Source organism: Pseudonaja textilis, chromosome 11, assembly GCF_049901715.1.
Source record: "Pseudonaja textilis isolate UNSWEBS1 chromosome 11, rPseTex1.2, whole genome shotgun sequence".
NCBI lineage: Eukaryota > Metazoa > Chordata > Lepidosauria > Squamata > Elapidae > Pseudonaja > Pseudonaja textilis.
Genome location: NC_142000.1, coordinates 18,115,549 through 18,219,499, shown reverse-complemented (window position 1 = coordinate 18,219,499; position 103,951 = coordinate 18,115,549). Strand labels below are relative to the sequence as shown.

The 103,951-nt window shown below is 39.8% G+C and overlaps 1 protein-coding gene and 1 long non-coding RNA gene across 7 annotated transcripts; both read right to left on the bottom strand.

Annotated features, from left to right (window-relative positions):
- Nucleotides 1–2,522: 2,522 nt before the first annotated feature.
- On the bottom strand, nt 2,523–50,518 carry CHD9 (chromodomain helicase DNA binding protein 9). 6 transcript variants are annotated; one of them, XM_026714044.2, is made up of 42 exons: nt 50,357–50,518; nt 44,400–44,498; nt 42,736–42,824; nt 39,809–41,378; nt 32,048–32,382; nt 29,157–29,268; nt 28,875–29,021; nt 28,168–28,236; nt 28,013–28,068; nt 27,449–27,566; nt 26,834–26,920; nt 26,374–26,511; nt 25,752–25,873; nt 24,771–25,014; nt 24,195–24,371; nt 23,249–23,392; nt 21,868–22,123; nt 21,235–21,445; nt 20,745–20,940; nt 20,491–20,658; nt 18,700–18,879; nt 18,101–18,211; nt 17,509–17,705; nt 16,822–17,021; nt 16,518–16,677; nt 15,679–15,768; nt 15,362–15,465; nt 15,148–15,265; nt 14,704–14,761; nt 13,617–13,659; nt 13,271–13,490; nt 12,962–13,164; nt 11,675–12,583; nt 9,377–9,540; nt 8,387–8,659; nt 7,144–7,312; nt 5,730–5,869; nt 5,212–5,433; nt 4,748–4,876; nt 4,177–4,281; nt 3,378–3,611; nt 2,523–3,286 (listed from the first exon to the last, which is right to left on the bottom strand). In XM_026714044.2, the coding sequence occupies exons 4-42, from the start codon at nt 41,219–41,221 to the stop codon at nt 3,242–3,244; spliced, it is 8,067 nt and encodes a 2,688-aa protein (XP_026569829.1). In that variant the 5' UTR covers nt 41,222–41,378; nt 42,736–42,824; nt 44,400–44,498; nt 50,357–50,518; the 3' UTR covers nt 2,523–3,241. The 6 variants fall into 6 exon arrangements, with proteins under 6 accessions (XP_026569829.1, XP_026569826.1, XP_026569828.1 ...); XM_026714041.2 differs by having other exon boundaries at nt 2,523–3,611; XM_026714043.2 differs by having other exon boundaries at nt 2,523–3,611; nt 8,435–8,659.
- Nucleotides 50,519–53,386: 2,868 nt separating this feature from the next.
- On the bottom strand, nt 53,387–61,523 carry LOC148124850 (uncharacterized). The gene is made up of 3 exons (XR_015744914.1): nt 61,445–61,523; nt 58,872–59,173; nt 53,387–53,507 (listed from the first exon to the last, which is right to left on the bottom strand). It is a non-coding gene; the product is annotated as an uncharacterized LOC148124850 (long non-coding RNA).
- Nucleotides 61,524–103,951: the final 42,428 nt, after the last annotated feature.

The window sequence follows — 103,951 nt, the reverse complement described above, 5'->3', positions numbered from 1 at the left end:
ATAACTTTTAAGACGCTTGTTCAACTACAAGAAAGCAAATTCAGACTACACAGAACACAACTGGCAAATATTGCAAAATGTTCAAGGAAAAAAAAAAAACAGGACGAAGACGGATCATGAAGCCCAAAACAAAGAATAGGAATACAAGGCAATAACAACTAAAGTTATTTTAGTCACTACCAACATACACTTCTTCATCATCCTGGATATTTGCACTGAAATTTCAGTATTAATGTAATTCTAATGAAGATTCTTAACGATTCGTTATGCAGCCACACTTGCATATTGTTTTAGCTGACAAGAGTGCGTACTTCTCTTCTCGCAACTGATACTGATTTAAAAACAATCTTTACTTCGTATTCATACTGCCGAAACTTTAAAATTGCCTTATTGTAGACAAAGATCACTAGAATGGTAAGCAAATTCACCATAATTAGGAAAATACTTTATTTCATAAATTTATTAAAAATTATGCTTAGGGTTTTCTTTCATGGGCAGGTATGTTAGGGGGTGGGATGGTACAAAGTGGTATTGTTTAAATACTCATTGACTAAGTCAACAATTGTGTTTGGAAAACTTTGGCTATATTGTGGATAACATACAAGAAACAAAAGTGCTATATTACAAAGGGCGAAATATTAAATATGTAGTAATCATGATGAAAAATTGCTACCTCTTTCCTCGTGACATGTTTTGACTATTGCTAAGACACTGTATGAAGGACCAAACAAGTCATACTATTCTGAGAGGGAAATACAATAACCAGCACAATTCAAATGATACTTTTATAACTGTAAATTTACATGTAATACTGCCTTCTACCCAAGGGAGTTACGATTTTGCATGTACAAATTTTGTTTTTATTGATAAAAGATTTGGTAAAAAAACCCCAACACAGTCTTGTTTACTGTACAAGCAAGCAAACAGAACCATATCAAAATACAGCTTTTGTTAAATTATTCCCTTTTGAAGAGGTTTGTCATTGACTATACTGCCAGTATGTTTTATCCATTCCATCAACCTTTTTTTTTTTTTTGCCTATTTTGGACCTCAAATGAGATTAACACAATCTCACACTTCATCTCAGTCAGTTCCACCATGTGGTGTGAATCTATGATTCTACCATGTCAGAGTAATAGCAGCTTCAGCAAAATAATAATAATAATAATAAAATAATAATAATAATAATAAATCCTACCACACTTCAAATGTTAAGATTAATTCTACATAGTAAGGTTCTAAGGATTTATCTTCAAACAGACGCTTTTAAGCACTGTTTATATCATGGTTTCATGGTATACTTTTCTCACATTATCATTAAAAGTGCTTTAAAAGTTACAGGGCAACTCAGCATTATTATAATTATCCAATATACCCTAAACCTTGATTTGGGGGAGGGGGAGAGATGTGTGTGTGTATATATATACATGCATACACATACATATATATACACATATACATTATATATATGTGTGTGTGTGTATATACATACACATACATACATACATATATACACGCACATATACATACACACATATATATATATGTGTATACACACATATACATACACACACACGCATATGTGCATATACATATAGACATACATATATACGCACATATGCATGCACGTATATTTCTCAAGCCTGTAAAAATGTGAGATTTTAAAATGTCTACATTTCCCCTTACCATTATGAACTGGTAACTACAAGAGGTTACACGACAAAGACGAAATAGAAACTTGGACAAACAAAGCGAACAGTATTAACTTGGCAAGGATCTGAGTAGATCCTTGAAGTATTATGCAGTGTTTAGAGTGGCACTTCTGAGTTATTTCCACATGTGGAGATGGCGCCTCAACAACACGAAGGCTGCAGATGGAGCGAAACTTAAAATCAGTACCCATGGTGCTGAAGACAGGAAAGGGATAATTTAAATAAAAGCTTTCCCTTTGCTAGAAGTAAAAAGAGTGCAACTGGTAATAATAAACTTCCCTTGCCAAATTTTAACACACGCAGGAGGCTTTTGAAAAAGCGAAGCATATAGGAAAACAAGCAGAGAAACCAATGTAAACTTTCTAAACTAACTCAGCTGAGGTAACAAGTAGCCAATTTCATTGGCTGAATGGGAAACTTTTTTTTTTTTTTATTATTTCACACAGAGTTGTACCTGAACTGGGAACATCAACAGTGCATTATAACACCAGATCATTTCCATAGAATTAAAGCAATGGATGGTGATGTAGATTCTACAGCTTTCATGACATTCATTAGCTGCCCAAATTATTGCTGAGTTTTGATCTGTAAATTATAAGTGTCAAGGAGGCTGTAAAACTATATTCAGATTAAATCAATAATGCGCATAAAGAACTGTGTTCACCGCAAATATATTAAATATACAGCTCTTACTTAGCTTTCTTTTAAAAAAATTACTCCTCCCACAACCCAAAATTATAATGCCTTTTTCCTGTAATTTTTCTTCTTCTTATTTTTACACCGTTGTGTATATTTTGATAGTACACAGAATTTCAGGAACTAAAGGAACCTCGAGAAATATTACATGCAAAATGTTTTTTTTTTTTGAAAGCAGTTTGCACTTCTAAAACAATACTGAAATGTTCGGTCAGTAAATTACTGATGCACTCACGCAACACTGTGTTATTTACAACAAAATAATGAAAGAACAACTTGAAAACCAGTTTATAATTTAAGTGCAGAGTCTGGGGGTGGTGTGGGGTGATGGGGGAAGAATCAGTCTTCATCGCTGGAGTCTGAATCGTCCGAGGAGGAGGACGTACTGTCACAGCCAGAAGACGCGTCTGCCTTCTCCGAAGCTTCGTCTGTGCTGTTTCCGGTGCGAGAGCTCGGCTCAGTTTCCCCCTTGCCGCCTTCTTCATCTGGAGCCCTGGAATTTTCTTCCCTCTCTCCCAGAGGCTTGGTGAAGCCTGTGCCATGATTTTCACTGTTCTGTACATCAAAAATATTCGACTGGGACAAAGCTGGGATATGGAGATTAAGGCCTGGCGTGAGAAGCATTCCTGGGTAAAGTATATTGGACAAGAGTAAAGGGTTAAGAGCTAAGGAGCTGGCCGTGGTGCTGGCTGCCGAGGAGGTCGAAGGAGAACCCGAGACGGAGTTTTCTCCACCATTATGTGCACGGGAGCTTTCTGTCCTCTCTTGCTTTCCGTCCAGCTCTCTAAAGTCCTGCCCTTTCTTCTCCTCGCAAGCAGGTTCAGTAGACTTGGTTAGGAGTCCTCGCATGCCGAGCAAATTTGGTAAACCAGCCATTCCTGAAAGTAACATGGGAAAGACGGCGGCCATGTTTTTTGCGTCACCCGCCGTGTTCAGACCGGCAGATATTCCCATTAAACCCGTGGTCACCTGTAACGACTGAAAGTTTTGCAGGTTTTGCTGTAAGGCCTGCAGGGCTGAGAGATCCACCCCTGGGAGTAGCCCGTTGGTCAGCAAAGGGGCGACTGGAACATTGGCTGCTGGCGTTGCCGAAGCCGTGGCCTTGGCAATCTCACTTTTCGGCCGTCTTCCTCTCCTGCTGACTTCTTCTCGAACGACAGGTCCTGTGAGAATGCGGTCGAACATGCTTTCTGGAAGAAACCCCTGGTGGGGAGTGGGAAAAAGAATTGAATAATTTTATCCCGTGCCATTGTCTGCTCTGCATCACGATTTGGTGCAACACCCTTATAAAGTGAAATAAGCAACACTAAGCTAATACAAAGTTACATTCATTATCTCGGGAATCTTCAAGAAAAGTCAATGTCATTTCCAAGTCCGACAATTTAAGACCTAATTTTTTTTTTATGGCTGTTGGTTGCTTTTATCAGCAGAGCAAGTAAGGCTCAAGATTTTTGGGTTTTCCCAACCACCTTTAAAAAAAAGGCTTTTAAAAATATATATGTAAATATACCATGGAGAAGATTGATGTGTAAGGATAAAATATATTGTTTATAGCAAGAGTAAGATGTAATAGTAAAGGAATAAGTAAATACATATATTGAAAAATGTGAGGAGATGCAAAAGATGTCTTGATGTTGATAACAATGTATACAGTTTTATTTTATGTTTTAAAAATTTGAAAACTTAATAAAATTTATTTTTTTAAAAAAGGCTTTTCAATGATTCAGTTAATTTAGCTGCGGGAACATCTATTCATTATTATACTCACCGACTGCTTAACAACATCTGCCCATTCAGGAGCTACACCATATTCGGAATTTTCCTTCAGGAATCTGCAGAGATCTTTCAGAGGAGGAGCGAAGGCACCACCTACCTGTAACAGGAACGAGAAGGAAATTTCTCAGTTCAGGTAGTCCTTGACTTAACAATAATTCATTTAGTGAGCGTTCGCGAAGTTACATCAGCCCCGGAAAAAAGCAACTTCTCTCTGCTTTTCACACTTACGATCACTGCAACATCCAGTGGATCACATGGTCAAAATTCAGGCACTTGGCAACTGGCATGGACTTATGACAGTTGCAATGTCCCATGTGATCCCCTTTTGTGACCTTCTGACAAAGTCAATGGAAGAGACAGATTCACTGAACAATGAACAACTGCAGTGATTTGCTTAACCATGGCAAGAAAAGTTGTAAAACGGAGCAAAACTCACTTAACAAATGTCTCACTTAGCCAACAGAAATTTGGGGCTCAATTTCGATAGTAAGTCGAGGACGACCTGTATTGAAAGAGCCTAGCAACTATTTGTGCTGGTATGATCACTGTAGCAAAGCAATTACCTTTCTAGCATTTCTTCTGTTTATCAGCTGAACGCGTTCTTCCCCAGTAAGGCTATTGATGTCCAGCTTATTAGGGTTGCGGCAACGGTGCCTTTTTTGTTTTGGTCTTCCTTCGTGAAGCTGCATTTTCTGTTATTCAAGAATTAAAAATAATAATAATGGGTCACTAAATGCTCTCAAATCTGTTTCCAAGTATTTCCAGGTGGCAGGATGGAACCAAATCCCATGGATTCCACCGAGACTTAAATGCAGAGTATTTATGCAGCATAACTCGGTTGATATTGAATTTCGTAAGTTAAATAGTTCCGAACAGGCAAAACCAATTACGTCTATACTTGCTCACAATTAAAAATCTACATTGAAAGATGTGAATCGCACAGAAGGCAGGATAAATTCAAAGACCGCACCAGACGTGCAGAAGAAAAAAAGACACTCCTTTCCATCACACCAATAAAACTACTCACGGGGATAAAGGCTCCTAAATCTTCGACATAGTCAGGATGTTCATTGAGCCATTTTTCCAAATCTTTTCTCTTAGGGGCATCGTCGCCCGCCAGCCTTGTGCCATCTTTTAAATTAATAACTGGAACAGGGCTTTCCACATCACACAGGCCTTGCGATGGTGCAAACGGAAGAGGGGGCATTATGCCTAGACCAACCTGAGGGGTATTAACACTGTGACAAACCTGGAAGAAAATAAATAGGTTATAAACACGAGGAAAGGCACTTTGCAATTACACGCTCGTTTTTTTTTAGTTCTGCAAATGTAAAAATCTCCTTCACAAGCACACCCACACAAACAAGACAAATCCAAAGTTGAGGATGAGGCATGTTGTTTGTTTCTAAGGGCTAATGCCAAAATTAATATGACATGTTAGTTATGTGGCATATTCCCAAATTCCTTCTGGTCAGTCTTAGGATGCCAAAGCCCTCAAATTTAACATTTCCAATTGGCTTCAAATACCAGCCTCGATTTACTCACGTGGTTAGGTGTTTTGCTTCTGTTTAAAAATAAGATATCAACTCCTTCCACATTTTTTCTTCTTCCTCTCCTCTTTTTCACGGCTGGCTGATCGCTGGTAATTACTCCATTTGCACAAGCGTTCGACTGCTTAGAGGTTCCTAATGAAATGGAACATACAATTATCAGCTGAAAGAAAAACAAAACTGATCAAACTTCCAGACAGAATCTATGATGGCAAGAAAAATCGGGCTGTGCAATTGATTTGGCAAGCAGTTGTCTAAAACATAGAAATTCAAGGGTAGCATTTTTTCCTGAAAATTATTGTTATCATCTCAGCCTTTTTCCAGAATTATGTGACTGCTGCAGGGTTACTAAGGAAGCAAAAATATAAATCTGAATTTAAAATTAACATTTTCAAAAATTACTTGCAGAATCAGCTTTCATTTTTCCAGTTACTTTCTGGGGTGCCAGGCTTGGCAGAACACACACACACACACACACACACACACAAATTGAATAGCTGTTATGGGGTAGAGTGATTTGGTGCCTCTTATCACTGTTTTGTTGTTGTTGCAGGGATTGGGACGTGGGAGAAGGGAATACATGTCAACAGGTTTAGCCACACCAAGGATCTTTTCAACACTGACAATACTCTGGCTGTCTCGGTGATATGGTTTTCACCTGTTTTTCTGTGTCAGTTATTTTACAAGTATGCTGACTCATATAGTGCTACGTACACTGGTAGTTACATAAAAAGAGAGAGAGAGAGAGAGAGAGAGAGAGAAAGTAACTTTGCTGTCACCCATTTTTTAAAAAAAATCATAAGGAAGTACAAGGCAGGTTGGTGGCTGGCCACATGAAAGAAGCTGAGAAAGTTTGAAGGAAGATTAGCCTTGACACCAAAGTAGCACTGATAGCCACAGAGATAATAAATCCATTAGTTGGCTATTCGTAATAACACTGAAGTTCCATCGCACCAGTCCCCCACCTTTGGTATTCTGTGTGTGTGTGTGTGTGTGTGTGTGTGTGCGCGTGAGAGAGACAGACAGACAGAGAGAAAGAGAGAGAGAAAGAGAGGGAAAGGAAGAAAGTGAGAAGGAGAGAGGAGAGGAGGAGGGAGAGAGAAGAGAGGAAAGAGAGAGAGAGAGGAGAAAGAGAAGAAAGAGGAGAGAGAGAGAGAGAGACAGAGAGAGAGAGGAGGAAGAACATGCAGCACTTTATATGGCCTGAAACTTTCTACGAAAAACCAGTGAATCTTTGTGGGGCTTTTCAAAATGCTACGAAGTACTTTAAAGTTATCAGAGCTTATGACTCCGCTGAGCTTTCCGAAGTGTCCTTTCACGACTTCATATCCTATGAAACTACTGTAAAATACAGCCATAAAAAGTTACAACCACCATTTCATCCCTTTCCTGATAGCTTTGGACCTTACCCGACTCTGGCAAAGATTTCGGGAAATTGGCAAGGCTGGTCTCCGAAGCATTCTGGAGCTCATGTAGCCTGGCGAGGTACTGTTGCTGCCCTAACAGGCCATCTTCGCTTTCAAATGGCCTTTTTTGGCAAAGGCCCTGCTTCTGAAAAATTAATTTCAAACCACCTTCCTGTTGAGGAAATATTAAGAGTTAGCCGATTTCGTTGGGAAGAAGGAAGGATTTTTTTTTGCTCCTCGGGATTTACATGCAGATTTTTATATCCAGGCCCCCTCAACCCATCCCCACGTGACAATACAGGTAGTCCTCGGCTTAAAACCATTAATTTAGTGACCGTTCAAAGTTACAATGGCATTGAAAAAAGTGACTTAGGACCTTTTTTTACGCTTATGACCACTGCAGCATCCCATCACAGGATCAAAATTCAGGCGCTTGGCAACTGGCGTGTATTTACGATACTTCCAGTGTATCGTGAGTCACGTGGTCCCCCCTTCTGTGACCTCCTGAGAAGCAAAGCCAACAGGGAAGCCCAATTCACGTAACAACCGCGCTTGCTAGCTTAACGCCTGCCGTGGTTGACTTAAGAACTTCCCTCGCTTAGGAACAGAAATTTTGAGCTCAGCTTGTGGTTGTAAGTCAAGGACTGCCTGTCTGAACAACTGCATTGAGCCAAGTTTTCAATATCAAATGCGTTATTAGATAACTTCTATGAACGTGCATCAAAAGTGGAAATCCATAGATATCACAGAGACCAAGCTGGAAAGAGGTTGAATTAATTCATCATGTGTGTTACCTGCTAACTCCAGTGTGCAGAAACCTAAGGAGCTATGGAAATGATTCTGACGGTTTGAGAATTTGAAATCGTAATTAATCAAAAACTCCCGCCCCCCCTTTTTAAAAATAAAAAAGATAATTCTAAGATAAAAAATGCCATACTTTGGGAAAGTAATTACAGGCGCCAGAAAAAAGCACTGAGAAAGGCCATTCAAGGAAGCAAGTCATCAGCAAAGACTGCAAAAGAGCAAGAAATGATGCCATGGGGTTGCCAGGTTTTTGAAAACGAGATACTCAAAAGAGAGAGACAAGAGGGGAAGGAAAAAAAAAATGCTTCAAAATTGCTGCTCCAAAATACCCGCAAGTATTTATGCCGAGGAAGTAAGATTGAGAGCAGGCAGCCACTTGTAGGTAAAGCATGCTGCACACCGCAATCGCAATCAGGTCCTAGGGCAATAAAAATAAACATACGTCATTGATTTTCACTGTAAACTCCTTTTCCTGCACATGCTTCTTCACCTTTGACATCTGTGCTGACTGGTCGCTTTCTTCTTTAACGTCCGCGCTTGGGGGAGTTGGGAGGCCGGGCTCGCTGTAATCTGCAGCGGCACCTGGGCTGTCCAGAAGCTTGGTGGTGTAGAAGGAAGCCACCGGATTGCTCTCGTAATTCCTCCTTGCCAAAGGCCATTTGCCTTTCAGGACTGTTTGGCAAATGCTATCCAGGCGGTTAATCATTACCCGATCCTAAAAACAAACAGGAGGCGCCTTAGAAATTTTAGAAATCCTCTCTCTCAGGATTAACGCGGCTTGCAAAGCAATCGGTGCGTAACGGTCAAGAGAAAGAGAAAGGGCTCTGATCAATTTAGGGGAATTTCTTTCCTGTTGTACCACAAAACTACCCTAAAGAGAGATTACAGAGTGTACCCAGTCAAAGGGACGAAAGCACACAAATGTTGCTAATAACCATTTGTCTGAAATGTGATAGGTTTTCCTGCTTGGACTAGATACAGATTAGGTACAGATTAACGGAATTGGAAGGGACCTTGTAGATCATCTAGTCCAACCCACTGCCCAAGCAGGAGACCCTACGCCATTTCTGATAGATGGCACTCCAGTCTCTTCTTGAAGGCTTCCGAGGATGAAGCTCCCACAACTTCTGTTCCATTGGTTTCATCTGAAAGTTCCTCCTTATATCTAGGTTGAATCTCTCCTTGATCAGTTTCCATCCACTGTTCCTTGTCTGGCCTTCAGGAGCTTTGACCCCTTCCTCCTCTCTGTGGCAGCCCCTCAAATATTAGAACACTGCTATCCTGTTTCCCCCTGGTCTAGAAGACCTCCAAGGTGCTATCCGACTCTGTTATTTTCTTTTTTCAAACTACAAAAAGTCACACGATTTTTAACCTGAAGTGAAAATGTTTTAATCTCCATTTCATGACAGTAAGCAGTTGGTTACAACTTTACCTTGGGCCAGTAGGAAGCAGCTAACATATATCCACCGTGTAAGATACAATTAGAATTTGGTGTTCCATTATTCATTTGGAAACTGTCCTGGGTTTCATCTTGCATGGTGCTTATAGAAGCCACACTTTCTTCATCGTATGCTTTCAAGTGAGGCGTTCCTTCCCCTGGAGGAAACGTTGGATAATCAGTAACAATACATGCCCTTCTGGCTGTGCAGAGGCTTGAGGGGCACAATTACACAACAAAGCTTCCTAGCACTTCCTGCCACCGAATTGTGAAAGACATACAAATAGTCCTCAATGTCTATGGCAGCAGCGGCTAACCTTTTTGGGCTCCTGTGCTGAAAATTGCGCGTGTGCTTGTGGGCACGCGCTTGCATGCCAGCACCCAGAAGGCAGTGCCTGTGGCCCTCCCACACCCCCTGTGCATGCGCACATGAGATGCCCCCCGCCACCCTTTTACTTGCACTGCACATGCATGCGCCTCCCAGCTGATTTTTGGTCCGTTTGAGGCATTTTTCTGGAAATACCGGAAGTGATGAAACGGGCCTGTTTTTCAGCCTCCAAAGGCTGCAGAGGCTCCCCTCGAGCCTCTGGGAGGCCGAAAAAGGTCTCATATTGGCTGAAAATCAGCTGGGAGCCGCATGCATGCGCAGTGCAGGTAAGTTTGGCTGGGGCTCGCGTGCCCGCACAAATGGCTCTGCTATAGGTTTGCCATTACGGGTCTATGGAGATTCGCCCAGGTCAGGGGTGGGATTCTACCGGTTGGCACCTATTTGCTAGAACCAGTTGTTAACATTCTAAGCAGTTCGGAGAACCGGTTGTTAGAAGAAATTACTGGTCTAATCCTGTAAGGAAGGCAGGAAGGAAACATTCTGCCTCTCCATTAACCCTTATTACATTCTTGGCAGGACTAGACTTCCTGCCTCTGGAACTTCTCTGGAGTTTTTTCACACTCCTTTGCTGGTACTTTGCTTGTGTGGAGGGACCATTCAAAGTTACAATGGCACTGAAAAAAGTGACTTATGACCCTTTTTCACACTTACGACTGTTGCAGCATCCCCAGAGTCATGAGAGGCCAGGCGAGGAGATGCGTGCCTCGATGTGAATGATACTGAGTTGGCCACATCCAGCCAATAACATGACCACCAAGCCATGCCCACCACCTAACACTGAATGAATGGCATTTCTCAGTGGTAGCACCAGGGCCAGGCCTTGCAGGAGAAGCACCCCTCATGCTCCTTATCTGACACTCCATCTGCTTAACAACCTGTGAGATTGCTTAATAACCAGGACATGAAGCGAGGTGACAATGACCACCTTGCTCAGTGACTGAGCTTCTGGTGCCGATTGAGGTGATAAGTCAAGGACTATTTTGTAAATGAATATTGCATGACAGATGAGGGAAATTAAGTTAGGAAGAATCGGCTTGAGATGCAGGACAATAATAACAGTAGCACCATTTTTTTAAATCAAAGGACAAACGATGCCTGTCCTGCTATACACAAACAATATCACAATGATAAGAAAAAATTTGAGAATCTGATCATCACATCAAAATGGGCATGGGAACATTCAAGAAAGGAGATTAAATTGCACTGATGAATGTTTCCTTCTAGCTACAAAACATTCTACCAATTTCTTTTGCAAGTCATCTAGGAAAGTAGAATGTGGCTTAGCGGCATAAATTGCTGGGTGATTATATCAGAAAATTTTAGCTCCATACTTAATTTTTTCTTACTGGATAGAACCATAAAAAATTATTAACTAGCTACTAATATATTGTCTTTGTAAATACATAATTACCTAATCTTTTTTGCTCTATAAAAGTTATTTTTAAAGAGTAAAAATCACTCTACTGGAAGAAAGATGACTTCATAAGAGGATTCTTTGTTTTGCAAAGAGATTATATACACCGTGAGCATAAGGATTTTGTCTGGACTGATTTGGAACTTATTTTCTCTTTCACAAACACTATGAAGTTCCAATGCAGATATTCTTCTGATTGTGAAGCTTTCTGGATCTCACGTTGCAATTTTTAAAGATGCATTTCTATATCCATATATAGAAAATGTACAAATTTTCATGTGAATTAAAGGGACTACCTTATATCAAAAGAGAATTCTCGTTCTGTTCTAAAAACAGGGATACAGACTATATCAAACGTTTTCCTTATTCTTAAGCAAGATTAATTTCCCCCCAGTTTGATTTTCTAAAACACACTATCTGAAAATCTGTGACAAGTAGTTTATGTCTTTCTCTGAATCAGCTTCCGAGTTTTTTTAAAAAAGGCACTTACGTCTCTTTTGTGCCTCTTCTTCATCACTGTCACTCTCTTCCGACGAAGAGGAAGAGGAGGAAGAGGAAGACGAGGAAGAAGAGGAAGAGGAGGACGATGATGCTGAAGAACAAGATGAAGAAGATGAAGAGCTGGACCCTGATCTGGAACGAGAGCAAGAGGAAGAAGACGACGATGAAGATGAAGATGATCTGGAAGAACAGGACGATCTCTCTGAATCGGAGTCTGAATCAGAGCTAGAGTCTGATCCTCTCTTTTCAGATCTCGGCTTTTTGGAGGCAGTATTTAGCGTTAAGGGTTCGGTCCTCGCTGCCACCATGCGCCTGTCGTGCTCTGCCTTCGGAACAGGCTTGGGGTCTGCAGCATGTGAGGGTGAGCCACTCTTTGGGCTCGACGGCTCTGCCTTCACTCCCAACTGCACGTTTTCAGTAGACATGGGCTCTTCGTCTGAAGAATGAGGTTCCTTGTGGTTTTCGTCCTTAGGTTTTGTGTCCTCCAGCACGTTCCCCTTGGCGTCTGGCAGCCTGGCTTGAGGCATGAGAGGAGAGGCTGACAGCGCCATCTGGTACTGTTGCAAGAGAGGAGTAGAAGTCCTTGGAAGGGCCGCTTTGCTGTGACTGTAGTTCCTCTGAGCTGACATAAAGGAGAGTTCAGGATCGCGGAGGATGTGGTAATCTGTCCTGCTAACTCCGTGTTTCGCGGCACCAACCAACAAATCCCAATCATGGGTCCCACATTCCCACCAAACGGGCAAGTCTGGATTTGGCTGACAAAGTTTTAATCGCTCACAGAGCTGAGGATGACGGACAGCTTGCTCTCGTACCTTTCTGAGGAGCTCGATACGGTATAAGGTTCGAGATGCACGCTCTTCTGTGATTGGCTGGATGAAAAGGTTTGAATCCACAAAGTCTGCACAGGAAACACACAAAAAGAATTATGACTTGTCTTCTAAGTTCAGTTGGAATCTGGGACATTAAATGTGCTTTATTTTTTAAGAAAGTGTTGTTTATCTATTCCCCCCCTCCCCCCCAATCTCTTTTTCTTTCAGGGAAGACTTAATGCTATCTACTAAGGTAAAACAAATCTAGGAGCTACCAGTTTTCTTGGGGGAAGAATTTCTAAACATTACAATATATCAAAACATGTATTTCCTGATGTAGGATTTCTGTCCTCGGGCAACTTTTCAGGTAAGTGTTTTATGGTTGTATTGCTCCTAAATCAGTTTTTCTTTCTTTTTTTTGGGGGGGGGGGAGGCGGGGGAGAAGGAAAGTATTATAAGCAACCCACCATCTTTTGAAGGTAGGCGACAGACTCTCCTGCACATGGCCATGAACGCATACAGATATTTCTCTAAACTTTCGTCCGTTTTTTTATGCAGCCTCGCCATCGCTCGAAATTTTGTCCAGTCAAACTGGGCTCTGTCTGGATCAAATACTACGCCAAAAGTAGACACCACTCTGTAGAAATCAGCTTCTTCTCTTCTTGTCCACCTAGGTGGAAGGGCAAAGGGGAACACTGATTGCAAACGAACCATTTTCCCAGAATACCATGGAGACATCAGGAGACTTTTTGAGATCTGCAATAATCGTAGCCTACCTTTGCTGCCTTTCAATTTTGGCAGCCACTTTTGGATTTAAAACAGTTTCTTCAAAGGCAGATGGCATCACGCAAGCCTGGACAGAAAATGGTGCTTGAATCGGCTGGCATTGCCTGCTCTTACTGGTACGCTGATATGCTGTTATGAGACGACGCAACCGTGTTGTTAAGGCAGACTGAGTTGGCCAGTAAAGCTTGTCTCCCTCAATCATCTGACCATCTATAATTGAGAAAGATGACTGTAAAAATTGGTGTTGGTTTACCATGTTAAGTATCAAACAAAACGGAAGGTTGCATTTCAGAAGCACAATTGTTGAAGTAGAAAGTTAAAACTGTGAGATTTTACCTCCATCTCCTATTACAAGATCCCCAGGCGATGAGGCATCATCCTAAGAAATAACATTCAGAATGCAAAATGAACAGAAGCACAATTCAGTTGCAATATATGCCATATTTTGAAGTTGACTCAACACACCAAAAGCAGCAGCGACTTAAAAGTTAACTATGGATGACTGATGAGTCTCATTTAAACATAAACTTGTGATCTCTCTGTACAAAACTCATGATTTCTCTATACAAAAGAAAAATTGCATCACATGAAACGAATGCAATTGTAATTAATACAGTTCACCAAATATAACCAAATACAACAATGAATGTAATAGTAAATAATACAGTTAATCAAGACAAATATGTAGCCTAGGGTAAGCATGAGAACCGTATAAAATGTATTTACTGTACTCATTTACAGGGTTTATAGGCGACTCCAGTCAGAACTGAGAGGAACATTGGGGAAAATATTGTCCCAGAGGAGGGGAAAAATCAGCCCTTTTTATCTGATTCATTTGGCTGGCAAATGTTATTGGGAGAAGGCACTCCCACAGATGTTCAGGCCTTGAACTATGAAGAACTTTAAATGTGCAACCAGCGTCTTGATTTGCACCTGAAAGATGGCAAGTAACCAGTGAGGCTTCCACACCATTGGTGTGTGGTAGTAATAAGAAGAGTCCATAGCTACTTGGACTGCTTTTATTCTGGACCAATTGTAATTGTGCATACTCTTCAGTGGCAGCACCAAGGGGATCACACTGAAGTAGTCCAACCGAGAGCGACTGTGAGCAAAGACTCCCATTCTAGGATAGGTCACAACTGTCACATCAGGTGAAGCAATGAAAAGGGCCTCCTAGCTGTAATAGCCACTCAAGTAGGAGTTGTGAATCCAGTAGGAGTTATAAGCTAACTCAGTACTGGGGAGGGGGCATAACCCCATCCAGAATTAAATTTGGAGTCTCTTTGCAGTTGGACAGCTTGCAAACCCAGAGCCATTCTGTCTTGCTTGGATTAAGCTTTAACCTGCTCCTCCCCGTCCAGATTCAAACATATTTGCCCAAACTGTAAAGAAACAAATGAATGATGAAGTGAAAATGTGTTACCTCCATATCATCTTTAAACAAGGCTGGGGCTGGTTTGTATTCTGGGTCTTCTACGTCCCTAAGAAACACATTCAACACAGATGTGTAAATGATATGAAATTGAATAACTATCATTTAATTACTAAAAAATAATGAGAATGATGAAATGAGCTTATTTGTAAGAAAAAGCAAGTACTACCAAAGAACTTGAGTCTAATCATCCAATATCTCTGTTCCTGAAACTGTGTTCATTGAGAAAGACCACTTGCTGAAGTTACACCTAAATCTCGAATTATCATAACCGTGTGAGGAACTGATTATGGTCCTGAAATCTTCTGCTTTCCAAAGTATATCATAAATCAGTGAGACAATATTCTCCATGAATCAAATTACTAACTGGGTGTAGTATTTGCATGGGTGCGAAAAATGGCAACTGGCTTCCAAAAGAAGTTTATAAATTCATACCCGTCCATATAATCATTTGCTCTCTGCTCTGCAGCCACGGCCTTATCATCTGGCTTCCCCACTCTTTCCAAGAAGCAAAGGGCAGCATCGGCTCTAATCGTGTTGTATTTTTCATAACCTGGAAAGAAATGTATTCTGAATATAGCCTTCAAGACGAAGTTCACCAAAAGGCAAACAAGCAAGCAAGCAAGCAGATAAGGTCCTTACGGCTTACCATGTTTAAAAACACCTATCAACAGAGATTTATCGGCTTCCGTATCCCACCATTCAGCTGGCACTTCAGAGTGGTCTGGTTCCGGGACCCAAATATCAATTTCACTGAAAGGTTTAGCCAGAAAGCAGGTGTTAAGTCTTCCCATCATGAGATATAAACTTCCATGCAACACAGAAAGGTGTACAATATATATATAAGTAATTAAATTTTAATTTAAAAGCGTCAAAAAGTCTGTTAAAGCTCATCTTAATTCAAAAGCTACTAACATTACTTAATTTTGACCAAGGAATAAAAGAAACAAACTTAATATCGTTTACCTGGAATCAACTCCTTCAAAAACTTTCTGGAATTCATTACCAATGACTTCTTGCTTCAAGTAATATAGCATTCTAACTCGAAGTAAAACCCTGAATATGCACGTAAAGATAAATATAAAGCTGTTTGAAACATTCAGATAGTTTTTATTTGAAAGAGTTCTTAATTTAAAATATGTATGAAAATATGACCAACAATGACCATAAAATATGACCAACAACATCCTATGATGATTTATCCACTAACACCACACAATTTCGGTTCATTTTTCCTGGCAAGATTCTAGATTGCCTTTAAAAAAAATCCTTAAAATATAATTTGATCTTGGTGTGTTTCATTTAAACTTAAATAGTTGAACATAAAGTCAAGATGTTTTGAGACATACCCCAAAAGCCTGAAGGGAGAAGTTAAACCAAATCCAGAAAATGAATGGACCACTTTTGAAAATATAAAAATGCAAGAGCTTCTGCCTATATAATGCTCTCTGCTAATGTTTTAAGACAATATATGGCAGTATGAAATTTTATTAACTGCCTCCAAACTGGGAATTGAAAACAAGCCTTGAATGAGTAGAATATTTCTCCCAAAAGATACAGGTGTATCCTAAATCTCTCTCTCCTTCTCTTAGGCATTTAGCGCCCTTTCAAGATATACTTGCACACGGAGAAGGCTGGTAATGGTAACAAAATCATTACCATTAAAACTTACCTGTTCATTAAAAAAAGTCAACATGAACTCATTAGGTTTAGCAAAATGATTTGTTTATATTTCTAGAAGATATATTTTAAATCTCATTCACAATTACTTTTTATAATATTCCAAGGTTTACAGTGCCACTTACTTATTACAGTGGTGTTTTATGTGCTTTTTATACCCATCATCTTGCAACAAATGTTCCGGATTGTACTTGCGAAGCCACTCGGCTTTATGTATATCAAATGTGCTTGTTTGGGTCTTAACTTTCTTTCCTTTTCTGCCCCTGGGGACGGGGGCTGACAAACCTAGGCCAAAGAAGAATAGAAGGCAGGAACTTACATTTTGAATTATAGCTTATTAGAATCACGTTTGAATAATAAATTCTTGTTTTAAAAAGAGCTTTTTGTTTGCTTGCTTGCTAACAGTAATATCCTACAAAAGAGGCTTACCTAAGTGATTCTGTAATTCTCGAGTCTGCCCATTCTCAGTCGGTGTAATAAGATCCCAGATAAAACTTTTAATCTTTTCATCTCCTCTATAATGGACAAGGCAATATGCTAGGAGGGCTCGGCAAATTATCTCCACATCTTGTTCGTTTAGCTGCCTCTTGAAGCGCCCATGCGATAAAATTTCTCTCCAACGACCCCACCTATTTTATTTTAATTTTGAACATTTGAAACAAAAGCAACATACTTCAGATGACTTTTTATGCGTTAACTCCCAGTTTTCTTAATTAAATGCATATTCTGGATTCCTTCATTACTATAAATAGATGACAGGATTGGCAATTCAGGTTGTCAATCACTCATTAGAATGCCATTAAGGAGGCAAAGATCTGAATAACTGTTATATGGAACATTTTAAACTATTTAAATTCTATGCGTTCTACCTTACAATATGAACTGGATTTCTTTTGGTCTATGACCAAGGACCATATAGCTTGATTTCAGTATTTGCTGAATGATAAAAGTTTTGTGATCAGTACAATCTACTCTTACAAAACACTACGTTATTTTGTTAAATTACATTATCGGAACCACAAACATCAGAAAAAATAGGGTAAAGTGAGACAATATTCTTTTTAAAAGGCACATTTTTCTTATACTATTCCAGAGCAAAAGAAAAAAAAATCTTACCCATAAACTAGCAGGTTTTTTTCAACCCTAAAGCATTCTGTTCTCCCATATCCACTGGAGCGATCACAAGGTCTCCGGAGTTTTGGTTTATCCTCTCCTTCACTTTCAATGTCAGACAACTCAGCGAGTTCATCTTTCGTAGCATTAAAAGGTCTTGTTTGCTTCCTAATTCTTGGGGTGTCAATAACCAAGCTATTCTGCATAATATAAATAAATGTGCATTTGAAAAATCTCTGCAGATTAAGGCAGACAGGTTCCCAAAGCTCAAATTTCCAAAGCTTGATGGTTATATAAAGAGTACTACAAGAGCCAGGATAATTAATCCATACCTTAAAAACCAGGATAAACCAGGATAATTAATCCATGCCTTTCCCTTAAACCTGCCTGGCTCTTCAAAAGATCCATAAAGTCCAGTGTCTTTCAGACGGTTTTATAAACAAAATATGCATATAATTGTAGTATTTCACCATATTCCACACAGAATACTATTATCCATAAAAAAATGCTCAAAGCTATTATAATTTATTTTCTAAAAAGTTGGCCATGGTCACCCAGAAAATACACTCGTAAATTTAATTGAAAATATACTTACTCTACCACTGATGGCATCTATGTCTATTTCAGCTTTTTTGGCCCATTTCTGCCAGAAGTTGGGGTCATCTAATGAAATATCTGTTCTGTTTCCAGATGCAACAAAACTAGCCTGAAATAATAAACAGTAAAGCACTATAATATACTAATTCTTTTTAAGGAAGGGCGAATTAGGCAAGATTGTATCTTAATGCTAGGAATGAATTCCTTTTGCAGGATCAGATACTTTATCAACTGTTACACATGATACAAATGTAAATAAGTATTTTTTAGTGGATTCAAATTAGCCACACAGAATTATTTAGAGGTAACATCTCTTTTTTCTTAGCATAAAGTTTTTCCCATTCTGAGTGAAGCTCTAGGGGTTTGAAAACAAAACAGACAGTTCCAAACATTTGGGAAATTTTAAGCTCAACAGAGTGTTCTTGAGCTTAAATACTACCAAAATATTCAAAACAACCCATTCTGTGCTCAAAGCAATTCAAAACAAAACATTTTGTACATCTTTTAAGAACGTCAGGGCAGTTCTGAGCTCTCAGAATTTCCTTAGTGCCCTGTGAAAAAGGCACATTTTATACTTGCTGAACAGTTTGTAACTACCTTAGCGAAAGTAGAGCCCCTCCCTTCAGATTCAATTGTGATTGTTTTTGTGCGGCGTTGCAAGATTTGATCAATATCTTCTTCACAGAACTTAGAGCCTTCATCCTCTTCATCCATAATGGCGCCATACGCACCTCTTCGAAGCAAGTCTTCAATTTCCTTTTTGGAAAGTTGCTGGATCTGAAGAAATAGAATTTGGGTACATTTAAAAGAGCAAGAAAAATAATTTTGTTTACTCATGCATAACAAAAAATGCTTCTTCTTTAATCATACATGTCATTTAATAAAAACAATTTCTTTCTACCTTTATCGTAAATATTCCAAAACATTAGGTTATTCTGGTATATTTTAATATAGATAGTCCTTGACTTACGACCACAACTGAGCCCGAAATTTATGTTGCTAAGTGAGAAAGTTGTTAAGTGAATTTTGCACTGTTTTACAAGCATTCTTGTCATGGTTGTTAAGTGAATCAATGCAGTTAAGTTACTAACAGGGGTGAAGTGAATCTGGCTTGTCAAAAGGTTGCAAAAGGGGATCACATGATCTCAGATATTGAAACTGTCAATAAATTTGAGTCAGTTTCCAACCGTCTCAATTTGGATCACATGACCATGGGGATGCTGCAACAGTTGTAAGCATGAAAATGGTCATAAGTTACTTTTTTTCAGTGCCGTTGTAACTTTGATTGGTCACTAAATGAATGGTTGTAAGTCGAGGAATACCAATATAGGGCTTTTTAGCTGTGCCACTAGAAATAAAACCCACCCATGGTTTCTTATTTAAATAGATGCGCAGTTTTAAGAAATTCCAAGCTGTATTTTGCAAGCTCTCCTTTAAGTCAGACATCTAAGGACGGAATGCAACATCGCCACAAAAATGTTCTCTCTTTAAGATAGTCGACTTTCTAACTCAAGTTTGTTGCAAAATGAATGAATGGTAATGAAAATAAAGAGAACAAAAAAATGAGAGGCTATGAGGCTTCGCGATTAAAGATTTCCTCTGGAAATTGGTTGGGGGGGAAAAGCACTTTTTCTTCCTTTCCATTTTTTTAAAATATTATTTTTTAATTATACATTTCCCTTTAATTATACATTTCTGCAATGACAGTGTACTGTCTGTATCAAATCTCTTTTGAGTACACCTAATATCATACACCAGTTATAGCCATTATTTCATAATATATACAATACAATCTTCACTTCTAGCTGCTCTATACAATTTAATCAAATGTACTCCTATGATAATATTACTTATAGTTTTATATATATATATATATATATATATATATATATATATATATATATATATATATATATATATATATATATATATTATATAATTGTACTTCTATTTTATTAATCATCCTTAATGATGAATTTACTAACTTTTGCTTCTGTTTTCTAACCATTTATAAAGTAAGTCCCATGTTAAATAATACTGTTTCCTCTTTATCCTTAATTTTCATCGTTAACTTGTCTAGTTCAGCAGTCTAGTATTTTTTAATTACATTTTCATCTATATACTTTTGATACTTTTATATCATGTATACTTTTGTTTTTCCAGTTTTGTGCGTACATAATTCTCGCTGCCGTTATTACATGTAATATTAAGTATATAATTCTTTTGTTGTGTTTCCCCGGTAGTATACCTAGTAAGAACTATTCTGGTTTTAAATCTGTTTGTTGTGCTGTCATTTCTTCTAACCATCTTTTTATCTTTAACCAATACTTTTCCTTCCTTTCCGTTTTGTGCTTCTAGTTTTTGTAAGGAAACAAAAGGGGTACCTACACCGCCAACGCTGTTTTCTCGGCCGCTCATGCTCTGCAAGACAGCTTTATCTAAGCCGAGCTTTAGGCTGGCTCTGTCAAACATTTCTCTCTCGTAGGAGTTTCTTGTGATCAGCCTGTAGACTTTCACTGCCTTGTTTTGGCCAATCCTATGACAACGAGCTTGAGCCTAAGGAGACACGACATCCAAACCCATCAAAAAGATCCAATTCAGTAAATTTCCTATAACACGATTAAAACTGACACGTTATATACCTGCAAATCATTCTGAGGATTCCAGTCTGAATCGAAAATTATACAAGTGTCAGCTGCTGTTAAATTTATGCCTAATCCGCCAGCTCTGGTACAGAGAAGGAAAACAAACCGGTCAGAATCCGGTTTGCTGAATCGATCGATGGCAGCCTGACGTAAGTTTCCTCTCACTCGCCCATCGATTCGCTCATACAGATACCTTTGAAGTGTAAAAAACAAAAGGAAGCAATACAAAGAAAGCCCTGTTAGTATTAGAGTTAAGACTTCAACAGATCAAATATCTAAGATTTCGTATCTAAGAATCAGTAGGTTTGTCAGCTCAAGCTACGGGTGCTGAAATCCATACACCTTCAAGCTGTCAAGGTTGAAAAACACTAACATTGAGAGGAAATCAACAGCTGAATATTCATGCACAGCTCAGCACATTAACCAAGTGCATGGAAAAGCACTTATGGTGAGCTCTACATGGGTGTTTGCAATGTGGAAAGCTCACCTTTTATGTATTAAGTAATCTTCCAGGATATCAAGGCAGCGGACCATCTGAGAAAAGATAAGCACCTTGTGGCCTCCCGCTTTCATTTTTGGAAGAAGTTTATCAATGAGGACTAGTTTCCCAGCAGACTGGATCATTGCTTGTAGGTGAAAATCAGGAGCACTCGGACTATAGGTTTCCCTAAATTCTCCTAAGATTTTTTCCTCAGCTCCTGTGTTCAGGAGAAGCAGAAAAAAACAATTTGCGTTCTTCTTTTGTTTCCAAGCACAGAAATATTATACAATTTTGGTCTGGATTGGTAAGAAGCACATATCATAAACAGAGCAATAAATCCTCCACGATTAGCACAAGGAAATATATACTGCTGGTCACCATCCCCTGATGCTTTTATGAATGCTTTGCATGCACCTGCAAATTGTCAGGTGAATCGCTGCTGTTATGTTTTCAACTTAAAAACATATAATAATGTTATACAAAAGCATAAGTTTTAAGTGGGTTGGAAACAACTGGATTCTCAAGGAGTCTTTCTTTAAAAAATTGATCCTAATTCTAAAGTCAGCGGTGACAACCTCACTATGAACAAGGCCTAAAGTAAATTAAAAAAGAGTTTTGTTTGTTTCAAAATATACCTACCTTTGATGAGATATGGGTGATTGCAGCATTTCCTGAGTTCCATCATGGTATTAACTAAGTTGGGCACGTTAGCTTGCCCTGCCCCTTTGGACAAAAATGCAAAGTTTTTCTCTAAAATAGCTCGATAGTATTTCTTCTGGATATTTGTTAACTCCACTTCAATTATGGTTTCCTGCTTGGGAGCCAATTTCTTCTCTACATCTTCTTTCAGCCTTCTTAGCATCATCGGTTTCAGAATAGCTTGCAACTTTTGCACCTACATAAAACATAAACAACTAACTGAAAGCCAAAGAACTAGAATTAACAAACCGTTCAGTTACTACGCAAGGCTGCTTCGAGGCTCAAAGCTAAAAAGGCTGCTTGATGTCACTTTTTGGTAAGAATCACAGAATCATCTTTTATTATTATTTTTTTAAAAAAATTATTAGATATAGAAAATAGAATTTTGAAGGGTAAGTTCCATGACTGCCATCTATGGATAACACATCACAGGAAAAAGAGAGCTAAACATTCAGGCAATTGGTTCCACATACAGGTAGTCCTCGACTTACAACAGTTCATTTAGTGATCATTCAAAGTTACAGCAGCCCTGAAAAAAGTGATTTTATGACCGATTTTTAGACTTACGACCATTGCAGCCTCCCCATGGTCATGTGATCAAAATTCAGATGCTTGGCAACTGGCTCATATTCATGATGGCTGCAGGGTCCCGGGATCATGTGATCCCCTTTTGTGACCTCTTGACAAGCAAAGTCTATGAGGAAGTTAGATTCACTTAACGACCGTGTCACCAGCTTAACAACTGCAGTGATTCGCTTATGAAATGTGTCAAGAAAGGTCATAAAATGGGACAAAATTCATTTAACAAATATCTCACTTGGCAACAGACATTTTGGGCTCGATTGTAGTTACAGGTTGAGGATTAGCTGTATTGCAAGAGCCTGCAAAATTCTTGGCAAATCATTTACTGAAACTGAAAGGAAATCTGGATATTGTCGGTTGCAAAATTTTGCTATTTAAAGGGACACAGTGAAAGCCAACTCTTCTACATTTGTTCTCCCTACAGGTGGGGCTGATGTAGCTTTTTGAACCCGGCAATATATTCATTTGCCACAAACTATGTAAGAAAGTAGGATTCTGCACATATAAAACTCACATTTTCTACCCATGATTTTTATATTTATACAACTGAAATTAAACAACCACCGCAAGAAATTAAAAGTAGTAGAATTCCTGAATAACTGTGACATTCTATAAAGTGTGCTGGGGAGGCCATGAAATAAATTAATGTACTGCCTACTGGAATGGGTAACTGGTTATATTCTAGTTTCTGAATGTGCCTCAATGTGAATCTTAAAGATGTAACACAAAAAATTCCTACCTGTTCCTCTGTTTTAAGGTCTCCAAATTCCTGCATGAATGTAGATTCAGCTGGGAATCGCAGAGGTTCAAGGAAGTGAAGAAGGCTGAATAATTCTTCTACAGTATTTTGCAGTGGTGTGCCAGTCAATAGCACCTTATGCTCCTAAAAACGTATGCAAAGTACATTGACAGGAAGTTATAAATCGTATTTCAGTGTAACAGGAATGATAAGAGAAAAATATAGAATAAGAGAATAACAGAGTTGGAATAACATTGCTTCTTGTCCTGCCTTCAGTTGCTTTGGAGCATAGCTTTACTCCCTCCTCTCTCTGGCAGCCCTCAAATATTGGAAGACTGCTATCATGTCTCCCCTAGTCCTTCTTTTCATTAAACTAGACATATCCGATTCCTGCAACCATTCATGTTTTATCCTCGCAAGCCAATTTATACATATTTACACATATAGGTTTACACATATGCCAATTTATAAATAGTTACTTTAGTAACCTTTTGATTTTAAGTAATTTCATTTTACGCCAATGACCACAAAACACCTTTTGAGCAACAAAACAAATGGCATGTAATAGAAAACAAAGATGTTTTAATGAGTTTAAAGGTCAAGAGAATCTAGGCTATATTGCAAACATAGAGATTCATGCACGGTATTATTATAGTTACATAGAGGCAAAGTTAAAAATAAAGTTAAGCAGGTAGAAACACACATCCCTTCTTGATTTATAAGTTGCAAAATAACAATAAATATCTTGAGCATGTGTAAATTCAACTCATGAGCATTTCTGCTCCCAAAGGACCTGATGTGAAGAAGTGAGCAACAATAAAGCCACCAACTCAAGCTAAGAATGCAATGTATCCCTTGATTTGGAGTTTAGCATTCTACTTTCCGTTGTGTATTCATCTTTCTTGATATGAGTCATATCTCATTACATTGCAAACTAAATACTCACAAGATTCATGAGTTTGAGTCCCTCCAGAAGTTTGCAGTTTCTATTCTTCAATCGGTGTGCTTCATCAATGATAACACAACGCCATTCAATTGCATTGAGTTCGGGACAACCCCCAAGAATCATTTCGAAAGTGGTGATAATGGCCTGAAACTTGTAGGTATCCCTAATGATGCGGCCCTGGGAGAATATAAATGAAAGCAAAACACAGTTTGCAACCTTATTGCAAACTTCTCATTTTTCACTGCATCTGCTAGTGAAGTTAATGGCTGGATGAGTGGGGAAGCTTTTTAAATGAGGTTGCCCTCTGATGAAGAACTGTATCAAAATTTACATGCCAAAACCGGTCTCTTTTGCAGCACATATGTGGTTAATAAACTGGTATGCAAGAGAAAGAAACCAGTTTGTAGACTGTAAGACTTGTGGGCTTCAACTCCTAGAATTCCTCAGCCAGCCATGCTGGGAGTTGAAGTCTACAAATCTTAAAAGTTGCCAGGTTTGGAGACCCCCACGCTATGCAATACATATACACCCACTTGCCATGTTTATTACGACGTAGAATTCCGTGCAGAAAATTACCTGCGAATCCCTGAAATACATCTCATAGCGCTGTATCATTTGCCTGCTAATCATGCTTCCGTGATAGACGACAACATTCAGATCGGCCCAGGTGCGGAACTCCCTCTCCCAGTTGGTGATGGTTGAAAGGGGAGCAATGATCAAGAAGGGTCCTCTTATGCCATTCAGAAGGATTTCATAGAGGAATGTTATCGACTGGATGGTTTTGCCAAGGCCCATTTCATCTGCTAAAATGCAGTTTTGTCTGAAAACACAAGTGCACTTGTTGGTAGGGCCATCAAGTGGAATATATACAGAATACAGAATAACAGGTGGAAGGGAGCTTGGAGGTCTTCTAAGCCAACTCCCTGCTCAAGGAGGAAACTCTATACAATCCCAGATAAAAGGCTGACCAATCTCTTCTTAAAGACCTCCAGGAATGGAGCACCCACAAGTTCTTGAGCCAAGCACTCCAAGAGTTCATTGTTCTCACTATTAGTGCCAGGTTGGATCTCTCTTCAGTGATGACACCCATTATTTCTTGCCCTTACCTTCTGCTGCTTTGGAGAATAGGTTGACCCCTCTTCTCTCTGACAGCCCTTCAAATATTGGAAGGCTGCTGTCAGGTCACCCTTAATCCTTTTCTTCATTAGACTGGACTAGAGAGTAGATTTGTTAGAATAAAATATCTATGCTAGATTTTGAAGGGTACTTATTAACTGCAATTAAAAAGTAGGGATAAATTTGTGCTGCAAAAATGGCTGGAAAGACTTCAGAGATAGTAAGACCTGACTAAAAGAACATTTTTGTGGGCTTCCCTTGATTGCTTCCTATGCCTCACAATAAGACGCCCCTCAATCTGATCCTGTGTGTACTAATTTTAATCATATCCCATCTTGTTATTTTTGGTGCATCTGACCGTGTTACAAACCAGGAATACTTCAACTTACTTTAGAAGCAGCTATAAGATCAACATTACTTTGACTGGTATAGAGAACATACCTGTTGTACCAATTGAAAAGAAGCCAGTTGAGACCTTCTAATTGGTATTCCCTGAGTTGGTTGCCATTTTTATATTCCCTGGACTGTTCTATTTTCTTCCATGAATTAGGTGGAGGGCGATCCTTGGAAATAAAATACAAAATGAAAGGTCTTTGAAATTATCCACTTAATTTTTTTTAAAAAGGAAAGAATGTATGGGGGAACGGAACGGCTATGGAGAATATATCCCTGTAAATCTGGGACACTGTAGACTAGCTTCTGAAATACAGCTGCTGAAATATGCACATTTGCATGAAATAACTTGTAAGAAATTAGTCTGAGTTTTTGTTTTCATCATGGAGAGAGAGAGAGGAGAGAGAGAGAGAGAGAGAGAGAGAGAGAGAGAGAGAGAGAGAGACTGACTGACTGACTGACTGACTTTCAGGGTCTTACAATCCAATCTAATCCAATTCAAGCCAACCCATTCCTTGTCTTATCCTCAACATCAGAGACCAGACAAGAGCTTTTATGTTTTATTTATCTGAAGGAGCTGAGATGGCTTTTTGCAACTCAAAAGAACCTCATGATACTATTTCTAGTAGTATTTCTCAGTAGAATGGTTAGTTATCTCTAGTTATCTTACCAATCGTCTTGAATCAAGTTTTAAAGCTTGCAGCTGTTCAAATTCTTCTATTTTTCCTTGGTCTACATCTTCTTTCAATTCCCAAGTGCTGTCTTCATATGGCAAGGAGCACCATTTTACTAAATAGTAAGTAACATGCTGCAGAGGGGAGGGAAATTACATGGGTTATCCACTCAACCATCAGGGCTCTCACGTATAATTTCTGAGTATAAATCTTCATTGAGATGCATTGAGCTTCCTTTCCCCTTCCTTTTTCTTTTTTCTTTCCTACTGCTCAGTTCTTCATGTTCTGAATATTAAATTTGTTATTCACCTATTTATTCTGTCCTACATTTTATTTCTATAGCTCAGAGCTAATTATTTGAAAATAAATATATATGTGGGTCATGTACATATCAGTGTATATAAATGTTAGTTTCTCAGCCCTTGATTTATATGTGTTTTTTTTTTCAAATTATACCTCTCCAGTGTCTTTATCTTCACAAAAGGAGACTTCTAAAACCCGGTCTACTTCAATATAATCAGGATTAAAAGGTTCTTCCTCCATCTAAAAATTAAAATAGGGTTATAAATATGTGTATTTTATTTACCTGAACAAAATAACACAGTGACAAACTTGAGATACAGACTGCTATGCACTGTGATGAATTCATATTACTGACTGTACCCAAATTATTAGTAGCATGCCTTGAAAAAATTGTTCTCTTCCCTTTTTAAAAAGAAAAAAAAATATTTATAACATTTGACTACTGAAAATGAACAGTGCAAGTATGTTCTTTGCTAAATCAACACCCCAGACTATAACACAGGGGTCCACAACTCCCGGTCCGTGGAGGCCACAGCATGCCAAAAAACCGGTTGACACAAACAAATGAAGCCCCATCCATGGGATGCAAAACCAAGCCCCCTCCAGTCCCCAGAAAAACCCTCTTTCCACGAAACTGGTCCCCAGCGCCCAAAAGGTTGCGGGGGTGGCACTGCTGTAACACGTCAAGAGCAAATTGTATAAAGCCATAGCAGTCAATACATCGATCAGTTTAGCAAGGTTTCTGGGTAGAATTTTATAGATACTCACATCTGCAAAAAAATGGGCTCTCTGTGCTTGCCTCAGCTTGAAACGCTTGATTTTCTGCTGGATTCTTTTGTCCTTTAAAAGCTGCTGCTCTGTGGCCCATTCACAGTGGAGGTAGGAGCTAGCATTACAAAAGGACATGGAACTGTATTACTGCCAGCACAGGTTTTTATGCAAGCTTTTACCACATTAAGACAACTTGTGCAATGAAAAGTGAAACTCTGTTGTTTTTTTTGCTAGAATTACATTTACGTTTATATTTTAACATCAGATCTCTACTACAACATGCACAGGATAGGAAATTCCAAGCGATGGATCTGACTCATAAGCAGGAATAAAATGTTTTCCTTCGATATTGACAGAGTTCTACATAGCCAAAGGAATTTCAGAACCAAGGACAATTCTGTTCTATGGTTGCCTGACTTTAAAAAAAAATTACAAACTCAAAGATATGCTATTAATTTGAACAAACACTCCAAAATGTAGAACTCCTTCATACAGCCTTATCATTTTAATTAGATGTGATGAAGTAGTCAACCAAAATAACAATTTAACTACAATACTTACTAGTTTTTGTATTTAACAAAAAATTCTTCTGCTTCTACTGACACGGTCCCAGGAATCTGAAAATGTACATCATATAGCCTGTTTAATATGCATTTACACATTTTATTTCAATTCTGAATTTAAAAACTCATGAATACCTCCATTATTTTACTCACTTCTTTTTTTATAATTCTGGAGGATAAAATTTTATCTACAATTGCTGCATCTTCTTCACTTGGATTCTCCTGTTTAGATGAAAATATGAACAATATTTTAATTATACAAGAATTATTTCCATGGGGGATGCCGAAGGAGAAGGAATTACTTAGCAACTAAAACGTTGTGAGTGTGTATTAGGACTGACTCACATTTTCCACCTGATTATTCAATAAGTGTGGCAAATAAAATCCTAGACACAAAGTTCTGTTTGTATTCTTCCTTTCAGTGAACTAGGCAGATACTCATATATTTTGTTTTGACAATACAAGGATATTCTGACAACAGTGAACTCCCACAGCAGTGGAATAGCTAAGTGTATGCATTGTGTATCCAGCCCACAAGAGGTCCTTTGAGTAAAAGGATTTGGAGAGCACCCAGAGCACAATGCACCATGTATTGTTCTCAGACACCTAGTGCTCACCAAAATGGGATTATAGCTAACTCATGGTAACCAGCTGCTTCTTAGGGTTGTTCCTGAAATCATACTGGGGCTCCCTGAGGCAACGCAAGAGGTGTTGACTATAGTATCCCACTACAAATAATTTTTGACAAAATGTATCTGTAGCCGTTGTTGCCTAGATAGAGAAACCCCCAAACCTGTCCCTGAAACTTATATGCAAGGAGAACTGCAAAACGTAACCTGCCCAGTTAAGATTTTACTTACTACAAATAACTGTAAAGGTTGCTCAGCCGGCAAAGGAGTAGAATTTTTTTTTATTTTTACAGAAACTTTGGTTTCTTCCTCAGATTGCTTTCCTTCGCCTTCTTCGGCATATTTCTTCCTTTTAACTTGTCGATTCGATCTTCTCTTCTACAATAGGTAGAAGGACATGACCTTAACCCATCATTTGCAATTGTTTTCTTTCTCTCTCTCTCTCTTTTAGGGTACGGGGGTAAGATAGGTTGACCGAGTTAATTAAAAAAAAGACTGCTTTTTTAAAAATACCTGTGAATTTTCATTTTTGAAGGGTTGCCGAGTTGTCTGTTTAGCATCTGACATTTCATCTGAGGAATCATTTTTTCTCTTCTGTTTTTTACCCAGTGTAATGATAAGCTTGCTGTTTTGAGACAAAATACATGGTTACCAGTGCACAAAACTCAAGCCAGGATGGGAATATGAAACATCAAGTCACACACAAACTTTTCTTACTATTATTAAAAATGTTTTCCCTACTATTATTAAAATTAAGAGTGTTTGGTGAGTTTAATCTCTGAAAGTAGAAGTATTATTTTGTGGAGAACAAATTGAAGAAGGAAATCATTGTTTGATCCTAGAAGCACTAAATATTTTATATATAAAAGCCACTGAAATGAAAATATATGTAATGGACGTACATGGTATGTGATTATTATTAACTCACAATCTAGAGTAAGCACAGCACAATACTTCAGGTTGACAGTTTGAATTTCAGATAACCAAGTAACATAGAAAGGATTTCATTACTAACAACCAACGACTTCATAAATGCAGGGGGAAATTTTATTCTAATGCAACAGCATTAATTATATTTCTGCATTTATACTCAAAAGGTTAAAGAAAAGAGAGCAATATTAATCTCATCTCATCTCGTTTTTAATCAGGGCTGCAGAGACATATAATTTCCCATATTTAAAATCTGACAAGTGCTGCTTTTCATTGCATTTTTAAAATATTCACAATGTGATTACAATCCAACCCCAATTTAGATAAAGAGATGCCCTTAGATGCATACTTTACATATTGTGGATTGGATAATTACATACCATGTAGAACTGAAAACTGCTTTAGAACAGACCTTTCTGTCGCTTCAAAGCCCTGATGCCCGCATAATTTGGCCTGATTTTATACACTGTAAATATATATTCATTTGTTGCAACTAATACTGCAGTCGCAGCAAATGAATATCATATATAAGGGATGTTTACTTTATGGTTGTCTGTCTGCCTACCTATGTATCACATATAAACACGGCTAGCTACTGGAAGATAATTTTTAAAAAATCATGACATGTAACTGGCTCAATTTCAGTTGCACTACATTAAAAGAAAGAAATACTGTTTTAAATGACAACCTTATATGTCTGAGTTAATGAAGTGCCAGGTAATATTAGAGTTAAGCAATAATTCATCAAGCTTACAAATTTTACCACTTTTAACATTCAATTATTTCTAGACAGAGTACCTAAAACCAAACAAGCAAGCAAAGAAACAAAAGACACAACCCAATCCCATTTTCTAACTTTACAAGCATAAAAGATTTAGGGGCAGAATCTTATACAAAAGATCTTGAGCCTGGGCTGCACTTTTGAGTTGTTTAAAAAGAGTCCCCAATGTACATCTCCTATGGGAGGGAGTAAATCATGTGGCCCAAGAATCATGTATCTCTCCAACTTTTAATTTACAATACAGAATGCTCTCATTATACCATAATTGGATGTTGAATCAAATAACATGCATGTGACATTTATGTAAGGTTACAAGGTTGCATACTAATTTAAAATATATGAATAATTAGCAATTTATAACATCAAAAATCAAGGTGACGTTTTTAAGCAAGTGAGACCCGTAAAGATTTTGAATGCTGTAGTGTCAAAGAACAAACTACTAAATAGGATTTAAACAGATTGCACAAATAATTGTCTGTTTGGCTGAGTAAAACACTACTTCCATTACTGCAGGGGATATGGCCCTTTTACAATCTATGAACTGAGGAATTCTGGGAGTTGAAGTTCATAGATTGTAAAAGGGCCATAGTTCCCCACACCTGCCTGAATCCGTTTCAGCCTGCTTCGGCAGTGGGCATGAGATGGAGGTAACGGGGAACTGGGTTTTGTGCTACTTGTAAGCAGGCTGCATGGATGTGCCCTTAAGTAGTTCACAAAATCCATTTACTGACAAAGCAAACAACCAGCAGACAATTCCATACCTGGAAACATGCTTTAAGCCACATCCTTTGTTCTACCCTTTCTTATTTTAATAAAACAAGCGTCCCTTAATCATCAAACTACAGCTGCCGCAGTCAGACCATGCTGGCAAGCTTCCACATCACACATGATTCATCCTGCCAACTTCATGACTCATAATTCTGAAATCCACCTAAGATTACATAGATCAAATCCATGTCTGTGGGCCTCAAACAATCATGGACGTGCCTACCCAAAGCATAGTCTACCTTGTGCTACCTTGCAAAAATGGACTAAGATTGGTTCAAATCCACTTTTAGCCATGGAACTTCCTGGGTGTTTTTGCATCAATCATTTTTTTTCTCAGCTCAATTTGCCTTTGTAACCTGATTGCTTTGGGGATAAAATTGATGGTGCTTTGGGGGGCACCTCCCCGATGTAATGTAGGCTATGTTAGCTCTAGAAATAACATGCCATATAAACCCATAAAAAAAAAATAGCATAAGCTGGGTTTAAAAAAAAGTTTAATAATTAATCCCTAATTGACCAACTCTCTCTCTTATTAGATTGAGGAATGGACCAAACTAAATTTGAGTGGCAAATATGTCAGTTATATTAGTAGTTCCAACACATTCTGTGGTGATTTATTTGACCTTGGGAGACTAGGTAGATAAACGGATAGCATACAACACCAAAGAAAACACTTATTTATTACTAGATTTATATGTTCCTCCAATTTCCAGGCGCTAGATAGTTCAAAACTGGGCTACGGGCTTAGTCAACATAAAGTTTCTAGAATATATCGACTTTTTAAACCGCTGATATAATTTTTCACTATTATTTCAAATTCTCGACATCGTCTCGGTTGTATCGTCACCATCATCGCCTGAATTAAAGTCCTCCTGAAAGCAAAAACCGATGGGTAGGGCATGAAGGAGAATGTGAGCCGACTTACCTGATCTTTGCCCTCTCTTTAGTTTTGGAAGAGCCAGTTTTGGCCTTCCTGCTTTCTTTGTCTTTCGGTTTGGATTTAGCCTTTCTCCCTTTTTTTTCTTCTCTCCCCTCTGCCGAGACACTGGGGAAGTTTTCTGGACTCATGACTCTTGGGATGTTTCTCTCCCCTCTCTCTTTTGCTTTGGCTATCGCCTCGGATATGATGCGATTGGCTTTCTCCTGCTTGCTTTCGGATTCCACCTTTTTCTTCTGTTTCTTCTCGAGCATTGATTTCACCTGGGTATTCTGCAGCTTAGTGTGTACCCCGGAACCATCTGCTTTCTTGGCAGAGGGGGGCTGCAAGGGGGAAAAAAAATATAGGTTACTCATCTTAGATGATGGATGTAGCCCAGATCTCAGGTCAACAAGAATTGCTCCTCCCAAAGACAGGTAGACCGCAACTGAGCCCAACATTTCTTCTGTTGTTGAGTGAGTTTTGCCCCATTTTACAACCTTCCCTGCCATGGTTGTTAAGTGAATCACTGCAGTTGTTAAGTTAGTAACCCGGTTGTTGAGTGAATCTGGCATCCCCCATGGACTCTGCCTGTCAAAAGGTTGCAAAAGGGACCTTGGGACACGGCAACGGTCATAAGTACGAGTCAGCTGCCAACCGTCTGAATTTTGATCCCAGGAGAATGGGGATGTTACCAAGGTCGTAAGGGTGAAAAAGTCGCTTTTTTCCAATGACACTGTAACTTTGAACGGTCACTAAATGGACTGTTGTAAGTCGAGGACTGCTGCAAGTGATTCCAGCACTGAATTGAAAATACTAGGCACATTTACACAGAATAAATGTGTTCTAAAGGACTTGCTTGCTTGCTTCCAAGCTTAGAAGCGCAGTTCAACAACGCTATTTGTAGTGGGGGTGAGGCAAAGCAGTGGATTGTTTGACACCTCCAAAGCTTTCCATACCTGAATCAGCCAAGAAGGGCAGGGTGGTTCGCAATATCTCATCTCTTTTTTTTTTGGCGGCTCTTTTTAAAACTTCCTCTCTCATTCACTGCATCAAGATAGCAGAAAGGCCTTTTAAAGGAAGGTAGGATTTTCAGCAGGGAAAGGATATTTTGTTCCCATCTTATTTTTCCTCCATGCAATGGATCAGGAGGCCAGAACTGTTTCTAGATGGTAGACATCTCGAACTACATCCGATACTTACATGCTGATTCAATAAAAAGGAAGTGTTTGAATCATATCACAGATTTTCTAAAGTTATTTTTAATCGATCATTTAATTATGATCAAAAAAATCATAAAAACAGGATTGGTGGAAATCATAATTCTGAAGAGGAAAAAATATCCAATACTCTGACTTCTCTGCAACATTTAGGAAAAAAAAAAAGATGCCTAACTTCAGTTGCAAGAAAATGACTTCATATGAGGCCTGATTTATTTTGTGCAATAAAAACAAAAACCAGCATCGACACTTTAAAAGGCAGATTACATTTGTAAACAGGCAGATAACATTTTCCTCCATTGCAAATGGTAGTCAGACTTAAATATAAAAGGTAGCAGAGCTGCACATGGTTACATCAAAACAATGAAGCTGAAATATATTTTGGGTTTTACAATTTTTGACTTTGGAATCTGAAAATTCTGTTGCATAAAAATGTGCAGGCTTTGAAATCTTCAGAGTCTGGAGGATTAGTGAGCATGCCACAGATTCAGAGCACAACATAAGGGTCTGGTTTCCAGTCTTCAATCACAATTGTGGGTGGGCCAGTATAGCATTCCTGCTGCAACTGCATTTATCCATATTCTCCATTTTAATTTTTTGCTTCCTTCTTTTCTGCTCTATTTCACCTGAGTCATAAATTTACCTCTGCAGGCCCACTCATGTTTTCATCGCTGCGCATACAAAAATACAAAGGTATTTTTAAATATATATTTTTGTACAACTGCTTCTTAGTCATTCTCGTTACATTCTCCCTTTGCATTTTAAAAACAAAATTTCTTAACCGCACTTTTTCCTATCTGAACAAGCAGAATACGGCAGTATAAAGAACTCCGAGGAAAGGAGCACCAGTACATCATCCCCTGCTCTAGTGAAGTTAAAGATTCAAACGATGTACCGATGAAGCATCAAGAAAAACCACACACTTACATAACACACAAGTTAACGTCATAACATAATCTGTACGTAAAGCATTGTTTTACATCCAGACACAAGGCATTTGGGCCGAACAGACTTTCCCTGCAACGCTACGCCTTTTAGATGATCCCAATCAATAAGTTATGAAAATACCCTTTGTTTAAAATTTCATGTATTGCTGATTCACAGGAAGCAGTTCAACAGTCCCTTTTGTCTGACCGTTGTTTCTAAATGTACCCAGATTGAAATGCCTGATTGCAGCATAAACAATTACAGCAGCTTTTCTGAGACTGCATGGAAGACAGTTTTTAAAAAAGCACAATGCAAGGAATGGAAAGAATTTCCTATCCAAACAGGGGAGGAGGAGAGAGAGAGAGAGAGAGAGAGAGAGAGAGAGAGAGAGAGAGAGAGAGAGAAGAGACAGATAAAGAGATAATAATTATGTTATGTTCTCACCCATAAATGTGCCTCTCACTACAGCAAAGGGGAAAGTCAGGGATTTCCAAGTACATTTTCAGGATAATTTCCATTCGCTTCATTGGATACATTTTTGGTTCTATAAGAGCCTCATCCAAGCCCTAACCCACAGCGCTGCGGCACCAGGGAGAACGCAGGGCTTATGACAGCTCAGTAAAATGCCATCTCAAGGCCAGCGACTTACAACAAAAATCACCCAGATTCGAGAAAACAGCAACAAGCTCAAGATGGCGATACAGGCACGACTCCCGTAGCAGCAGCAGCCAGTAATAAGGAAGGTTATTCAATCCCATTAGCCTTTTAGCCCAAAGAACCCCTCCTCCTCCCACTCATTCAAGCTTTCACTTACCCTTCCTCTTGGCCTCTTCACTGAAGACATTTTTGGCATGAGACAAAGGTTGCCCTCGGGTTTTCCACCACCCGAGGAGGTAGGTTGCGTTCAAGGGAACGACATTGAAAGAAGATTGCTGAATGGCCTATTTAAGCCAGCCAAGAGCCAAAGCAGACACAGCCTTCCGCAAACACACATTGTGATTTTTCAACATAATTTTCTTCCTGGACTGGCATTTAAGTCTCCTTCCTCTGCTAGACAAGTAGATCCTTGGCCATCCCCCCAGGGCGACAGGCTCTCAAAAACAGCTCCTGAGCAGAGAGCCAGCTTCCCACGAAACACCAAAAGAAACGAATGCACAAAGCATCAAAATGCATCGGCGGCGTGAATATTAGAGATGTCGTTAAAAAATACTGACTCCTTTTGCAGAAGTAGGCCAGCAGATGGTGCTACCAGTTATTATTCCATTAGACTCTGCAATTTAACCCTCCGTGGCCGGTTCTTCCCTACATGGGCCAGAAGAGTTAACTCTTCATTCTTCCACCTTCTGCAGGAGCTGAAATATGTACTTTTATGGGTGATGTATATAAGGAGTGTTTAAAACTGACTATTTTGGTGGAATCCTGTCATTGTTTTGCCAGATGAGTTATTTTTGTAACTATTATTGCACAATATTCTAGTATCAGATTTTAACTTGATGGTTTCAGAAAGAGTTTATTGCAGTATTACTTTGAACTGGTGTTTAAACTCAGTTTCTTACACCTTGTCTAATCCAGAAGTAATCTTTTTTTTCATTCTGTGATATTTGGGGACCAATGAGGTAGTCAAGAATATTTCCTAAAGTACCATCCTCACATTTTTGGTCGAGGAAGTCTGAAGCCATGGATTTATTTTAATGCTCAAAGCAAAAGGTTTTAAAAATCATTTTTGGGTTGATCAATATTATGTCTTACTAATATGGAATTGAATGAAGACATCATTAGCATCTACAAGTGACTTGCTGCTGAAGCCATTGTTTTATTTATATAATAACTCTAATCTAGAATTTAAGAATTTTTGGTTTAGAGTGAATAAATCAACTTCCTTCCTCTACAAACAAACCAAGAAAACTCCAGGGCAGGTTTAGTCAACATAATTTGTTACATCCTAACTACCTAAATATCAAAACCAATGAACAAACCATGGGATTCCAACTTGCTGGAATAAGCACAAGCCAGAGATTTCAATTTAGATAACGCTAAATCAGTCGGTTTTACACTACTGGAATACTGTGGACAAGGACAAGAATCACATAACATTTCTGATGAATATCAAAGTCTTTTCTTGTTTAGCTCGAAGTAATAATATGAAGGCAATCATAATCTTGCTTATAGTCCAGGAAATCTTCCACAAAGCATGGTTATTGTCTACTTTGAAGAAATATTTCTTTCAGATCTCTATCATCATAATACTTACAATAGCAAACCCACATTTAAATATGAAATCTCAAAGATGAAAAGAGTGGAAAATAAATTGCAAGATCATACTACAGAAAGAGAAGATCACAAAGCCCAATGCAGAAGGAATGCTGTAAATAGTATTTAAAGAGTTACACACACTATTTATGAAACCAGTGGAACTACTGAAGTTAACATATTTTCCTTAAATGGTTGCAGTGACAAAGAATAAAGCTGATGGAATTGACCAAATTACATAGAAATGCATAAAAAAGTAAACTTTTCAAATTCCCAATCGTGGATGTTGAATTTAAAAAAGTACAACTATCTTAACAAATTCATTCTTTTGTAAAATAGGACACTTCTGTTCATTGTTTTATTAAATACTTCTAGGGAATAATGAAATGGATTCAGATCCAGATTAAGTATATTTTCAAGCAAAAGTTTAATGAATTTAACAGTATTTGCTTTCAAGTAATAGTTTCAGGATTGTGGTAGAAAACAGGTTCAAGGGATAAAAGAGACAAGACAAATGCAGAAAAAAGGGGAAATCAGAAATAATTAGATGGTCAATTCTGATGCTTATTTCAGCTGAACCCATAATTGGCATACAGTCTCAAGAGAGTTGCCTATCCTGGTCTATTGATTGTCATGAACTAATTTTGAAAGAAATGTCATGTGCAGATTAAAATAGTGCAATATATAGACTTTATATGACCTCAGTCATTTCATTTAGCAGGAGCTTAAACAAAGATAACAGACAGCATTATTTCATTTAATGACTGACTGACTTTGACAAATGACTGACTTTGTCGACTCATGATAAACAATATTAAATAAATATACTGCAATAAATATCAGGCTCATATACACTCGCTTTCTCTTCTCCACTGAACACAAGTTCTTCCTTCTATACATGGCAAACTATATTCCATTTTAAAGATGGTTTCAGACACGCCAGTTATATACTATGGTTTCTACAGCTGGCTTGTTCCAATATATCATAATTAAGATTCAGTACAGTTTAAAGTTCTGTTGTAGTTTAAAACTACGATGAATAAAAATTAGTAATACCTCACACTAGAGAAAGAAGAGGGGGAGGGGGAGGGGGAGGAGGAGGAAAAGGAGAAGAGAGAAAGAAAGAACCCAAGGTTTGTTAGAGATTGCTCTCATCACTTCCTGGACATTTTTTAGGAACGTGAACTTCAACTAACAAAATTCACAACAATTATCATGTTGGATGGGATACATCTTAAATATGCTTCTATAATCACCGTATAAAATGTGTTTTTATATCACTATACCTCTGTTTCAGAAAATTTTTCATCAACATAATTATGTTAAATCTCAATTCAGAGGTGACTTTGACTTGGGCTCAGTCTGACTTTCATCCCACGGCGTTACGCTTTAAATATACTGCCATGAACCACGAATTCCAACTTATTACGCTCCCTTTTCCCACTGCTTCCTGGAATCCACTTCCTGTTTATACTTTGCTTTAAGGAGGAACAGAGGACGCCAAGAGCATGAAAACTACTGTTAATGACTCTGCTTTCAGTTACTGAGTTTCCTGGCAGTTGCAAAGCAGCTTCTGCAGCGCAGGACAAGTAATAGCTAGGCTCATATTTCAATTCTGGCTGCCAGTTCAGGACAAGAAAACTTTCTCCTAATGCAAAACTGGCAACAGAGAGAAGCACTGTCTTGAGAATTCCAAAACCAATATATTCATAAAAATCCATGTCAATGATTTTGCAATATATTTACACTGCAATGGCTAACTTGTACATATCAAGAGACTTTGGAAATTGCCATCACTTTTGAGCAAAATAATATTATGCAAATTATGCAAATTAATTTCTCTCTCCCCTAGATATCCTAAACCATAGTCTTCACAATTGTTCAACTCTTAACATACAAAGACTTAATTTACTAATGGATACCTCAAGTCCCATTAATTTCAATAGTCCTACTCTAAGTTTGACCTAATCTGGATCCTATATATTCTTAGTTATTTATAGGCCATCTTATGCATCCTTTTTTGCAAGAAGTTTTATTTAAGTATTCTTACTACATTCATATATGATTTTATCTAGCGGCATTGTTTGCTTAATATTTTATTAAAGTCTTTAAAAAGTAAATGCATTAAGACAATAGCACTGACTAAATCATTAGCTTTGCGTATTTGATATTCAGAAATAATCAATACAGATGCTAATGCCTGCTCAACGGTTATTAAACAATTAGAAAACTTGTGATTTGTAGTGGCCATCCAAAGAAGAGAGAAGCTATATAATTTAAGACTTCTAAAAAAACCATACCCCTGATTTTTAGTGACAAAGCATTGTCTCTAGGACATGACTTCAGAGTCATGTCCTCAAGATACCCTATGGCGTATTTCAAAATAAAAATGTGCATACAATATTCTATCTGCATAGTACTATACTACCCAGGACTATATTCTGTCTAAAAATGAACTATTGATACTAATGGGAGTGTTTATTTATTAATTAAATAGCACTAGTAACTGGCTGAAAAACAATATATAAAGTAGGCTAAAAATTCCAAGGTCAACTGGAATATTGGAAAGACGGCATTTCAGTCAATTCATACATATGTACAACCTATTTATGTGTTAGTTGATATTACAGTTAAAAAGCTGTATGCACAAGGTCAAAAAAGCGTGTACCTGAGCAAAAATATTTTTAAAAGAGATTTGCCTGGGAAGCATCTAAAAACTTTTAATGCATTTGATTATAATATCATTTTGTTGTTTTATTTCTTCCAGTTTACATCACAAAGCTCAACAGTTGGCAAAACTGAAAGTACAAATAGTAATTACAATCTGTCAAGTCACATAGATCAAATTTTAAAATGTGTGTTAGGTGTCTTTTGCAAAATATGGCAGAAAGCCAGTTTCTGAAATGGACATTCATTTTAATTCCTTATGCTGTTTTGTGTTTATTCCACCACAGATAATAAAAATCTTGTTTAACAAATCTCTAGATTTACGCAGGCATAAATATCTTTCATGACAGTTACTAGTTCTAATCTTGCCAGTTTGTTGGCCAATAGCACAGTAAAGAATAAACTTTATGTCACAGCACCATACTGCTCTACAGCAGTCCCAAAGGTATTTTTTCCGAAGGCAACTTGCTCTTGAAGACGTTTCGCTCCTTATCCAAGAAGCTTCTTCAGTTCTGACTTTCAGCTCAGCCACCCTAGGGTCTTTCAATCGGAACTGAAGAAGCTTCTTGGGTGAGAAGTGAAACGTCTTCAAGGACAAGAAAGGAAGTCCATTTGCCTTTGGGGGATAAAAAAGCACCTTTGAGAAAACCATGACCTGGATGACTGAGAACCTCCACAGATACTCTGCAACAATACTGTTACTTACCTGGGCTTGAGCGCTGACGTTCTTCTGCTCTGGCTGATGTAGATTAGAACCGGGAGGATACCAAGGATGGTTGCAGTTTTGAGGTGGAGTCTGAAGAAGGTTGGTTTGTGGGACAAGGCGCTGTTCCAGGTGATGTTCTAAATCATTACTCGGGGCGTCCTGAACAAAGGCAGTTTCGTCAAACTGGGGAAGGAGATCTTCTTGGAGAAGGGCTTCTGGGTCGAGTTCTGTAAATGATGCACTCTGAGACTCCACCTGACGGAGCAAATTCTCATCCAAAGACGGAAAACCATTGCCCTCTATGGGATCGCTAAAGTGGCTTAGCTGGGGACCAGAACCAGGAGGGGTAGAAAAATTCATGTTCACCGCGGAGAGTTTTGAACTACTGAAGGTGCCCTGAGGTTGTGCTGAATGCAACACGTGGAAATTATTTGAAGTCAGAGACGTACTTGAATTGAGGAGGCTGTCTGAATCTTCTTGTTTGGTCCCTCTTCGAGTTGCAAAGGCATCGCTTCCGGAAAAGTCAGGCAGAGGGTGAGCTTGCTGGCTGACAGAAAGAGCTGCGGTAGATTGAAGAAGACTGGAAGGAGAGATCTGGTTGCTATTGTAGGGAAAAGGAGGAGAAAACTGTGTGCTAATAGAGCATGACGTGATCGCAGGAGAGGGCCCGTCGTAGCTTCCTTCTTGATTTCCACAAAAGTGGGGCGAGTTATTCCTACTCTGGGAAAAGGATGGCATAGAGATGGACTGCTGCGATTTGGATACGTCAACCGCCTGGGAGGGATGGGGAATGTTAGTTCTATGTGAAACAGGCGCATTCACCTCCATGAAACCATCAGGCTGATTCCGTGTGTTCTCTCCTGCATTCATGCTTTGCGGTAACTGCAATGAGGCACACGGATGATGCGGTTCGCTGGCCTGAAATAAGGCAAAACTGTGGTGTGCTACAAAGCTTTTATTTTGCTGCATAGACGGCGTGGGTCCTTGATGGAACGGAGATCCGTTCTGGTTAGAAACGCTGCTCGAGGTTTGGTGGCCCCACATCGGACTCCCATCTGCTACATCGTCAGGAAACAATCCATTCGTTTGAGTTTGTGGATGGACAGGAGAGCAACTGAAGTCAGAATGCGGGGATAAAACGTTTTCGACCGGGCTACTGAAGGACTGGCTGACTTGCAGTTTCAGAGAGTCATACTGGTTGAGATGTTCGTAATCGTTCATCTTTTGCTGAGTTTGGGTCTCCTGCACGTGGTTCAAAGCATCGATCTGCAAAGGCTCAAACTCTGCACCCAAGTTCAACTCATCAACCAGAGAAACAGGCCCAGTTTGTACAAAGGCATCATCAGATAAGCCTTCCAAAGTATCACTAAAAAGATTGGCATCATCAAAAAAATCCATCATAGGGTCTGTCATCTTGATAGTTGTGTTACTTTGCCACTGCCACAAATGGAGTTAGTGAGTCTTACGGCAGCACACAAAATATTTTTCCAGAGGGAAGTACTTTATCTAAGCCATGTTGACATCCACCAGCATTTTTGTAGAAATAAGATCTTGAAGTATTTTAAATATCCTGGGTAAGAAGGGGGGAAAAATAGTTAAACAGTTTGGAATATCTTTCAATTACTATGTATTACATTTTTAACCATTATATCTATTAGGTGATATTTAAATACCAAAAGGACCTTGACTTCCAACTCTTCCTAGCACATTCATTCCCTTTCCCTCCCTTAATTTCCTATTTTTTCTTTGTATTTTATATAATAAAAATAAAATGATAAAGTAAAACAGGACCTTATACAGTAAACATATTTTAAACCCATTAAATTTGTTCTAGTCAGGTTTTTGATAAATTTCCCAAACAAGGCATACTAATAGCTTTTTGTACTAAATTTTGTTGTGAACTACCCAAAATTGTTGAGAGTTGGGCAGCATAGAAGTTTTATACAAGTGAACATAATCGAAAATGTCTGATTCCACAAAACAATTTTGTTTTGGTCTGGCAAAGCAATTGTGAATTTTTAAGGCTTATGTCTTTTTATTGGTATCAAAGTAAAGTAGGCAAGGTCAGTTAAATTCCCTCAAATTCTTAGAAAACGTAGCTGCAGATGGGATAAAATTTATTCCCGAAGGAATGTATTAAACTGAATAACATATTGCTTTACCTTTACTTATCATGCTTGATTTTAATATTTTGCCCCCAGTACCTTCTCTTCCACGGTGATGTTACATTTTAATGAAATACGTTCACTAGAAAATACATGCTCAGTTTAAGGAGAGTAAGTTCATACACGACACTAAGGTGTAATACAGGTACTTGGTTTTGGATTTATATTTTATATGAATTCATTCAGAGTCCAAACACATTACTACGTTGATTGATATTCCATCATAAACACTTTCTGATATCTTCTTACTGGTATGTTTCTAAATATACTTTTATATACAGATATTTGTATTTATCTTCTTCTTTACTTTCTCTTTTTCCACTTTGAGTGTCGAGGGAGATACAACATTTTGGTTCTTGCTCTTCTGGCAGCCTCAACCATTTTTATTGGACGTTGTTGCAGTGTATTTTTATGTTGTCTCTCTGTCTTCTTCTGGAACTGCCTCGTGTTCTTGAACCTTCTCCTCTTTTTATATATATACCTCCTACTGTGTGGAATCCCACATCTTCTCCAGGTGAGCAAACCACTCAATTTGCTGTTTTTGTATATAATTTAAGATTGATTCGATTGCCAGTTCTTTCTCTGATGGTCTCATTTTTTATTTCATCCCTTCTGGTCACACCAGCAGCTTTCCTCAAATATGTATTTATAAATATAAAAATTACATAAAATGTAACATTGCATAGCTTCAAACGTGGGTTGAAACTTTAATAAAAAAAGAATTTAATTATTAATTTAATAAAAAGAAAAAAACATCCTTACCCATTAATACATAGCACATTTTGTTACAAAAATTTTACTTAGTCCTGGGAAGTATTTGGTCCCTGATGTAACTGGGTAGCATTACAGATCTGAAAGATAAATAATAGTTTTAAACAATTCAGTTCTAGCATAATACCTTCTTAGAGTCCTGCAAATTTGCTGTATGAATAATGTTAGGATGAAAATACAAAATCTGGACACGAGAGGAAGGCATTGAGGCACTGCACAGTTCTGCAAATATAAACAATTCTGGAACATTAGTCCTAATATCATGTTTTATCTTATAGCACTGGTGGAAAAGCTATTACTTTAATCTCACTAATGCATGTCCCAGTACTACCAATTTTAAGTAGTTCTTAATTAAAGCACATTTTAATTAAACAAAGCAAACATTACTTTCAGCAAAACTATCTAACACCATGGCCCAATAACCAATTTAAGACACAATCTAACTTAATATACAGAAACATCAAAATCAAGATTTTTTGGAGATTCAGAGTTCCCATTAGAGTTGTTTGATTAAACTATCACTCTAGCTTTAAGGCCAGGTTACGGAGCTACTACAGTCTGTAAAATCTGGTCAAAAAACATTCATTGATTAATGCTAAACTCAGTATGATTGAATACTGTACCACAAGCCAGTGTTAAAACTTGGCGGAATGGGAAAGAATCTCAAAGCAATAGCACAGGCAGTGCTGGTATCTACTCAAGATGTATCCATTAAATCAGTATTTCTGAACCTCAGTCACTTTACGATTCAAGGGCTTCAACTCCCACAATGCACCAGCAAGCTTGAATGGCTAGGGCATGCTGGGAATTGAAGTCCACACATCTTAAAGTGGCTGAGGTTGAGAAACACTGCATTACATCACTCTTTTCAGCAAAACTTTTCATGGCTTAACTGTGCACCCAACAGCTTAAATCAGGAAGTGTTTGGGCTCATGAAGGTACCTCCCACCCAAAATTCTGCAGATTTTTACTTCCTTGCTTCACGCCTCTGCTATTCCAAATCATTTTCCTAGTCCCAAGAGTAGATTCTCAGGGTCTACAAGAATTATGGAGAAGGAACTTTGGAAAAACCCATGCTGTTCCCCATTTTATGACATCCAGTAACACATGTCATGCTTTGATCTTAACCTTAATAAACCTTAATAATATTTTGACAGGTAATTGAATAAACTATTAGATAATGAATATATTATCTGGATCTTAATAAATATACTCAGGAGATAAATCTGTTTCGGTGCAGTAGGGATTTGTTTTTTTCTGGTCCCCTCAGAGACAATTTTCAAAATTGTCCCAGAATAAGGCCTCTATCAAAACTAGGTTTTGTAGCCGGAGGGATCATAAATAGAATTTGTGTACCACGGTTTGAGATATCTCATGTACATAGTGCTTTCTTTGTCAAAGGTGAACATTGATAAACATCTTACTGATCTCTATAAGCTCTGTCCCTCTGAGGAGGCAGTATTTGGCTAACTGCTTGAAGACAAAGAGCAAACCTATTTCATTTTGTGACAAACAAAATCGGAACATATGATGGTTATTGACATAGCCAAAGTATCTCAATGTTCTAAGTCCTCTCAGTAGGATTTAGGTGAATTATCCAAGGAGAACATATATTTCTTGTATACTGCAGGTTCTGGAGCAGAACAACAACTTACCATTTGGTACACAAACTGATTCTCTTTTGCAGGTTGCACTGATGCACCACTGTTGATTGAAAAAAACTTTCTTCTAGCAACATTACCAGGACAGCAGAACTGAGAAGATGAGGAAAAAATACAAAGCATTAGTAAGGCAGAACTGCCACAGAGCCAAGCTTTAAATAAGTTAAACAACACCAATAAACCAAGGAGTACTTATTGAATCTGCAGTATGTGAATGCTGTAAGTAAATGTTCTATTGATTTGTTTGCATTAACTTTTATACTTGCAATAGTTTTTTATTTCTGATTATCCTTGATATATCATTTACTATTAAGTTCCAAAGAAGTTAAGATCATAACATTTTTCATTGTTCAGACTCCATTATGGAACAGATTTCAATGGGAGATTTGAGACAGGAAAAAACTAACAACTAAGTCTTCATTCAATATGTTTACAAGATAAAAAGTATTCATTCAAGATATAGAGATGACAATCTGACAGGACTGAAGATAAATTAACACTAATATATACAGGATAAGAATACAAATGGGTACCAGGATCTATATACTACTCAAATTCTCCTACTTGTCTGTTTGCAACCTTCATGTAGGCAAAACAGGCCATTTATAGGTCAACAATTTTTCAATCAACCTGCCTCAAATGGATTAACACAAAGAATGTGCACAGAATCCAGGATTCCCATGAGATTAAATTTTTGGCAAAGCTGGGGTCTATTTACCATGTGCTCATCCATGGTCAGGAGATTCAGAATAGGTAATTCTGTTCTGCTTGAAATATTTCTGAAATGATCACCCAATGGGTTGTCTAATGCAAGGGTCTTCAACCCTGGCAACTTTACGACATTGATGTCAACTCCCAGAATTCCTCAGCCAGCCATGCTGTCTGAGTAATTCTGGGAGTTGAAGTTGAGTTGAAGATCCCTGGTCCAGTATCTCACATTCATACTGGAGGTAAGAGAAAAATCAGCAATGCTTAGGAAAATGTGGTTAGATTACAGTGAAAGTACCCTGATGAAGAAATATTCATAAGAAGGATGAAAGTGAGGCACAAGGGAATAGATGGCAAGGGTTATTTCTGAAAATTAATTACTAGTACGAGAGAAGATTACAGATCAAGGATGATCCTAGACAATTATTGTGTGGGCAGTTTAGACTCTCCATATCATCTTCATTGTATGTTTTTATTCTAAACTTCCCCAATTTGTGTTTGTTATAAAGGATCTGAAAACTTCTGTTACTTGCATTTTTGACCTAAACATTTTTCATTATAGTAATGAAAGATCACAATAAGGTACATATTACTTATTATAAAACATCACAAACTAAATAGGGCAGTCACACTGCTGATAGTACAAGTATTATATTTTATAATATACCCAGATGCTGGAAGTGGAGAAAATAAGTTATTCCAATGAGCAAACTTAGTAGGGACATGCAAGGTATCTCAACTTCAAAACAGGTTGTCCTGTTCTTATTGGAAGTGTTTCAATCATTCCAGAAGAATTATAAAACAACAGTTTTGAAATGGAAACACAACTATTTCAAGTTTGAAACATGTCCAGTAGGGACAGGACAGAGTAGGAACACTTGGCAAGAATGGAACAGCTGTTTCAAACTTTTTGAACTTGGAACAGATTGCTTCAAGCTCAAAATGGATTAATTTTGAGCTTGAATGTATTATATTATTTAATGACATGGTGAATATGCTAGCTACTTCACAACACACTGGTCAATCAAAATGAGAATTCACTAAGGCTATGATGGCAAGCTGCAATGGATTTTAAGAGGGCTTGTTTGTCCTTTTTTACCTACTGCAAACCAATTTGTGTCTGTTAATGAAATAGCCACAGTCCTGTATTAATAGGAACTAAACCAAATCAATGCAACTTTGACTTTAAAAGAGTGGTTCTACCTATACTGGATTACTAAGTGTTGATAAAATTTTAAAATGAAAAACCAGAAGAGATGTTAAGCTATATATTTGACTTACAAAGTTAGCGGGCCCTGATAGACTGAATAATCTGTTGAAACGTAACAGACATTTTATCTGCTAATTTGAGTGATTGACTCTAACCAGTCAAGAAGCAACCAGAGACAAAGAGATTTTTGGAGGAGTTTTTTTTTACAGAAACGTATGAATAAAGTATGAAAAAAATCACTCCTACTCTACTTCCCCGAGATCTTTTAACTTTTACAATTTACAGAACACTAACTGTGGTTTAGAAAAGGACCAACCTTTTCACTGAATATATGACAACTTGTAAGGAAGAAGTAATTTAATATGAAACAGATATGTACACACATAAACCAGCAGCCCCCAGTTATTTAGTGAAGCACAAGACTAGATAAGTTTTTTCTTGCTGTAGTGTAATAGTGCTGCAGCCTTCCAGAGCAACCTTTGGTTTACAGCCATTCCTTTGGCTCTGCAGTCTCTGGTCTACTGATGGTGTGGCCACAGCCATCATTAGATAGCTTTAAAAGGTACAGTAGTTAGAAGTGATTATTGTTCAGATTTGAAATAATCATATTTAAAGGATTCATCTCCCACTTAAAGTAAGCAGATATGTAGCAAAGTATCCAACTCTTCCATGTAAACTAAAATTATAAAGCATAAAAGGTTTCATCAGACAAAATATTAAGGCCACAATATGAGCAGCCTTAGAAAACATATAAATATAATTATCAGATCTGTAAAAACAATATTACAAAACAACTGTAGATTAATTTACTTATTTAAGACCTGAACAGTGCACAGGTGACCATATGCAAAAAGCTGTGAAATGGGGATATACATGAAGTCACTTTAAGTAAATAGACATTGAAAATATGAATTATATGAAATCTATTTCCATATAATGTTCTTGAACAACTTTCAGATTTTATATTTTTTAATATATTAGCCACCATTATCATTACCACCATGTTACAAAAAATTACACATTGAGGGATGACAGCATGAAATCCTACATTAGTCCAACTGGTTCACTTTGATACATCTTCTTCAAGCTTTTTTGTTTGTGTACCACCCAACCTTTATGAAACTATATCCAACTGTTCATTTCTTCGATGCTTCTCTAACAAACTGGACCAGAATAAATCTCTTCAGTCTCTTATTTTTGCTTAACTATATTAAACACTTATTATGGAAAAAAAAACTTAATTTCCTCTTTGATTTCGGAAAAGCACCAACTTGCGTTATGTATGCTATGACTTTTTTTTTTTCATTCAACATTTGCCTTTGGCCTCTGTTTAGATAATTCGCTGAATCAATTTGTTGCACCCACATCTGGATTCCATTAACTGCTGGCTTTTTCTATCTATACCAACAACAACAGAGAAATGGGGAACAAGTCACAATAAAGAAAAAAAGCTTATCCTACTGTAGTGATTAAGGTGCTGGACTTAAGGCTGGGGACACCCAGGATCAAGTCCTCCTTGAACCACAGAGTTCACTGGTGATTTGGGGCCAGTTCAGAGGTGGGTATTCAGCTGGTTCTGACCAGTTCTGGAGAACCGGTAGCGGGAATTTTGAGTAGTTTGGAGAACCGGCAAATACCACCTCTGACTGGAGATTTTACAGTATCCTTCCCCTGCCACGCCCACCATTCTACGCCCACAGAACCGGTAGTAAAAATTTTTGAATCCCACCACTGGGCCGGTCATAATCTCTCATCCAACATCCCTCATGGGGAAGTTGCTTCTGCGGGGATAAAAATAAAGAAGATCTACATATAAGACACCTTCACCTATCTGAGAAAAAGCAGGGTGTCAGTGCAACAGAGGAAGAAGAAAAATACAATAGTATGATTTGATTTAAAAATAAATAAACTTGAGCAAACTATTATAGTGTCAAATATTCTACCCTTTCCAGACCAATCCCCCCACCCCAAGATCATATTCTCACTTTCAAAGACTGCAGACCACATATGCTGCCTTCCATTCTGCTGAGGAATAACCTCTGATTTGATCTGAGTTCAAATATGGTTTGGTGATCATTCTGACTCTACTTGGCATTCAACCCAGCACTAAGACTCTTCACAAACTTCCTAGCGAGCCGGCAACAGAGCCTTTTCTCCTTTCAGCCATCAGGGTAACTCCACCCATTGCAGTGCAACTATCTCTGCTGTTTCATGTAGAGACCTTCTCCGCTTCCACCTTAAAAATTGAGCACACATTGAGGGGTCAGCCGTTTCTCCTCTTCCTATTGGCCTGGGTGGAAAAGAGCTGGTGGGCCTCCCAGTGCATCTTCAGAAGAGGCACTGCTTTAAATGAAGCTCCACATGCCAGCTTGGCACAACCGTGGCACAACCTACCGTAACTTCTTTCTTAGACCAACACAAGTCTTCACCGTAGAGCAGGATGCAATATTCTGCATTGGCTGGAGTGCCCCGCACTCCCAAACACCATTTCAAGAATCTACAGTACTTGGCTGCATGGCTACAAGTCACGATATGAGGAATACAGAAGTGGCGCTGACTGCAAACTACAAGTGAAGTGATGCTCATTCCAACCTCAAGCACCTGCTGGATCAAGTCCTCTTCTGTGCACATGACTCTGGATCTAAGGTGAAGAAGTCCACCATCACCGAGCAGCATGAAGCCGCTGTGCAACATACCTGCCTCGTACAGTGTCTTCCCACGGGAGGCAAACATGCTTCTTTCCCTTGAAACCATTGCCTTTACGCCTTCTGCCCGGCTCCACTTTTTTTTTTGCAGCTGTGGGTTAGTTACAGCTAAGCCTCCCGCTCACTTTGGGGAGGAAAACCCTCCCAACTCCCCAGCTATGGTGCTGCAGAGAAAAACCCACCCTCGGGGAGCAAGAAGAACAAACCGGGCTTGAGACAAGGAAGCCAACTTCCATCCTCCCCACCCCAATGCCCAACATGGATTTCCTCTGGCCCTGTTTGGTGGCATCCCATCCAAGCCCCTTCCCCCGTCCTCCTTGACCGCCGGCAACCTAACAAAGGGCAGGAAGAACCCCTTCCTTTTAGGGAAACCCCCAGATCTGGGAAATTGGGGAGGGGTGTGTGTGTGCATGGGGGTGGGGTGAGGATAGAAGAGGAGCCTTTTCTGCCGAGTGGCATCGCTTGTGTCGGCCACCTGGACAAGAAGTCAGAGCCTCTTCCAAGATCCGAAGGTGGGGGAAGGGGGGCAAAAGAGAGAGAGAGAGGAGGGAGGGAGGGAGAGAAGGGGGAGAGTGAGAGGGGGAGAAAAGAGAGAGAAGGAGGCAGGGACGGGAGAGAGAGAGAAAGAGGGGAAAAGAGGGGGAGAGTGAGAGGGAGCAACGAGAGAAGGAGAGAGAGAGAAAGGAAGGGAAGGAAAGAGAGAGAGGGGAAGAGAGAGAGAGAAGGAAAGAGAGAAAGGGAGGGAGGGGGAGGGAGGGAGAGGAGCCGCCGCCCCCCACCCTCGCCGGGGGAAGCGCGCGTGCGCGTGCGCGCGTGTCAGGCGCGCGGGCGGCCGCCCTGCCGCTCTCCCACGTGGGCGCGGTGTGGGGGAGGGGAGGGCAGCGGCGGAGGGCGACCACCTCCCTCAGACGGGAGAGGAGGAGGAGGAAGAGGAGGGCGGCTTCCCTGAGGTACGAAGGCCCACCCACCTGCCCCCTTTTGCGCCCGAAGGGGAAAGCCCGGCAGGGGCATCCCGGGCTGAGGAGGGGCGGCGGAGGCGTGACAGGCCAGGCCCTCGGGGGCGGGCGGGACGCGACCCCGCCGGCGGCTGCTCCTCCTGAGGGCGAAGCGAGGTGTGTGTGTGTGTGTGTGTGTGTGTGTGTGAGGGGGGGCGTTGGGCGGAAAGACCCCCCCCGCCTCAGGGCGCCTTGACAGCTCGTGAGGTAGAAGCGCGCGGCGGCGGCGGCGGCGGCGGCCACTCCCCTTTCGCCTCAGGGAAGCCCGGCCGCCCGGTTTTCGTCTCCCTTCTTCCCTCGGTCTCCCGCCCACCCGGCTCTCCCCTGGCTTACCGGCGGGCGAGGGCAGCACGGCGGCTGGCGAAGGCCCTGCCCGAGGCAGGAGGTGGCGCGACGGTGGCGGCGGTGGCTGAGGGAAAGGGGGCGGAGCCTCCGGGGTGGGCGCGGCGTGGCCCCGGCCCGGCCCCGCCCACCCGTCCTGCCGCGGCCTGCTCTGGCAGCTGCCAGCGGGGCCTTCTCCCCACCCCTCCCCTCCCCTCGTTTCCCTGACGCCCCTCTCTCGGACTGCGCCTGCGCGGCCCGCTCCCCGGCACGAGGGCCGCGGGTAAGACGGGAGAAGGAGAGGAGGAGGAGGAGGAGGATCCAACGGTCGCGCCAGCCAATCCACGCAGGGCACACATCACGCTTTTCTTCGGCAGGAGAAGGGGGCGGGACCGTCTCGAGGCTTTCTGCCCGGCTCTGTGAAGACGGGAAGGGGTGTGTGTATGTGCGCGCGTGTGTGGACATTTGCATGTTTGTTAGCCGCTCGAGGATTGGTCGGAAAGGGGAGGTCTGCGCCGACAGGGACGGAGGAGGAGGAGGAGGAGGAGGCGGGAAGCTACAGCGTCGCTGGGCGAGGAAGCTGCGGAGGGCGGGGTTGGACTTCAACTCCCAGGACTCGCAGCGAGGCGCGCTATAGAGTCTGGGAGTTGGAGTCCAGAGTGGTGGGGGGGCGTGGCAGGTAGAAGAGGCAAAGCGAAAGGAGGTGGGGCTGTGTGGGCTTTTTTTTTTTTTTTTTGCACTTTTGGCCAACCTCCCCCTTCCGTTTTTATGATCTTGAACTTATATTCCTGCTTTAATTCTTCATTTGGGTAAATTCGGCTTCCTGTTCCAACTTGCTTATAGCTTATATAAGCCATGATGGACAAACCAGGATGGCTGGGCTTTGCAGGGTCTGCTAACGCAAAGCAAACTGCTAAATGTGGTGGCAGCGCTGGGCAAAATGGCTTGGGTGTGGCGAGGTTATTGTGGATAATAAATATGTCCTTTCTTGGAAAATAAATAAAGGGCAAACCTGAAAAAGAATTCGAAAGAGTTTCTTAAAGGATAATACATTTAAATGGTTTATATGCTTACAAGACCCCCAAGGCCCCTTCCAATTCTTGTTATTCTGTATTCTGGCTAGTGAACCTTGCAATTGAAATAAAATAGAATATTGGAATGAAGAAAAGAATGGAATGGAATGGGATAGAATAAGGAATAGAATAAGGAATAGAAATAGAAGAGAAAACAGAACAGAAGAGAACAGAACAGAATTCTTTATAGGCCAAGTGTGATTGGACACACAAGGAATTTGTCTTGGTGCAAATACTCTCAGTGTACATAAAAGAAAAGGTACATTCATCAAGAGTCAAGAATCATCAGGTACAACACTTAATAATAGTCATAGGGTACAAAAAGCAATCAAATTATAATAGGAAACAGTCAATATAAACCATAAGGATACAAGCAACAAAGCTCCAGTCCATACAGTCACAAGTGGGAGGGGATGGGTGAGAAGGAGTGGTGAGAAGATCAACAGTAATACTAGAGTACACTTTGTAAATAGTTGGACAGTGTTGAGAGAATTATTTGTTTAGCAGAGTGATGACGTTTGGGAAAAAAACTGTCCTTGTGTCTAGTTGTTCTGGTGTGCAGTGCTCTATAGCATCGTTTTGAGGGAAGGAGTTGAAACAGTTTATGTCCGGGATGTGAGGGGTCTGTAAATACTTTCACAGCCCTCTTTTTGACTCCTGCAGGATACAGGTCCTCGATGGAAGGCAGGTTGGTAGCAATTGTTTTTTCTGCAGTCCTAATTACACTCTGAAATTTGTGTCTCCTGTTGGGTTACAGAACCAAATCAGGCAGTTATAGAGGTGCGGATGACAGACTCAATAGTTCCTCTGTAGAACTGGATCAGCAGCTCTAATAATCTTGACAAGATAACCAAAGATCTCACAAAACCCAGTCTGCCATTCGGTTATTAGCAATATGGCTTTCGGGTACCAGCAGGACTACAGAGCCCTACACAGGCTGAAGTCAGCTAGGACAGGCTGGCTGAGGAATTCTGGGAGTTGAAGTCCACAAGTCTTTAAAGTTGCCAAAGTTAGAGACCCCAATCCAGGATATTTCCTTGCCAGACTACCTGTTTCTCTCTGTCTTCACAATGCCAGCTGTGTCAAGCAACAGCAGGATTTCTCCTCTTTTTTCAAACTAACACAAAACACAATTGCTTTATTAATGAAGATGGATGCTTTTAGAAGATTCATTTCCTGCTGAAAAGGCTGAATCATCAACAAATAATGGACCAGAAAGGGCCACCCTAGTACTTGAAGGCTGGACACAATAAAGCAGAGGTCTTCAAACATGACAGCTATAAGATTTTTCAACTCCCAGAATTCCTCCTCCAGTCATGTTCGCTCAGGAATTCTGGGAGTTGAAGTCCATAAATCTTAAACTTGTCAAGTTTGCTATAAAGGATGACCCCTAGATGACCATGGCAGATCTGAAGGAGGCAGTGAGAGACTGAGGGGCATGACCCTTAGAGTGACCCTTAAGAGTGCCGAGGGTTGGACGTGACTGAATGGCTGATGATGATCTCAATGGACCAGAAGGGAGCGGTGGCATTGCTTGAGTATTTATAGGTAATTCTCAACTTACGACCACAGCTAAGACTTGCACCTCTGTCACTAAACATAGTTAAGGGAATGGTACCTTGGTCTTTTTTTGCCATTACATGGCTCACCACGGTCATTAAGTGAATTGCAGTTATGAAGTAAATGTGGTTTGCCCCACTGACTTTGCTTGGGGGAAACAGGCTGGGAGGATCACATATGGTGATTACATGATGCACGATGCAGCCATTGCAAATGCGTGCTGCTTTTCAAATACCCGAAGTTTGGTCACAAATGTGAGGACCAGTAGAAAGCTTTCATCACTGTCCTAATTTCAAAGGGTCATTAAACAAATGGACATAAGTTGGGGACTACCTGTATTGTGTGAGGTGAGAGTTGTGTGAGGTGAGAGAATTCCCCATCCTTTGAAAAATAAAGCAAAAAGCTTTGCCTGAGAGTTTAATGATTTTATTTTCGAACTGCTTCGTTTATCTCGGAGTCTTACATTTTGCATTCGGGATCCGAAAACAAACACAGATGCCACCCTGGCTAGCCAGCTGAAAAGGTCAGCCCTGAAGAGAAAAACAAAATAAAACAAAATAAAGCTTGGAAATAAATAGAGCTTTCAGCAGTAAGGTCAGACTATTAGACCTGTTCAGTTCCCTGTATCAAAGGCTGTATTTCTGTGTGGGGAAACATTGGATATCGTAGTTAGATGAGAAGGAGAGAGCGTCAGAAATACAAGGATTTCTTGGGGAAGATCGTTTGTCTGTCACATTTATAGAAGAAATCCACCCTTTCTACCTGATCTAAAAGAGCTGTCCTTGTTGAATTGTTTTTGGTGGAATTTGCTGGGAATCACATCTTTTTGTAGGAAGATTGTTTTAGAATAGCTGTGTGAATGCCAGGAAGTAAATCCGGACTACCTTTCCTTAAGTAACCTGTGAATCTTTCGAAACTCAGCGCTGCGGGTTTTTACACACCTGAATGAAATTATAGGCAATTAATTCAGACAACAATAACCAGGCCTACAGCATAGTACATATTTACCTGGGAACTCAACTTTCAAGTAGACGTAATTAAACCATTCACTTTTCCATTCTAACATCCCAATTACCCGAAAATAAATTCTAATTAAATTAAGCTTTGTTTTCACAGAAATTAATTTAGAATTTAGAAGCACCAATGATTTTTTTTCTCTCTCTCTGCTAGGATTCTTACGTTTTGTCCAAGAGATATTTTTTGCTCCAGTGGTGCCGAGCGAGGATAAAATACCACTGCGGAAATGTAGGAAAAAGTGTGTTGCGTTAGATAAAACGCTATAAAATATGCAGGTCCGATGCTCTCACGATTGAAGAGCTGAATACAGGCAGTCCTCAACTTACAACCATTTTGTCATGCCCTTGGTAGAGTCAGACTCTACCAAGAGAAGCAACCTAGAACTAAGGAGAAATTTCCTAACAGCGAGAAGTGAGAATCAACCAGTGGAATGAATCGCCTCTCGAAGTTGGGTAGGTGCCCCAACACGAGGGTTTAAAAAAGAGGTTGGACAAGGACAACCATTTGTCTGAAGTGGTATAGGGTCTTCTGCGTGAGCAGGGGTTGGACTAGAAGACCTCCAAGATCCCTTCCAACTCCATTATTCCATTAAGAATCCAGGGTTTATTTATTTTTGGGGCCTCAGAAGGCAGGCGTACAACCCAAGGTTCCACTTACTAAAAAAAAAAAGGTGGGGCCCGCTGAGTTTAATGGAATTTACCACCAGGTAGCTATGCATATAGAAGTGTGATCTTTGCAGCACCGTATTCCCAACGCAATTCACAGCCTGCTCTGCCAATAAATGAGAAAAGGCTGTTAGGTCTAGGAGGGCATGGAATTTATTACTAGCCTTGTTTTATTCTGCACTAGTTCAATGGCGGCGTGGATCCATGATCTCCTTTTGCAGAATAAACAGATGCCTTTGGGACAGTTTTTAAAGGGCTTGGCTCCTGTCAGAAGTGATGAGGGGGGTTAGCTTAACTTGTTGACTGCTTTTTCTTCATATATATATAATATATATATATTTTATTTTATATAAAATATAAAAAAAGAAACAGGTGTGTGTGTGTGTATGTAAAAGGGGAGGAGAATTTACTGTTTTTTCTTTCTCAGCGCCCAGCCACAATGAATCTACATGTTAAGTGTTAAATTTATTTGATCACATTTCTCTCTCTTTTTTATACACGGTTTCCCCACTTTTTTGTGGTTGTTAGTGTTGAATTTATTGAATCACTTTTTAAATCTCTTTTTTTGTACACTATTTTTTCTTTGTTGAATGTATGATTTTGTTTTGTTTTTTCTGTTCTGTACTTTACTTTTCATGATAAAACAATATATATAAACACACACACACACACACACACACACACACGTGTGATGAGGGGCAAGGCAGCAGGGTCTGTTCCATAGGTAAATTCCTGACTTAAAACCGCAACTGGGACAGAATTCCCATTGCTGAGCGAGGTGGTTTTAAAATAAGTCACACCTGGTTTTACGACCGTTCTTGCAATGTTTGCTAAGTAAATCACTCCAGTTGTTAAATGAATCATGCAGTCATTAAGCAAACCTGGCTCCCCCACATTGTTGGCTGGGAAGGCGGTCAGTGTTGGTCACGTGACTCTAAGATGCTGCAGCCCACATAAAACGCTTTTAAGATTTTAATTGCAGTATATTCTATGAAGTGTGGGCCACCCAGAGTCCTTTGCTGAGTTGGGCAGCTATAGAAATCAAACACACGCACACACATAACATCCATGCCAGTTTCCCTATTTTGACCATGTGACAGTTGTAAGTGTGAGGACCGGTCAGAATTCCCTTTTTTGTCAGTGCCGTCGTAACCTCAAATGGTCGCTAAATGAGGCCCATTGGATGCTGAAGCCTTGCTTAAAAATTTAGCCTCGGCTCCCTGATTTTGTAATTTTAGAAGATGAAACGCAAAACAGTTTGGGGTTTTTTTTTCCCCACCTCCAGGAGAGTTTCAAGGAAGGGAAGTGAGAGCTGCAGCCTGCTGTAGAGTCATCATCGCCAAGCGAACCTTGCGTAGGAAGGGAGGCTTAAAATAAAAATTGTTGGAAACACTGAAGTGTAAAACCTGGCTTGCTGTCCCCTGTGACGGCGGCAGGAATGAGCGCCGTATATTAAAGAGAGAGACCATATGCTATAAACTGGCCGGGAGGCAAAACTGAAGTGGGAATTTTCCCAGAAAGAAAGAAAAAAAGAAAAAAAACCCGGGCTGTAGTAACGAAACTGGGATAGAAACAGATGTTTGTTTCTTTGCCTTTGAAAAAGAAATCCTCAAAAGAGTTGCCAGGGCATGAAGCGGAGCGGGTATCCAGCCGGTTCTGCCCAGTTCTGGAGAACCGGTAGCGGAAATTTTGACTAGTTCGGAGAACCGGCCAATCCCACCTCTGACTGGCCCCGCCAACCCCATCTATTCTCCTCCTCCCATTGATTCCCTCCCCATCCCACTAACCTGCTTTCCAGCTCCGTTCTCCTGTGCAGGGCAACGAAAGAAGACCCAGCCAATGATCAGCTGGGACTCAAAGGGAGGCAGAGAAGAGATGGGGTTGGCGGGGCCAGTCAGAGGTGGGATTGGGCGGTTCTCCGAACTATTCAAAATTTCCGCTACCGGTTCTCCAGAACCGGTCAGAACCGGGTGAATCCCACCCGTGGCTCAAAGGCTCTGACTGATGATCCAGTCCTTATACTGGTCCCCATTGCTGCCTCCCTACAGCCCCATGATCAAAATTCGGGTGCCTGGCAACTGGCACGATGGGTGCAGCATCCTGGGGTCATGTGCTTACCGTTTGTGAACTCCCCAGCCGGCTTCTGACAACCAAAATCAATGGGAGCCTCCAGATTCGCTTTAACGACTGCCTGATTCACTTAACAGCTGCTGTGAATCGCTTAACCACTCTGGCCAGAAACGGCGTAAAATTGAGAATGTCTCTCTTGTCAAGGTTGCCTTGCTTAGCGATGGAAATTCTGATCCCAATTGTATTCGTAAACCGAGGAAGGCCTACACAGGGACTGATGCGATGCAACACATAATGTCCTAAAATAAAAAGTTGTTCTGATAGTGAGATGGGTGGGGTGTGTGTGTGTATATATACCTATATAATCTATCTACCATCTATATCATCTATCATCTGTATCATCTATCATCTATTTATCATCTATCATCTATCTACCATCTATCATCTAACTTCTATCTATATCTATCATCTATCTAACTTTTATCTATCTATTGATACCTATCATCTATCTATCATCTACCTATTACCATCTATCTATCATCTATCTTCTATCTATCTATATCATCTATCTAATCTATCATCTATTATCATCTATCATCAATCTTCTATCCATCTATCTTCTATCTATCTATCTATCTATCTATCTATCTATATCTATCTCTATCTATCTATCTATCTATCTATCTATCTATCTAATGAATAAACATTGAATAGAAAACCCTATAATTGTTGGGTTCACATAACTAAACAATAGGCAAAATGTTAAAAACACAGTTGCTGGGTTCCTTGTTTTCCAAACTACAAATAAACCATACCTTGGCAAGATTTAGCTTGTCATGTGGAACTTTGTTTCCGTTAGGAATTTAATAACAGCGACAACCACCTGCTTTTATAACAATAAGCAAAACGCAATCCTGAATCTCATTCTGGTGTTTTGTTTTTGTTTTTTGTTTTCATTTGGCAGCAATGAAAATAATGTAGCATAGAGCCATTTTGGGATTTCTAATGTAATTTGGTTTATTTTTGTTGCCGTTGTTTCCTGAGACATAAATACAGAGGAACAGATTATGGGGTAAATTCAATTGTCTGGGCCCAAATTAGATAATTTTCAAGCATTATGGCTTTAATGCCTGGCTTACGGGAAACAGCATATGCCAGTCGGGTGAACGATGAGGACATCCAGGTAAATGTTTTTTTAAAAAATTTCTTTTGAATGAAGAGAACCACTTTCAATGGATGAAAATACATTTTTTTTCTTTGGAAAACCTTTTGACTTTTTCTCCTCCCCTCCCCTCCAAATGTACATCACAAGAACTTATATTATGATTATTTATGGAGATTCTCAATCATCCAGGTCAGGGTTGGACTTTCTTGGTGTTTTTTTTTTTCCTTTGAAAACATTTCAAAGTGCTGAAGTGCTGAAGAAGCTTCTTGGATGAGAAGTGAAACATTTTCAAAGAAAAAACCCCAGGAAAATCCAGCTGCCTTTTGAAAAACACCTTTGGGTTTATTAATTGAAGCCCCCAATTCACTGTAATAACCATAGAGAGGTATATTGTGCCCGACCACAGTTAACCACAATGGCTTGCAAACGACGGCGGCTGGATTCGCACAACGTACTTAACCCAACCAATATCTATTCATGGCTTACCCTAAGGCAGTGTGTTTCCCAAACTAGGCAATTTTAAGAAGTATGGATTTCAACTCCCAGAATTCCCAGCTTTCCTTTTCTGGGGGAGGTTCACTTTTTAACCTTTTCCCCTTTGGACCTTCCTGTCCCTCCATTTTGTAAGTTATTTTGTATTTTAATTTTTCTTGAAAGTGTATTTAAAAATAAACAAAGGGGAACTAAACCCAACTGGCTGCAAAAACTGCTCGGTCCTGGGATCCTGGCACCCCCTTGTGGTGCGACGGCACATTTTTACAGATCTGGTTTGCATGGCCCCGCCCCCTGCCGCCCTTCCCCCCACATCATCTGATATCTTCCTGCCCACAAAGCAGGTTTGTCCGTGGCTCTAATCCTATGGAGGTTGGTGAATACGCTCCAATCGACTGAGCTCACGGCATGCTGCTATAAACCATATTTTTTTTTTTTTTGCATAAAAACATAGCAGGCTGAGCTAAAGTCCAACCTGAGATTACCTCGTTGTGCTGATGAAGTGCCATTTATTAAGGTGGCAATTGTGCACGTTCACGGTTGAAAGCTGCTTATTGTTCGAAACTTGCTGATGTGGTTTTCCTCTCTGCGATTAGCATAGGATTGCACAATTCTCCGTCTCCACACATCAGGATCAAAAGGTGGAGCTGCCTTTTGCAAACACAATTTCTACACGATACAAGATGGTACTTTCAGAATGTTTTCCAGAGTCCGCTTAATGTCTCTTCGAAAAATTAGGATGTTTTCTTCGGGCTAAGCAACCGTTCATGTAGGCCGAGGCTGCTGTCTGTAAAATGGGGAAAAAAAATTGGGGTTCAAACTGTGGCAGCATTTCCTAGTGTGGAAAACGACACAGTGTGAGGGTTGAATTCTATTCTAAGTCACCGATGGAATCTATATGCCGCTGATGTTAGCCAACCAACCCATGATTAAAACCTGTCCTGGTTGAACCAGAATGATCCTTCCGCAATGGAATCTTCAGAACATACTTCTTCTGAAGATTTTTAAAAATATAAAAAAAAATATGTGAACAAATATAAAAAAGCAAATGCTCCTCACGGTGTTTCACCAGCAGAAACCAGAATGCCTTGCCTTGCTGTGCAGCAGCTATTTCGATGTTCGCCACCAGAGGGCGAGCTTACATTGCTTCCCTAAAGTACTTTTTCCTGGTTAGAGAAACTCAAATCATAGTTTATATTATAATCTTAGTTCCTATGGAAAACGAATTGTGGGAAGGGAGGAAGGCAATGTCTCCTTAAGGTAAATTAGAAGTTAAAGGAGCCCTAAAAGATGCGGAGATGTTGCTGAGTGAAGTGGCCAGAAAATAAAGCAGAAGGAAAGACGGATTAAAGAGGATGTGGAACCAGCAAAGTGGAATAGGATATTAAGGAACTTTTTAAAAGTATAATGAGCAAAAGACATCATATGGGAGATGAGTAAAACTAGCCAGAGTTGGAATCAATGAATGGAATCAAAGTGGATGTAAACAGATGTCTACATGAAAAAAAATTGTTTGTAGGATTTATTTGGAAATTTATTTTTCTTATTTAACAGATGCAGTAAAATAAAAGAGAGAGAACTACATAGAAATGTGTACATTTATATAAGATGTATCTATTTTACATATTATATGGATTTTCAGATATACCAGCTCCTTTTAAAATCATCATTTTTTAATGACCCCATAATCCCTTGTGGGGTGGAGTCTGGGCAAGTGAACGGAGCTGAGTGTTTACTGGCCGGATGCCCTTCCTGTCGCCAATGCGGAGTTATATTCAACAATGTATTCTCATTGTGCGCAGAGAGAGAAATAACTGCCTCTACCTAGGATCGAACTGACAGGCTCCTGATCGTGAGGCGAGAACCAGCTCCTCTTAAAACGCTGTGTTAAAAAGAGCAGCTTCCTCCCAACCTGGTCTCTTCTAAAGGCGCTAGACTGCTTGACCCATTATCCACAGCCAGCATCAAAAGAAAGTTTGCATGGCAGCAGTATGCCCGAAGTGGGTCCTCAAACAAGTAGATGAAATCGTTGCTTGATAGTTTCGACCCAACTTTGCATTAGGAGAAACCTAAAACACCAAGGCTCTACTTTTCTCCTTTCTGTTCAATCCACCTGGCAACAGGTGTATTCACAACAGCAGCCTTGGATCACCTGACAATTTCTGGTAAAGGAAACAGTGTCAGCAAGTGATCTTTTAATTTCATGCTCCCAACTGGTTGGTTTGGATTCACACATTAATCTAACCCATCATTGGCTGAAGCTTTACGCAGGCCTCCAATTTTGGTATACCGCAGAGGTGGTACTCAGCCGGTTCCGACCAGTTCTGGGGAACCGGTTGCAGAAATTTTGAGTAGTTTGGAGAACCTGCCAATACCACCTCTGACTGGCCCTGCCCCCATCTCTTCTCTGCCTCCTATTGAGTCTCAGCTGATTGGCTGGGTCTCCTTTGGTTGCCCTGCACAGGAGAATGGAGCTGGAAAGCAGGTTAGCGGGGTGGGGAGGGAAGGGGGATTTTGCAGTATCCTTCCCCTGTCACACCCACAAGCCAAGTCCACCAAGCAATACCATGCCCACCAAGCCAAGCCACGCCCACCAAGCCACACCCACAGAACCGGTAGTAAAAATATTTGAATCCCACCACTGGGACACTGGTAGTCCTCAACTTACAGCAGTTCATTTTGTGACCATCCAAAGTAACAACGGGACTGAAAAATGTGACTTGCGACCATTTTTCACACAACCTTTGCAACATCTTCGTGGTCACATGAGGAACATTCAGAGAGGCTTGGCAACTGACTCGTTTTTATGGCCGTTGCAGCGTTCCTGGAGTCACGTGATCCCCTTTTGTGACCTGACAAGCAAACCCAGGTTCACTTAACGACCCTGTGACTGATTCAACAACTGCAGGGATTCACTTTAACACATGTGGCAAGAAAAGCTGTACAGTGGGGCAAGACTTACTGAACCAATGTCTCACTTAATAATAGAAATGTTGGGCTGAATTGTGGTCATAAGTTGAGGACTACCTGTAATCCAGGAAAGCTGAAATTTGCTCACCTCGTCCCAAACCTGGTGGCTGAGGCCATTTTGCTCCAGTTCCCTTTTGCAAGGACACCTCTTGTCAAGACGACGGATTGGAACAACTGGCAACCGATATCTGAAATGTATTTCCCTGATTAGCCGCATGCAAACAGCAGCAAAGAAATTGTTGCTCCCTCCTCCCTCCCTTTCTTTTCCTGCCTTCCTGCCCAACTTCTAAAGCCGACCACTGAAAATGCATTTTATTCTCCAGGATTTTATAGGTCTTTCCTCTGAGACTTGGAAATGCAGAACAGAGGAGGAGGGGGGGAAAAGTGAGTTGTGTTGCTAAGGAAACTGAGGCTGGCCCCAGCCGACTGGAGCTGGCTGTTGCTATGAGAAAGGTTTGCAAATGCATTGCTATCCCAAAGCCTGTTTCCTAGGTATAACCACAAATAATACTCTGCAAAAGGAGCCCTAGAACGGGGAGGAGAGAAAGGAGAAGCTGGAGACGTGTGACTCTAAGCTGTTGCTTTCTAGAGAGGTTGGGAACTGCCTGGGGAATCCCGAAAGACGTGACTCTCACCATCTTAGGTGAAGACCAGGTGGCAGAAGCCAACATAAAGACACACAGACTGATTGGGTGGACATCATATCCTGTTCCATAGCTCGAGTGATCTCAAGAATATAACTAGTCAACAAACAGCGTCCAAGAAACAAGGTGTTAAACTCTGCTGTTTTATACAATTTGAATTCATTTTAGGATATATCCGGTGGTCTTTCAACAATAAGAATAATGACATTCAGAATCCTAAACTGAAGTGAATTGGCCTCAAGAATGGGATACTCCTCACCAATTTGCACAACCCACCTTAGGATAAAAATGAAAGAAGGAGAAAGGTTTATACATATATTGTAACTCCAAGTAGGACAATCAGTTCTTTTTTTTCTTCTTCTTCTTCTTCTTACCACCTGCAAGGAATTAATTCAGCTAAACAGACGAGCCCTTCCCGGTTATGATAAATATGCTTTTATAACCGAAAGGTTATAACCAAGGATTGCCTGCAAAGAAATCATAGCAAATATTGACAAGGCTGGCCAAATGTGTTTCTATGGCAATAAGGATTCCTTCGCTGGATCCACCCAGGCCAACCTCAAAGTGCCTTGGAAAATCAAGAGTCAACATCATTCTTCTTTGTGAATCAGTGGGCCAGAACGTATGTTGTCAGCAAGAATACCTCTTTGCTTTGTCAGAGAAGCTGTAGACTGAAGAAGGATTGACTGGCAGCATCTAAACGTTGTCAAAGAAACCCAAACACCCTTCAGCTCGGTGGTTCCCAGCTGGAAAGGCTATTTAGCTCTGGACAAGAAGCTCTGCAGATGCCTTCAACTTCCAGATTCTGCCATTTCTGGACTTCACCGATCTGAAGAAGGAAACTTGGCGTTACCTGATTGAGACCCTAGGATGGGTTGCACCGTGGGTAAGAGCATCGATGTTGTGGATGCAGATAATAAACCCGGAGAGCAACCCAATGCTGAAGAGAACAAGCAAGCTGTGAATTCGGAAGGAAAGTCAGATTCCAGCCAATGTTCCTCCGCTAACGATGTCACCAATGAAAGCTGAAGCACGGAAGCTGTCCCCTCCAAAACGAGGCGATGAAGCAGATACATTTGTTAATTTGCACACGAGAGGACAAAAATAATGTCTTGCCAACTTGAGTCAACAAAGACGCAATTCGTGAGGAATTTTTGAGGAATCTTTCTGGTTGAAAACCACTTTATACTTCCATGTGTGTGCCTCTTACTGTGACTCAGGTTTAAGCAGTCAAAGGATATTTGGTTACTCTCAAAATAAATTCATTTCGGGGCCAGATTTGCCTTAAAAAATGAAATTTAAAAACATGCCTGAAGTTTCTGGATGGAGAGAAGATATGAAGAAATTCCAAACAAATGTTGATGTTCCTCCTTGAGCAGAAGATACAAGGCTTTCCAAGGGATTTCCCAAAATGACTAGAGTCCTATATATGAAGATGGTTTCATGTATCTCACAATTGTTCCAATTAAGGTTTTTACTTAAAACATAATTTAAAATAGAATATTTGTTTTCAGGGAAACTGATTAAGGAATTTTCAGAGAAGTTAAAGAACTGTTCGTTATATTAAGGCAAATAGCTCAACTAATGCAATCTTCTGACCAGGTCTGACAACTGACTTGAAAGGATATGTATGAAATATAAATTACTATCTTTGATCAAGGATGGAAAATACCATATTATTTTTTCTTGAGTGCCATGTACCAGTTGTAAAATTGGAGTTATATTTGTTAAAAAAAAAATAGATTTTGTTTTCTGTTTTTCTAAGTGGTACAATGTTATGATTCAATTATGTCTTTAATGAAACGTATATGTGAATGAGAATGTTGCTAATCTTTAATATTATCCTTAAATAGTTTGGGTAAACTTCTACCCCTGCGTTGCATTTAATTGCTCCAGACTGTGGAACTAAATCATGTTCAATAGCTACTCAACTGTCTGCCTGCCTTTTTTTCTAATTTATGCACATCAACCATCCCTTGTTAACTGAAAACAGTTGCAAATATTAATTATCAGGGCTTTTTTTTCCTAGTTCAGGAAGAACTAGATAGGATTTGGCAAGACTAAAGCCGGGCTTCTCAACCCTTGGCAATTTTAAGATGTGTGGACTTCAGCTCCCAGAATTCCCCAGCCAGCCTTGCTGGTTGAAGTCCACACATCTTAAAGTTACCAAGGGTTGAGAAACATAGACCTAGAACCCGCGCGTCAAACCCAATTTCATTGAGGGCCACATCAGGGTTGTGTTTGACCTCGGGGGGCAGGGCGGGATGGGCGTGGCCAGGGAGGACATGGCCAGCTCAACGTCGCTCATGTCAGGGGCGCCTATGGTGGCCCAATCTCTCTGCCCGTGAAAATGGGCTCCCGAGCTCCATTTTCGCTGGCAGAGGCTCCGTGGGCCAGTCCTTCACTGTTCCCAGGGTGGCCCCGCAGGCCAGATCTAAGCACCTTGCAGGCCATATCTGGCCCCCAAGGCTTGAGTTTGACACCCCTGCTGTGCTGGCTGAGGAACTCTGGGAGTTGAAGTCCACAAGTCTTAAAGTTGCCAAGGTTGGAGACCCCCTGCTCTAGAATATATTGAGAACACTTGAGTTAGCTGTCACTCAAGGCATCAGTGCACGCATCCATCATGACCCCTGAATGAGGCAGGACTCAGTCTGAAGGGACTCCATAGCTATTGTGTAGCCCTTTTAACTTTCCAGGGAGGATGTAGAGATTTAGAGCCTCATGAGCAACTCATAGTCTATGATTTCAAGTCAATAGGGTCAACCCGTTCTCCAAAGCTCCTAAAGGCAGGACAGGAAACAACGGATGGAAACTAATGAAGGTGAGAACCAACCTAGAACTAAGGAGAAATTTCCTGATGGTTAGAACAATTAATCGGTAGAACGTCTTGAGTTCAGAACCTGTGGGTGCTCCAACACTGGAGGTCTTAAAGAAGAGATTGGACAATCATTTGTCTAAAACAAGGGTCTTCAAACTTGGCAAGTCTAAGAGTTGTGGACTTCAACTCCCAGAATTCCTGAGCTAACATGGCTGGAGGAGGAATTCTGGGAGTTGGAGTCCACAAGTCTTAAAGCTATCAAGTTTGAAGACCCCCAATCTACAGTATCTCTATCTATCTATCTATCTATCTATCTATCTATCTATCTATCTATCTATCTATCTATCTATCTATCCAATCTGTCTATCTATATCTATCTATATCTATCTATTCCAATGATCTTCAAACTTGACAGCTTTAAGACTTGTGGACTTCAACTCCCAGAATTCCTGAGCTAGCATGACTGGAGGAGGAATTCTGGGAGTTGAAGTCCACAAGTCTTAAAGCTGTCAAGTTTGAAGACCCCTGTTCTAAAACAATGCAGGATTTCCTGACTGAGGAGGTGATTGGACTAGAAGACCTCCAAGGTCCCTTCCATTTCTGTTATTGCATTAAGTCCTCTGAATAATGTAACGTTTGGAATAATGTAACTGGTAGGAAGTTGCAGGGGTGTCCGTTAAATTAACAGAGACAAATGAAACGTCCTGGGCATTTACCTAGGGGCATTCTTTGGGTCAACTGGACAAGTTTCGACAAGTCTCCCCTGTCAGCGTTGCTTGGCATCCAGCCACTGTCCTCTGAGTAACACATGGAATGGTAACCCGTGCATGACCAAGAGGGAATTATTAACTTTAATAGCAATAGCACTTAGCAATAGACTCTAATAGCAATAGACTTATATACCGCTTTATAGTGCTTTACAACCCTCCCTAAGCAGTTTACAGAGTCAGCTTATTGCCCCCAGCAATCTGGGTCCTCATTTTACCCGCCTCAGAGGGACGGAAGACTGAGTCAACCTTTAGCCTGTTGGGATTTGAACTGCCAAATTGCAGGCAGCTGGCTGAAGAAGTAGCTTGCAGTACTGCACTCTAACCACCGTGCCATGGAGGCTCATGTTAAGCATAATCATTGTTTGATTGCGAGAGTTAAATTTACCAATGGCACAATTTTTACCATGCACCGAAGAACTGGAGATATGTATTTGCTCATTAACCACCCTGAGACATGTTTCTAGAGTATTAGATGTCACATTTAACCCTTTTAGATGGAGAGAACCAGGAGAACCCTCTGGGGGAGGGTGTCATAGGACCTTAAATTTGAAAAGAATCATTGCGTTCCTCAAACCCAATTTTCTGCTTATGTGGGAATCTAGATTAAGACACACCAGACAAATAGTTGTATAACTTAACCACGTCTAATGAAAGAGAGTCCATTGCCTCTCTGGGCAAATGATTCTTCTTCCAAAAAGGTAATTTGGTTCAAGATGACCAACCCCACGTTTCCAGAAAGACAAGCAAGGGAAGGCTTGAGGAACAGGTGCAAGATCACTAAAGAGAGATCCAACTAGAACTAAGGAGAAATTTCTAGACACTGAGAACAATTAATCTGTGGAACAACTTGCCTCTGGAAGTTGTGGCTGGTCCATCACTCGAGGTTATTATTTTTTTTTTAGAAGAGGCTGGGCAGCCATTTGTTAGTGCTTCCTGCTTGAGCATTGGGCTAGGGTAGCCCTAACCCTAACCCTTCCAACGGTGTTCTTCTGTATTCTGAAGCCAAGCGACAAACCTTCTGTTCAAAAATGCAGGTTTTGATCATTTTGGACAGGGGCACTAGATGGCAGTGATGTAAAAGAAATCAAGAATCCACCCGCAAGACTTCCAAGAATTGTAAAGCTTGCCTCTAGAAGCTTTCCAAAGCGCTTTCAGAACTTAGATCCATCACTTTTTAAAAATTGATTCTGTAAGGTAAGTTTCAATAGCTCCCAGTCTGTTTTCTCAACAAACTCAGGGTTCCCACCAAGGATAAAAAATACCATATGTGTCTCAATATTCTTCCGAGAAATCCGTGTGTGTGTGTGAGAGAGAGGGGGTGGGTAGGTAGGTAGGTAGATCCAAATTCCATTGTACTCAACAATACAATTTCCCCGTCTTAACTTTATATGTTAGCAAATAGATGTTTTTTATATCCTTTCTTTAAAACATTACATTAATTATAGTATGTGTGTGCGTGTGAATAAAATCAAACTAATAAAACATTACTCTCCCATGTATAACTAATTGGTGGTTCTTTTATGAGGTATTCATCTATGCATTTGGTAATAGTTTCTTGGTTAAAAAATGACTTTAACAGTGCTAACCGTTAATTGTATTTGATTATATTTATAATAAGAGGGTCACAAGTGTCTCAATTTAAAAACACCCAATTAATACAAATAACTCAGTAATTTAGTTGTTCTTTGCATTTTAGTCCATTATAAACCATTTTCCCTGTTTTAAAAATGATAACTCCCCCTCCCCTTCAGCCTGTGAAAAAAGCCAAGTCCCCTTCCCACCACTGGCCACTTGGAGTAAATTAAAAAAGTGTAAATCAATTTTAATTTGAACACATTACTTTCCCTTATTGCAGTTGGAAAACAAATTACTTCTAATATGCAATAATATGGTATGGCTAGACTGTATCATTAAGGAGCTAAAAAATTTCTTGTATGAAACAGATTTATGCTGCCGAGGGTAGGGGGAAAAATTGTGATGACTTATTCATGAGTGTTTTTAAAATATAGATTTCTCTCTCCAAATCTCTAAACCTGTAAGAGTAGAAGCATATTTTGGCCGGAAGGTAAGAAGCTTAAAATAGCCTTTAGTATCAGAGCTAGTTCTTGACTCTTGGTTTAGCAACTGTTTCAAGTTACGACGGTTGCAGAAGCAAACACTCTAAAGCAACATTCAGCTGTATTTAGCATGCATGCGCATTGATTAAATGTGTCATCAAGTCAATGTTTTCGGCAACTGGTGACCTTATAGATTTTCTCCAGGATGTATGCAGAGAAGAGTTATATAGCACTTGGATTTAGATTTAGACTTACATATCGCTTCATAGTGCTTATAGCCTCTCCCTAAGCAGTTTATAGGTCACTATATTGCCCCCAACAATCTGGGTCCTCATTTTACAGACCTTGGACAGATGGAAGATTGAGTCAACCTTGAGCTGGTCAGGATCAAACTGCTGGTAGCGGGCAGCGAGTTAGCCTGCAGTACTGCATTCTAACCACTGCGCCACCAACGTTCTTATATTATCCATATATAGCACAGAGTGCCTATCACTGGTCCTCATGAACCTACCTCAAAAGCCCTTTGTGTCTCTTTGAGCCCAGTTGTATCTACTCACGAGATGCGCTTACCCTGGATTGGACCTCATGGCTGTTGAGAAAAAAAAAATCAGCTTTGAACTCTGGAAAAGACACTTTTATTCAACCACGGTTCCTTCCACCATTTATCATCTACTTCTGTCTGTGGCCTTTCCGCCTCTCTCGTTGGAAAAACATCCTTTATTTGTAACTCTGAAAGCCAGAGATGAATGGAAGCTGCTTAATTTAGCAGTGCTTCGGATCAGGAGAAGTGGCTGTGTAACAGTCTGCATAATGATTTATTAGGCTTTGTGACAATTGAAGTGAAATACATACATACATACATACATACATACATACATACATACATACATATATATATATATATATATATATATATATATATATATATATATATATATATATATATATTATGTTGCCCTGCACATTTTCTGTGGGTCTTTGCAAAACGTTCTTTGCCCTGCAAGTTGTTCCAAAATGGCTAGAACTTTTCTGTAACATTACTGCTCAAAGTTCTACTCCCTCGCTCCAAAGATTTTAGTGTTTTTATCAAGAATCCGTTGAGATGAAAGAACCGTACAGTCATTTGTCTCCTGCCTGAGCAGGGGGGTTGGATTAGAAGACCTCTAAGGCCCCTTCCAATTCTGTTGTTCTCTATTCTGTACATCCAGTCAACAGTCAAACTCTTAATAGCACCAGGCACGGTCCAGTTAATGCTGATTTATTCATTTATTAGATTTAAGTTTTCCCTTTTGTGTAGGAACTCAATATGGCATAAAGGTAAAGGTTCCCCTCGCACATACATGCTAGTCCTTCCCGCCTCTAGGGGGCACTGCTCCTCTCCATTACAAAGCCAAAGAGCCAGCGCTGTCCCACGATCTCTCCGTGATCCTGTGGCCGACATGACTAAACCCCAGAAGGTACACGGAACGCTGTTCCCTTCCCACAAAAGGGGTCCCCATTTTTCTTCTTGCATTTTTACCTGCTTTCAAACTGCTAGGTTGGCAGAAGCTGGGACAAGGCACGGGAGCTCACTCTGTTACGCTGCGCTAGGGATTCGAACCGCCGAACTGCCGGCCTTTAGCCATTGAGCCGCTACGTCCCCTTTTCCTATAGTATATCCCTTCAATTATTTTAAAAATATGATGGCCCCCGCCAGTTGTCATTTTCTCAAGATCCAACTTACACAAGTCTCTTAGTTTCTGATCCCCAACCATCCTGGTGTCCCTCCACTCCAGTTTCTCCGAATCTTCCAGGCTCATGCTCAAACTGGACCCAGTAGTCAAGGTGGAATCTATTCAGGGTGGGATATTCACTCTATTGAGGGATAAAATGAAGCTATTGTCTATGGAGATTCTCAATTATCCAGGTCAGGGATGTCCCAAAAATGCTTTTGTCCAAAAAAGGCAAAACTGGATATTCCTGGGGGGATTTTTTCTTTAAAATGTTTCACTTCTCATCCCAGAAGCTTCTTCAGTTCTGGAAGAAGTTCTGAACAAAACCGAAGAAGCTCCTTGGATGAGAAGTGAAACGGTTTCAAAGGAACAAATCAAAAGAAAGTCCAGTTTTGCCTTTTGGGAAGAAAAAAAAAACACCTTTGGGATGAGGGATGCTATTATTGCCTCTGTTTGAAGAATCTAGAGAAACTCCATTTTGATAACCCCATATCATTCCACAAAATTCCATCATATCTTCTGGTCTACATCCAGAACAGAAAATTAAGTATGATCAGGGAAAGTGTCAGAAAAAGAGGAAGAAAAAAAAAAGTCCCTTAGAATTCCTTGAATGGAGACTTATTACGTTTTGAAAAGGGAAAGAAGCTTCGTAGATGAATTATTCACTTCTTAGATGAATTATTCTGATGAAACAGGTGGCTCTCCTTTCAAACACGTGGAAACAAAGCTAATAATTCATTTTAGCAGATAAGGAACAAAAGGAGTGTTACAGCTTGAGAATGTGCGTAATATGGCACCTCAGAGCAATAACCATGTTTATCTCAAATATGCATATGGGTGACATCTGCTCAAGTGTTTGTTCTCATGTTCTGCTGAAGAGATTTTATTTGATTTAAGGAACCTGCATAAGGGTCAGATCTAATCGTTGCTTTATGGTTAACAGATTTCAGATGGTATCTTCTAGGTGTGAAGTGCCGCATTTTGTTGACAAATATATTAAATAATTAGGGAAATTGCAGCAGTCCAGGGAACAAGATGTAGTTTCTGCACACAGACTATAATTTCTTCCATCTTCAGTTTGGACTGGGGAAAAATTCTACTGCAGCCGCAATGAGGCATTTTTCTAAAAAAAACAAAAAAAAAAAAACCCAAAGAGAATTATTGGATTCCTGAATAATTAATGTATAATGTATGACATGCAATACATTGCACCCAATGTCCAAAATATTATCTTGCGTTATAAGCATTTCAGAGGTCGAGACAAAACGGAAACTATGGCTAGTTTCCCACGTCACATCAAACGCAGCCATGATTTGTTTTAATCCTGGCATTTATATATTATTTAGAAATGTAAAGGCCACCCAAGTCTACTAGCTTTGGCAATGTGCTGTAAAAGCGATCATTCTGAGGCAGGAAACATACACTTCCCATAGCATAAGCTCTGAAGCAGTCTTAAACAGGCCCATAGAGAAACATTTCAAAATTTCCCCTTTCACAACACCAAAGAAATGAAACAAAAGGAAAAAAAATCCTCTCCTATTCCTTATTTATTGACGTAAAGATCGTTTATTTTGAATTACACCATGCCCAGAATGCAGAAATCAAGATATCCAGTAGATGGCAGCACAGAGTAGACAACATTCTTTGCTGCCATCTAGTGATCATCTGGAGCTAGGCATATTCTCTAGGCTAACAACGTCAAAGGATTAGAAAGTGTTAATGTATGGTAATTAAACAAAGGTTGTTCTCAGAACTAATTTGTTTATTTTTTTTGTAAATTTTATTTGAGTTTTCACAAAAAAATACAAATAAAACATCTTTTTTGAAAGTACTGTAATCCCGGGTTACATTTCTTCATACAGAGACAAATTCAATTTCATGCTCATTTTTATGTTCTATTCCATATCTTATTGTTGTTTTACATTTTCTACATAGCTTCTCCCCTCTTTTAATTTTCTCAATTTTATTTTAATTATCTCGTCTCAATTCAAATCATTATACTTTTTGTCTGTCCTGTTTTAATTTCATATTACCTTTTCTCATAAAACAAAGTTTCTCCTGTAGTTGCTGATTGGAGTATGACACCTTTATATCTTTTAAGTTTATCCATTTAACTCTTATTTAAGCTTCAATATATACCTTAAAGTTATAACATTCAATATAATACATAACTTCCATTCGGATTCTGCTTGGTACATTCTTAAAATACACACTATATTCTTTAAAAAAAAAAGATTAATTAAAACAACACATCACCAAGTAATCACCAAGTAATCCAAATACACGCAAGCTGTTTCTTTTTGCTTTTTTTTCACTTTCTCTTCCTGGGGTTCTATTATTTAGTTGCCAAGTTTCAGTTAAAATGTATCTTTTAGAAGTCTTGTTGAAGTTTTACTGTAGATTCCTTTTAATTCCAGGCAGTCTCCTCCCTTTTTTTCCAGATCCTGCCCTTTTATTCTTTTTCTCTCCTTTCCTGCTTATAAAATTTTTTTAGTGTCCAGAAAACTTTATTATCCCTTTGACATTTTATTTTATTTTCAGCTTAATTGCCTGTTGATGTCAAAGCAGATTTTTTTTCTGATTTCTTATTTAAGTCTCTTAGTTGTCAGTCTAGGGAAAGGGAGAGAAGAAAAAAAAAACAAACCTTTCCCTTTTCACTTTCCTTCGCTGCTTCAGACTCTTCTTTGGGAACGATGTTATTTTTTTTTAGTTTAAATTCCAGGGTACCTTAGTTGTTGCTTTTGCAATTTAACCCGGTCAGCCAAAACTTTCACTTCTTATCTTCCTCCTGCACATTCTTTTCCGGTTGAGTTCTTCTTTGTGGTGGCCATTTCTGACCACTGCTGCAACCGCCTTCGGGAAAGGGAGTAATGGCCAGCTGAGGAGGAGAGATGCGGCTCTCCTCAACCCTGCTGGCAGTCTCCCCCTTCTTCACCACCTCTACGGGGTGGCTTAGCCCCGAAACCAGCTGGCTCGGGGCGCTCCAGCGGCGAGCCCAGACTGAAACTGCGCACGATCGCGGATTTCTGTCTGTCACCGAAGCAGCTCAAACCGGAAGCCCAGAACTAATTTATTTTTGAAAAAGCCCCTCTGTACCTGTTATAATATCGATTAGATGCATTAGTATCCCCTGCTGTTAAAAAGATCAGTGTCAATATCTGCCTAGTTTATTTAAACTGTTTTTGATTTTTTTTTATTTGATGAAGTGAAGAGTAATGCATGAATTGATTGGAATCACAGGAAGCTGGATACATGACAATGCTGGGAATAAGTCTGGATGTAGCTTACTGAACAATTTAATAAATTGTTTCCACTCCACCATTCCATTCACATTTTTTTAAAAATGTGTCTGAAAGGGTCAAAATCAATTTAGTTAGATTAAAAATTTAACCTAGAGTTCGCTAATTTAATTTAGATTTAGTTAGATTAAAATCTTAATCAAGCTTTCCATAGGTTTTGTAATAATGCAGTTGTTTCAGTTCAGTACATATCTTTTCAGAAATAACCTTTACCTTTGGAACTTACTCACATGTAACTAATTGGTGAATTGCAAACTTTGCAAGAAAAGGCACCTTTATGTTCAGTTGGAAGTTCAAGCACCTACCCTTGATCAGATGATGCTATGAAATTCTCCTTCTTATCAGCCCTGTTATTTTGATATAATGCAAAATACCAAAAAGAGACGTTTGGAATTAATTCGGCTCCTAATTCCTTCTGGAAATTCAACCCTACCATTTGAATACTGTACATCAAATAGAGTCACAAAACGGGTGGCTATATAAATTTGATCAATCAATCAAATCCTAGATAGGTTCTACTGCACTACACTCACACACATACCCATAACCTTGGCCACCTTTTTAAATAACTAAAACAACTTTGCTCCTGTCCCAAAAGTGCTTTTTCAAGAAGCGACTGGACTTTCTGGTTTTTCTTTGAAGATGTCTCGCTTCTCATCCAAGAAGCTGAAGAAGCTTCTTGGATGAGAAGTGAAATGTTTTCCACGAAAAACCAGAAAGTCCAGTTGCCTCTTGAAAAAGCACCTTTGGGACAACCATGACCGGGATGACTGAGAATCTCCCTAGACACTTTGTTCCTGAGTGTTGAAAATGCTCTCTCCGTTTACGTACAGATGCCCCAAATAAATTCTGTTCAATCAAACTGAGCCAGAAAGCAGAGCAAGGAAAGAGAACTGCAGCTCCTGAACCCAACACTACTTCCTTCTCCATGAGTTTTAGCTGTCTTTCTAGGCGTATTTCTCTGCCCTTCTTTTCTAGGTTCTTCTTTTCTAGGTGACAACTCAAAGTTGTCATCTCTGTAGAAATACAGCAGGAGAAGAGAGAGAGAGAGAGAGAGAAACTGAGCATGGAATTATGGAGAAGAGAATACAATCCAATTATTGTGCATTTAAGGATCCAGGATCACAATGCCAAAACAATTTCCTCTAAATAGTGGGCTGAGTGGAATCCATTGACATATCCTTTGGAAGCTGTTAGAGCCTGAATTAGCAAACGCCAAACTGATTTTAATGTTCATTTATGATCCCCTCATTAGAATGCTATTAACTTATCATTACAGTTGGAGGCTGCAACGACCTCCTTGTTTTAATTCAGCTCTTTAGGATACATTATTCTCAAACAGGTTGAAGGCATTTTCCCCCCTGGTAGCTCCACGCTTTCCAGGAGATAAGAGACGAGCCCTCTGAATGTACTTGCGATATCCATATGAATAACCATCAACCTCTCCATTGGTTTGATTTCATAGCTGGAATGAGTTCTGTCTCCCCACACCAGTTAATACTAGACTTCTCTCATTTTGGCTGAGAGACAACTCATGCCAGCCACCTCTTTGGCATTCCTTCCTTAAGTCACCTCCCTGGCCAATCTATCATGTCATTCTCAGCAAAGACAAAGTGATGCATCGTTTAATGAGATTCTTATTGATAATACTAATACGGACATGAATCCAAATCAAAATTCTGGGGCATCCCCCCACCCCACCCCGCTCCTCAATTTGACTAATAGATAAGACAGGTCAGATTATTGTTTCCAGAAAACAAAGCAAAACCTGTAATTGAATCAGTTCTTAACACAGATAGAAGCAGGTGTTGGCTCAAATGTCGCAATCTGGACTTGCAAGTTGCTTGCTCCCCGTGTCTATTCATGAGTCAGGAGTTCCAGATTTCATAATTGTTCACAACATGGCAGAGTTCCTGTACTAAATGACTGGGTAGGAGTGTGCGTGTGCGTGTGCGTGTGTGTGTTAGGAGAGTGGGGTGATAGAATATCAGAAGCTGGACTCCATTATACATGAAAGATACAGGTTTTTAACTAGTAAACAGAAGAAGGTAACATGCTGTTTGCATATTAAATACACAAGTTTTAGCTGATCAGTTGGATTAAGGAGGAGGGGAAAAAAAATCTCAAATGGAAACAAGAAGTATGGTCTGTTTTTGGAAGCACCAATCATTGTTTCAGAAAAAGAATTCTTCCTCCCATTTTTCAGCAAAGAGCACGCCTCTTTTAAGACGCAGCTTCAAATTGGATTTATTTGAAAAAGGAAATTCATATTGACTGAATAGTTTATGATATTAAAAAAAAACCCATCACATTAACATGTTCTTAATGAATCAGATTAACCATTCATTAAGAGGAAATTGGACATTAATCGTTCATTAAGAAAAGATTGGGCAGCCATTTTTTGTCTGACATGGTTCTCCTGCCTGAGCAGGGGTTGGGCTAGAAGGCCTCCAAAGGTCCCCCTGTTGATTTGTTATTCTGTGGTTAATATTATTTATTAACAATTACTATATAAATCATTCTGTGAATAATAATAAATAAATGAAAAAGGCATTAAAGAGAGATTTAGAGGAATGAGGGAGAAGCCGCCAGAAAGAGGGATTAAAATAGAGTTTTCTCTGACTTTTAGCCAACCTGAGCCAGCCTGCCAAGCAATAAAAGCAGTGTGACTTTTGCAAAGGATTCTGTTTAGGCCTTCTTTTTAATAAGAATGGTTCCTTCCTGAGCAATGCACAGAGAAAGATTGGGGAGGGAGGGGGTCAGCTGATGGATTTATTAGCAATCAAAATGCTTTTCATCACCAGTTCATCTAATGAATGAATGAGCTAACGGTTATAACGTTTCTCCCCTCCAAGTCGAAAACAGGATCCCACCACTCCCGCTATTCAAAGCATTGTGCAATTTAATTATTTTTGTTTCACTGTGTCTTTTGCACAGCTGGTTTTTGAAAAGTAGCGTACATATTGGCTAAACAAATAAGTACCCGCTTTTTTAAAAAAAAGAAAAGAAAAGAAAAACCCTTAACAAAACTAAAATCCCATCAACGTAGTGTAAGCTGCAAGAAAAAGGTCTCTTCCCATTTTAGGAATTTCCTTGCCATTTATTCCAGGCAGAGAAAATGTTGTTGTTTTTTATCTATTGCAATTTCTTTCTTTGGAAGAAACAAGGAAGACTGTTGGAAAACATCACTTCCTTTTATTTTTTCCCAATGTGCTGTGGTGTATATCAGACCCTGAGGAATCCAAGGCCTTTCATTCACCTTTAAGTTACAGATAAAAAAATGGCATTTGGGTGTTTGTTTGTTTGTTTGTTTTTAAAAAAAGCTTTATATCTGAGTTCCACCCTGTTGCAGAACAGTGCAACGAAGTAATTTTCTGCCCTTTAATCTATGCCTGTGATTTAGCATTTTGAGGTGGCCGGAGATGTGGCTGAAATTAAATTATACCAACATGAAAATTTACGCACAAGCACGCTGTAACTGCTTCCCTTCTGTGGATAGACCCCCTGAACGTCTTGAAGCTGTCAGCATATTTTGGCCATTAAAATAAATCACCTCACATCAAAAAGCGGAGAATCATAATGCAAACCTAGATCAAATCAGACAAGGACTTTAGAAAAGAGAGCGGGCTTAAAGCAACCACACAACCGCCACAACGTTACGTCGAAAACCAGGCTGGGTTTTGAAATGAGGCTGGGGTTGTATTTGACTGTTCCCCCCTTTCCCAAACATCCTTTCAAATCAGTACAAATGAGTGTTTGGGACATAGGTTTTCTTGATCTTCAGCTGCCATGACAACAGCATACAGAGAAATGGATTTCCATAACAATTGCGGACAATGTTTAGCATCACTGTGTATCCATGCCTGCGTGTGAGTGTGCGCCCACAAAGCTGGCAGAAGAAAATGGATCGTTTTCTATAGCTTGAAAGGTGCTTTTGTTGAAATAATTGGAGAGAAAGATGGTTCCCCCCACCACCACCCGGTCCCAAATAATAATAGCAGCCCTCAGCAACTTTCTTGCAAATTTTATTTTACCGGTGAAATGAACAGAAATCGGTAAAGCAGTTGTCAGGGCAAGAATTTGGATTATGCAAAGTTGGTGGGTGTTGTGGTTCGCTGGCAGCTGGTGAAGCCAGCAGCGGAATCGGACAGTGGGGAAGAACAGGGACCAGTCAGGGAGTCTGGACGAGGGCCCTGCATCGGATGCAGAGATGGGGCCAGGACCATCTGGGAGTGGGGTGCTGCCTTTGGAGCCTTCAGAGTCTGGCAGCAGCGAGGAAGAGGACCCAGGGGAGCCTGTCCCCAGTGCGCGTGTGCGCAGAGCTGCTAGAAGGCGAGAGCAGCTGAAACAAAAGGGGCGACTGGGGAGTAAGGCTGGGAGGTGATTGCCCCTCCCATAAGGGATAAAAGTCAGACCTCAATGATGAAACCTTTGCAGGAAGCAAAGCTCAATAGATTCAATAGATTCCAAGTCCTTCTTGAAGCTCTGTGTATTCTGGCTGTTTTTTTTCTGGTACTTTGGGCGGGTTCTGTTATAATTAATTTGGATACTTCTGTTTTTGGCAGCATTCCAAAGCACTGACAGGTGTGTGCTTATCTTGGGGAACTGTTTAGAATTAGTTTTGGCTGGGAATGCAAGTAATTCCCAGTGTTGCAATAAAATAGGTTTTGCTTTTAAAATAAGTTTGTGCTTAAGTATGTTTGATGAAGCCTGGGTCAGAACAGTGGGTTTGTTTTTTTTAAATGCTTTAGTGTACGGGCGTGCATCTAAGTGAAGATTTAATAACAATAGTTTTTTTTATAAAATATCCTTGGTTTAGGTGTACATTGATGTCAAGACGAAATAGTAGTATCAGCTTTATTAGTTTCAAGAGAGATTTGAACCATCTGGAAGAGTTAAGATCTGATCATCTAAAGCTTTCTGATATCAACTGACTTGATGGGTAGACAATCTAGAAGGGGCCAGATAGTTTGAATGACAGGATCCCTGAGCTCTCAATGTAATGTTCAGGATTCCAGGAATTGTAATCAAAACCAACCATCCAGAGTACAGCTAGTCCTTGACTTACAACATTTAGTTGCAAGGGAGGGAGGGTCAATTAATGACCATTCAAAGCTACGCCACTGAAAAAAAGTGACATGACCATTTTTTCATGCTACCATTGTAGCATCTCCAAGGCCACATGATTTACATTCAGATGCTGAGAATAACTTTTAGAATAACTTCATGTGTCACTTTAAATGTACACCAATCAGCATACATTCGAATGAAATTTTGTTTCATGCAGCTCTCAAAGAGTCATCACCTCCAAGATGCACTGCATAAACATGACAAAATAAATAGATACATAGATTTATAGACGGATAGATACAACATTATGTATGTATGTTATTCAGCTTTGTTCGGGTATTTTCCCACGTCATTATAGTTGTGCTTTTAAAGTTGTAGCAATGTTTCGGCAGAATCTCATCTGCCATCATCAGGCTTGTGCATTGTGTTCATCTGTGAGTCAGACTTTTACAGTTGTTTCAGTTTTAAATTTGGGACTAGCCTACTGCTGTGCCAGAATGGTTTTTTCTTCATCCTGATTGGTTGGGAGTCTTGGTCTGTGTTTAGTGGTCTTGGAGTTTGCTGTGTTCTGCTTGATTGATGTTTCTAATATCTTCTGTCTGTTTTGTGGCTTTTTTTGTCTTGATTGGCTGGCAACATTGTGTTCCTGTATTGGAGGCTTTTAGTGCAGCTTGGCTCCGAGTAAATGGACAGCTATCATTTATTAGGAAGCTAGGTTTCATCTGGGTGCCTGGTTGGGGTGTGTTTGAGCTGGAGGTATCAGGGGGGAACTGTTTGTGCCCAGGTGTTTGCCTGACTTGTGGTATGGAGATTTTTTTGTTTGTGAGTGCAGGCTTCCAAATAATTGACAGTCTGATGGAATCATCTCTTCTATTCATGCTTTTGTTTTTAAGAAAACAAAATTATGCATATATCCACATGCCCACATCTATTCTGTGACATGGATAAACAACACAGTCTATATAACATGTACATGGTGCGAAAAACAAATCCTGTGTGTTTACCAGGTGGATGGCACAGGGAACAGAGCTGTTACAGAATCAGGTAGTCCTGCTAGAAATATTTGCTTGACAACTGACTCCCATTTATGACGAGCAAAGTCCAAGGGGAAGCCAGGTTTACCCAACAACCATTGAATTAATTTAACAACTGTGGTGATTTCCTTGACCAAGAAAAGTCATAACATGGGGCAAAACTCACTTAACAACATTTCTCACTTACCAACATATATTCCGGGCTCGATTCCATTCAGTTGAGGACCACCTGTATAGACGAGCATGGAGATAAATTAGCCAAGGGATACAGGTACCATTCAGTAAGCAACCACACTGCCCTGGGAGGGAAGAAGGGATGAGAAAGAGAAGGAGGAAGGACCCTGCTTTTATTTGGTTTAGTATGAAAGGGGCAGAAGGATGATTTGTCCGGCTTTCAAAATTCTACTATTATATCCTACGTGAGTCACCTCCTGCTTCCTGGCTTGGACAGTTTGAAGAGCTGACATACAGTTGTTGAGTTGCCCGCTTTGGGCTACTGTTATTTTTAAATGCTTTGGAAATACCTTGGGATACTTCTCACGGTGGTTCTTTTGAGGTGCTCTGTGAAGAATTATTCAATGCTCTCTAGAGTGCATGCTGGCTGAGGAATTCTGGGATTTGAAGTCCACAAGTCGTAAAGTTGCCACGGTTGGAGACCCCTGCTCTAGAGCACAGAAAGCAACTCCTCCCTCTCTCCCTTCCTCCCTCTTTAATTTTCCCGATGGAAACTAAAGTCTGAAGTCTTCTGTGAGAATAAAAACTGAGAAGAGTGGAGACAATTAATGCTATTTTACAGATAGCTGTGTTTTGGATGCGTTTTCTAGAACAGAATGAGAAGCAGCTGGATGCATCGTTACTCTTCAAAACTGAAGAAACAGCAGAAAGTTAAAATCATCTTCCAAGAGGAATTGTCAGCGGTAATGAAGGGACCTGAATTTTTAGCACTCTTGGCTGGAGTGTCTTTAGGCTGTCAATATTTAAAGACAGAAATTGCAGACAATAGATCGTATCAGAGAAGGATGCTAGGAACAAGAGACCATGAGATTAATCCTAAATTGAAGGTATTTAACTGTGACCCCAAAAATCGGTTCTTTTCCATTTAAATGTTTAAATATCATGTATATCAGTTCTACTGTACCACTGGAAAGTACCACCATGAATTGTACTGCGTGATATAAAATGCGGGAAATGGAGCCCAGAAATTAAAACTTGTCCATCTGGAATGGCAGCTGCTACGTTACAACGTAAGAGTAGCCAACACTATTTCTCTGTTGCCACTTATTTGCTGAATCCTTCTTCTTTTTATTTCGTGTTTAATATTTGATGCTCTTTTGCGGTGTTTTGCAATTCTGCCATAGGTGTGATGGGTCAAAGTCCACAAATGAAATTTATTTATTTAGTTTGGAGTTCTAAGAGGTGAGACAAAAACCATGTCTGATTTTAGGATCCTTTTAAGTTGAACTTATAGTCCATATATGACAGTTATCACCTACTACAAAATCATACGTATTATTCAAAAAATCTGATCGGTAGACACAGGAGAAAATTCCGGATTGGAAAGCTGGGAAAAGGATGGGAATTCTAATCTTTTTCTCTCCCCCACCCCCATCATCTCCTTCAATCAAAAGGGTCTTTTCAAGTTTTTATTTGCACAAAGAATTAAGCTGCATTGTCAAGCCAGGATTATTTTAGGCTTCCTCTCCTGTCCAGTTACTCATTTCCATTCTACATCTATCAGGCACTTAATCTTAGTCCATCTTTTTTTAAAAAACAACATCAACAACTGCACATCTATGCTCCTCCTGGTAACAGAGATGAAATATTTGTGTTATCAGTCATCATGTTCCACAACGTCTGGTTAATTTCCAGTCTTCTGTTCTATCTTGTCAAACCAGCATGAGAATGAAATCATTTGAGCAAACACCTGTTGCAGAGTTATATCTCCTGATCTGATTATCTAAGATATGATTTTTTTTTTTGCACTGTACATAGTGAGCACTTTCTCCTGCTATATATTTAGACCATCAATATCCAAAACTTTGATCTTGAATGTCCATGGTGACTCTTTTTTCCCCTCAGGGAGATACCTGCAGGAAAAGGCTACAACTGCTTCATTTCTGAAGAGTGAACTAGCTTTTAAAGTCTCACAACCTCTTAACAGAATAAGGGAGTTGAAAGGGACCTTGGAGGCCTTCTTGTCCAACCCCCAGGACACCCTATATCATTTCAGGCAAATGGTTGTCCAATCTCTTCTTAATAACCTCCAGTGTTGGGTTATGGGACTTCTGGAAAATTCTCCTTAGTTCGAGGTTGGATTTCTCATTATTTCTAAAACAAGAAAGGCCTCTTTGCAGATAGGACATTCTGCATTTAGATTTTCTTTCTTTCTTTCTTTCTTTCTTTCTTTCTTTCTTTCTTTCTTTCTTTCTTTCTTTCTTTCTTTCTTCCTTCCTTCCTTCCTTCCTTCCTTCCTTCCTTCCTTCCGTCCTTCCTTCCCCTTTCTTTCTGTCTGTCTGCTGTCTTTCTTTCTACTTCCCTCCCCCTCCCTCCCTCCCTCCCTTCCTACCTTCCTTCCTTCTTCTTCCTTCCTTCCTTCCTTCCTTCCTTCCTTCTTCCTTCCTTCCTTCTTCCCCTTTCTTTCTATCTTCTGTCTTTCTTTTCCTTCCCCCCCCTCCCTTTCTTTCTTTCTTTCTTTCTTTCTTTCTTTCTTTCTTTCTTTCTTTCTTTCTTTCTTTCTTTCTGTCTGCTGTCTTTCTTTCTCCTTCCCCTCCCTCCCTCCCTCCTCCTTCCTTCCTTCCTCTCTCTCTCTCTCTCTCTCTCTCTCTCTCTCTCTTTCTTTCTTTCTTTCTTTCTTTCTTTCTTTCTTTCTTTCTTCTCTTTTCATTTTTCAGTGGCATTGTAACTTCAAACAGTCACTAAATGAACTGTTGAAAGTCAAGGATTAATTGTAGTTGTCCAATTTGTAGCTTTGCCCATCTCAGATAAAGTCACACTGGGTGGCATACAACACAATAAAACCTCCTATTAAAGCAAAAGGAAACAACAAACATAGATTAAAAAACAAAGCCACAAGTGGGAGAATATTAAACATAGTGCAGTCAACGCCTATTTTTTATAGTCAGTGAATCTGGTCAAAGGATTTTATAGGACATCGAAATCTCCACGGCTTGCCAGAGTTTAAGTTAAGTAAAGGAGTTTATGGAGCTCTTCAACCATTCCAGGTTGTCCCAAAGGTGCTTTTTCAAAAGGCAATTGGACTTTCTTTGTTTTCCTCAAAGAGGTTTAGCTTCTTATCCGAGAAGCTTTAGTCAGATCTGGAGAAGCTTCTTGGATGAGAAGCGAAGTGTCTTTCCAAGAACAAAGCCCAGTTGCCTTTTGAAAAAGCACCTTTGGGACAACCTGGAATGGTTAAAGATCTCCATAAACATCTGTGATGGGTCTTTCCATAGCATCTTCATAATGGACATCTTGATTCCCAACTTTCTGGCTTACAGTACCTATCACAGAGAAAAGGACAGCTACCAGATCTTTGTAACAAGAAGATGGGAAAAGCTTCAGAAAAATGCCTGTTCATCTCAGGTACATTGCTGAGACAACAGCAAAGGAGCTTCAGGTATTCAGATTTTCTAGGAGGGTGTTGACTTTTAGAGAGAATTGTAGCCGTTATCTGAGACACCTTCTGTAGTCCAAGATAATCTAAGATGGTTTCGAACATTTATTTATAGGGTGGTGGTTGTTTTTTTTCCCTTCTATGAATTTGTCTTGTGGAGTCATCAGCTATAATGTGCCAATAAGACACGCGGGAATGCCACAATAATAAATACAATTGAGGCTTTTGGTTGACTCAGTGAGAAGGCCCTATAGATTTCTTCTCCTTAGCTAAATTTGATTTGCCTTTTGCTTGCTTTCTTATTTTTCCTTCTTCATAAAATGCCTGGCCTGACCAGAAGATGGCAGCTTAATCAAATTTGTGTTGCCTTCTTTGCCTTCCACCCTTCTCCTAAAAGTTTTAAATATTTATATAATTCCATCAAGCTCTGTTCATTGAGTCCTCGTTGTTCTTCAATCTGCAGCATATGTGAACGTAATATTAGCTAGCAACTTTTATTTCTGTCACTACCAAGAAGAGACTATTTAGGTAATTTAGCAGCAGATATAAATTTAGCAGCAGATATAAAAATTTTCATAAAGGATAATGAAAACTCCATCAAATGTTCTCTATGTAACAAATATGCTCATCATGACTGCTTGGGATTATCCGAGCAAATGATTCAATGCCTAGAATCATCCAATGAGTTTCCATATCTCTGCAAATCATGCAGACCCAAACTGGATCTGTTGGAAAGAGTTGATACCATTGAAACACGAATAACATCCCTTGACACCATAGTAGCATCCCTGGACGCCTTAAAAGAAAGATTATCCAACCTTGAAAAAAAAAGACACAACACAAAAACCTGAACATCCAATAGCTACAAACCACATCTCTACCCAATAACCACAACCCAATCCACAACCCAATCCACAAAAAAACATAAGCCAGACAAATAATGATATCCCAATCCTCATCAGAGAAGCTGTTGAGCGTGAACGGAAATGTCCAAACACCATCTTATTTGGTCTAGAGGACATCAATGATAATGATGACATCACAACTGTCTGAAACATCATCAGTGATTATCAAGCATCAACCATGTCCCCTGATGAAATACTTGACATTTCCCGCATTGGCCGAGAGCTCAAAAACAGAGATGGCTCTGTGGCCCCACGCTTCTGCGGGGTCATTTGGAAAAATGAATCAAGCAAACGTAAATTCATTTACACTATAAATTCACTCGCCAAAACCAGCACCAACTATAAGAACCTCCGTTGTCGCCCTGACCTAACCATACAGCAACGTGCCCACTCCCGTGTACTCTGCACTTGAGAAAGTCCAGAAATATTTCACAAGAAGAGTTCTCCACTCCTCTACTCGTTGTAGAATACCTTATGCCACCAGACTTGAAATTCTAGACCTAGAAAACTTTGAATTACGCCATCTTCAGTCTGATCTAAGTATGGTATATAAAATCATACATTGCAATGTCCTACCTGTCAATGAATACTTCAGCTTCAACCATAACAACACAAGAGCACACATAGATACAAACCCAAGGTTAACTGCACCAAACTTGATTGCAGGAAATACGACTTCAGCAACAGAGGGGTCAATGTCTGGAATACTCTACTCTGTGGTTTCTTCCCCAAACCCCCAAAACTTTAACCTTAGACTGTCTACTATTGACCTCACCCCTTTCCTAAGAGGTCTGTAGGGGGTGTGCATAAGCGCACCAACGTGCCTACCGTCCCTGTCCTATTGTTTCTTTTATTTTTCTTATATGTACCCATTTCATGTATTCATAACTATGTATATACTTATACTTATTATCTTATAAGCAATTGACAAATCAAATAAATAAATAAATGTTTAATTGTTGTTCCTAAAGGCCAGAGGCTGTGTCATTGCTATAAAGTTCTGAAGAATTGTTCTAAGGGTTTATATTGATCAATGTTTGATAGATGCAGAATTATCATGATCAGATGAGTTGCATTTAATTCTCTTGTTTATCTGTTCTCAATGTTATTTATTTATTATTGTGTATATGAAAAGACAACTCTTTATTTGAAAAGAGACAGTTTGGACTTGTGGTTAAGCACCTAACTAGAAACCAGGATGCCACAAGTTCTGTTCCCACCTTGGCCATGAAAGCTGGCTAGGTGATGGTGATTTCTAGTCCTGCCTTAGGCATGAAAGCTGGCTGGGTGACTTTGGACCAACCACCAGGAGACGATGAGTTCTAGTCCTGCCTTAGGCATGAAAGCCAGGTGGGTGACTTTACGTCAATCACAGGGTTGTTGTTGTGAGGAAAATAGGAGGAGGGAGGTGTATTAGCTATATTTGTTGCCTTGAATTGTTTATAAAAATAAGCAAGATGGGATATAAATAAATAGAGTTCACTTGACCATGTTTGAAATTTTGAGAGCACGTCACGCTGCTGTCACAAAATGGCTGCTGCACCGTTCAGTTTTATTTCCATGTTGACTGTGGGTCATGACAGTATTACAGAACTATCAGAAACAAAATGATTGAAAGAAGAAGAAAAAAGTTCTTCCTTGCAAACGATAGTGAGAAAGTGATGGTTAAAAATTGGATTTACCAGAATGGGCTGTCAGTCTGATCACAATAACAGTTCACAACCTATGATTCAATCAAAGCAGTGTGAGACAAAGATAACACTGCCAGCCTCTACATGCTGACTCAAATAATATTTCTTCAAGTCTCTTAGCTAACAGAAAATCAATCCGTCACTCAAGGTGGATAACAAGCCAGTAAGTGCAAAATGGTAGCAACCATTATCTGTTGGTCCTTATGAATACCAAAGTGTATATATAAAAAAATTCAATAGCAATCTCACCCACTTGGCCATCTCATCCTAGAAGTATAATAAGTGGACAAGTTCTGCTGGATCTGGACCTTCTCCATGGCCAACTGGAAAGCAGAGAAGGACCTCAGACCAATCTCTTTTGGGAGGCTCTTATAATCATTATCGATGAGCCCCAACTCCTAAGGGTTGAACAATTGTGCTTGGGGAAAATGAGATTTGGAAGGTGTGATTAATGATAAGCAATCAAAGATAAACAATGCAGTAATCCTACTTACCTTTAAAAAGTACACCAAGAATGTCAAACTTCTTCTACCTACTTTGTAAGGCATGAAAGATCATGTCCAATTAAACTGATTTATCAATAACCATGCCTATGCACAGCTATATTCTCAACTAATAGTTAGCACTTGCTTCGAGTTAGATAAAGGTCAATGAAATTCGTGGATGGTTGGACTTGCTTGTGACTACATAGGGATTCTAGGCTGATTTCTCTTTTGATGCCACCCCAGGCTCTGCCATCACTTCTCCTGCAACCTGGCCCAAATATTTTGGAAACAACCAGGTGTTCAGTATCTTGTGGAACAGTAACAGGGCTTACCTGATAGGGCTGTCAAATACAGGGAACATACACAGCTCAGAATAAATTATTCTAGAAAAATCGCTAGATCATGGTTGCCATCAGCTACTCAGTTGTGTCCAACCCTTGGCCACTATATGGACCAGCACTCTCCATGCCTCAACATCTCTACATCAACCCTCACCAGTTAGCCATCTTCAGATACATTGGGTTAAATCCTAACTTTGAGAACTTCAACAGTTGAAGATTGAGATGTTGGAATGCATCATTTTTGGTTGTCAAAGATCTGCTTGAGCAGATACCTTTTAGTTCCAATGGTTCTCGCTGAAGAAATAAAACATGGGCTGCTATTGGTATCCTCTATTCTGTTGTAAAAATGGCCGTTATTTGTGTGCAGGATTACATTCTATCTTGGGCTTCAAAAAAAGGAAGCCTTTGCACCGAAGAATTCATAGTTTTGGTTTGTTGTCTTAAAAAAACCACTTATTTCCAATTAGCAGATTGACTGGGGAGATTAACTCTCTTGATGAATCTTTATGGCCTATCATGGTGCCATCTCTTTCTCGATTGCCAGCTTCACTCCCAAACATGCACTGCCAAATAATATGCTCAGGTACAAGCTTGGCATGTTAAGTAATCTGTAATATGCTAACATTTCAGTATCATGTTAGTCTTGAATTAGGTTAATATGACACTAACAGACAACGACAGGGGGAAAAAGACGAACACTGTAAGCCGTGATGGTTTCCAGAGGTGTCCATTTCAATTCACCTGAAGCCCTTTTGTCAGAGGCATTCCATTAATCTGAAACAGAGGCTGTGCACCTTTGCAAAACTACCAGAAAATAAGATTGTAAGGATCATTTGGTCAGAAGCATTAGGTCTCCTGAAAATATATATGATACCAATAGAAAAGGAAACTTTGAGCTCGAGGTTATGTGGAGTCCTTGGTGCTCTTTGAACTTGGTTGCTTTCTTCTAGACGTTTCAGTACTCAGCTAGGACTGAAGATATTGCCTAGTTGGGTCATGAAATGTCTGCAAGAAAACCACCAAGCTCAGAAAACACTAAGGACTTCATAGTTCTCCTCCCTCTCCTCCTCCTCCATCTTACTTCTAGCACTGAAGCTGTTACCTAGTTGGATCATGAAACATCTGCAAGAAAAACACTAAGCTCAGGAAGCACAAAGAACCCACAAATATACATGAATGCATACTGCATTGGGTTAGAAAGGACTGGTTTCTTGTCTGTGGGAAATAAACTGTCTTATCCAAGGATGGTTTAATCTGGCTAATAAAATATATATGAATCTCTTAACTGCTAACAGAGCTAGGATGTTCATATTAATGCTCAAACTTAATCTTACTTGCAAATATCCTGTTTATATTGTTTAGAGACTGCAAAATTTGGGATTATATCCACTCTTTCTTAGATGGAAATATATATTGGGTTTCTTACTGATCACCAGCTATATTTTTTTAAACCTCTTGATGAAAGTCATATCATTTCTGCTGAGGACATCCTCCCAAAATCACCGAATGTTTATGAAACGCATCTTTTATGTGGAGATTAGTCTACCAAATGAAAGGAAATGCTCTGGTGACGAGAGAAGCCTTTGTTACGTTGGCCAAAAGAACAGAAGACAAGCAAAAGAGCAGATGCTATGAAGATGGAAAATAGTAGCCTCCAAGTATAGTAAGTCTTAATTCTATCTTTGGTGACTTGGACTTTCATATTCTTCATAAAGCAGCTTCAAGGCCTAAGGCATAAGGAATAGTGTGGCTTCAAACAAGGTTGTTGAATTGCAAGCTTAGTGGATTATTTAACCTACATTGGAAGAACACATTCAACCACATTCCTCAACCCAATCATTCCCGGATTGAAGTTCCATGGTGAATTCTGATGAGATGAAGATTGTTTTCCTAGTCCTGGAAAGTTTATAGATAGGCAGAAATGACACAGCAAGAACACTTGACTAATGTTAGAGTCTCTATGAGGATTTGAAGCCAATTTTTTAACATTAAGATTCAAAGGGCCTTTGTTCATTTCCATTTCATTTCATCGTCTTGGTTGAGAGATATGCTGTGCTGCGCACTGGATCTAATCGACTCCCAGAAGAATTAATCTTGTATTTCTATTTAAGTAATATGATGTATACTTTGTACCTGATTGCAATTTAGAGAATTAAACACCCGTGGCAATGGAATTGCTTTACTAAGTTTTAATCAATCAAATATTTTTGAAAAAAGAAGAAGCATACTTAATATTCCTTTGGGACGGGGAGTGAAAGAAAAACAAGGATTTTTAAATTTCATCTCCCCTTTTAAAGCAAATCTTAATGTGGCTTGAATTATGTCGCATGTGTATGTAATACAAGAGTTTGTAAGCTTCTTGTAAGTCTGTCATGCTTAATGTGCCAGATGGCTCAAAGTCTACTTACCTCACCATGTCTAGGATGAATACTAGTGGCTTCCTGGTGTGAAATTGTAGTATCTCCAGAAGCTGCAATGCTGCTACATAGTTCTGAGACCACCAGAGCTTCCTTTGAATCCGAAAGATGAAACATATATTCAGTTCCTTGCTTCAAAACTAGCATGTGTGAATAGATTGTCACAGATGTGATGTCACAGGGAGAACTGCTGTGTTGTCTCAAACTTTACAGCTGGCTAATAGACTTCCTGGTTTTGACAACCACACTTCCTTTAGTCATTGAATTAAACATAGCGAACCATAAATAACCCAAACATGTCAAGCCAGAGAAAGAAATGAACCAAGGTGAATCCTAACTAAGCTTCATCGGTTGTCAATGGCATTGGCCATCCATTTGTCTCCATGAGCTAAGCATATTATATGAATATGCTTGTATTCTCCCTTCTTTTCTTCTTTGGGAAGGAACTACAAAGCCCATAACTCCATTGGTGAATGCACATGTGGTTGCAGAAGATCTTCAGAATCTTCAGTTTCGTATCTGATTTCTTGGTGTCCAGAACTAATTTAGAAGTGATAACAACAGAATAAATAGTAATCCTTAACCAACCTCAGCCCTTGACAGTGGGTGTGGTTGGATAGTAAGTCTAATTTAAAACTTACACCATAATTTTAAGTCTGTTTGGAGGCTTATGATATGAAACGTATTATTGGTCTTACAACATAGTTATTTTTTCCTGCTGTGGAATTTAATCCATTTAGATGATGCCTTTCCATTAGCATATGCATTTTAGTGTCCAAATTGGGCTGAATTCAATTAAAACATTGATCTGTTTTTTTCTCCCTAGAGTGATTTGAACATTCAAATAAACATTGAATCCCACAGTTCAGTGGAATCTAAGGGATGTCGGTGTTCTTTTGCTTATAAAGGCTTCATGTGATCAGTTGGTCTTGAGATGTTGAGATCACGTCAGGTGTGGGTTGTATCAAGTGAAGGTCTTGCGATGGGTCTTCCGATAGGGAGGTCACATCAGGTGAAGGTCATTGGGAGGATAAGTGTTGGTGGGGATGAGGTTGTGTGGGTTGGTTGAAGGTCAGTGCCATCTCTGGTTAGAATAGAATATAATTCTTTATTGGCCAAGTGTGACTGGACACACAAGGAAGTTGTCTTGGTGCAAATGCTCTCAGTTACATAAAAGAAAAGATACATTCGTCAAGAGTCAAGAATCATCAGGTACAACACTTAATAATAGTCATAGGGTACAATAAGCAATCAAACCATACTAGAAAGTCCATATAAATCATAAGGATACAAGTGACAAAGTTACAGTCATGCAGTCACAAGTGGGAGGGGATGAGTGATAAGGAGTGATGAGAAGATTAATAGTAATAGAAATGCAGACTTTGTAAATAGTTGGACAGTGTTGAGGGAATTATTTGTTTAGCAGAGTGATGGTGTTCGGGGAAAAACTGTCCTTGTGCCTAGTTGTTCTGGTGTGCAGGGCTCTATAGTGTCTTTTTGAGTGTATGTGTTGAAACAGTTTAGGTCCAGAATGTGAGGGGTCTGTAAATATTTTCACAGCCTTCTTTTAGACTCGTGCAGTATATAGGTTGGCTCTGTGGTTGATTTGAATTCTGAAAGGTTGTAGGCTGGTTGTAGGTCGATGTGTCCGTTGATGGAATTGCCACTATCATTTAGAAGTAAGTTAGGGAAATGGAGGTAGCAACGATGGTGGAAAGGAATCCATCAGGTAATGTGCCTCTCCTGCCATTTCAGAAAAAAACAAACCCAAAACAAAAGACCCTTGTCCACTCCCAAATTGTTATGCTGGGTAGACTCTGTGCTCAATCTCACCATCAGCACCGGCATGAATATTAAACACATAAATTGTGTTTATTAATTATAGCATTCTTGAAAGGATGGTGTGTGTGGGGAGGAAATCAATAGATATAACTTGTCCTACTGCATCATTCCGCGGCCATAATCATTTTCATCAGAGCCCTTCAGGAATTACAGTAACCCATGATTCATTCATAATTCACCGTTTCCATTATTTTCCTTTCCACATTTAGTATGTGGCAAAATTTATAGCTTCATTTACATTGTGCTCTATGAATAATAGAAGGACTCTACTGAAGATCCAGGGAAAGGATTGGGGTTCTGCAGTTGGATTCTGAAGGTTGGGAGAATCGCAGGGAGGTTTTGTTTGCCTGTTTTAATATCCACACAGGCTGCAGCTGCAAAGAGAGAGAGAGAGAGAGGAGGGAGGGAGGGAGGGAGGGAGGGAGAAAGAGAGAGAGAATTATTTCAAATAATCTGCATGAAATGCAACATTGTTCTTGAGACTTTAAGGTGGAACAAGGAAGGAATAAACTTAGAAAACACAAGCAAAGTTTGGCGTATGACTATGGACATTGAGGTCCATCCACCTCTCCTCCAGATACGTTGTTCTGTTCCATCAAATCACAAAGACAACATCTTTTAAAAATGTGAGATGTTGAGAAATCTCTTCTCAAAGTGTCCATAATAGGTTCCGCATTGGCTTTTTTTTACTCCCTGCTGCTGAATATGTATTTTCACTCTTTTTGCAGAAACAGTACTGTAAATAGATAAATGAAATAAAATATATCACACCTTCCTTGCATTAGGGTGAGACAGCAGTTCCCAACAATGATTCTGTGTGTTCTTTCGGGCTGGATTTGTTCTGAATGGGGAAGGAAGGAAGGATGAAAGGAAGGAAAGAAGGATCGAGGGGAAAAGGGAGGGAGGGAGGAGGGAAGGAAGAGAGGGGGAAGGGGGGAAGGAAGAAAGGGAGGGAGGGAAGGAAGGAAGGAAGATAGAGAGAAGGGAGAGAAAGGAGGGAGGGAGAGGGAAGAGGAGGGAGGGGAAGAAGGAAGGAAGAAAGGAGAAAAAAAGGAAGGGAGGGAGATAGGGAGGAGGAGGGAGGGAGGGAAGGAAGAAAGAAATGAAGGAGAGAAGAAGGAAGGAAGGAATAAAGATTGCCTCTTGTTCTGCAGGTGAAACTTCCAAAGCTAAACACGTGGGGAGCAGCTTTTATAGAAATGTATTGACATGAAAAACACACACTTTCTTAAGAATATCACATAATGTTTAAAAAGGAATCTTGCACCTCTGTGTGAAGTGCTCATCCTTTTTTTGTTCCATTTCCACAGGCCTCTTCTGCCTGCTTTCTAACAAGTCAAGATCTGAAGCCTGTTAGATGCTTCCATTAGATTTTACTTTTATACATCTCTCTATAAAGATAAAAATAAAGATATCGAGAGCATCTTGAAAGAAGGGTTTGGTGAGCCACAGTAAGTTTCTATCATTTTTCAAACTTCACTGTGGCTTGGCCACGCCACCAACTGTTCTTTCCAATTTCATGTGGCTGAGATCAAACTGATCCAAATTGAGCCATTCCTCTTTTTTTTCCCCGGGTTTGTTCAACTCTGATCCCTTTGTTGTTTAAAATAGGGCACCTGAGAACTTTGAATCGCCTTCATTTGTCCTTCTAGGTGATTCCATTTATTCTTTCATTCTAAGTTACAGAGACTCCGTTTGTTTATTCCATTTAATTATAAATGAATGCAGTATTCCAGAGTACCAGATGAACATAGCCAAGAAATGAAAAGCAGAGAACCTCTCAAAAAACAAGGTAGAAGCATGAACAATGAAGATGATACTGTCCCAAAAGTCTTTTCCCCTCCCCCAAAAAGGCAACTGGACTTTGTTTTTCCTTGAATATGTTTTGCTTCTCATCTAAGAAGCTTCTTCAGTTCTGATGTTCTGAAGAAGCTTTTTGGTTGAGAAGCAAAATGTTTTCAAGGGGACCCCCCCTCCAAAAAAAGTCCAGTTTCCTTTTGGAAATGCATCTTTGGGGCAACCATGACCTGGATGGCTGAAAATCTCCATAGACATGGTGGTGATGGCTGAAGCAGAATTAGATTTAGAGTTGGCAACATGTTTGCCACAGGTAGGCACATTTGAGATCTTAGGAAAACTTGGGAAGAAAGTTGTCCACCATGGCTGTCAATTTCCAAAGAGGAAGTACAATATAGGGATTATTGCTTATCTTCCTTTTCTGTACATCCCAAGGAAAGGATGAAGCAATACTTTTTTTAAAAAAATTAGCCAAACACATTGATGCTTTTCGTTTGATGTTTCCTCCTCGTTAGCAGTTCCAGGTTGTGACAGCTAAGCCAGAAGATATGAAAAAGTTGCTTTGACCAGTCCATGTGTTTGCATCCCTTCTTTCTGTTCACATGGAGCTTATTCACAAGCTTAACAAGCCAGAAAATCTTGAGGAAGCTCAGGAATCTTGGATTCCTTAAGAATCTTGACTCCCTTGGGGATCAAACTGAATTTTCACCCCACCCATGTTTTAGTGTGATAATACTAGGAGGACCCTGAGTGGGATTTTTCCATCCACCGAAGGGCAGAAGTGGAATCTATATCAGATAGCTCTTCGACTGTTTCTCCATTGATGGATATCTAAAAGGTGTTGCCCTCCTCTTCATTCTTCCACCTTGCAGGTTACAACAGGGTTAGGAAATTCATAAGACTTACAGAGAAAAGGGCTTTTTCTGCAGAGGTGGTATTCAGCAGCTTCTGACAAGTTCTGGAGAACCGGTAGTGGGAATTTTGAGTAGTTTGGAGATCCGGAAAATACCACCTCTGATTGGAGATTTTACAGTATCCTTCCCCTGCCATGCCCACCAAGCCATGCCCACTGAACCGGTAGTGAATTTTTAAAATCCCACCACTGTTTTTCTGGCACCAAAGTTACAATAATCTTGATCCCATGAATTTGTGTGTGAAGGGAGAACATCAGAGCTGGGACAGCCCATTCCTACCTCCGCCAATTTGCCAGTACCTGGAGAAGATGGAGACCAGCGATCCATTACGTACCTTCTCCTGCAGAAAGGTTTTTAATTGAGCGGTGTCTAGCAAAGGCCCCATCTTAGAGCTTTGTGAGTTCAACCTACTTGCCCTCCCCTGGATAAGAGAGACCGCGAAAAGTTTCAGAAATCAACGCAGCCCCCTTTTCAAGAAAAGCTGCCTCCAGAATATTAAACTGCAAAGCTCTAATTAAAATGCTTCTGGCTGACAAAGATAATCAAACACAATGCTGACTCCATTACCCATTTGTAAGTTGCTTTGCAGATGTTCCATCGCTACACTTTGGAACGCTTCCAGAATGAAGTGATCTTATATACCGGTAGCAAACCCATTCTCCAAATGGGAATGCTAATGTCATTAGAAATGGTCCCAGGCTCCAAAATGTAATTGCTGATGTAACCAAACCACCAGCAGCAGAACAAAAGCAGCCACCCCATTTTATGGAGAACAAGAAAATATTTCAGAGTGATGTTGGGGTGGAGGGAGGTGAAAATAGGAGTACGAGAATTGAATTTTGTGATTTTTGACTTGAGTTGCAAGGGCAGCTCAGGACAGTGGTTAGTCTAGTTGTTAAGGCAGCAAGCTAGAAAGCTGGATATCATGAGTTCAAGTCCTGCCTCAGCTATGAAAGCCATTTGGGTGACTTTGGGACAATCACCAGGAGATGGTGAGTTCTAGTGTTGCCTTAGGCTCCAAAACCTGTTGGTGACTTTGGGCCAATCACTAGGAGATGGGGAATTCTAGTCCTGCCTTAAACATGAAAGCCAGATGGATGATTTTGGACCAATCACCAGGAGATGGTGAGTTCTAGACCTGTCTTACCCATGAAAGCCAGTTGAGTGATTTTGGGTCACTACAATTACACTACAACTTCACATTTGATCCCATCTTTCTTCTCCTGAGACTTTCATGATGGTTGACTCTTTCTAGACTATTGGAGATATTATTAATGGATTTGATTCCAAAGTAACCATGTCATACACAGCCCCATCCATTAAAGGATAGTGCTGGTTTTATAATATTGATTTATTCCATTTAAGAACACAAGTTGATGGTAAAAGTAGATGAAATAAATATTTGGCATCAAAAGGGAGCAAAACACCTTTTTTATGCTAAAAGTCCTTCTTTTCATCTCTTCTAACTTCTACCCCAGAAATTCTTTCTAAATTATCTCCTCCTAAACTCAACAAATCCTTGAATTCTAAAAAGATAGATGTCCCATTGTTGGGTCTCCTAATAGTTACTTTTGATCACTGCCGCAACTTGAAGTAACACCTCATCAAAATGACAGCATGGTGCTGATTTAATGCCCAGACAGATCATTAGAGTATTTCCAGTGTAAAGATATATTAGTGTAACATATCATCAGCATGTTAGCACGTGGGTGATGTATTTCTCATTCATGACATTGGTAGAAGAAGGTGGCTAGTAGATACAGGAACTTCCCGAGTTAATATTGAAAGACCATTGAAATAATAAACATGAATACCACTCTTTCATGAACCTAGAAGAGAGACCAATTAATCAATCATTATGTCAATAAGGCATTTTCATCAATAATTTCAAAATTGGGAGCTCAGTTGGATAAAGCAAAGTCAGCTTTTGGACTGCACAGACAAGTTTCAGGACATGAGATTTAATTGATGAAGGCTACATATTTTGGGGGTGTGATCTCTCTCTCTCTCTCTCTCTCTCTCTCTCTCTTCTTGATCTAACCTATCTACCTACCTATCTCATGAGCCATAGTGGTGCAGTGGTTAGAGTGCAGTACTGTAGGCTACTTCTGCTTACTGCAAGTTGCCTGCAATTTGGCAGTTTGAATCTCACCAGGCTCAAGGCTGACTCAACCTTCCATCCTTCTGAGGTTGGTTAAATGAGGACCCAGATTGTTGGGGGCAACAGGCTGACTCTGTTAACTGCTTAGGGTGGGCTGTAAAAGCACTGTAAAGTGGTATATAAGTCTAAGTGCTATTGCTAAGTGCTATTGCTATCTACCTATTGCCATTTCTAGCCCTGTTTGCATCTGGCCAACCCACGAACCACACCGAGAGGATGAAAAAGGACACCAGAGGTGTGGAATAGATCCATGTAGCCAAATTGGCTTTTCTTAACCTTTATCTCCCAGCAATCAATGTTGCTTTGTCAGCCAGAGAAAGCCCGGGTGTTTTCAGATGCTTACAACTGATCAAAAGTGGCCGGAAAGGCACAATTCATTTGGACGGTGATGAGTGCTCAGTTTTTACTCAGAGAGGCAGGTGCAGATTGAACCGCAGCCTGGGAAATCTCACTGCTTCCTAATATGTTTTGATAAATTATGCCGGGCTCTGTTTTTCTAATAGCAGGTATGGGGGAAAACAACCACCGCTACTTGCTGCCTTTCTTTAAACCAGACTGGCAGGGGAGTTAAATGTCTGAAGATGCATGCCTTTTTGCATTTGGATAAGCAGAAATAATTTGGCCTTTTTTGTGCTCCAGGTAGTCCTTGACCGTAATCTGTTACGGTTGTTACCTCGTAACAATGTTATCATGTTTTTTGAGATGGTTGGTAAGTGAATGCGCCAGATGTAGAGTGAATGGCCCCATCGTTAAATGAACCGATGGTTTGTCATGGGCCCCGTTTTGCAGGGAAACCAGAATTAAGTGGGTGAAGATGCTGAGCTTGTCATCTGGAAAGCTGTTCGCCTGGGTTTGAGACCCCAGTGCTGTCTGACAGGGTGAGCTCCCATTCTTGCTCAGCTCCTGCCGACCTAGGAATTTGAAAGCATGCAAACAGATAACAGATAACAGATAATCAGAGTTGGAAGGGACCTTATAGGTCATCTAGTTCACCACCCACCCCCCGCACAAGCGGGAGACCATACACCATTTCTGACAAATGGCAGTCCAATCTCTACTTGAAGATCTCAAGTAATGGCGCTCCCACAACTTCCAAAAGCAACTTCTGTTCCATTGGTTGATTGTTCTCACTGTCAGAAAGTTTCTCCTTATTTCCAGGTTGAATCTCTCCTTGTTCAGTTTCCATCCATCATTCCTTGTCTGGCCTTCAGGTGCTTTAGAAAATAGCTTGACCCCTTCCTCCTCTCTGGGGCAGTCCCTTAAATATTGAAACAATGCAATCCTGTCTCCCCTGGTCCTTCTCTTCCCTAAACTAGCCAAGCCCAGTTCCTGCCATCATTCTTCATGTGTTTTAGTCTCCAGTCCCCTAATCATCCTGGTTGCTCTTCTCTGCACTTTTTCTAGAGTCTCAACATCTTTTTTATAATGTGGTGACCAAAAGTGGATGCAATACTCTACATGTAACGAGAGTAGATAAATAGGTATCAATTTGGTGGGAAGGTAACAGCCTTCTGTGCAGTTTTGATGTATGGCCATGCTGACCACATGACCACAGAAATTGTCTCCGCTGACTCCTTTGACTAAGAAACAGAGACGAGCACCAAACCCTACAGTTGGACACAACTGGACAGGGAAAATCTACTTTCATAGTTCATGTATAGACATCTACTTCCAACAATAGTTGTAGACCCCAAAGGCAACAACTGGGAGCTTGACACCCACCACATCTTCTACTGAAATAGCTCTTTCATTCCGCACAATGATAAAACTTGAAATCTAAAAGAAAATAGATCTTCACGGGCTGCTACCACCTCTTAAACACCTTCAAAAAAAACCCCATGCCATCAGTCAGTTGCAAAAGGCAGCTTTACTCCAAGTGGCTTACATCCTGTGACAAGATCTTTCACACCATCAAACAATAACATCTGTTGCCCAGAGTCTTTCGAAATGAGATCGGTGGCCAGTGCATTTAATAAATAAAAATAATAAATAATAAACACCTGTCTATCCCAGATCCTTGGGAAGGACTCGATAGGTAGATAAAAATTCTGAATCCAATCTAAACATCTGGCTGGCTAGGCAACCAACCAAAATAATAATACAGATTATAGAACTACAGAGCATAAAAATAGATTCTCCCAAGTTTCTAAACTAATTCTGTTAGGAATTACAGTGTATATATGCTTAGCTATAGAAATTTCTCTGTCTCTCCTTTTCCCTCCCTCGCTCCCTCTCTCCCTCCTTCCCTCTCTTTCTCTCTCTTTTTCTCTCCCTAATTTATTTACAGTGTGATAAACCTATTTTGAATCTTTTGTGGCACTGCGCTGTGTTAAATGCCCTTTCGTGAATCCTCTCAAGCACCACTGATTTTTCAAGTGCATCCCTGATTATTCATTCAGAATTATCTCCATCCATATTTTTTTTTTCCATCGGTGGTTTGTCTCATTAAAACTGGGCACTTCAGAAACGATATATAAAAGTTTGAAACATATTCAGAAAAGTCCTCAAATAAACCACGTTCTGAGCTTTTTATTCTTTATATTTCAAAAGGGTACCTCTAATTGTGTTCTTTTGTCCCTGGGAAAAAAAAGTTGGTGCAGTTTTTACCTTTTAAAAACCCTGAGCAATGCCCTCCTATTGCTATTATGAAGATTGTCTGTCCTGCTGATATTATGTATAATCTCACGCTGGAAGCAAATCTGTGCAATGATCAAGTGTAAAATCATTCCGTTTTTGTATTATTAAAAGTCCTGTCGTTAGTTATTTTCCTTTCATTCCTTCCCTCTTTCAACATAACTTTGCAAAAAGGTTAGAAGTTTGGAGTGAAAAAATAATAGATAACTATTGTTTTATGGAATTGGGGAAGTTTTCCTTAAAAAAAATTGTTTAAATATATTCTTATTTATTCTCAGCAGTATCCCACACCAACTTAGGACTCTAAAATGTGGATCCAATATTTTTAAAAATAATTGTGGAGCTATAATGGTCTCTTGATAAGTTGACCAGCGTGAAAGATAGAGCTCATGAATCTGTTCTGGCAAGAAGCAGACATCTGAACATCACTATCGGAGTGTAATTTGATAGGACTATTCTGAAAACATTATTCAAGATCAGAAATATACAGTTATATCTAGATGTGTTGTATACATAGAATTGTTGATGAAATCTGAATAAAGAAAGGAAAACTGTATTAATGTCCCATTTCTTTCTGCATTTTTTCTTACAGAAGAGAAGAGAAGAGAAGAGAAGAGAAGAGAAGAGAAGAGAAGAATTGGGAGGGACCTTGGAGGTCTTCTAGCCAATCCCCTGCTCAGGAAAGAAACCCTATACCATTTCAGGCAAATGATTGGCCAATCTCTTTTTGTTCTTGTTGTTGAGATGTTTGGAGGCAAACATTCTCCCATTTTCACCCTTAAAAAGTCCAACACATCCTCAGATGGGCCAAACACATGTTTACGAAATTTGGGAGAAGAAAGGATGGATGTTGATAATAGGTCTTCAGGGTGTTTGGGGTTTACTGGCAGTTTTAAGCCACCTGTCTCCCAGATACTCCTATCTTTATTGTTAAACAAGCTCACATTGTACAACAGAAATAGGCCATTTGGCTACCAAATTAAAGCACCACTATCTTGGGAAACTGGAGGTTCCATCTCACCCATTCGTTGCCAATTGTCTTCTCCTAATTTACAACCAACCGTGCTTAATTACATCCAATCTAGTTCCGTATGAATGAGGAACCAAGGGTTTGATGGAAAGAAATGTCAAGAATCTATCGAATCTCAGCACTCAACTAGATTTCCTGCAAATATATACGAACGTAGAAAAAAATCCAGAGAATTTGACTGTCTACGATTATGATTACAGCAAGCAAGCGGATCGATCTGAACAAACAGCTTTGTGTGCAGTTCTGCCTAAAGCTGTTATTGTTCTGTTTGTAGCTTGTTCTTGTACTTGGATAATTATTATGGAAACTTCCTCTTGTGTGATGTGTTCTCAACTCCATTTGCAGAATTGTTGGATGGAGCTGTTTGTTTGCAAAGCTAATCTTGGATCTCCTCCATGTTAGCTGTTCTATTATAAAATATTGACTACTCTGAGTTGGTCTTGACACTCTATATCTATATCTAATCTAAATCTATATCTATATGTCTATATATCTAATATGTCTATATATCTATATCTATATATCTATACCTCTCTCTCTCTCTCTCTCTTTCTATCTATCTATCTATCTATCTATCTATCTATCTATCTATCTATCTATCTATCTATCTATCTATCATAGAAACATAGAGATGGAAGGGACCTTTGAAGTCTTGAAGACAACCTCCTTCCCCAGTCAGGAGTCCTTATATCATCCCGATTAAATGGTTGTTCAGTCTCTTCTTGAAAACCTCCAGTGATGGAGTACCTGCAGTTCCGTGAGGGAAGCTAATCCATTGATCAATTGAAAATTTCTCCTTAATTCTGGGTTGAATCTGTCTTTAACAGGTTTCCACCCATTGCTTCTTGTCCTTCCCTCTGGTGCTTTAGAGATTAGGTTAATCCCTTTTACTCTGGGTCAGCCCCTCAAATATTGGAAGACTGTTATCCCGTCACTCCAACCCTCTTCTTTGATAGGCTAGATATTCCTCAAACCTTCCTCAAATATTTATCATCTTGATTTAGCTTCCAGATCCTTTCATCATCTTTGTTGCTTTCCCCTGCAAACTTTCTAGGGTCTCAACATCTTTGTTTGTATTGTGGTGACCAGCACTGGACACAATATTCCACTCATGGTCCCATAAGTGCTGTATAAAGCGGTATTATTACTTGTTATGATCTTAATGTTATCCCTCTATTGAGGCAGCCCAGATTTTTTAATAGTAACTATTGCTACTATCCAGTGGTGGGATTCAAATTTGTTTACTATCGGTTCTGTGAGCATGGCTTGGTGGGCATGGCAGGGGAAGATTACTACAAAATCCCATTCTCTTCCCACCCCACTAATCTGCTTTCCAGCTCCGTTCTCCTGTGCAGGGCAACCAAAGAAGACCCAGCCGATCATCTGGGACTCAATAGGAGGCAGAGAATAGATGGAGGAAGGGCCAGTCAGAGATGGGATTTGCTGGTTCTCTGAACTACTCAAAATTTATGCTACCACTTCTCCAGAACTGGTCAGAACCTGCTGAAGACCATGTCTGCAACTAACTACGTATGGTATATAGGGTTCCTCTCCCCCCCAATTTTGTAGGCTATTCCACATCTCTGGATTTCTTGACTGTCTCCCATCCAAGGCCTAACCAGGTCTGACTCTGCTGGGCAGTTTTCAAGGTCAGCCAAGGTCAACTCAGAGCTGCCATCCGAACTGGGTCTGAATTGCAAAGAATTAAGTGCGCAAATGGGAGCTCTCATGTTTCCCAGTATTGTTCACCTTTGAGTTTTGGCAGCAGTCTACAAAGGATAAATTGAAGCGGTGATGAATGGAAGGCAGGAGACAATCAGGAATTGACTAGAGACAGTCCAGTGAGCAGACAGTCATTGTGCCTTTTGAAAAGCACTAGCTCTGTAAATTAGGAATGAAATTGAAGGCCAGGGTGATAAATATAAGACAAAAAGCCAACAACAGCATGATGAAAACATCACTTTTGAGTTCATAAAAGATTGAGATAGAACTTCGATTCTCTAAACTAGATTAAACTGGAAATCTTGGCCAAATCTATCGTGCCAAGTTGTTCTAGCTGGAAAAAAATAAAAATCGTGGGAGCGTGTTCATATGCTGCATCACAACACATATGAATTTGTGCAACAAGCTTCTTCTGAGGATTGGATTGCTTCCAGCGATATGCTGTCAAAGAACTTGCTGATGAAAGAAAATAATGGACTTTGCACTACTTTACTCTGTGCCCCCCTCCCCAAAAAACAAAAACCACCATTGGTTATTTGGTTGTCCGGGTGGATGCAAAAGACCTTGGTTTTATTTTATTCCTAGATCCCTTTGCGTTAGTTTGGAAAATCCAATATCCAGTAGCAGCAAAGCATGCACCAAAGATATCAAGCATGCATCAAAGATATAATAAGAAATATATTTTCTTAGAATATAGAATCAGCAGGCTGGAAGGGGCATTAAAGGCCTTCTAGACCAACTTCCTGCACAAAGTAGGAGAATGTATATCATCCCAGACAAATGATGGTCCAATCTATGTTTGAAAATCACCAGTGATGGAGCACCCACAACTTCAAAAGGCAAGCTATTCTCACTTTAGGAAGTTTCTCCTTAATTCTAGGTTAGATCTTTCTTTAACTAACTTCCGCTTCATGTCCAAAGCACCCTCAGGTTGATTCCCTCAATCAATTGACTCACTCTTTTCTGACAGCCCCTCAAGTACTATAAGATATCTATCGTGTCACTCTGATCCTTGTCTTTGTTAGACTAGACATGCATACTTCCCACAATTGTTCATTGTATGGTTTAGACCCCTTGTTCTAAAATGGAAGCGCCAACTCAGAAAGCTCAAACGGTCTGAGGAGCTGCTGATCCAGTTCTACAGAGGAATGATTGAGTCTGTCATCTGCACCTCTATAACTGTTTGGTTTGGCTGTGTAACCCAACAAGAGAGACACAGACTTCAGAGGATAATGAGGACTTCAGAAAAAGCAATTACTACCAACCTGCCTTCCATCGAGGACCTGTATACTGCACGAGTCAAAAAGAGGGCTGTGAAAATATCTACAGACCCCTCACATCCCGGACATAAACTGTTTCAACTCCTACATTCAAAACGATGCTTGTTTCTAGTTATTCTACACACCAGAACAACTAGACACAAGGATAGTTTTTTCCCGAATGCCATCACTCTGCTAAACAAATAATTCCCTCAGCACTGTCCAACTATTTACTAAGTCTGCATTGCTACTACTATTAATCTTCTCATCACTCCTTAACATGCATCCCCTCCCACTTGTGACTGTATGACTGTAACTTTGTTGCTTGTATCCTTACAATTTATAATGACTGTTTCCTAGTATGATTTGATTGCTTATTTGTACCCTATGACTATCATTAAGTGTTGTAGCTGATGATTCTTGTTTCTTGACAAATGTAGCTTTTCTTTTATGTACACTGAGAGCATTTGCCCCAAGACAAGTTCCTTGTGTGCCCAGTCACACTTGGCAAATAAAGAATTATATATTCTATTCTAAAACACAACACAAAGTCCTTTCATTTCAGATATTTAATTTTTATAAAAACAATTGACCCATCTCCAATTGATCTGTGTTGTTTGAAAGAGGCATGGAAAGTTCTGGAATTCTCTGAAATGTTTTGTTTTGGATATTCCTGACATTGGATAACTTCATCTGAAACTCTGTTTGAAACCTTAATTGCTCTTCTGTAGACCCTAGTTCACTGAGAAAGAAAAAAAGAACAATTCTAAATGTGATTTTGATTAAATATTGTGAAACTAAGCTATGGACAAAACCTGGCTGGTATATAAATGTTACTTTGACAAGCCAAATCCCCGGTAGTTTCTTAAAATGTGCGCAATTATTTTTAAATGATCTATTATATAGTCCTTTAAATAGATATAGCTATGGTTGAGTGGAGTAAATAATATCAAGAATATTCTCAAAGAGAAGAATAAGGTTATTTCAGTCTTACGTCTAAAGAAAGTTGCTTTGAATCCAAATTCATTTTCTTTATGTTCCCACCAAAATGGAGGCTTTAGAACAACACACACTTATCGGATAAATGTTTATTGAGCTATGGTGCTTATTTATTTGTTTGTTTGTCAAACATGTGCAAGATACCAAGTATAAGTAGGAACATAAACAGGAACAAACGAAGTAGATACAGATAAAAGGACATACTCTTCTGATGTTTTGTGTCAAATTATGAGTCAGGTTCTTTGCTCATACATTTGCAAATCTGAAAGAAATTGCACCTTTTCTTCAAGGGTTGGCTTATGCCTTGACTTCCCTCTACATAATTTTCTGAAAACACCCTTCATTGGGTTTGTTTTTTTTTCCAGTCTAGTATTGCGCGGGTGTGTTTGTGCACGCCTCTTTGATCAGCAGAAAGTACTTTCAAATAGTCGGCTGTAGCTTTATGAAAAGTCTGAAGAACCAGTGTTTCTCTCCCTTCCCCCACCCCCAGTCCTCCCAGTATTCCCTTTTGTAGTTGCTATGCTCATTAGAGCCCCCCATTTAAAACTGAACACTTAAGAATGCAAATTTGGTTCCAATGTGCCACTTGAAAGTCTAATGCTGACCCAGCATGCAATCTGCCATCAAGGCAGGGTATTAGATGGATGCATGCTAAGCAAAGCCTTTGGCTTTTTTTTTTTTTTTTTTAAATCCTAGCTTTGTGCATTGTGAGAGAGTAACCCAGATCCGAAGGCCGTTGTGAACAGAAAGAAATCTGTGCACACCCAGGTGGTGGGCAGAGCACAAGGGAAAAGCAAAGCGGGGAGATTACATGGGTCCACATCACCCTCCACAGATCAAGTAAAAACACGAAAAACCTAGGCGGTGTATTTTCATGACATGTTCGGCTCGATTAGTATGAAATTTAGGCTTTTTGGAACAGAACCCAACTAATGTATTTAGTTTAGGGTTCAGTGCATTGTGATCATCCAGAAAATGGATTATTTCAGGAACGAGAGGGAAAATGTCTATCGTTGTATGGGGCACCCTGCACAGCTGCTCAGCATCTATGGAACCTGAGAGTAAAGGTATCTTAGTTCTCTGACAAATAAACACAGAGGAGAAAACTTGCACGGAGAATCCTCCAATCTTCATCCTTCATGTCATCATCATATTTTAACGACCCCATAACCGCCGAGATACTCTTAATCTTACACGGGAAAAGACCCGAACACACCTAGACCTGTATGTATGTATGTATGTATGTACGTATGTATGTATGTATGGTATTCAGCTTTGTTCGGGTATTTTCCCACATCATTATAGTTGTGCTTTTAAAGTTGTAGCAATGTTTCGGCAGAATCTCATCTGCCATCATCAGGCTTCTGTATTGTGTTCGTATAAT

Excerpts from the sequence above, each read along its gene's own strand:
- CHD9 (XM_026714041.2), bottom strand. The coding sequence starts at position 41,221 with ATGACAGACCCTATGATGGATTTTTTTGATGATGCCAATCTTTTTAGT. Across the intron at positions 16,678-16,821 it reads AGAATTACAGAATCACTTAG|GTTTGTCAGCCCCCGTCCCC; the intron begins GTAAGCCTCTTT and ends TCTTTGGCCTAG. Across the intron at positions 5,434-5,729 it reads GAAGCAAAACACCTAACCAC|GTTTGTCACAGTGTTAATAC; the intron begins GTGAGTAAATCG and ends ATTTTCTTCCAG.